The sequence below is a fragment of the Nesoenas mayeri genome (genome assembly GCF_963082525.1).
Source record: "Nesoenas mayeri genome assembly, chromosome: Z".
NCBI classification, from domain to species: Eukaryota; Metazoa; Chordata; class Aves; order Columbiformes; family Columbidae; genus Nesoenas; species Nesoenas mayeri.
Window position 1 is genome coordinate 33,621,570 of NC_137542.1, and position 144,179 is coordinate 33,765,748.

Genomic DNA, 144,179 nt, shown 5'->3' on the forward strand with positions numbered 1-144,179 from the left:
TTGACACATGAAAAATATGAAGAGCCATTCCTGCCAAGATTTATTTTTACATTGACAAAAGCATTGCCATCTCGAAACAGTTTTTGGAATTGCATCTTTTGTCTGATTTGTTGCATCCTTTGTCTCTGCTTATGCAGAAAGAAAGCAGGAAGATTTTGAGAAGGTGCTCCTTCCTTTAAAAAGTAGGCCTTTCTCCCCTGCTAATTTGACCACTTCATAGAGCAAAGGAGAGATACAGGACAGTGGGAATGATTGGTGCAGGGTAGATTAGTAGCAAGAGCTAGCCCTCTGTCTCTTCATAGGATAACAGCTGCAATACTGTCACAGGCTCTGAGAAGACAGAAATAATGTGTCTGTGGTCAATTGTTCAGCCTTGGCAAGTGACCCTGGAGATTCAGTGTTAGCAGCTATTGATACCAAGAGCAACACTCTCTTCCTGCTTTTGTGAGAGTACACTTTGGATTACCCAGGGTGCTCTGCAATCTGGCTTTTGAAACATGCCCAGCTCACCAGTCATCCCAACATAGAGGAAAAAAAAGTAAGCCAGCAAAGGCTGCTATGCAGAGTAGCATTTGAATAGCCATCAGCCAATTTGTCAGCAGAACAATGCTGTATTGAGGTGATTCCTAGGTATGAATATCCCTTTTAGGCAGAGCTTCCCAAATGAGGGAAATCCAGAAGCTGGCTTTTGAGAATGAAATTCCCTGGGAATACAGCATACAGCTTTGCCTGGCAAGGTTCCCACCAAAGAACCAACAAAAAGCAACTGGCTCTGATCCTTCCCCTTATGTATTTTGGCAGCCTTCTTCCAGTCAAAAAGAAAATAAAAATAAAAGTCCATCTTGCTCCCATATTGGAAGAAATCCAAGATACACACATCAGGAGTACAGGAACTGACATTTAAAGTTCTTCTGACACTTTTTATGCTGGGTCTTTGATCACACAGAAAAAGGCAGTTTGGTTTTGCCTTTTATGGTCTTAAAACAAAAAGTTGCTCTTGGAAACTTTCTGTAACACAATTTGGTGTTCAGCTTTCCTGATAAAACTGTTCTAAGTAGTGCCATAAAGCAACAAACACCCCAATAATCCTGATTCTAGCCTCCTCTATGTCTCTTTCAAACCATGAAATTCATTAAGATTAAAATAAATGTGAGATCAAAGCTGAGCTTTTCTTTTTCTTTTGTCATTTGTGTGCCCATTCAACAGTCTTTCTAGGATGAATTTTTTTTTAGAGATCAGCAACTGTTTGGTAGTTCAAGGCTAAACTGAGATACAAACACACGTGCTCTTAATGTCATAAGTGCTATTGCTTTTCCGATAAGATGGGGTCTGCTATAAAGCCATGGGGAAGATATAGTGTGAGATGATGGCAAAAAGCCATTTATGCCGCTTCTGCTGCCTGCAGGCAGGCGTATCAGAAAATGTGATCCAAGATTTTTATAAACTCTGCTACCATGTCCAGATCTGCTTTAAGTGATGTGTTGTCTCTACCAAGCATTTAGTCATGCAGAGTATTAGCTCTTACTATTTGTAGAGAACCTGTGTTCACTAGGACACTTTGACCTTTACATGGGAACAAAAACAAGAGATTGCAGTTGTCCATGTGATTTATAGTAAAGATGTTATGAAATGACATTCAAAATAGGTATCATTCTCGTATAGGAAATCTAAGGCCTTGCATTTCATCAGATATCACATCTTAATTTGGCTGTTAGGGAAAAAACACATCTTACAAATATGAAATAATATTGTTTATTCCAGGAGTGTTTTTAAAAAAGAAGCCAACAGATAAACTGGGAAGGGCAATATTGAGATCATAAGCTTAAATGATCAGATCCTCATGTGTTGTGATGACCCAGAATCAGCAAAAAATCTGATTTACACCTACAGAGTGTCTAGAGAGTGTGGAATTTTAAAATGCTGGAATTAAACAAATTAGAACTAAGAAAGACTGAAAAGAAGGGTGTGCCTTGCCAGATATACTGGACAGGAATCAGCAGAGCAAAATTCAGTGTTCCTTTAAAATGGAAACTGGCAATACATGAGGTCTGAGGTCTTGTCTAGTGGATTTTAATACTCAGACAAGAAAGGCTAAGCTGCATAGGTAGACCATGATAATTTCTGCCAGAAACTCGGGCTGGGTTGTATATTCTTTTCTATGCTGTTGTCTCCTTACCAATGGAGCTGGCATTGGTCAAGTAATTTGATAGACAGACAGACATTTTGACTTTCAGTATGTTGCTATGTTGTTAGGGATGTAATTTTTGTTAGACGAAGGACAATTGGGCAAGTGTAATGAAAAAAATGGTGTGACTGATAAAAGTAACAGAACTAAATTTACATTATATTTTCTCAGCATCTTGCTATGAGAATCAATGAGTAAAAGCTTGGAGCAGTCCAAAGGTGGGTAGTAAAGCGCTAATGGCCTGGAAGATGCTTTCCTCCTTATCAGCCTAATCTACCTCTGCCCAAAGGACAGGACAGCATAACTCTGCCTTTGGGCACTCCTGGCTGTGGAGGACCTCTAGTGGTGCCTTGGACCAAGCTCACCTGGTCAAAGACACCATGCTCGGCACCCTGCTCTTCTCAGCCACTGAGACCTCTGCTCCTGTCCACAGGGAACGGTGAAACAAAGATAACTGCTTTTCTGCATGTAACTCTATAGCTTTCTCTGTGCTACTGACTACTGTTTCACTGAGGCAACAAACCCTCAGATGCCTTCAATTTGATTATATTATTGTGTAGTAATTAAGGTGTGTGTTTCATCTTTCCTAACTCAAATTAAAACATGAGGATAAAAGCAATAGAATGAAATGAGCAGTCAAAAGAGGCCCCAATTCATGCCACCACATACCTTGGCTGACAGCAGCATTTCACACCTCTAGTGAAGCTCTTGTTGACCATGGCCTGAGGACACCGTGCACTAATTTTGGTTTTACATTTTCCTGGTCATAGAAGCAGATATGTGTGTTGAAACTTGCAAGAGCTGGGGACTGTTCTGAGGTATGCTTGCACTGCAAAGTACAGAGTAATATTAAGTCAGCAAGAACCCACTTCCCTTGAGCTCATCATCAGAGAAGTACAAGCAAAGCTCACAGACTGCACAAAGGTGGGCTTGCAGGCAGGAATAGAGTGGGACACAGTACATACCTGTAGATAACACCTGTCCTGGATGCCAGGGCTGGTGTGGTATACAAGTGAGGGGATTTCCATAGAACATAAGAGGCAAGAGACTGTCATGGCTGAGTTGAGACCTGCTGGTTAAACTAAAGGGCAAGAAGGAATGCACAAGCAGTGGAAGCAGGGACAGGGATCCTGGGAAGAGTACAGGGACACTGCCTGGTTATGCAGAGATGGGGTCAGGAAGGCCAAGGCACAGCTGGAGCTGAACTTGGCAAGGGACACAAAGAATGACAAGAAGGACTTCTGCAGGTACGTCAGCCAAAAAAGGAAAGTCAAAGAAAGCATACCACCCCTGATGAGCAAGACTGGTAAAGTGGTAACAACGAACGAGGAGAAGGTTGAGGTACTCAACAGCTTCCTTGCCTCAGTCTTCACTGGCGAGCTCTTTTCCCACAGCTCTGGAGTGGATGAACTGCAAGCTGAAGACTGGGGGAGCAAATTCCCTCCCACTGTAAGTGAGGATCTGGTTCGTGAACGTATATAAATCTATGGGACCTGATAAGATGTGTCCCAGAGTCCATAGGGAATTGGCTGATATAATTTCCAAGTCACTCCATGATATTTGAGAAGTCATAGCAGTCGGGTGAAGTCGTTGGTGACTGGAAAAAGGGAAATATTGCACCCATTTTTAAAAAGGATAGAAAGGAGAACCCTGGGAACTACCAGCCTGTCAGCCTCACCTCTGTGAAGTAAACTTGCAGAACAAGTCCTCCTAGAAGCTATGCCAAGGCACATGGAAGATGGGAAGGTGATTCAGGACAGCCAGCATGGTGTCACCAAGGGCAAGTCCTGCCTGACCAACCCAGTGGCCTTCGATGGTGGAATAACTACAGCAGTGAACAAAGGAAGACCTATGGATGTCTTCTGTCTGGAATTCTGTAAAGCCTTTGACACAGTCTCACACAACATCCTTCTCTCCAAATCGCAGAGGTCTGGATTTGGTGGTAGACTGCTTGGTGGATGAGGAACTGGCTGGATGGTGACATCCACAGAGTAGTGGTCAACAGCACAATGTCTGCATGGACACCAGTGGCAAATGGTGTCCCTCTGGGGTCCATACTGGGACCACTGCTGTTTAATATATTGATCAGTGACACGGACAGTGGGATCAAGTGCACCCTCAACAAGTTTGAAGATGACACCAAGCTGAGTGGTGCAGTTGACACACCTGAGGGATGGGATGTCATCCAGAGGGACATGGACAAGCTTGAGAAGTGGGCCCATGAGAACCTTATGAGGTTCAACAAGGCCAAGTGCAAGGTCCTGCATCTGGGTCAGTGCAACCCCAGTATTAGTACAGGCTGGGGGATGAAGGGATTGAAAGCAGCCCTGCTGAGAAGGACTTGGGGTTACTGGTGGATGAAAGATTGGACATGAGCCAGCAATGTGCACTTGCAGACCAGAAGGAAAGCCGTATCTTGGGCTGCATCAAAAGCAGCATGGCCAGCAGGTCAAGGGAGGTGATTATGCCCCTCTGCTCTGCTCTGGTGAGACCCTATCTGGAGTCCTGTGTCCAGCTCTGGAAAGTACAGGAAAGACGTGGACCTGTTGCAGAGGGTTCAGATGAGGCCACAAAAATTATCAGAGGGATGGAACACCTCTCCTATGAGGCAAGGTTGAGAGAGTTGGGGTTGTTAAGCCGGGAGAAGAGAAGGCGTCGGGAAGAACTTATTGCTGCCTTTCAGTACTTAAAAGGTGGCTACAAGAAAGATGGGGACAGACTTTTTACCAGGACCTGTTGCAATAGGACAAGGGTAATTGTACTATAGGAGGGGAGATTCAGACTGGACACGAGGAAGAAATTTTTTACAATGAGGGTGGTAAAACACTGGCACAGATTGCCCAGAGTGATAGTAGATGCCCCATCCCTGGAGACATTCAAGACCAGGCTGGAGGTGGCTCTGAGCAACCTGATCTGGTTCAAGATGTCCCTGCTCATTGCAGGGGGGTTGGACTAGATGACATTTGAAGGTCCCTTCCAACCCAAACTATTCTATGATTCTGAGTCCATGCTGCTGTTGGAGGATAGTCTAGGGTGGTGCCTTCAGAGGGCACTGTGCTGTCAATACAGCCAATGAAGAACTGTCTCAGTGGAAAACAAGAGGTCCTACCACCTGAAATTCTTGGCAGCATCCTACATTGCACTGTACGTGCAGGTTTCCTGTGTGGTTTCCTCTTCCTCAGTAACGTTCTACTTCCTCCAGATTTAACTGAGTTCTGCATGATTTCTTCATCTATGTCACTTGCCCGATTTATTGGTTGAAAGTGATTTGGACCCAAAAGAAGGAGCAAAGAAATGAAATCAGAGCAAAGATGCAACATTTTGATCTGAAGTTCTTTTGTTCTTCTGATTTACTATATTAAAGCTTGCTGAAAACTAATGCCGGTGTCCCAGAGTTGTAAGGTTTCAAGCTTTATAAAACCTAAAGACCTTATCAGTGACTTTTGTCAGGCTGATGAGGGTTAGGTACACCTTAGCTTCTGTCTTGTCCTGTAGGACAGAGAGCTCTTCTTATGAGGTAACATTGAATCAAGCAGGAGTTGTTTTTTCATTCTCCCCTTGGGAATAAGTAAACAAATCAATGGTGGGGTCCTTCAGGGCAAGAGACAGCAAGTCTGTTTATATTCCAGCAGATGTCCAGGTGAGCAGACAGCAAAAAACTAATGACATCTTAGACGTGATCCAGTCTAGATCTCTGTGTATGTTGTACAGTTTGGAGAGGGCAGAATTCCCAATTGGAATGAAAAAGGTATCTACTTCTACCCAGCAGTACCGGTTTTCCAAAGAGCAGCATGGTTTGATGGTAATTCTGATCCCAAACCTGCTGACTTCTCTGTCCACTCTGTGTTTTTTTCTATAATAAGAAATAAAATATTTTTAATAATGCAGAATCGGGCAAACAGCATGTTCTGAGATCTGATCCTGTCCTTCTCCATTTGGACTGTCCTGGATTTCATACTCTGCAGCATTGAGAAATGCACTGAAATGTTGGTTTTACCACACAGCAAGTGCAGGTCCCATTATGCAGCTCTTTCAGTGACTGACTTGGACTGAACTCTAGTTTCACTTCTGCAGGTGCGAATCTGGAAGTTGCATCTGTCTAGCAAAATATGGCTGCATATTAAGCTGAAGCAACCCAGAATAAATCATGTGCTGTTACTTTCTAACCACATGTCAGTGGTAATGGAATTGTATATCACAATATTCGCAAAAGTAACATGTTCAGCAGAACTTTTCATAGGCATCGGAGATCGTATTTAGAGCAAAACACTTCTTGAACAGCAGCCAGTAGTGAAGGTTCAGCTGCTTTTTGCAAGTGCGAAATGACTATGGGTGAAGTCAGAGGCCTCTCCAGGGCATCAATACACTTTGCTTAATGTGCAGTACCTGCATAATCAAAACCAAGATCCGCAGTTTCTTCACTAGACCCCTGCACTGTTTGTGACAGTGACACTGATCTCATTCATAAGCTGTTGGGACCCTGAGCAGTGTCCCCTCTCCATCCTTTCTGGGCATGGGTCGAGGTGCTGCTAACTTTCAGTCTCCTGCTACCAAAGGTTTTCTGGTTCTGTGGAAGGGGCAGCAGGAGGGGCCATGTGTCTTTGTCTCAGCTGCCACTGTTCGCAGGCTTGTGTGTTTACTGGCAGGCAAAGCTAAAACCCTGACCAAGAGCAGAATAGCAGAGGTGCAGACATATGCTCTGGTCTCCTTCTCTTGTCATGTGGGCAGTAACCTTCTGCAGAGAAATCAAATTTTAGCCCTTTCATTTACGGAGAAATTCTCTGAGACATGAAGGAGATGTTAATCAACACAACCATGCCTGCTTCCCCTGCCAGAGGTCCTAAGAATTAAGATAGATTTCCATTTACTCAGTGGTGTAATAGCCCAAAGCTACCAGCTCTCAAAGGGTCATAAGTTGCCATGCTCTGCATTGATGCCCTGTTTGGATGCTTTTACCCACAGTAAATGTAAGTACCTTATGTCAGAAAAAAGTGAGCAATTTCATTTGCTGCAAAACAACATGGGAAGAGCACACATACTGACAGCTGGTTCAGCGTAGCAGACGTGGGATACCCACTGTACAACAAATGTCGACAATCTTATGAGCTTGAATTTAAAAAAAAAAATTGAAAATCTTCATGATTTTAGAACTTCTGATGGATTTGGTTTGGTATGTATTAAAGTTGTTTCACCATAAAAAAAGATGTCTTCTGTTTTCACAGAATCACAGAATGTTAGGGACTGGAAAGGACCTCAAAACATCATCTAGTCCAGTCCCCCTGCCAGAGCAGGAACACATGGATGAGGCCACATAGGAATGTGTCCAGGCGGGTCATGAATGTCTGTGGAGAAGGAGACTCCACAACCTCCCTGGGCAGCCTGTTCCAGTGTCTGTCACCCTCACCATGAAGAAGTTTCTTCTCATAGTTAAGTGGAACCTCCTGTGTTCCTGTTTGTACCCATTGTCCCCTGTCCTATAATTGGTTGTCCCCGAGAAGAGCCTGGCCCCATCCTCGTGACACTCACCCTTTATATATTTATAAACATTCATGAAGTCACCCCTCAGTCTCCTCTTCTCCAAGCTAAAGAGACCCAGCTCCCTCAGCCTTTCTTCATAAGGGAGGTGCTCCACTCCCTTAATCATCTTTGTTGCCCTGCGCTGGACTCTCTCCAGCAGTTCCCTGTCCTTCCTGAACTGAGAGGCCCAGAACTGGACACAATATTCCAGATGTGGTCTCACCAGGGCAGAGTAGAGGGGGAGGAGAACCTCTCTTGACCCTACTAATCACCCCCCTAATAATACACCCCAGGATGCCATTGGCCTTCTTGGCTACAGTCGTTGAAGGTCTGGATAAAGATGGAGTACAAGAGTGTTGCCTAGCATTCTGGAGGAGGAATCTGGTACACTGTTTCTCTAGGAAGAGAGCTATAAGGAATAGAACTATAAATGTTGTGCCATGCACAGTCCTCTTTTCCTTGCTTAGTAAGGTGTCCTCTCTTTCCCCATCTCAAACACGTGGAGAACCTGTGCTTTACATCCTGGCACTTGTGAAGTCTCCAAGTCAAAGCAGAAGCTGCCAGGCCTCAGATTTTGGAGTCTTGACCAAGTCTTTGGAGTCTTGGAGTCTTTGGAGTCATGAAAGAGCAGATATTTGTGAGTCAGCATGGGATCATCTAGCTATCTCTTTTGCTTTTCCTATTTGTTTATTTTTTCCGCAAAATACTACCCACTTAATTCTTAAGTTGAAGTAAGAATTGATTCCCTGCTGCATCTGATAGAGCCACACTCAGTGTGGAAATGCCTGGATGTGTCTTATTCAACTGGTATAGATATTGCAGGAATTTTACACTTAGCTAACTCTGCTACAGAGCAGAAGCAGCCAGAGCACCAAACACTGCTGCTTGATGAGAGGTGGCAACTTCCAGCTCAGGAGTGAGAACTTCAAACTCTTCTTATAGCCATTGCAGCTCGTTTGCTTAAAACCTTCTGATGAAATCTGCACCATAAAAAGCAAGCTTAGAAAAAAACACCACACTTGTTTTCTTTCACCTCCCGTGTAAATCATAGTTCAGTTTGCCTTTGCTGCTAACAATCGGATGGACTGTCCCACCAGTGAGGTAAAACAGAGGCCTTTAGTAAACCATTCCTGGTTTTATAGGCACCAGTGGCTGTAAAAGTGTCCTGGGATACACTTACACCCCCAGGTCCCAGTGTGGTGATATTCTCATGTGCTCTATGTCCTGTACTTAATTTTAGTAGGAGTCTCATTCATAGGATGTAGTGTGCTCCAAGGGAGTTCATTCTAGCCTTCTCATGATGTTTAGCCATGTTATTTTTGCAGTGGATTTCTTCATTTCAGTGGTTGTAAAAAGGAAGCAGCTGAGTATAGCAATTTCAGGCAAAGGACCCTTTGTGGAGTTCCAGAAAGCTTTTATAAGTGAAGCTGTATTAGTGATCTCTTCACTCTCTTAATAATCTTTTCAGTTTTGTACCCTTGTAGATCATCTGCCTTTTGTTGGGATTGCAGCCTTGGCAGCTGCTAGTGAACTCCTCAGTAGCTCTCCTTCCAGCTCAGCCTGAGTTCTAAAAAGCTCAAGGATTTGGCTTGTTTCCTGCAGCTCAGCACAAGGTAACCAACTCCAGCTGGGAAGGACAGGGCTCTGCACCAGAGCCTTGCCATGTCTGTTAGAGTAACCACAGAGCTGTTACTCCACATCAGGTGCCAGTTGCCACTCAAGCATATGGTAAGAGACAGCTCCTGCACACAGATCTTTACAGCCTTCACCAAGGCGACTTGCCCAAGGAGGAGGCGGCTTTGCCCAAAGAGGGAGTGGCTTGCCCAAAGCCGTGCAGATGAGGCCAATACCACCTCTGCAGGCCAGCACTGCTGCTGTCAGGACACCTCTCTGAATTCCAGATCTGAATCCTCTATGCTTCCCTCAGTCATTTCCGCTGCAATGGAGCACCAGTGCTGGGCCTCCTGTTTGTTTTTCTTTTTTCCTGCAGAAATTCGCAGAAGCCTTCCAAGAGGCTAGCAAAATGTTATCTTGCAGAGCTGCCAGTATACTGGGTAGAGAAAATCTTACAAGATCAAACAGCCCTTAGAGCTTCCTGCCAACAGCTGCTTCTGAGAGCAGCTCGTAAAACTCAGTGCTGATGACAGTGAACATGACCCCTGGTCTTGCTTTGGTATCAGTCCAAAACCAGAATTATCACCTACACCAAATCCAGATCCAGCCTAAGGTTTGCAGAGTACCTCAGTCTTCTCTCTCATCTGTACAGCATGCTAATCAGGGTGCATATAAAGGGGCAAGAAATAGTTAGCATTTTTGAAGAACAATTCCCCTCGCTTTCTTTTTTTTTTTTCCTTTAAATTAGATAGTAATTCCCTTCAGGATTTCAGAATGTGAAAACTCGGATCAGCTCAAACGCTCACACATCATAATATATTTTATGTTCTTATTTAGGGCCAAACACTGATCTGTGTGCACAGTTTTCAGAGAGGCTGCTTATTACTTGGTGTAGCCTCTCTGTTTCACAAGTGCCCAGGCAGATCAACTTGTCAGATGGAACCTGCCACTCCTGTAGGCAATAGGATGAAGAGGGAAGAGAAATGTGACTTTGTGATCACCATTGCTGCAGGCAGCTCAGCAGAGCCAGCTTGGAAGAGAAGAAGCAAATGAGCAAAAGCCATAATAGGGGGAAGAGCTCACCATTTTCTTCCCTGGGGTGAAGGCAGGGAAAAATAAATTAACCTTACAAGTCTGACTAACAATCGGCTCCCATGCAATGTTATTCAGCATTGTTTCTTACTACAGGCTATTAGCAAAGCTTTCCTACATATACATGTATTTAACACTGATTGGTCCTGAAGGTCATTAAATGTCATGTCCTCCTGTTCCATTCATAAGCAAGCCAAATCCTTACTGGGAGAAATCGTGAATCCCTCTTGATCCTTCTACTTGATTGCTGGAATTGTTGATGCAGACAAAGAAGAGTAATGCTCATACCACTTCTCCCAGTGGGCAGTTCAGTAAAAAGCTTCCCTCCATATTTGAGGCTGTTCCCATAACTGACTCCCTAGGCATTTATTTGCTTTGTTTTTATTCACTATGATATTAAGAGCTCATATTCAACTTTTTAAAATAAAAGGGAAACTTTAAAGTGATGCTGTGCCCTCATTGATGTAACATTTGAGACTTTCTCTTTCTGTCTGTTTATTTTGCAGCCCTCAGAGAGGAAGCATGTAGGAGTCATCTTGGCCTCCAGAACAGCCAGTCTGATACTCAGAGATACACCAGAGAAACAAGTCCTCTCTGCTGCTTCTTTCGTGCTGCTAAGGGAACTCATTACTGTTGGCCTTTAAGATGGCAAAATCTTACTTCCTCCAGCCTGACAAGCAAATAGAAGAGTCAGAGTACTGATGTCTTCCTCTCTGCTTCCTGCAACAACATCATCTTCCTTCTGAGGCTCTCTGCTCCTGTGAATGAGCCTTTGTCACATGTTAAACCCGGCGAATGTCAAGTCTGAGTATTGTTCAAATGATGTCTCCATTTCCCTTTGCCTCATTCCACCCAACTTTTTGCCTCTGTCCTCCTCCAGGTTTGCCTCATTTCCTTTTCCTTTTCCTTTTCCTCCACCAGGCACCAACTAAGCTGGAGCAGAAAAGGAAAAGAAGTGTCTTGTACAAACAGGCATGAAGGTGAGTCATAACTGTTGAAAAAGCAGTTAAGTAACACAGCAGCACTCTTATGGGGCTTTCCTCTTCCGAGGACTGTGTCTTTTCAGCTGGGGCATGGTTAGGTTATATATTTGCAGTTAGATATGTTCAGTTAGACATGTAAGTCATCAAAAAATTAGCACCATTTCATTTCTTTTCATTCCATCTGTTGGGCACCATACCATTCCCAGAAAACAGATCTGTTTTTATTTTCCTTTATTAAAATAATAATAATAACAATAACAACAACAAAATAAAATAAAATAAAATAAAATAAAATAAAAATAATAATAATAATAATAATAATAATAATAATAATAATATCTTAGAGTACTCCAAGGAATACAACAGGATTGCATCCAAGTTCTGGCACCAGGCCACACAGACCACATAGGGACAAGAGGTCAGGGTGGGACGAGTGCTGAATTCTTGCACAGTGCCAGACAAGGCTGATTGGGAAGAGTATTGGCAGAGCTCAGTCTTCCACCCCACTTGCAGGCCCCTCACTCCTGTGCCTATAGAACACAGGCAACCCCTCCCAGCTGCTTTAGCAAGCAAAGGGCTTCTCATCCTGTCATGCTGGATGGTGGGGATGGTGGCCTTCACTGAGCTCCATCAGGCAGCTCCAGGGTGGAAGCAGCTGTAGCAGTCCAAGCCAGCATGTCGCCTCTGCATGACCAGATCTGGTGGCTGCTCATAGGTGACCTGGCAAGCACCTCAAGATGGGAGGGCATGACTCGACAACTCCCCTGCAACAAAATTATGAGCTCCAACCGGTGGCCATGGCAGGAGGGTGACCTGACTATGATTATGCCAGTTTACATACTTTTGTCCTCCATCTTTGGTGCCTCTTCATAGAAATCATCTGAACATTATCAGTTTTCCTATTTTAATGTATAAAAGTGATTTCCTTTCTCTTTGTAGCAGAATGGCTCTGATTTTCATCTCTGTAACAAAGGTCAAAATCAGACCTGCCCTTGCAAAGTTCCTCAAGGATTTTTGTGTATCTTTTACAGCTGTTGGATAATTTGTCAGCTTTCAAGCACGCCCAAGTGCATCTTCTTTGACTGCATGTCTTGCTGGTTGAAAATAGCCAAACCAAGCCAAAAGCAGAAGCCTTAACTTTGAAAAAAGCTATATGGCCCAGTGAGCAGGAGTCTGGTAAAATGTAATTTATTTTACTGGGTTGCCTTCCTTATTTGTAATTAAGAGGCTTTTTCTCTGGTGAGTCACATTTGACAAGTCATTTAACTTACCTTCTTCCCTCTTAAACTACATTAACCCAAACTGTGTATTTTAGGCTCTAAGGTCTGCAAAGCAGGTGGTTTATGGTTGCTCAAACATTATTTCCAGCTTACATTTAGATAGTAATAATCCAGAGGTGAAAATGTTCAGATAGGACCTGGACATGACTACACAGTACAAATCTGCTGCTTTTTGCCTATGTAGATTGTCTTTTTGCCATCCTGCTCTGTCTAGCAGATCTGCTGGGGTCTTTCTTACTAAACAATGAGCAAAGTGGGTACTTTCTTGTGGCCAAAGATTGACAGATGGGAAGTCGTTAAAATATTCAGAAGTAAATGATTAAAGGTGAGGTACTGCAAATAAATAATTTGATTTCTTTATTATAAAGCAGCTACTATTTTTATCTTAGAGCAAAACGAAGTAGAAAATAATTCATTTTGGGGTCCTATCCTAGATGTTTGCCAAAGGGGCTGAGCTGTGGTAGCAGTCTCGCAATGTGTACCCAGCAGCAAATGGCTCTGGTGTCAGGGTAGCCTGGTAGTTACATGACACAAAACAGGCTGTGACCAGTGTAACTGACAAAACAGTTAAATTTTCCTAACATATGAGTTATGAAATAAATTGTTCTGTTCTGGAGTAAAAAAAAAAAATCTTGTATGAAAGCACAGATGAAAGGACAGTATCATTAAGATGTGTCCCACTTAAGTGCTGTGTGGATGGAACAGTCTAATAAGTCTGCTGAAACGTTATCTTGCACTTAAAGCACTGCCCCAGATAAGCTCCTGCCTTATTTTTTTTCCCACCAGCATAAAACTAGGCAAGTTACTTAACTACAGGGTATCTTAATTACCCAGCCCTAGGACTGCATCAGTGTGCTACTGCCTGCCATTCTTTCTATTGTGTCTAGAGACCAGGGACTTTTATTTCATTATATACCTTACAAGTCCTAGCTCTGTGTAGCCCTGATCTTACTTGTGGTTTCAGATGTTGCTGTTGTTGAAGTACTGTGATTTGATTTTGTTTGTTTTTATCTTTGTGCTTAAATCTTCCAGCCCAATGCACACAGGGAGATACTTGCATCCATGCCTGCTGCTTGTTTGTTGCATCAGGATAATTCAGCTGCATTAGGGAAACACAGGTCACATTAGCACAAGCTGTCAAAGTGGGAGCTTTGAAGTGTGTTTGAGAAAGGAGCCTCAGCCCACCATCAAAGTGGGCAGCAAGAGCTTAAAGGGTAACTTTGTCAAAGAAAGAATAAAATATGGAGTTTATGCTGTCATTTTTTCCCACTGGCAGAGGTCTACTCTGTGAGTTATCACATTTTCCATAGTGCCTGACTGTATGTAACAGGAACATACCTTTCCCACCAATTAAACCAAAAAAGGTTGGCAAACTGTGAGTGCAGCAAAAACACAGGAGCAAGAGCATGTAGATGAAGTCAGGACTGTGCTGTAGTAGGTTGCAGAACCAAAATAGCCCTTTTTGTACCGCAGTAGGAGTAAAAATATAGCTTTCTTCTCCTTTCTCTTCCTTCTGCCCTGTTTTCTTTGTGATGCATATTTTTATGCCTGGAATTAAGAAAAAAAAAACAACAAAATCAAGTCACTGAGCAGGCATGCACAAGCAAACCTCATTTTTAAATCTCACATTGTCTCTTTAGCATCTGTTTCTGCTGTAGGTATTAGAGTTTAGCTAAGTGAGCTATAAAGGGGAAGTACTCTATTGCATGAGGGCTATAGGCAGTGGGTTTTGCAAGTTGCTGAGGAGCCTTCTGAAGCTTTTTCTGCTCAGGATGTGGAATTTCTGGTGAGGTGGTGAGGTAACTAAAGGCTTGTATAGACTTAGACGAAAGGTGTACAGTGCTGGTGCACTGAACTATATGTGTTCCAACATGTTTAAAAGATCTTTCAATGTGCATAACAGCTAGGAGAAAGTTCATTTTTGTTAGCTTCTTTATATTTAGTTGCAACTCCTGAGGTACCTGGGACTCACTTGAAAGTCCCTTGATCCAGGAGTTACACAAATTCATGAGAAATTTCAGGAAGCACCATAAAATCCCCAAAACACAGAAGGTAAATATATCAAATATGCCACTGTCATTGTATATCCCAAGCCACCTGTGGGCCTCTTGGAGACTGAGCTGGCTTCAGCTCACTGATGCTAGATAAATCAGTATAGTTTATGCTGGGTGGAGGTAATACTAGAGATCAAGGGATTCACACTACACCAGCTCTGTTCACTGTTAAGGGTATACCAGCACACACACCAGCTCCCACATTCCTCACCAGTTAGGCAGAGCAGGATGTATGTAATTTTTAACCTGGTTAAAAAAAAAAAATAATCTAGGTTGCAATCTTTTGCCTGCTTTGCATGACATACTGAGACAGAGATGGAATTACATATACAGTGGAGCCACGTTCAGTCCAAAACTGAGTAAGCAGCTGCAAAGGCAGCTCAGCAACCTGCTTGAACTCACCTCTGCTGCACTCCAAAACAAGCCCTTTGAAGGTCACTGATGTTGTGATGGACTTTCATGCAAGCTGCAGAGGTGGCTGTTCACCACCTGATGGGCCCTGGACCAAGGAAGCCACAGCTAATCAGGGTCCTTGTGAAGCAGCAGCTGAGATGAGACATCAGTGGTGTGCTGCTGTGAGAAAAAACAATTAAAGCAAGTTTTTAATGTGCAAATGGGGTTTTTGTATGCAACACACTCAAAACAATTCACTTCTGTGCTTCACAGCAGCAGTCCTGTATCCCATTTTGGAGACTCTTCCCAGTCCACAGCACAACAGTGGAATAATGAAAAGTCTAGAAAAGTGGCAGACTGGGGAAAGATTGTCTCTGTTGAGTCTAGAAGAGATTAAAGATAAACATGACAGAAAGTTCTGAACACTTAAGAAGAGTGAGAGAAAGAGAATACATCTCCAGAATTGGAGGCTAGATGGGTTCAAGGTGTGGCAATGAAGCTTGGACAAGACCTGAAGGGAAACATTCCTGCAGCTATGAGGCAGTAGGAGAGGTGATGTGGCCTCTGTCAGTGGATGTCTTTAAGAGCAAATTAAGCAAACCTCCACTGGGAATAATCAAGACACTGCTGAGTCCATCTTGGGCCCAGAAGGTACACTTGATGATCTCCAGCTCTCTATCCTGAAAGACTTGCTTGCCTTTTAGTGAGTGTAAAAGCAAGAAGTGTAACACCTGGGCTGTTCTAGACAGGACCAGTTGCTAGGGTTAGTTTGGAGGTCAATGACTGTCAAATATCCCTTTTTCCCCCTCACCAAGCCCTTCTGTTGGATAGTATTGGATATACAGCACACTGTGAAACACACTTCTGGTTTTGCACTCACAGAGCTGCTTTCTTTGAATTCATCCTTGACTTTGTGGTTCACCACTGCCAGAGCAAGGACTAGCTTTGTACTGTGCCAACAGGGCCAAGGATGTGGCCATCACCCTACTCCAAGTGTGTGACAAAATAAGAATAGGACATAAATGCACTGTAGTCTCCTCATTCCAAATAAATATACTTTTTCTACAAACCCAGTGCTCAGGAGAGGCGTTTTGGTGATTTGTCCTTCATTCCAAGGGTGCAGATGAGTGTCCTGGGTAAAAAAAGCTGGAGAACCATTTTGCACTCACATAACCCAGGATGCAGTGGCAGCAACATCATAAAATGAATGTCTCCAAAGCACTGAAAAGACTCATCAATTTGAACATGCTCAAGCTTCTCACTGTGTCATTACATTGGTATTTAATGGTGACTCACCAGCAGCATGGTAGTGACGGCAGCTGCATTAATGTCTGTGGCTTCTATCATCCACCAGCACAAATAGTTTTACCACGGTTATCTTAAAAACAAGGTTTGAAATATGTGAGCTCTGTGTAAAGAAGATGTTGCCTCATTGCAGGTCTCCACTGCAAAAAGCATACTCAGTTTCCCTCATTTAAGACAATGTGCCTATCAAATGGAGATAACATTGCTGACTTCTTCAGTAACTCCTTAATGCTTGAGAAGCCTTTTGCAACATTCATTTCCATAAGCTCTGCAAGAAGGAAGGCAAGCAAAGGCGTTAATGTTTATACCAATGCTGCTGATACCTTACAAAAATGCAGACCTCACTGAAGATCAGTGGTAACACATCAGTGCCTAAGTGCAGAAAGTCCTTGACGTTGTTGTTCTGCTTTCCCCCTCACATTCCTCGTTTGTTCTAGCACATCACACTTTATCTAGCCAGTTCTGGAGCACTGAGACCATATTTTCCTTTTTTGCCCTGAAAAGCCATTTCAGAAACTGCTTGTCCAGGCCAAAAATAACAATGAATGCCTGAGTGTCTTTCTCCAGTGAAGGTAGTCATGTGGAGCAGCTGAGTGTGTGATACCCTGGTAGCATCACTTCTCTGATACATTACAGGAGTTTATGAGCCACTGCAGCTGTACTTGTAAAATCCTTGAGGCCCTAAATGAAGCTTTGAGGTACTTCCCAAGGAATTCTGCAGTCACGACCTCTGTTGTGTGTTGAGGAATTCTGCAGTCACATCCTCTGCACCTCCAGCTGTATTGAGAGCTGGCACTCAGGTGTGGTGTCTGGCACTGTGGTGGTGTCTGAACACCTCATGGACATGATTCCTTAGAGGATGTGATAGTGATATGGGCTTTGTCCCCTTCACTGACCTCTTGCACTCATTATTTGAGTTCCCTAAATCACTAGACTAGCTTCCTTTCTTTTCTCAGCACACAGCACAGGTACTGTGCTGTTGCTAATGCATTATGGATCACAATAACACCCGTAAGTAGCCCTGACTCATTCTTTATCTTTTCCAGTGAAAAGCCTTTACAACAAGAGAACCAATGCAGATTAAAAGTGAGGGGATTTGTTTTCTTTCTTTGGTTGTTTTTTGTAAAACAATTTAATCAAAACAACACCATTTAAAAAATATTCAGTTTCGTTGGTTCAAGTCTGGTTTCGATTATCAAAATGTCAGTTTTAAAGGGAAATATCTCATTTCCTATGTAAAGTCAAACAGTTTTCAGTTCTCATTCATATCAATGCAAAGTGTAGAGAGCTTATTTTTGTTTTCCTCAACTATTACAGAACGTTGTTCAACTTTTCTCCAAAATTCTGCAAGAAAAATGTACCTATCTCCACCACACACATCCAGAACTGCTATAATTACAATATTAGCTGGCTTTTTGCGTTTCCATGTTTAGTGCATTAAGAATATAGAATTACAGAATCATGGAATGGTTTGGGTTGGAAGGAACCTTCAAAGGTCATCTAGTCCCAATGCCCTGGAATGAACAGGGACAACTTCAACCAGGTCAGGTTACTCAGAACCACGTCCAGCCTGGCCTTGAGTGTCTCCAGGGATGTGGCATCTACCACCTCTCTGGGAAACCTGGGCCAGTGTTTCACCATCCTAATTGTAAGAAATGTGTTCCTCATGTCCAGCCCAAATCTCCCCTCCTATAGTATAAAACCATTACCCCTTGTCCTATCGCTACAGGCCCTAATAAAGTCTGTCCCTATCTTTCTTTTAGGCCCCTTTCAAGTACTGAAAGGCTGCAATGAGGTCTCCCCAGAGCCTTCTCTTCTCCAGGCCTTGTTGAACCTCACGAGGGTTCATTGAGAAGTAGGCCCATTTCTTAAGCTTGTCCAGGTTCCACTGTTTTGTTTTGTTTCGTTTTTTCTCCCATCTTTATTGGAGTACAGGCTCTCCCAGCTCCACCCTGTCCCCAGGGGGTTCCTGGGGAAGCTGTGGGGGGTGAGGGGGTCCCAGGGGCATGCCCCACATGTTCCAGAGAAGGAAGAGGAGCCAGACACAGTGGCTGAAGAGGCATGGGAGGCATGGGGTGGGGAGGGGAGCACCAGGAACTGAAAGTGGTCTGGCTGGTGACAAGATGCACAGCTGGTGGCTGTGCAGGGACAGATGGACTCAGGACATTAGCAGCAGCCCCAGCAGCTGCAGCTGCTCCTTGGGGACAGGAGGTGACAGTGGCAGTGGCCACACCAGCAGCAGCAGGTCAGGGCTGGTTCCAGTGATGGCCACTGTCACATGGCTGGTGGCCTCTCCACTGCATGTCACCTGCAGGAAGCTGCTCTCCAAGAGTGGGTGGTCCTGCAGCTACCCATAATCCACACTGGCCAGGTAGAGCCACAGCCAGCCCCTACAGCAGCAGGGGTCAGGGCAGCCTGGGGAGGACATGGAGGACCCAGGGGGCACATGAAGGCCCTGGAGGGAACATGGAGATGTCAGAAGGGCTCAGGGTGGCCTAGGGGGCGGCAGCATTGACAACACTCAAGATGGCACTGATGCCTCTCAAGATGGTGCCCAGACACCTCCTCAAACTGACAGTTTCTAAGCGTGGTTGAAATCACTGGCCCATCTTGGCTGTATTTTAGCTAAAAACAGAACCTGTTCTCTAACTTAGTGAAGGAGGTATCTTTCTTGGCTTGCCCTGGGAAAGTCAAACTCCCAGCCAAGAGCCAATATAATTAATAGCAGCCTCAGTTCCCTATGTGAATTGTGAAGTATTATTGCAGTATAAAATAATTAATTTGCTGTTAATTAATAATAAGCCAGAGCTAGTCCTACATGACCCCAGGAGGAGCCATCGGGGAGTGGGCAGACAAGTAAGAGGCAGTAGCTCCCCTCAACATCCCCCGCCCCCCAGAGAAGCCCTGTTCCCATCTTGGAGCCAAGACATGGATACCGTCCGTGCTGCCTGAGGCAAAGGTTGGCAAAAACTCTAACCTAGGAGAATAATTCTTCACAACAGCAGGGCCAAAAAGAATATGCCAGGGATAGGGTGGGATGTAAAAAACAATGTTGTGCTACGTTGATCTGCATTTTATAAGAAAAAGGCCCACACCTGTTTAGCCATGGAAGTTTCTCCTTGCTTTTGCAAAAGCAACACCACCACATATTGGTGACTGGGCTTGTACTGAGACAACATGACACATGCATAACAACTGCACACAATGTTTCACTGTTGACAAAGACGGTAGTGAGCAAGCAAGCATAAAAGGAATGTCTTCCCTGTGGATAATTTGCTGGGAGTTTTGTTTGACAAGTGAGCAATTCAGCCTCAGAGTGAGCCTGATTCTCAGTTGTACACCAGTTCCACCTGCTCATGTCATCCTGGTGTAGAGCTAAAGAGACCATCGTCGCTCTACCTCCTCAAGCAGACAGCAAGAAAAATATGACAAAATGCTTGTGGGTCAAGATAAGGACAGAGACATCACTTACCAAATGCCATCATGGGCAAAATAGAGTCAGCTTGGAGAAATTAACTTAATTTCTTGCCAGTTGAACAGAGTAAAATAATAAGAAATAAGAATAAACTAAAAAACACCCCCACCCCACTCCACATCCTCCCAGGCTCAGCATCATTCCCAACTTCTCTGCCTCCTCCATGTGAGTGGCACAGGTGGACAGGGAATGGAGTGAGTCCATAACACTTGATCTCTGCCACTTCCTCCTCTGCTTCAGCATAGGGTTTCACCCATGGGAGATGATCCTTCACAAACTGCTTAAACATAAGTTCTTCCCATGGGCCGCAGTCCACGGATGGAATGCTCCATCCTGAGTCCCACATGTGGTCAGAAGTCCTGCCAGAAGACTGACTCCAGTGTGGGCTTCTCTCCATGAGCTGCAGGTCCTGCCAGAAAGCTTTCTTTAGCCTGTTTCGTCTCCATGGACCCATAGGTCCTGCCAGGACTCTGCTCCAGGATGGGCTCTCCATGGGCTTCAGCTTTCTTCAGGAAACATTCACCTGCTCTGACATGGGGTCATCTATGGACTATAGGGTGAATACCTGCTCCACCATGGACCTCCAGACAGGCAGACCACCTTAGTCACCATGATCTTCTCTGTGGTCTACAAGGGAATCTCTGCTCTAGTGTCTGGAGCACTTTGTCTCCCTCCTTCTTCATGACCTTGGTGTGTGCACAGTCCTTTCTCTCACATATTCTCACTCCTCTTTCTCTCAGTGGCTCTTGTGAAGCAGTTTTTAGCTATTATTAAATGTTATCATAGAGGAACTACCACCATCACTGAGAGACTCATCTTGGCTGCTGGCAGGTCCATCTTGGAGGCAGCAGGAGCTGGCTTTGTTTGAGAAGGGGTAGCTTTTGGTGTTTTTTTGCAGAAGCCATCACTGCAGCCCCACCTTGGCACATAAACCAAATACACCTACACATAATGCTTACAGTTTCTGTAATACTTGTCCTTAAGTTCTCCCCAAGTATAGCCAGGATACGTTCCTGCTAACACGCTTTGCCAGATGTCTCTTCGTAGGTGCTAGGACCTCCAAATTTAACTACCCATAGACAACAGTACATTTAGGGAAAAGAAAAAGAGGAGGGGGGGAAGGGAGAGGAGGGGAAGGGAAAGGAGAGGAGAGGAGAGGAGAGGAGAGGAGAGGAGAGGAGAGGAGAGGAGAGGAGAGGAGAGGAGAGGAGAGGAGAGGAGAGGAGAGGAGAGGAGAGGAAAATTCTAGTCCTATTAATTGCAGAGGGAAAAAGAATAGAAATCAAATTTAGATTATAAAGAAAAGAGCTAGTGCTACTTATTAAGCTAAACATGTTAGCTGATGACCTGCCTCAAACCTTTCCAAATCCTGTTCTGTCATCCTGTTTGTCTTCTTGTATTTCCTGCCTTGCCTACTAAAAGTAGTAAACTGTCAAGAGAAAATGGGCTCAGGATATTGAGGTGCCATAAAGGAAAGAAAAAAAAAGTCTGAGAGTTTAAATTTTTTGCTTTAGATATGATAATTCAAGATCTTTCACCAAATCAGGACAATTATAACCTTTTCCTCTAAAAAAACCAATGAAACCTCCAGCTCATGGACTGATCAAATAGCTCAGCAAAAGACAGATGGTGTTCTCTACTGCTGCCATTAATAATATGCTGTCAAGCCTAAAAGCAGTAAACAGCTTCAGCATCAAGGCCAACAGGATTTCTTCTAAACCTCTGGATGCAAAACAAAGTATGTCAGGACAAGTGCCGTGCTATCTCTCACCAGGCTACTTCCCAGATGCTGCCTGTTGGGGAGCCTGCCCGCCCCCCTCCCAGCCCCGATTCACATGTAGCGAAGATGTGACCCTTTCGTCATTTTATTCCTGTTGAGGTTTTTTAGAACATGAATGCAAAGAAGCTTATCGTTCCAGATCAGGAAAATTGCCTGTTGTGCCCTCCACAACTCAGAAAGATTTTAAGTCACAGATTAATGGGGCGGCTCAAGGCAATGTGGCAGGGTGTTTTTGGTGTTCATGGTCCATAGTCATTGGTCATGGTCAACAGCACAAGGCCTACTCTGATAAGCATATGTGACTCTTTGGTTAGGCAAAAAGCAAAGCCAACAAGCTTCAAAGAAGTGTCAAACAGGAAAAAAGAAAAGCAAAAAAACAACCTGACATGGGCTTCTCCTTTCCACTGAAGGGTACAACCAGTACTCGTGCTCTAAAGCCTCCACATGACTTGTTCTTTGCTATGTTCGGCTCTTCATAGACTGTGCAAAATCCAGATCTGTGCTAGAATGGAGATAAGATTTAAAAGGAGGATAATAAATTTTGTAATTTTTTATTTGTCTTCTGGAAATTACAGGTATATCCCCTAACCTTTATCTGCATTACCTGTATAGCTTTACACTTCTCCAGCTGTTCACTGTATCATATTGGGAACAGAGAACACAGTAGAAAGCATCTTTCTGTCCACCCATGGACATCTGCGCTATTATTAAACCTGTTAAACCGGTAAGTGACTGTAATGTAAAACAAGTTAGATTAACAGGACTGAGAAACCCTGCTTTAGATTAAAAGCTTTTCAGGGCAGCATGTTTCTCTTTGCTCAGGGGTATAAAGGGTTCATCACAGAGATCTCGCAGTATAATTTGTGACCTTCAGATAACACTGCCATAAAGATAATGGGTGGGCTTCATTCTAGTTCTGTCCCATTCAAACGAACAGCTAGGAAATGGGAGAAAAAAAACATAAATAAATAAATAAATAAATAAATAAATAAACCCCACTGTAAATCTGGGAAGGTGTGCTGAAGTAAGGCAAGCATGAAACAGCTTTGCCAAAGCAGAAGCAAGTTCAACTGACATGCTCCTTTTGAGGCTCTTCCGGAACTAACCTTATCTGCCTTTCCACCTACTACATGGGCAGGCCTCCCCAACCACATGGCTAGCAGAAAGGATGAGGCAATCTGCTCCAGCTCAGCTGGATGAGAGCCTACACATGGAGCAGCTTCCTTGAAGAGTAGAGCAGTGGATAGGGTATGGAAAGGCTGGCCACAAACATACCAAAGTTGATCAGCAGAAGGAAGTCTCTTTGCAGAAATGTGCATAGCCAGGCTCCAGCCTCCATGTCTTTCTCACAGGTACCTGCCCTAAAACTCACAGGTTTGCATCAATAATTTCAGTGACCTTCAGCACAGGCCAATCAGTCAAATTCCAATGTAGTGCAATGCTTCCTGTGTCTTTGCTGTCCTTAAATGTACTTCCTTTCTGCTACACTTCTATTTCATTGTTTTGTTGCTAATTTCTATTCAAGTAGCAGCAGATAAAGGTGGCACTTTGAATTCACAATGAAAAAAACCCAAACAAGATCCTTAAGATGGACAAACCCTAGACCAGAATTAAAAATCTCTATGGATGGAGGTTTCTACTCTTTTAGATGCAGATTTAGATAGAAAATACTTAAAATACACAAAGGTTGGACTTCTTTTGCTATTCAAATGACAGAAGTTAGTCTCCTTCTATGTACAGGTCAGATTTTCTACTTCTGATATTTAAAGTTACCATTGCCTTGTAACCTCGCTGATTAATGCAGTAACCTACTAGCAAAATGTTATCAGCCATAATCAAAGCACCTTGAGTACCTGTCCTCCTTGCATTTTCACAGAAGTCATGATTCAATTTCCTTTATCCTTTTTTGTCCTTTTTGAGGGGGCACTGGGTTGGGGGGGAGGGGTGCTCTCTAGGGGAACGGTTAACTAAACCTGCCATGTGGGTAACCATTCCTGAATTTTGGGGTAGAAACTCTGGAGGTTTAACAGCAAATCACTGCTAAATGTTGTGCTCATTAGTGCTTGGGAGAAAGAAGGCTGGGAGGAAAAGAGTGGTGTGCAGGTCTGATGGGGAAGATTTGGACCTGGTGCACAGCATCTGTTTGTTGTGTGAAGGGCACTGAGTGTATCCCACAGCTCATGAGGGAGAGCTAAAAGACCTATGTCTATTTCATGTGTATGCAAGAAGACCAAGAGGACCCGGGGAATAAGTCTTCAAATACTCCAAGGTTTGCTGTATGATACAGAGGAATAAGCTACTCCCGACGGTTCACCAAAATAAAAATAGAAAATGGATGGTAATTGCAGCAAGATATTTGGGAATGACACAATGGGAAACAAGGGGAGAGAAAGGGTTGAAAGCAGAGGAACTGATTTCTTTTTTCAAAAGGATTATGGTAGGTGTGGAGGAGTGGTATAGGCAAATGTGCATCAGGAGCAGTCCTGATCTGTTGAGTCTGCTGTGGGACAGGGGGACCAGAAGGTACCTACCAGTTCTCCCTGGGCCTGTTTTAAGATTTATAGAAACCAATGGAGGTTTCAAATAGCTGCAAATCACTTGGTAGGGTGGGGTGTAGTTGGATATTTTGTGTGTGTGTTGGGAGAAGAGGTGAGGAAGGAGAGTATGCGGTAGAAGAGAGGAAAAGCTAGTTGTTCATAGGAAGAAGATTAGTAGGTACTTGTATTTGTCAGCACCTGTCCATATGTATGGCAATGGCAGGATTAGAGCCATTCTGTCAAAGCAGGAGCACCTCACCTCTCACGGAAGCTAATTTGAGTCTCGTGGACTTCTTTGGATGTAAGGGAAAGGGGAGCCAACCCTTAGGTCCCAAAGAAATGGATATCAGTGTTTCAGGGCAGGATTGTCTCTTCTGTGCATACACAGTCTGGAGCATGCCTCTAAAAACCACAGAGAGGAACAATTTTTGAACACTGTAGAAGGGAAGTAAGCAGACTCAAATATTAGGAATGGCTGTAGATCGCAAAGCTATAATGAGTCATATGTCCCACAACCAAATGGGAAACAGTGGAGGAACAGCCAGGCACCAGTCGCAATTGTGATCTCAGCTCTGAAGGTATATGGAGTGACGAGCCCACATCAGACCTTGAATGCAGGAGCTTTGTGGCCAGGAAGGGGAGACAGCTGAGGTCATACAAATACTCCAAAAAGACCACGTAAACTTTTTGTTCAAAGAGGCATACACCTTGCCTGAACCAGGAGGGGCTGACTTGGTAGGCAATAGCAGCTTCCTACTGTGGATCTCTCTATGGGATGCTCAGACATGGTGGGATGGTAAGGAAGCACCATTTCTCTGCACCAAGCAAAGCAGGAGACACACAACAGCCATCCACTAGCAGCATCCAGAGCTCCACCACAAGTCTGCTCCAAATCAGATCTCAGAAGAAGTAAGAAGGCAGAAGTCTCTCATGCTGTCCGAGTTGGTCTCAGCACCCTCCTCACCACAACAACTTGCTGACACAAAGAATTGTACCCTAAAAGGAGGGAAGAGAAGGCAAGGCAAGGCAAGGCAGAAAATGGGAGGGGAGGAGAGGACTGTGTACAGTCACAGGGAGGAGTATATAAGACAACCCCAGTGCTCACTAGCATTTTCCCAGGAACATTCAGGTATATCCTGAGGATCACCAGTTGCCAGGGATGGTTTATCTGCACCATCTTGTGTGTCAGAATGGTTTCTCCATGGTGTGTCTGACAAACGAGAAGTCTTTGTACAGGACACTGAGCCTCTCCTGCGGCAAACTGTGTGATTTTGACACCAAGGTGAATCATGAAAACATTAATTCTGATGTGACCTTCGTGCCTGTGCTCAGCTTCATTAGCGATCTTCACTGGTAGGGGAAGAGGAAACTTGGAAAATCATTTGTACAATGCCCACAGTTTTTTGACAGATCCATTCAAAAGGATGTTTCGATCAGTCGAGATGATGATTAGGACAGGAATACGTGGGCACATACTCAAAGGGTTAAACTTCCTGAGATTCATGTGCTTGGCAGACAGCTTGGACAAAAGTCAATTCCCTCTCCAGAGTTTTCCTGGAGGACAAAAAAGGAATGAGCTGTGTGGGTGGAGTAGTGCAGGATGACCAGAGTGAAATAAAGAGGTGGAGGCTGGGAGGCTGCTGTTTAACCACCCTCAGCACCTTCATCCAAATGTCAAGAGACTTCAGGGGTGAGGACTGGGAAACACAGCATGACTAAGCCCTGGCATTGGAAAGCTAGGGACTGCCAGACAGGCAGCATGCCGTGACATGAGGGTTTTGAGCCTGAAGCTGAGTGATTGCTCAGTTCCCAAGAAGGAAACTCCCTGACAGATGCCGAGAGTCCCAAGAACCCTGATGGCATAGAACATGGAAACAGCAATGAAGAAAAGGGGGCAGGGATTAAGACTGAGCAAGCCAGATTTCCCCAGTGTCTGAATCTCGAGTTTAACATCCAGGTCTGCATTATTATTTTGTAAATCACAGGCAAGCAATCATTGATCCAGATGGTGTTCCTCCTCCCAGTTCCATTTGTACACTGGCAATGAGAGACTCAGAGACCAGGCCTGTCCTGTTTCCTTCTCTAATCCCCAGAACACTGTTCCTACAGTCCCTGGACTGTGTGATGAGGCCAGGTGGTAGATCCGAGGTCATGGTGGGGTGATGAGTGAAGGCAAACCAGAGTGAGCCCAGGGAAGGCAAAGGCACAGGCGTGGGACAGCGCAGCCTGAGAAGGCATGCTGGATGATGGACAAATACGAGAGCCAGCCCTGCACTTTTGACACTTCCTGATTCCAGAGAGAGGCAGGGGAAAATGCTTCAAGAAAGCTTCTCTCTTGTATGTTATTTCCTCCTACCACTTCTCCTCCTGGGCTAAGACATGATCCTGTATTGCATGAAGCTCGTCTACACAGACTGAAGAGGAAAGGACAGGAAGGATAGCTTCAAACCAACCAGAGAAAAAACTGAAGGAGTTTGGTAAGTGCCTACTTAATTCAGTCCTTAAAAAAAAAAAAAAAAAAAAAAAAAAGGATCCCAAGGATATAAAGAGGAGAATTTCAAATGCCATGAGTTTCAGTCCAACTTTAGTCTCACTGAAGTCAGCAGCAATTTTACTCCTGATTAACAATGGGAACAGAATGAAGTTGAGGCTCTGCCTTTCTGTAAACCCCACCTTTACAGGGAAGTGTTGTTCCTTCTCTACAGAGCCAAGCAGAGGCATGTGTCAGATCATCAGCAAAAAAGCCTGTATTTGATGTCAGACAGAGGGAGACAGTGTCTGAAACCTCACAGAAACCCTGGGGTGTAGCACAGAAACAGGAGGCTCCACTGAGCAAGGGGTGAAAAGATAAACCAGGTGAAGGAAGCGTTCACAGGGATTCTGACAAAGAAAGATGGAAGGAGGGAAAGAGGGAGCAAGAAAGCTTGGGCAATAGAAGGACAGACTCTTCTTACAAGCTGAAACAAATCCTGCTGAAGTCCGTGATAACTGAGTGTGTCTCCCTGGGAGCAAATCTGGGTAAGACAGGAACACTTGCCTCTGCTTTTGTTTTTTTTTTACAGTGGAATGTATTTATACACCTATGAGCTGTTGTAGCTGGATCACATGGATCTGGGTGCAGCAAATAACTGCTCTGTCCCAAAAAGAAAGCAAGAAAACAAAACTAAAAACAAACAACAAAAAGCCAACAACCAACCAAACAAAAAACCAGGAAGTGCCCATTATCAAACCAAAAGGATGACATTATCCAAGCAAATTGTGTACACCCTATGAAAAGAGTGGCACTTCCTGACTTATTGTCTGTTACTATAAGGTGTCCACAGTTGTATTACCCCAGTACTAACACTGAAAAGTAATTAAGAGAAATAAATCCAAAGAAGAAAACGTATTGCTTGCCTCTTTTATATTTATAGTGGTGAATAGACCTCTAGTGGCAACAGGAAAAATATCCTATCAAGTATAAACAAGTTACTGGGTAAGAAAATATGCTGTAGATAAAAAATATTTGAACAAAAGTGAAAGTGAAGAACAGGTACTTTGACAAATCAAACATAAGATTTTTGCGTGTGAATAGCAACATCATAATCTTCTCTGTAACTCTCATTATCTAGTTGTCTTTACTGGTTCTGCTGGAGCAAATAATTGTATTAGTTGTGAAAAACAGTGGAAAGTTTCCTCCTAATAACTGTAATTAATTTTATGCCTTTTATAATGATATTTTTTGTGTACAATTGCATCAAGATTAGCTTGCGTTCTTGAAGTGGAAATGTATACCCTTGAAATGTGAAACAGTCTGAAACAGTGCAGAAGATCGGTAAAGGTGCAATACATATTCATGGCAGTGGGACAACACTACAGAGTGGCCCAGCTAAAGATATTTTGTACTTTACAAACTCAGCTGAATGAAGTGGGGAAAGATTAAAACAGAAATGTAGGTAAAAAGATTTTTACCTCAAACTACTTCTTGTTACCTATCATTGCAGTAACACAGGAGTTTCTCATTGGGAATAAGATTGGCTCATCAGTTTATCTCATTAATGGCACTTTGGAGATAGGCAGTTTATGTGTTCTTTCCAAAAGAGAATCAGAAATTTAAAATCCTCAGTCCTAATTATTTTCAATATAGCATTAGATTCCCAAGAGGTTAAGTTAGCTTTGAAAATGACAGTGAAGCACCTGAAATTTTCTGTTTAAACCTCCAACTATCTAAAGTTTTGCAACCATAGAAGAAACACAAGTATTAGAAGAGCACTGTTACAGCAAGGGCATGTGTGGACTAGGAAAGGGAGGCAGATGAAAAGCAAATACGAAGGGAAGATGGAGAAAGATAACCTAACACAAATGTAAATACAGCTACACTTATGTGTACATGTACTCTAAATAAAGTGTCCATTTGTGCCAATTTGGCTATATGCCAAGGGATATTGTGTATCACTAATATGAATCACAGACCTCTGTTTTGCTTAAAAACAACCTTTTAGGATCAGATTGTAAACTGCCTCACACATAGTCCTGAAGAAAAGCTCATGCACAGGGCTCTCTGACCCATGGTAGGCTGCTGTCTTCAGAAGTGACTTTAACTGGTCTGCCCACCCTGCTTATTAATGATACTGGAACACAGTGGAGTAAGTGGGACCCAGGTCCTCAGGACTTTGTGGACAACAGTTTAGAGAGTTTTTGACCATGGGAGGGTCCTCATAATTGTTCCTCAGCTTCTTCTCTTGAGTGTCACTGAATGAGTTTCTGGCATCTTCTTCTGTTTGGCTACAAAATCTTTGAATGTCAGAGGACTGACATCAAAAACCAGATTCCCACCTGAAACAAGGCTCCTTTGTGCTACCAAAATAACAAAAAAGCATCCATCCAATAACAGAAGAATAGGCCCAGATTATCTCCCTCAGTTTACTAATTGAGATGTTGTGAAAGGCCTTACTATAGCAAGAACAAGTCTTGAGCAAACAGTAATGAGCACAGCTCTACATAATACTCCTGTGCCCCTATGGTAGGTTCTGAGTACCTCACGTTTTTAATTTTCCTTTCATTTTCATTTGGATGGAGTAGTGGCAATATTCCTTTCTTTCGGGTGGGGAACTGCTGCACCAAAGGACAAAACAGCTTCCTGTGAAATACCCACAGGTGGAGCAGAGAGCTGGATTGAGGGGCTGTGTTCGCCCCCGTCCACGAGTGACACTGTCCTTCCCAACAAGCACCCCAGCAGGAGCCAGAGGCATCAGTCACCTGCAGTATTAGCACCTCCACTTGCGTCAGAAATTATGCAGTCACTCACAGTCTCTCAGTGAATGGCAACTTGGCAAAAAATTTGCATGCTTGAATTGCAGATACATTCCTGCATAGTATCCTTTCACAGGAGCATAACTTTGGTAGTGGTTCCCCTGTCCATGCCTGATAAATGTGCAAAAGCTGGATCTCTTTTGGCATGGGAGTCAGCACTGAAATGAGGCAAGTATCTGAGGTTTATTAGTTTAGTCCATCTGGCTGTAGACACCAGGACTCAGTCTGCACTTTCAGTTTAGAGAGGCCAAGTTGTCTTTGCAGTTAGAAGGAGCTAGAAGTCTCTCTCCTTAGTCTTTTCCTCACAGGAGGAAATATCCAGAGAGTGGAAATTTCCTTTTTTTTTTTTTTTTTAAATTGTATTTTCTGCTGGAAGTGAGTATCCTCACTAATGTCTTCTCCTAGACAATATTCTGGTGGCAGAGCTAGCCATACTGAATGGCACAAACCCGAGCTCAGCTCCAGCTACTGCTGCAACATAAGCAATGACACGCTGCTCTTCCCTTCAGCATGGGTTTTCTTTTTCCAGCCCCTTTTCACTACTCCCACAGTACGAAGGGGTGACAGCAGAGCATGAGGTCAGTGACTCCTGAGGGACAGCAAGGACTCTTAGAAGGCACGGGACTAGCTGTGTGCCAAGACTCGTGCCTCCCTTCTCCTTGGTGAGGGGTGAGTCAAGAAGGAGGAGTCTGCACTCACCAGGTAGCTGAAGTGGACCACGGCTCATCTGGCACATAGCACCTTTATATCTCTGCCCACCTTTAAATCTCTGTGCAGCCAGGATAGCTTGCAACACATTTCTGGACATGAGGCATGAGTGTCAGGACTTATACTTAGCTTAACCCTAGGCCAATTCTTCTTGAGTCTGGGTACTTGTGCTTAGTCTCCAGTCTTGCTTTCCCACTCAGGTTATTACAGCAACAGTAGGTTTGCCCTCCTGTCTCGTGCCACATTTATTTGATTATCTGCTAGTGGATTCCTGAAAGGGAAACAATAATATATTCACGCTTAACTTCGGAGGAAAGTGCACTCTGACTATGCCAGACAGCTGCCACACTCTGAAGGCTGCATTTCTTATTCATCTTATTTCTAAACCGTATTGCCATTGATTAATCATCAGAGTAAAGTAGCCTAGATGGTCCTTAACTAGAGAACATGGCCTTATTGTGCTAGGTCCCATACAAAACTTGAAGCAGAGGTGTGGAGGAGCGCTTCACAGAGGTGGATTTCAGGCTGAGAGTACTTCACAGAGTCATATGGAGAATCAGGTTTGAAGTCTCTAAATGAGTTCCTTCCACTACTTTTAGTTTCATAAGGGAACAGTCAAACAAGAGATAGAGTTTTATAAATTATCATCACGTGGCCAGTAAAAATAAAATAAGTGTAAAAACCTACTTTTCACAATGTTCCAGGCTTACAAACTCTAATACAGATAAGACACTGCAAGTTTCAGCATCTCTTGTCCTCTCACCATCTTGAACCATATAGCTTATTGGCATATGCTAAAATGCACATGGAAGAGCTACAGATTCAACAGTGCCAAGGTGACACAGGAGGATAATCCCCATCACAGAATCACAGAATGGTTGGAGTTGGAAGGACCTCTGGAGATCATCTAGTTCAACCCACCTGCTACAGCAGGTTCATCCAGAGTAGATTGCACAGGAATGTGTACAGGCGGGTTTGAAATGTGTCCAGGGAAGGAGACTCCACAACCTCTCTGGGCAGCCTGTTCCAGTGCTCTGGCACCCTCAAGGTAAAGAAGTTTCTCCTCATACTCAGATGTAACCTCTTATGCTTCAGTCTGTGCCCTTTGCCCCTCATCCTATCGTTACACACCACTGAAAAGAGTCTGGTCCCATTTATAAACATTGGTAAGATTGCCTCTCAGCCTTCTCTTCTCCAGGCTGAACAGACCCAGCTCTCTCAGTCTCTCCTCATAAGAAAGATGCTTCAGCCCTCTAATCATCTTCGTAGCTCTCCGCTGGACTCCCTCCAGTAATTCCTTGTCCTTCTTAAGCTGGTGAGCCCAGAACTGGATGCAGGGCAGAGTAGAGGGGCAGAATAACCTCCCTTGACCTACTGGCCACACTTTTCCTAATGCACCCCAGGATACCATTGGCCTTCTTGATCACAAGGGCACATTTTTGACTCATGGTCAGCTACTGCAATGCTGCTTTGCAGCAGGTCAACTCCTAAGCTGTACTGGTGCCTAGGGTTATTCCTCCACAGATGCAGGACCCTACACTGGCCCTTGTTGAATTTCATCAGGTTCTTCTCTGCCCAGTCCTCCAGCCTGTCCAGGTCTCAGTCAATGGCAGCACATTCTGGTGTGTCAGCCCTTCCTCCCAGTTTGGTATCATCAGCAAACTTGCTGAGGTTGCACTCACTCTCTTCGTCTTCATTGATGAGCAGATTCAACAGGACTGGACCTAACACTGACCCCTTGGGAACCCCACTAACTACAGGCCTCCAACCAGACTCTGCACTGTTGATCACAACCCTTTGAGGTCTGCCATCCAGCCAGTTCATGATCCATCTCACCGTGCACTCATCCAGCCTGCACTTTCTAAGCTTGCCTATGAGGATGTTGTGAGAAAGTGTCAAAAGCCTTGCTGAAGTCAAGGTGGATAATATCCACTGCTCTCCCCTCATCTACTCAGCCACTCATACCATCATAGAAGGCTATCAGGTTGGTCAAATTGAAGGTTAATGTGAGCTCAGAACATCAAAGACTTCCTCAGTGTTTTTAAACCTTAATTTAAATCTGCACCTACCTGACTAAATCTGATTCATAAACCTTATGTGGCCCTCTACTTCAGAAACTCAGCTGTAACAAAATGAGACAATAACCCCTTGTTCTCACTACACACTTCTATCTTGAAATGTATCTACTATGCACATATATAGTGCATGTCAAATATCACTGTGGGGTTGGTGGTGTCAGATACATCACCATATGTGTCTCCAATACCAAAATCAAACTTCTGAGATATATTCAGGTTTCAAACTACTTCACAGGCTGGTTATCGACCTCCTCATAGGAAACATCCTTTTTGGTATTTGTTTGCTGACAAAAGTTTACTAAACCCTCTAGTGGTAATAAGCTGTTGAAGTCCATGTTTGCACAGTAATAATAATTAAAATATCACCAATGGGAATTTGGCCCTGTGTAAATAAATCCTGGTATGACAATTAATGTAGTAGGGTGGTTTGCTCCTAGAAACAATTAAGATATAATTGGATGAGTTGATCCAGAAAGCATATGATTTATTTATAAGGAGGCAGAGATGGAAGAAGCAGCTACTTTCAACATGGCACAAATTAGAGCACAAGAATAAACGACATTATTTCTCTCTAATTAATTGAACAGTTTAATGTCTATTTTTAATTTAGTTTTTATCACAGGGAGAAAATCGCTTAATCATATGATTTCACAGCCTCAGTTTCACCTCCACAACTCCTTGTGTGGCCAGATGATGCCAGCCTCAAATAGATAACAAAACAACCCTTCATTTGTTGGATGCAACACTGCCACCACCACCCCTCTTCCCTTTGTGGCTTCACTTGCATGGAATTGGCTTCTCCTACCACTGAAATAAGTTAATGCAAGGTAGAGCACATCACATGGTGACAAGAATATAGTTTGGCAGCACACAAGAGATCTAGAGCTGTTGGAGATAACTTACAAGATGCCCTGGGGACAGCCAGTGACTGGATTACCCACTAAGCCTTCCTCCTCTCTGCCCAGCCAAATGTTGTCTTCAAAGAGCTGACAGGAGAATAGCCTGGGGATTAACCTGCTATTCTGGGAGACATCCCAGTTCATCTCCTTTGTTATACCACAGACATCCCTCTTGACTGGGGCCTGGATTCACTGACTACCTTCTGCAATATCTCTAGGCTGTTAAGTAAGATGACCATGCTAGACTATTAGAAGTCAAAAGTTAGGCAAAGATCTGTTTCATCTACATTCAGTACATTATTTACCTATTTAGGAAATAGAAGGTAAAGCACTTCTCTCTCCCCAGCAATTTCTGAGATGAAAAAAAAAGAATTAAAAAAAGAAAGAAAGAAAGCTATGCACAAGTTCTACTATAACAGGTGCTGTAAAGACACAAGCAACAAGAAGGTAGGTAGGGTCTCCAAGATACTGTAGATAGTTTGCTTGAGGATTGCATATATCCTGAAAGGCTGAGGAGGTCCAGTGAAATCACCTGTAATTCCAGTGCTGGAGCATGACTGATGTTGTGCTGAGACATTACTAAAACATGGCTGTAGTGTGAAAAGTGCTGGTGTAAATGACCTCTTAGAGTTCCTCTCACCTGTGCTTGTACCTCTTGAGCTTAAGAACAGTCTCTTCTTTTGGGTTTGGTGGTTACTCAAAATAGGGCAATGCCATTAATACTGTAAGGTCACTGCTGCTCTTGCAAGAGAACAAGTAATCAAACAATACTCCAGGTCCCAAAGTAAATAATAGTCTGAAAATTAAAGGCAACATTCACTGAGAAGAACAAGATGAGCTCACTACACCTGAAAGAATCTTGAAGTTTATAACGGGCAGAGAATAATGGGATTCAACTAAATTCCCTCCTCTCCGATGTCCTGCCTCCAGCAAGAAGATGAATGGTACCATGAGAAATTACATCCACATCACTGCTGTGGATCTGATCAGCTGAAGCCTGGTGGCCTACACCCCAGTCAGTGTTTTCTGTCAACAGTGCATAGGTCTGGAAACTACCGGAGGAGGCAAGCTTCATTCACACTGTGCTGATGTGACTGGTATGTCTTGATACCTTACTTGACATCAGCAGCACAACCAGGGGTGTGAACAGTGCCCAGTTTTGCCATTGGGCACATCAGTTCCTGCTTTCTGAATCTAAGGCAACTTTCCCATTAAAAGTAGCATAAACTGTCTCAGTCCTTAGTAGATCCTAAAGAAAACTTCGGTTCACTGCAAACAAAAGGTTGGTTAGAGTTTATTTGTCCTTCACATATTATTAACCACTTCTTCCTACTGCACTGGAGGTTGTGAAGAGTGACCCTTGGCACCAAACACTTTCCCCGAGCAACAACATCAGTTAAAACTTCAGTACAGTTTCTCAGCCTGGGTTCTTTTAAAGGACAGAAATCTTGCATGTATGCTTTCCAAGGGTGGCTTTTTAAAAGCCCAGAGGAGGCCAATTCCAGCATATACTGAAAATTGAACACTTGAAGCACATCTGGAGGCCTTCAAGATACATTTAATCAAGTCGGTAACCCCTTGGAAATCAGGGTTTAATTACTACTGCATCAGAAAAAAAGCCACCTTTTCCTATAATAAAATATACATGTGAGAGCTGAATCCACAACATGGTTTCAAACTGACAGGGTAAACTGGATCAGCTACAACTTGGTACATTCCGTTAAAAAAGTGAGATATAACATAGGTACCCCTGCCTAAAGAAGTTCCGAGTTTGAGCAAACTAGTGCAAATCTTGAAAAAAAATGAGGTGTCTTTTATTACAAAGCATCAGCTAAAACAATCAGTAATAAATTGGTGTCTTAGGCCACATCTTTGGCTGGTAGAATGTGCAGACACATCCATTGTCACCTTTTCTCTTTTTATATGAGCCCTTCCACCTCTGGCTGTTGCAATAAGAATGGATTCAAGAATCAAAAGAATTCATAGGAGCAGTGAGGAACATAAAGCCCTGATTTATGCATATGAAATACTTGTGGTAACAGATAGTCTTGGGCAGTCTGTGTAATTATTGGTGAATATTATAGGAAGTTTTGGATCACTGTCAAGTAGGAAAAGAAAGTGAAGGAATGACGCTTTTAATGTTTTGTCCTGTTTCAATGCTGAGTGAGTCACTGTTCTCCGGCAGTTTGTGAAAGTCACATTCCTGGTTATATTGCTTAGTGAGGGAGAGATTCCTAATGTCTTCAGTGAGTTTGGTAAGACCCAAAGCCAGCATGAAATCTCAACTATAAATCAGGTCTGCTTCTAAACTCTGCCATGTTTCCTTACTCTAATATCTGTTCCTGTGATGAATGTCTGAAATTGGCATTTTCCTGCATGAGGAAAAATGCGACTTCTTTGAGTACTTCCTTTTAGGGAGAAGTTATTCAGTGGAAAGATTACCTTGACATAATAGAAAGTCAAGTTACAGCAATATTTGATAAAGAACGTGATCAACATTTTACAATTCGATATTTTTATTGATTTGAGGCACTTGAAAGTATGTTCATTGAGTGTTTAGATGGTGAATGAGAGGACCTGTAGACTTTGAAAAACAGGCTGGGAATTCAAACTGATCTTGACAAAACAGAAAATTAATCTGAAAAAAGGATTCTAAAAGTAACTTAATGGTCTTAAAAATAATGAAGAAAATCAGGAATGAATAATCAACAGTACAAATAGAAGACAAAAATACCTAAGGTTTATGGCTGGTCACAAACTAAATGTAAGCTAAGAGTGATACAGACAATATATGCCCAATACAGGAATACAGCTATTGTATCTTAAGGCATCTGAAGTCATCCCTCTGCTTCTTCACACTTGTAAGGTTTTCTGTATATTTACTCTTTTGGCCATTTTTGGCATCAGATTTCAATTAAAATGTGAATTTATTGTAGTAAGTGCAGAGAAGAGCAACAGTGAGATTGAAAGGCTGGAAATCATGACCTGCAAAGACAAATTGAAAGAGTTGCTGATTGTTCAGCTGGAAGAAGAGCAAAGAGTGGTATGAGAGCTGTCTTCAGCTATGATCCAGGCTGCTCTGAGGAAGAATGGAATAACTTTGGTTCCATTTCCACCGCAGATGGGACACAAACTTATGCTGTGAATTGCAGAAAAAATGCCGTTATCTCCACGCTCAGGAAACAAACACTCAGGCAGCAGGAATTGCTGAGCCCTGTAGCATATGTGTCACACCTCCACCTCTGGAGAGATGAGAGATTAAACAAATATCCATCTTAGATAACGTGGGCAAGGTTGAATCAGCCTTGAGGCACAACGATGGAGTAGATACCTCCTCCAGGCCTGTATTCTGTGGTTTCCTGTTTACCAATTGATTTTTTAAATAGATCACCTTCATCAAAAGATTATTTTACTCTTCACTGCATGAAGGGTTACTGAGGCTCAGATCCACTTCTGTTTTACTCAGGCTTGTTTGTGGATCTGACATTGCAGACAACCTGAGACAGGCTTTTCTAGCCATCTGATCACTGTGAGTGTGTCTCTTGTTTGGAGACCAAAATTTTTATTGATTTGAGGTGGTGGCCTCAGAGCAGGAGAGACACGCATGATTTGTAAGGTGAAAGTATCATGAAGTCTCCAAGATCAGCCACATGGCTACATTACTTCTGCTTGGTGAGTTGCTTGGTGTCAGCCTAACCCACAGCAAAACCAAAAGTGAGGGCTGAGATCTGCTGTGAGAAGTCTGAGTCAGCCAGCCTGACCTCTCTGCTGACATAAGTCAAGTGTGCTCAGACATGAGCTAACATAGCTTAGCTAGTGCACAGCATGTTCTCAAGCTATGGCTGCTCACATGACTGAGCCCTGACCATCCTGATATTAGCTTCCCAACTCTACTTACTCATGAAGAGCTTGAAAACCTGGGGTCATTCACATTTGGAATGATCACAGCCTTCTCAGCTCTTCAGTGCTAGAGGTCTACACGGAGGCAGAGCTCTCAATTTTCACTTCTTCTTGGTAGAGATTAGGTTCGAATAACTGAGCCTTTATCCCCCTCCCTGAATATCCTCACATAATACAACTTCTCCTCCCAGTTCTTGTGAGTCTAGTAACTGGGAGGGCCCAACTTGGAAATTAGAGGCTTGCTTGTCAACTGCAGGGAAATCCGTGTGAAATCAGCAGTTTTAAGTCCTCTGGACTGTGTACCTGCAATTAATTATTTCCTCTGTGCTGGGCATTCAGATGCGAGATCACACATGCTAATTTAGATAAGAAGGAACTTTGTAAGAGGGCCCTGTGATAAGAAGAACCAGAAACGAGTGCTGAGAGGACAATGACAGAGTCAGAAGAAGGAAGGAGTAGGAGGAATTTCCTGTTGAACACACAGAAGACAAACAGAGAAAACACAAAATAGCAGCCAGAAACTTACAAAACATATCACTTACCCCAAAGCTGATATTCATTGTTACAATGCCTTAATGGAGTGGAGAGAGGGATGAACACATTGTATAGAAGAATGGCAAATCACGACCCTATCCAAAAGCACTGGAAAGTCACCTATCTACATCAGTAGTTGTGGTGTTTTTAAGGGCTTGATCCAATATGTGGCAGTTGTTGGATAGGAAAATTTCTGTTCCATCCTTCAGTCTGGGTGGATAAGGGCCCACATTCTTAGCTGCTGTCCGAAAGCAGCATAGCTCGTGATTGTCTGTACAGATATGCTTCTCCAACACAAAGCTTTGCTGCCTGCCAGCAGAGTTCCCTCACTCTAATTTTGGACTTGAGATAAGAGAAAAATTCTCAATAGTGTTGTTGTGGCACTTGGATCAAAAAGAATGTTATCAGGGGAGGGGGGAGGAGGAATCAAACAGCTTTTTTCCTAGCATCTCTTCTTTCTCCTTATCTTTTTTGTCTCACAGCCTAAATAGTTGTAGCTAGAAAATAGATATACATACTTTTTTTTTTTTAATTTTTTTTTTTTTTTTTTTTTAAGAAAAAGTTAATCAGGGGAAATAACTCCAAAACACTAGGCCAAGAAGCACACTGAACTTTCGATTTGGGATTTCTGCAGAAAAAAATTTGCAGGAAACCACCTTTTACTGTTCAGAAAATCATCCACTTCTTTCCCTCCAAATTTCGCATTTCTCGCAGTCAGTTGTTGTCATGTTTAAAAGAACGTGATAAATATAGCAATTACCAAGAACTACCCCGGAAGTCTTATTTATTCCTAAGAATTTCAAAGCTTTACTATTCTTCTTACACCGCATTTGATACTATCACTATTACTTTATTTCTTTGGCAGCAACACCTAGCAACCTCAATCATTTTGCAGATGTTATGCAAACATATAGGCCCATTTACACTTTTCTGCATATCAGCCAGTGAGCTCTTATTGTTGATACTTGTTTGCATAGCTGGTTAGTGTTACTACGCTACCTGCCTTTCAGAAACCCTTTTCTCAGCCAGATCTCTTGGACAGCTTCTCCAAGTATAAGCAAGCCAAGACTTGGTTGAATCTCTCTTCAAACTGGCATACTTCCTGAAATGATAAGGTTTTTTATTTTCCTTTGGGCTGCTGCTTTTCAAAATTGGATGCACCAATGCTGATAGATCAGAAGAGCTCAATGCTTTCTAAATGATTGCTGGGCAGTATATCATTTATATTCTCCTCACTTTTAGAAACCCTTCTTAGGGTTTTGTTTGCTTTTCAACTGCTGCCAAACATTGTCCAGATGGTCTTAATGTCACATCACTGTGGGTCTTTTATTTTCTAGTCTGTGCTCTGTTTTGTCCTTTCTTCTAAGCTAACGTCTCTAGGATTATTTTTGGCCCTTTACTTCATTTCCTCTCCCTTCTGTATATCAAGCTGGGTGAGTCACACTCATCCGTGCTGGAAACCTCATGTATTACCCCAACTGTTTTGGACTGAAAGAAGGAGAAGAGCAGTCATCTCCAGATGACATTGTTTGCACTACCCCAAAGTGGCTCACCAAGGATTTGGTTACTGAACACCAACTAGTCACTCCACAGACACACAGGGCTGCCATAGGGTGTCTACAGCACTGACTGCACCTCCAGAAATGTGCTTTGGAGAGGGAGCATCTTGCCAAGACCCTGCAGTTATCACATGCTGCTATATTTTTTAATAGTACCAAGAGATCCAGTTCTCACCTATGCAAACATGCAGAAGGTACCCATGCACACCAATGGAAGACAGTATACAAATGTTCAAATGCAAACATTCAGCTGAGATTCCTCCACACACAGAGTAGGTAAAGAAAGATGCACAAAATATTTTGATCATAAATTCAGACAAGTGGACACTTTTCTCTAGCATTTTCCTTACCAACATGACCATTACAGATCTTAATTTCCCTCCTTCTTAGTTTCTCTCCCATATTACAAGGAACTATCCTCTTTAAGTAGAACCCCAACATAATTATCTCATTTCCATTCCTTCATTCCCATTCCCATTCTTAGGGAAGAAAACATTTATGTCTTCTAGTACTTTCTTCCAAATTCTGAGATGATACAATTTTTCTAAGCCTCTTGCTTTCATCACTGTCCTTAGTTTTCATGCCGCCCTGTTTGCTCAGTTTTAAAACCAAATCCTACCTAAACCTCACAGTTCTCCAGAAGAGGCAGCTCGTTCTCTGGGATGCTGCTGTCAATATCAGCAAACATGGAGGCAAAGACTTTATTTAAGCCTCAAGTAACAGATACTCCTGCTCTTCAAAGGTGGAGCAAATGAAGATGTGTGGGTTTTTGGAAAGCTGTAGACACATTTGCAACCCTTAGTGCAACAACTCTGATTTATGAAGGTAATGGGAAAGATTTTTGGATATTAAACCCCCCCTGCCCTGTGTTCTGCCTTTCCGTTGAGGAAGGACAAGGTCAGGTAGGTCTCTCACCTGTTTGCTATCAGGCTCTGAGTAACCAGTACCACACTCTAGCTCCTGCCTCCAGTAACTGATATGTCGGATACAATGACAGGTACTCATCACCTGAAATTGTTCCTACTCATAAATCCAAGCATTGAGACAAAATGCCAGAATGATGAGGGTGCACCTCTTTGTTCAATACAATGTGAAACAATATTCAGCACCTCAAGCTGTGGTTGTCTTGCCATATTTTGATGGCCAGCTGCGGTGGAAGTCTAATGCTCTGCAACTTTAAACACTGGCAGGATAAGGCCCATTTGTGTTACTGGGTCTGAACTTGTCAGCCCTCCTGCTGTTAGCTGGCCTATTGCACTGTAACTAGTTGTGTGAGGGATGTCAGGTTTGCTGAATCATGCAGTTGGGTGCAGTTCAGAGATGTTAAAACCAGTGCCAACAAACCTCACTCTGGCATGAGAATAACTTCATCAGTGTCATACTTAAGCTAACACAATAAAAGAGACGAAAACACTTTGTAAATGGAAGAGTTGACTAACAATGCCTCAGGAGTCCCCGCATTGTGTTCAATTGCCATCAGACTTTGTAAGACACAGAGTCAAATTCTTGCATTGCGTACCTACTGGTGAAGATAAAATACCCTCTGATTCCAGAGAAATTGTTTTGGAGCCACATACGGCCATGCTAGACGATTCCCAAGAGGAGAACTTTGTGTTTGCTCCATTGCCCAGTTCCAGAATTACAAAACCAGTTCAGAAGCTCTGCAAAACTTTCATTGGGGAAACAGATTTTGTGTGCTTACCAACCTAAAACATGCCTGCAGCAAGCAAGCTAACAAAGTGGCAAGATGCTGAGGATTGCAAACCCTACATACAGATTAATTTTGATAAGAAAGGTTTTTCCTTTCAATCAAAAAAAAACCAAAACCAAAACCAAAACCAACCAACCAACCAAACAAACAAAAAACTACTTCACAGAAATTCCAGGCTGATCTGATTTTTCTGAAAGTACTCTGTTCCCACACATCAAAGGCACTTGCGACCATTTAAAACCTCTGTGAAATCAGGACAAATCTTGGGCTTTTCTTATTTCCAAGAGTAATATAATAAAACAAATGCAAACCAAAGGATCCGTCCCAGCCTGCCTAGTAATCTTCTGAGATCCATCCCATACCTACTAACATGAGGCTGTCAGTCAGCTGATGGGATCAAATAGCATGCAGGTTAAAACCCATGTAATCCAGGGGACAATGGTTTTGAACTCAGTGGGCTGGGAAGTAGGATTCCTTTTATTTTTTTGTACATATACAATGTGACCTTAGGCATATTTTTCATGCTGAGAAGATGAGAATGAAACTCTCAAAAGTCACAGAGCCTGCCCACCAAGATGAAGATCTAGGACCTAATAGATCAAATTATACAGATGGCCACAGGAGCTTGCCAGAGCCATAATTAAAGCAGAGACATATTCTATGAAATTTAAACTAAAGGAAACACAAAAATATATACTTTTAAAAATTTCATTTTAAATCTTTCCAATCTCACCCCCATTTCTCACTAGGTTGAGAGTGGTGAGGAAATACAGTGATATAGGCTTGGGACTGCAGAGACCAAAATCTTCAGGCACAAAAATTGGCCTTGGACTCATCACTCCCTCTGTCTGTGACACAACTTTCTTTTCTAGAAAGCAGAGACAACAATCCTGACAACTTACTAAAATTCTTAAACTCTAGAAACTGGACTGTGTTGTACTCCTTGACACCTGGAGCCTTGTTCAGGGTCCTGGATCCAGCCATCCTGGATTCTGTGCCAAGGTTTCAGGTAGTGCTTCCTGCACAAAGCATCAGTGTCAGTGCAGGTATTCAACACAAGAAAGGCACATATAGATGGGAAAGAGTACAGAAACAACAAATCCATTGGTCAACATAGGCTGGTCAGTGATCTCAGCACAACAGAAACCTGAGCATTCTGAAGGCAGTTTTAGAGGACCCTGTGCCAAAAAAAAAAACCAAAAAAACAAAAAAACGGGGTGGGAAGAGGAAAAAAGAGGAGAAGGAGGAGAGAGGGCAGCTTAGTGGGGAAGGTATGGGAGAAGGCATCAGAAGAGTGCCTGTTTAAAAGCCCCCCAAGCAGGAGTGTAGACTGAATGGTGTGTTCAACAGAACCTGAGAGCCAGGTGAAGTTAAATAGCTAAACAGTCACTGAAGCAATGAGTAAGGCAAAGTAGTGTTTGTTAAGGTCAGAGAAATACTTTGGTAGTAATTTACATGCAAGGGTTTTATTTGCATGGGTGGGTAGAAAAGGCTGATTTTTGAGGTTTTATGCAGACTGAATAGGCGAAGTCAGAGCAGGGCCTGAAAACACAAGTCCAGTGAGAATCTGAAATCAAAAATACTTATGAATGGTTTTTCCCCAGCCCTATTATTATTGGCGGTGGTGGTTTTGTTCTTATCATTGTTATTATCATTATTTCATGAGAACTGCAGAACTGTAGCTGCTGCAAAGCAAGGATCCTCTGTGTACATACAACTTCTTTCGTGATGTGAGTGATTATAGAAGTACTTCATAGCTTTTTCCTTCCCTAGGCACCATGGAGCTGAGATCCCTGAAACAACAGGATGCTGCTTTGGTCTGCAACTGTGGGTCATCACTAAATTGTTTCCTGAGCTCCTGTTGCCACCCTGTAAAGATTGTTGTGAGTGGAACAGAAAGTACAGTTTTCCCCTCAGACCATCCACTTTTGTTGCTTACAAAGCAGGATGAATACATCCCACGTGGTCTCAGCACTTGAGGTAGATCACGCAAGCCTGGCAGGTGAGAAATAAGGAGTATGTTGTTGCAGGTTGAGGCGCGGTGGATGTGGAGGTCACTAGCGAACTGAGCATGCAACTCCACAACACACTTCTCCAGGCAATTGTGAGAACAGAGCAATACTTCAACAGGTCAAGGCTGAGCCTTGGTCAGGGACATTTCTTTGTCAAGAAGAAATGCACATTGCTTGTTTTCACACCAGCTAGAAGCAGAACACAATGTAAGTGCTACCATTGTCCTACCATGTGTTGAATCCTTCGTGTCAAGTAGCACTCAACCTCAGAAGGCAGTGCTCAGACACAGTTGAGTCCATACTACTCATCCCACTTCACATACAGATGCTCAGCACTATTACGTGAGGCCCCTTAGCTGAGCAGAAACTCCAGTGGTACTCTATGCTGAAAGATCCTCAGTTTTTGCACTCCAAACACTAGGAGCCAAGACTTGCAAACCTTCACAGATATATAAGCCACAATTCACTTCACTGGAATTACCATTAGAAACATGAAAGAGCTAGATCTAGTTAGCTATCTATACAGAGACATCTGAGTACCTTCCAAATCACTGGAAAAGCTCAAGGGTGACTCATTTTGTCAGTGTAACCAAGGGATGGAATTTCAAAGTACCTGACCATACAAATCTGTACCGTTGATATCCAACAGGGCAGCAAAGGGTAGTGTGTGCTTCTGGCCTTATTCTTGGGGGGCAAAAAGGAAAGTAAATCCATCAGAGTCAATGGACAGTTGTTGATTTATGCCAGTGGAAGAGCTAATGTCTTGGGAGAGCTTCACGAATGCTTTAGTCACACATTCCAGTTCATCAGGAAATTTGTCTTGCAGACACACTGCAAGATGCCTGTGTATGCATGTGTGAAGCTACCAAAGTGGTGGGGGGTTTGTTTTTGTTTTTGTTTTTTTCTGCCACTGAGTGGGAATAGCTTTATACAGGTTGCTTGTAGACTGTATGCCAGGTGTTCAAATATGAGGTCTTCCCCCACGTTCTAGATGTGGCGTCCCCATCTTTCCATGTTCATGACTCCTAAGCCTGTATTTGCTGGGCCCTCACCTTTCTGATTTTAACTTGCCTAATGCATCTTCTTGATGTTGCATCCTAGACCACCTACATGCCACATCTCTGTCATGCAGCCATTGTCCTGACAATGTCTTAGGCACCACAGAACATGATCTTGAGCAAAAGCTTGGTGCCACAATTGGCAGCATCAGAGGTCAGCAGCTCCACTGTCACTGCCATAGATTGAAAAACATCGTCTAGGAGATGTCCTTCCATTGCATTCTTTTTTCTCTTTTTGAAAACCCTTTTAACAGCACTAAGGGTTTTATTGTATTTATTCAGGGTTTAACTCTATTAATTCAATCTTTCTGGAGATAAGTTGAAAGAACTCATAATCTTCTTTTTCTGCACCAGCATGAAGTGCAAGAGAAGGCAACAGCTGACCAGTGTGGGTGAAGGAGATGCTTACAAAACTTCTGGGTTTCTCGCAGTTTCCTTCACTGAGAGGAACAGGACACCGATATGCAGTTGAACAAGGTAGATGGTATTGTAAAGAAGCATTGTGATTCTGGGCATGGTGTGGTCCTCAGCCTTTCCTGAACTAAGGAAGCCTCTGAGTAACAAGAAAGAATTTCAAGAGCTAGTCCAGTGACAGTTGAAGACTTCATTGCCCTTGGTTGTATCCCTGGCAGGGCACAGAGAGAGGAAAAGGCTAAATTTTTCAAGCAAGAGCTGACGGTAGGGGACAATAGGGAAATGAGACAACTACTGTGGGATGCTTACATGTCTTAAGGCACGTTGTAGCTCCCTGACACATCAGTATTTTTCAGCAGGATAGTGTGAAGTGCATGCACTTCTTCAGGATCCACAGTTTGTGTAGTTTCCTGGTACCTCTCCTGGGCTTCAGAAGGTGAGAAAGTGAGCCTAGTGAGGTCATGGAAAAACACCAGGGAAACATTGCCTGACATGCTCTGCCTTTCCTCAGCCTGTGCTTTTTCTGTAATCCTGACCTCATCCTTTTCTCTGGTGTCCAGCCTGGATCCAGAGATGGTAACAGAAGCTTGCCATCTCAGTTGCTTGCCGTTTCACCAAGCTTCAGACAAGTTGTCAGTGTGAAGGCACTGACTCCCTGCCTCCTCTGCTGCTGTGGCTGAGGCGCTGCCAACCTCTAAAGTTCCCATCTTCCTGCATTTCTGCTATGGATCCAGAGATGAGATAATAAAGCTTTAAACGCTCCTGTTTGCTCTGCTCCAGTTGGGCACCCCCACCCTTTGCACCGCCTTTAATAGGAATTGGAGAGGTGGATTCCTACCGCAGAGTATCCATTTCACTCTAATTAAGTCTCCAGTTGTAAAAAGGTATCAGGTGTCCTCTGCACAGACACAGGCTGATTTGTGGAACTCTGTGAAACATGAATGCGCCAGAACAAACAGTATTTTTCAGCTGGGGAAAGGTGAGAGTGCCACCATGGAGCAGGGAATGCTCAGACTGGACTGTGAGCTCCTGCAGCGGGGATGCTCTGCACTCCAGGCTGTGGCAGCTGTGGGGAGGCTTCAGTGAGAGAAGACACCGACTTTTTGGTCATGTTTATCAGAGGCACAAGGCAAAATGTGATTATGCTCTTCCAGTCCCTCCCCAGTGCTCCCCATGGAGGGGACTGGAGGCCTTGTAGGATCATGCCTGTCTCAGTGGAAAGGAGACACTGGAGCCCCCAGCCAAACCAAGAGTGGATACCAAATCCCAGAGAGGAGCAGTTCCAGCCCTGCTGCAGGTCTGAACAATCAGTGCTACCCCAGCCAAGGACCCTACCAGTCCACATGGCTGCTGTGCAGGTGGAGGTGATATGTCACACTTCCACAGAGTAAATCCTTAGGACTGCTCTTAGTCCTCTGCCACCTTGAGATGAAGTTTCAGCTTCTCACTACATGCTGAGAAACAACCAGAGCCAGGCAAAGGTGACAGGGTTCTTCCCAAAGAGGAGAAGGGAAATGCTGTGTTTCAATCAAAATTAAAATCTTCCGTTTCAAACTGGACTTCTAGCAGCAACTTGTCTCTAAACAAAGGCCATTTATTTCAGAACTTAAAACAACTGAAACCAATTGTTTTGATTGACAAGGAGATTCCAGCCAGAGCACTGCTCTTGCATGACAGGTTTTGCACTCTTTCAGTCAGTACCTCCCAGCAGAAAACCTTGCCTTTGGAAAGTTTCCAACCATCTCTGCTTTGGAGACAGGGCTTAGGACACACATTGCCACATCAACACTGAATCATAGTTGAGATGGAGACAGAAACCTAGAAGATTTCCAGGGCAAGTTGTTTCACTACACCCTTAATGCAAAACCTTTATTCCACTTCCAGTTCTTGCAAAGGGCAATGAGCATTGTTGTAAGTGATTACATTTTTGCTTTCTACCAAATTAACATGCTCACTGTCACCACAATATGGGCTTCTAGGTGATGCTAATTACTTGCAAGGAACAATTGTAGAAGCCCTAAAAGCAACCAGGATACATGGCTACATTTAACTAAAACTCCACTGGAAAGCTCTACTCCAATAAACAAGCTTAAATTGTGAATTTTGGGAATATGCCAGAATTTCAGACACTTCCAAGTTTTGTAAAAGCAAGTTGCTTTAAGCATATATTTCATCGCTCTTTGCTCATTCAGATATGGTTCTATGGTCACTATTGTATCAGAAGGTAGGTAGTGAGAAGTAAGCAAACAACCATCTAGAAAGCCAGCCTACATTATGAATCAGGTTTATACAGACCATTTGCTGATCACCTCTTCTTCAGAAGTCACCCTTTGCTTGCCTTCAACCTCCTAAGGGATTTGCTTTCACCATATTCCTGCTATCTAGGATAGCATTGTCTTTACTGAATTAAACAGTAATCATGGTGTGATGTAGAAGATCGAACACTGTTCATCTGAACCTTACCCCCAAGCCTGACCTTTAAGACAACTTTCTCTCTTTCAGTTGTATGCAGCAAGTCTCGATATATCATCATGCATGAGGAATATATAACTGCATGGAACGGGGGAAATAACTAGGAGACCGGTAAGTAACTGAGAAAATGCATATCTGTTGGAACCATGGCAGCAGCTGAGGGTGACTTTATGATTTGACATTAAATACATACAGGTAAATTATCATTATATGCATTGGCCTGTGGGCACAAGAACTAGCACAAACATACAAGGAATTTTTAATTGTTATCACTTTGTGGAGAATGTGTTAAAAGCTCCATATCACCAGTGACTCTTTCTGAAAGGGGAAGAAAATTAGTGGAGGCCCTCCCAAACTCTCCAAAGTGGGTTAAATGAAGACATTCCTTCAAAAATGTTAAATCTACCATGATAATACAGGGAATTACACAAGCCCTTAGCCTGGCAGAACCTCTTCTAAATTAGCTTTTCTAACTGCTTCTATTAGCTTTCAACAACAATAACAGGAGTCTAAACACTGTAAACAAAGTATTTTTTCCATGCTGAACAGTTTAAGGGAAAAAAAAAAAAAAAAGAAGAAAGAAAAGAAAACAAAAAGGAGAAGAAAGAAAAAGGGAAAGCAAGAGGGAAGGGAAAAGAGAAGGAGAAAGAGAAAAAGGAAGAGGGAAAGGGAAAGAGAAAGAGAAAGGGAAAAGGAAAGGGAAAGGGAAAGGGAAAGGAAAGGGAAAGGGAAAGGGAAATGAAAAGGGAAAAAAGAAAGGGAAAAGGAAAAAAAAAAGGAAAGAAAGAGACAGAATGGGAAAAGCACTGAAGCACCAAGGCTTTCCCTGTTTCTGTGGAGGCAGCTCATCATGCTTGATGAGTGCCTCATGGCTTCAGCAAAACATCAGATCAAGTCCTGAACTTTCTCAAACAGGCTCTTGATTGGTCTCAGTCCATGCTTCCTTGTTAAGTCTTCAGTACCCTGCAGGAGAAAGCACTTTCCCTGCTGCTTTGTGCTGAGTGACTTCCTACAGCTTCATGTAAGCTGGAGTGACATAGCCCTGAGCCTCTGCTGAAATATGCATTGCTGCCTAAGGGACTGAGTTTCCTAAGTCTTGTTAAAATCAATGTCTCAATATCCTCCAGGCTGCCTGGTAAGTTTTGGCCAAGCTTCATCAGTCAAACAGGGTGAAATATACCATCTTGTAGTTGAAATATTAATTAGTTATTGTTTCTGAAGTGTATTGAATGTGGAAATCTTTCATGTTATTGTATCTCCGTCTTTTCTTATCTGCAATATGGGCTTTTTGGTCCCCCTATCTGCTCCAACCAATATTTTACCTAAACCCAAAGTGCAAAGCCTGCACTGACATCTTAGAGGATGAGCCAATTGACTATCATTCAAAGATTTATTTCACGAGAAGTCAGAACATTTTGCTCTTTCCTCCACATCTCTATCAGAAGCCGCTCATTTCTTCTTGCTGGAAGAGTGCCCATTGTTCATTTGACGTTAAAGATAGGGCTTTTCTGTTTTCTTTTAAGTCAGTGATTGGAGGGTGGAGAGCAAAGAGTGAGCTAAGCTTTATTATCCTGCCTTGTCAAAAGGATACAACATTATGCAAAAGAAATGATAGGGAACACAAAAAAATGCTTTCTTCTCCGTGCACTCTCTCTTACTGGCATACAGATTTAAAATTATATTATTCCTTCGCTTTGCCTGGTAGATTGGATTTCAGAGGCCTGTGTCAATTCAATGGCAGGCACTTTGTGCACCTTGTTACCTCAGTAATTTAGGAAGCTGCAATCAGTTTGCTGTTGCCCTCAAAATTTCCAAATTAATGGAGCAGGAGGGTGGTGCTCTTTGTCTGGTTTTAAATCCATCTTAAATATGCATTTGATCTCTTTGGTGTTGGAGAAGCCTGTAGTATGAAATGAACAATATTACCTCAGAATAAAGACAGGCAGAGTGTTTAATCCATGGAGGGGTAAGTGGGGCACAGAGGCACTAAGTGATTTGCCTGGGGTCACACCAAGAGTGCATGAAAAAGCAGGGATTCAGGCTTACAGCTTCATTACCTTTAAACTGGAGGCAAACACAGAAGGACTGAGTGATCTACCAAGAGAAAAGAGGACACACAGTTGCTTTTCTCTGCGGCTTCACGGGATAAACCAGAAAACACTGAGTGATGCCCCTCCTGATTTGTTTTTCTAACAATGTGTCCCTACCTCCCAGCTGCTCAACTCACTGCAGCATGTTGATTTTATAGCCAATAAAGTGTTTCTTTGCATGTGTTTATCATCCCTGAAAGTGGAATCCCTCATGGCCAAATGCGGATCTCACGGTACATGGTGGGGAACGTGTGGCAGACTCACAGCGAATTCCAGCGTTGAACGTGATTAGCTTCCCTATACCTCTGAGGAATAGTACCAGGAAATTGCTAACACTGTAAATTGTCTAAAATATGCACTCACTAAAGCCTTTAAAGAGCAATTACTGTATGTTAACTGAACACCAATCAACTGTAAAAACAGCAGTTATGTGGCTTTAATAGGTATATAAAGGAGAAAATCTCACCACCCTGCAATTAATTCTAAATCACATAAAAATCGTAACTTGTACAGTTATTGCTTATTAATACATAAAATATGTACAGCATGTTAAAACATTTAATTAGCACTTACATAACAGGCTAAAAGTTAAGTATCAAATTATCACTAAAATACTGTTGAGCTCTTCATTAACCATGTGAAACAGCCCCCCAACATGCAGCACTCGGGTCGTTCTAGCAGTTAGGCTTTCAGCTACTGTTCAGTGATTTTATAACAGCAGTGTCCCATGCTCTGTCTCCAGAATCACCTTTCTTACAATACAAGACATTTATGAGAAGGCCAGAAGACAAAGAAGGGACAGCAGGAAGAGATCCTCCTAAGCAAGGTTCATCATCTCCTTAAAGCTGTGTTAAAAACCTGGCCAGTAAAAGATAGGTTGATAGCAATTCACAATGTGGAGAACTACATGAGTAGCTACAAGCACATCAGGAGAGAGAGGAGAGTAAATCTGCTGTGAAGGTCTGCACATGGAAGAGCAGATTAGTGGTGAATTATACCCTCAGGCAGGCTTGTGGCAGAGGCTAAGAAAGAGGGGAGCCAAAACCAGACAGCTGGAGGCTTCTGGCATCGCCGGGAAGGAAGCGAGCGAGTAGATACTGCAACAGGAGTGTGAAAAAGTAGAAAAACAAGAGGGTGGTGGGCGCACACCTTAGACTTGACTTGCAGTCGAGATGTAGGCTTACTAAGCATCTCAGGGAAAAGGAAAATAACAGCTAATATATGCTATTGGGAACTTCATGCAATCACGTGGTCTGTTGACAGAAGGAAACCACAACATAGAATTACCCTTTGTTTAGTCTAAATCAGCTGCCAGTACGCACATACGCCACATGAAAGGCAAAACCTGAACACGTTCCCAGAACGCCTTCCTGAAAAAGCCATCTGCTGCCCAAGCTGATGTTACCATCCTTCCCACCACAATGAGTTTTAAAAGGATAAATCTAATTTTCCAGGCAAGATAACAACCTCACCTCAGCAACACAGCTTAAGGTTGCCAACTGCAAGCAAGGGACTAGTTTCTTCACAGAGGTTCTCAGCTCTTGTGTGCAGACTCACAGAAGAGGCACGGGTGTGGAAGGGGTTTGCATGCAGCCACTGTAGCCCATCACTCTTGTGGGTTAGAGAAAGGCTGTGAACTTGCACCACAGCTTGAGAGAAAGGGAAGGATTGCTAACAGTCAGCGCAAAGGAAGGCAGAGATGCCAGCAAGTTGGATGGATTATTGGAGGGAGACCTGTGATCTCTTGCTGCTCAGCTTGCAGATGGAAGTGGTAGAGGAAGGACATTGAACCAGCCCCCTGACTTCTGCAGGGCACCAGTGAAAGTGCCTGGTCAAAGCGAAAGTCCAACAAGTGAGGGCCATCTCTTGGCCCCAGACAAACAGGTGCATGGTTGCTTCTCACCAGAGTGGGTAGAAAAACCTCCCTTTCCTCTGAAGTGTCCTTTAACAGACCCCAAGGTGGTGGGAAGATCTGTTCCACCTGAGAAAAACCGTGTTCACTGACTAATTTTGCCTAAATTATTTTACTCAATCTGATTGCATTTTTACTCATCTTGATAGTAAATATGAATTTATTGTACCCTAGCAGCTTTAAAGATATGTCATACGAAAATAAAATGTTGCATGCCTTTCATGCACAAAGCTCTATCTTAAAGCAAGTATTTAACTTAAAACATTTTCACTTTTTATATAACTACATCTGTGCACTTAGCAAGAAGACAGATTCAAATTAGCACAGTTGTGGGACCAAGAGTGGATAGGTTCTTGTGGTGGGTTGCTCTTGGCTGGCTCCCAGATGCCCATCAAGCTGCTCCATCACTCCCCCTTCTCAAGAGGACGGGGGAATAAAATATGACAAAAGGCTCATGAGTCAAGATAAGGACAGGGAGATCATTTACCATCTACCATTATGGGCAAAATGGTTCAACCTGCGGAAATTAATTGAATTTATTTCCAATCAAACAGAGTAGGACAATGAGAAATAAGAACAAAACTTAAAACCCCTTCCCATGACCCCTTCTGTCTTCCCAGGCTCCACTTTTTTCTCAATTTCTTCACCGCTTCTCCCCAGGCAGCATAGGGAAATGGGGAATGGTGCTGTGGACAGCTGACCATGTGTTCTCACACTCTTGCCCTGCTCCAGCATGGAGTCCCACCCATGGGAGACAGTCTGCTGTGAAGTTCTCCAACATGGGCCCTTTCCACAGGGTACAGCTCTTCATTAACTGCTCCAGCGCGGGTCCCTTCGATGGGGCGCACTCCTTCAGGAACAAACTCCTCCATCTTGGGTCCACTGTGGGGCCACAGGTCCTGCCAGGAGCCTGCTCCAGCTCCAGAGGTTCCTTTGGGCACCCACCTACACTGGTGCGGGGTCCTTCCTGGGACAGCCGGTCTCACCATGGGCTGCACCACGGGCTCCATGGGAATCTCTGCTCTGGTGCCTGGAGCACCTCCTGCTCTCCTTCATCACTGACCTTGGTGTCTGCAGAGTTGTCTCACATGTTCTGACTCTTCTCTCCCAGCTGCTGTTGCACAGCACTTCTTAGTCTTTCTTAAATATGTTACCACAGACATGATACCAACATGGCTGACGGGCTCAGCTTTGGCCAGCAGTGGGTGCATCTTGGAGCAAGCTGGATCTGGCTCTGTCTGACATGCGGACAGCCTCTGGCGTCTTCTCACAGAAGCCACCCCTGCGGTTCCCCCCACTACCAAAACCTTTGCCATGTACGTCCAATACACTCTCAATTCCTGGAAACTCGTCTATGTCTTCAATAACCATGAGCAAGAGTACCAGCAGTCCTGATATCATCTAACCTGTAAGTAAATAATTTGTGTCCTTACCAAGAATTTGGACAGTACAAAGCTGCTCAAAAGAAACAAATATTTTGTAGAAGGAACGTATTTTTCCCCTCTCCTGGACCAGAACATTTCTTGAAAATAATTGGAGAAAAATTGATCTTTTGGTTTATAACACAGCATTTTCAGGTCTATACTCTTTGTTTAGGGGGTGTTATTCTGGTACTTGTTGCCTAGTACTGAGGTGGGGCTAGTGTCCCATGCACAGGAGCAGCTGTTCAGTGCATTTTTCATGGCTGAAACAATTTTATGGTTAGCCTAGTTTGGCAGGATCCAGCTGCATGATGCATACAGTCTGTTCTGGTTTTTCATTCTTGTTCAGGTAAAAGAGAAGGGAAGGTCTTCAGGCTAAGGCCATGGACAAGAACTCAACCTACCAGAACTTATTTTTCTGTTATGATAGACTTCCGTAGGACAATTAAATCTCCTCTACTTCCTATACCAGTCCTCCATCTAGTAAATGGAGATATTAAAAGCTCCTCCTGCTCCAACTGTAAGCCACAACTTGTTTGTCTCTTGGTAAGATTTTTTGGTGAAAGGTTTGTGGTCTGTTCATACTGCAGCAAGCACTACAAAAATCCTTGTGTGGACATGACTTCCTTATGCTGTTGTCATGTACAAAAAGGTAGTAAAAAGGTACTATCTTCTTCCATTTTTTATTCCATTCTCTAAATATAAATTACTCTCTTTGAGAGACCATTAGAGACAAAAGGTACTAGCATGAAATACCGATGGGCTTCTGCTCATATTATGATGAACATTAGTAAAAAGTAATGTGAGAATTAAAATAATTGAAATATGTCATTGACAACAGAAGCTGTCCCAGTGCTGTGGATTCTCAAAGAAGGAGACCTTGAAATAGTGATAGAAGACATTTACAAATAGTTATAAGCCCTTGTCTGTCAATGGTATATAAACATGAATTAAGGCTTAGGAAATTTGAATGCAAGTTTGTGCAACTCTTGCTGCTTTGGGAGGACTCATACAAGTCTAAATACTATAGATATAGTGAATGTAGTGAATGTTATTCACTACACATGAAAGTTAGTCAAGACAGGACTATCACTGCCTTTAAAAGAAAGAAATCTCAGCCTGAAATTAGACACAATCTTGACTAACAAAAGCTGTGCTAGAAACCTGCTGTTGAAGAAGCAAACAAGATTCCTCACTGCATGCAAACAACTAGAGACATCTGGAAAACTTTGTGCAAAACGAAGCAGTCCAACAATGAAACAGCTGTACAGAGAGATTATTTAGGAACCATCATTTAGATGTCCAAATTACAGATGTATCTGAGTCACAAAGTTTTGATCAGGATTCAGACATTCTGTAAGTTTTCAGTCTGACCTACCATGGGGACTGGGCAGATTCAATTCTTGATTTCTCCAAAGCTTATGCACAACCTGGATCTGACAGGATAGTTTGCATTCACCTCCAGCTCCAAAAGATCAGACACCTCAGTACTGAAAAGAAATACTTGCATTTTACCTCACATCATCCACTGCTTCGAAGTCTGTGAGGAAAAGCACTATGTCAGAGGATAGTTACAGGTAACCAACAGACAGAAAAAAATTAGGAAGAAAGCTTGTACCGTGTCTCTCTGCTTTTGCACTTTCCCTTTTCCATCATTAGCTTTCAGATGACACTAGACATCTGGACAATCTAAGCATAATGGCCAGGGCTGAGATACTTAAGTTGCCTTGATAAAAAAGCAAACCACCTACGTGTGCATAAGAAACATCCATGAAACAAAGTTCTTGTTATTTGCAGAAAGTATGGCTATAACACAGAAGCAGTCAGTAGACTGTCATAAAGCAGAAACTCACCTGAGTGCTGGAGAACAACTCATCTGCATTATACCCTTGCCATTTCATTTATAGCCTTTGCTAGTGTCCATATCTCCTTTTACTTGAGAAATATTGGAGGCTTGTCTTATTCAGGGTTAAAGTTTTGCAAGAAAATCACCTCTTCCCTGAACAGAGTAACCACCTGTATGCACAGCGCTTTTCTATTGATGGCAGTACCTGATCATGCTTTTACTTGAATGCAGAGCATAGAATCAGACTTTACTCTCAAGGATGAGGCTGAGGAGGAGATCTACCTTTTTTCTCATGTGAAGACCAAAAGATCTGCAGCAGATGACTGAAGTCCTCTGGTTCAGGTGAACGGGGGCTCCTCACGTCTGCAATCAGAAAAAAGTGCCAGGAGATCCTGTTGGTCACCAGCACATTTATAAAACTATCTCCTATATGAAGTCCATGATTCACATATATTGCAATGGAAAGCATGATTTTCAGAAGTTTTCAAAACCTCTCAGATGCCCAAGGATGTCAACAAGCCCCCCTGAGACTTCTAAATATTCCACACTGCCATTATGATTGTTGAAAGATGAGGAAGCTGCCAAGGAAGTAATGCATTTTCTTACTTTTGATACCACACATAAAACCAGCATATTGGTTTGGAGAGACTCATCCCTTATTCCTCTGTTCCATGTCTCTCTAAGCCTCTCCCAGACTGCACAGTGTCTCTGGGAACAGCCCAGTTGGTCAAGGACAACAACCATTTGATATAAATTAATGGGAAAAAATAATCTTTTTTTCAGCTTTCCAATTAAATTACATTGACAAAAATCTAAGTTACAGCGTGAATCTCTGCAGAATGAGGTCCTAATAGCTAAATGTGTCCTTTAAATGGATTAAATAACAACATACATTTAATCTGATGATAAGAATACAATTACACTTTTGTTTCTGCTGTTAGTTAATTACATGGGACGTGGTATCTACATCTGATCACTTGTCCTTCCTGCTTTTGATAAATAGGACAGAAGACCACTTAGTTCCTCAGAGAAGGATCAGGCACATTTAAATTCATTCACCCCAAAAGAGTTTTTTTCTGCGACTGAGCCAAAAAAGCACACATCCCATTTGTGCTTCCCTGCCAGAACAGTTCATAAGGACTGATGAAGGCAAGCACAAAGATACTCTGTTGATCACCAGATGGATTATGTCTGGTCCTAACTGAAGCCTAGCAGACACTGTGTTCTTGCCTTGCTGAATGCTCCTCCCTTCCAGGCAAGGATGGTGTCTGCATAGTCTCAGTCTTGCATGTACATGAGCCTGGGCTTCCTCTAGCACCAACAACCACAATGATGTTCTCAGTCTCCTGAATACAATAGCCCAGCTCCTGCCTGCTGCAGCAAGGCCAGAGTTTGTCATCTGGTTACTGAGAACAATCCTGCAAAGGAAGGCAAAAGAGGTGACTGTGTAGCAGCTGAGAAATGGGGGAAGCAAACCTCATTTTCTAAATGGTTTTCCAGGAGGTATACGAATTGGAATATACCGTTTCCTATAGTAACAGCAAGAAATACCTTGCAGCTGCTGCAAGATGGTTCAAAGACCTTACTTCTTTCTGCAGGCAACATTATTTGAGTGTCGTATGTTTATTTACCTATGAGAAATCAAAGCCTTTCTACTTCATAATGACTGTTTTTACTTAAATCATGTGGTTTCAACAATCACATACCTGAGGTCTTCAAGAGTCTAAGCAGAGGAAAACATTTTCTCTGGAAATAACACATCAAAGACTCATTGCTTTATGGAGCTTGCCTTCTAATTGTCTCCCCATTCATACAGACCAAAACTACCACTCCTTTTACAGCAGCATCTCTGCTGAAATTCTTTGGTGACTTCAGTATAAATGAGTCCACAAAGACTTGAAACACCATTTGGCCCAGTAGCTTAACCTGATTTCCTTCAGTCATAGAGAAAAGTTAAAATTTCAGTCCAACATCTTCAACTCAAGCTAAATTAATCTTAGGCATAGCTGGTAAATACATTGCTTTCTTTAAACACTACTGAGAGCACAACAGAACAGCTGCAGAGAGACACATTTCACTTAGATTTGGAAGTCATGCATGTACAGTTGGCTAGACTGAGCTAAGCTCTTCATTAATAGAAGTGTAAACTCAACAGAGAATTCAAGACTCAAGCTGAGGCATATTTGCTTTTACACCAACTATTCAAACAGGCAAATTTTTTGAGAAGAAGAGTAGGACGTCTCTTTTCATTCCAGCAGCTGACCTCACTTTTTCCTGAGCATCCTAGCTGAAATGAATCACTTGGAATTCCTGACAGATTATTTTCTGTACATGAAAAATGTATTTTATGAACAAAGTAAGAATAACAGAGATCACATAACTAACTTTTAGGAAGATTTTATTTTTTAGGATAATAAAATAACATTTTTTTTTCTTCAACACAAATATATTTTATGTATCAGTTTTCATCAGAGAAACCAAGAGTTCAGTAAAAGTAAAAATGGAATTGGTAGCAAAAGTACTGTAACTTATATTACTATAACATAACATGAATGTGAAAGATGTAGGACTCCTTCTGCTTCTACACATAAAGCTGTCACCAAAACAGATTAAGACAAGACCTTCATTAGGGACAGGTTATTCCTTTCCTGTTCATCCTCAGATTTCCTGCTTTTTCCTTCAAGACTCAAGACACTGAACTAGACTTGATCTGGTCAATTCCCATATTCTGCTAGAACAAAGCTGTTCTCAAATCCGGTATAAGAAAAGCCAATAGTGCTACCTGACACTTAGCTGCACACTCCCTCTGTTGCAATACAATGGGGTAAATTGCATGAGAAGCTGTTTTGTTTTGCTTACTTGTTGTGCCATTTTTCTCTATTTTTTTTTTTTTTTTTTTTTTTTTTTTCCAAATTGACAGCACTTTGGACTGGATTCCTCCAGTTATAATAAATGAGAATACTGGCTCAATCACAGAAGCAATGCAAAACAAGAACCTCACCACACTGACACTACTTTTTGAGTATTTCACATGATTTGTAGCATATTGTGGGAGTGTTGGAGAAATGGGATTGTAGGATTCAAGTCAGAACTAATTAAATAGTTCAAGATGAAATGCAGAAATTCAGATCAATGTCTTCTTTTAAGTGATAACCTTTTTCTACATCTAAGAGCTGCTTAGTGCTGTCCCCGGCTAAAGATGCATATAAACCTATAGAAAAAGTCTGTTAAAAATTTGCTGTGAACCTGCCAAGAGGTCATTTTGTTTAGATACATTGTATGTCACATATGTTTAGATGGAAAGCATGCCTTCTGGTAAAAAATGGTTGGACATAGGACAGGCAGAAATACTGGTCAGAGAAGAGTCTCTAAGCCAGTGAGCATGTCTTTGAAGTAGCTCACACTTCACCAAAAACATTGGCTTGCAAAAAGCCAAAGAAAAGCTGGAGAAATTGAAGGTTAAGAGAACATCAAAGAAATAGGAAAATATAAAATTGAAATAGGAAATGGGACTGGGAGAGAGTTCTTGAGGTCTCTGGTCCAACCTCTTGATGAAAACCAAGACTATTGCTGACACTAGACCAGGTCAGTCATGGTTTTGTCTATATTATTCCAAAAATCTACCAACAGTGAAGATATCGCATGCTCATGGAGTGACCTGCCCTAGTGCTGCATCAGTCTCCCAATAAGAAAACTCTCCTGTTGTCCTACCTGAACATCTTCTCACTTTATAGCCACATATGCATATGTCCTGCATGTCTGATGAAACAGGCTTCCTTCTCTCCATTTACCCTTGTAGAATATGCACCATATTTCTACACAAGGGTAGGTAATGCAACAGGAAAGAAAATGCCTTGAGCCAGGCTCTCCAAACATCTGGAGACAGAAATAGGCATCAGCCTTCTTTACCAGCGCTTTGGCCAGGATGCTTTTCCCTTGACTACCACTCAGCCCCACCTTTGTTCACTGGATATCCTGACATTTATTGGAGGACACTTTGGTACATGACAGGTGAGAAGACCAAAAGTTTCCAAGCTGCATTCTGGAAGGATTGTAGCATTCGAGGCCAAACTTCGTACTCCAGACTGTTCAAACTGAAATCCCTGTTTCCAGCAGTGGTTGGTGGGGGGTAGTAGAATTAACCATGTTGCAAATAAAGGTTTCTCTAATATCTTAAGCCTGTTTTGGACTAAAACATTCTCTTTCTTTTCCAAAATATTTTTACTCAAAATCATTTCTTATTCAGTAATCTTGCTGCTTTGGAGACAGACAGCTGTCTTGCATTGTGGAAAAGTCCTGTGTTATTAGAAAAATATTGAAGGAAGACTTCAGGGTGACGAAAAGTGGAGAAACCTGGGGCAGTTTTCATTGCAAGGTACTGAACATCTGCAATTGTATTTAGATACATTCTTGAGGCCAGGAGACTGACTGCTGCTGTTTAAGTTCACACAAAGTCTTCTGTGCAGCATCAGTTTCTGAGGTAACTGAGCCTCAAGTATCAACATTTCACATAGTCCTTCTCACTTTGCAAAGAGTGGACGTTCTAGTGGAAACTCTGCAGTTCCAGACATTAATTTCTGTGACCCTGCCAATCCTCAGTGTTGGTCCTTGAGTCACAGGGCAACCTCCGCTGCTTGACTGTTCTCCAGGGAAGCTGCATGTTTGCAAGGAGGAGAGATAGCAGTCTCCCTTCCCCTAGCAACTCCCGCAGAGCCTTTGCACCGATGTGAATATGAAGGCAAGATCTTTGCACGGAGGGCATTCAGGCATGGCACCTCTAGACCAACAGAAAACGCCAGCAGTCAGCTAGCAATAATGTGGCAAACATTTACCCAGACTTCTTAAGAAAAGAAAGGACAATGAGCTTGGGAATTCAGTGTATACAGAACACCAGTTGTCCCACGGCACAAATGCTCCCTGTGAAGCCCCGAGCTCCCAGTTACAAGAAAGGGAATTGTCTGGAATTGTCTGGCAAAGCAGGGAAGTATTCTGAGTAAAGGATCATCTTAGTAACAATTTCCTTTGCCTCTTCCTTTCCACTCCCTTGTTGTATTTCAGTTCAGTACAGGATTCTCAAGGCAGGTTAACCAGTCACGTTCTGCCAAAAACATAAAACTGGGAAGATTGAGGGCCTTGTTTCAAACTCACACGATTCTGCCACTGAGGTGAATGCAATAATGTAACTGTAATATTCTAGAAATTATCCCAAGGTCTTCCATTACCTCTGTTACATAATTCTGGTTAGTGACAGACCACAGAGCAACCCTTTCTCTTTTTAAAGCAGTGGAAGTGCAGGTTAGCTCTAGGCTAGAACACATAGTATTTGTAGGTCTCCCACAGGAACAAACATTTCCAGAGACCACTGAAAAAAGGCAGTGTCTAACAGGCTAAAGTGCACCTTTGTGTGTGTGCCTGTGTGTTTAAACATACAATATGGAAATAAGTATTTTGTCAGAGAAATATTCTGACTCTTAGGGAGAAAGGTGGAAGGTGGAAATGTGTAAAGCTATCAGATGGTCAAAGCTTTTATACTGTTTGTCAAGGACACTGTTTAACATCATACACATCCAGTTGAGATCCAGTTCCAGTACAATCAAAAAACTAGTTAAACTGGAAACAGGATCTGATTAAAACACACACAGAAAAAACCTGACATCTTCTGTATGTGCATTTAAAAATCTAAATTGAGCAAAGAAAGATTCCAAGACAAGACTACAAGCATAATTTTAAGTTTTCAATGGAGAAAGTGGAAAAAAATAGCAAACCCAATTAAGCACAGCCTCAACACTGGACCCAGTAGGTAATCATATATTGGAACATACCCAAATCGTGAAGAGACTTAAGTTGATAATCCAAACACCAGCCTGTCTCCATCTATTTTGATCTTTCAAGACAGCCTGTAACATTTCTTCATTTCTATGTTTGGATTCAGGAGGAGTCAGCAGTTGGCCCTGGACCTCTTAAAGGACATTGGGCTGGTGGATAGTCAAGGCTTTATTTGAAGATATGGCAGACCCTAGACCTATGTGAACTAGGGGAAATCACTCCCCCTACCTGTAAATCCAAATTTCCCTGTGAAACAGGGGAGGAAAGAGTGCAGATGGGAAAAGTCAAGTTTTGCTCCCTCCCAGAGCTACCAGTTGTAGGACTGGTCTCTTGTACAGGCCTATCATCAGAGCAGCCGATACAAAACTATACACACACACAAGTGCACACTCTTAAAAAGATTTTATTAATTTTCTTTTTTTTTTTTTTTCTTAAAAAAAACAAACCCGTCAGTGCAACAGTTCAGTATCCCCTTCCTATCCCCCATCAGTAAGCAGTAATTTTAAAATCAGGAAATACCGAGTGCTGAAGCCAATGGGTTAGCATTTTGCTATTATTTCCTTCTGTCAAACTCTGAAAAAGTCCTCTGTATAAATTAAACAATGAAAAAAATGTTATTTTCAATTCTATGTCATTACAGTCAACAGAATCATAATGCATCTAAAATGTGTGTCCACAATATAGCAGGTATACATTTTTGGGAAAAGAAAAACAAAAGGAAAAATAATATGACATTCTAGGTTTGTTAAAAGGATAATGGTCCCGTATTTTTTATTAACAGGTTAGCAAAACAAAATCCAATGGATTACAATATTTACATGTTATTTGAAAAATAAAGTAGTGATAAAAGCATGTCACAATCATTTTTTTTTTCTTTTTCATTTTTGGTAACAATTACAAACACCCAATCCAGGTATGGAACTGTTTAAATACATTTGAAATGAGGCCAATTAAAAAACAAATACAGACACAAAATGTGTATTTATACTTATCCCTCAAATGTGTTTTTCCATGACATTCCCTCCCTACTTCAAAAAACAAAACAAAAAAACAACCAAAAAATAAAAGAAAAAATTAAAAAAACAAATAAAAAGAATCCCCCTAGCACACAACTGATGAATCCCCAAAAGCAAAACACCATGCTTCTCAAGTAGCACTTATTCCACAAATGCAACATTTTTGCCATCAATTTTATGTGAAGCTCTCTAGGACACCGTTTCCTCAGCAGCTTCCTACTTTCCCCCCTCCCCCTCCCACAGTTCCCCCCCAAAACAAAAAAAAACAAACAAAGACACATGCATTTCTAAAACTAGGTTTCAGTCAAGTACTTTCTACTTTTTGGAAAGAAAGTCCTTTTTTTTTTTTTGTCTTTTTTTTTTTAATTTTTTTTTTTTTTTTATTTTGTTCACAATCATAACATACCATGGGCACCAGATCCTGTACTTGTTGCTCAGGCAAAATTCCTGTTGAGTTTGGTAGGTTTTCCACCTGAGAAGTAGTGCAGGATCAGCCACTTAGGTATGCAGGTTCCTATTCATCCTACACTGCTCCCCTCACGCTAAAAGCTAAGGAGGGGAAAAACTTAGCAACTCCCTCTTGAATCGAGTAAAAGTAGTTCTCCAGGCTCAAGGTCGTATGTAACCGTTTCACCTCCACTTGCAAAAAGATGTGTTAACGGACACCCTTCCCTCCCACCACACCAAAACAAAAAGAAAACATGCACACCACAAATGTAAGAAAAAAGGCTGCCAATCTTAACAAAAAGTTACTGGTGTGAGACTGATAAATGTTAATATGACAAGCAACAGAATGGTTATGAGGACCTATGTGTTTGGCCCGTGAGCTGCATAGCTGTGCCGTAAGTTTGGTTCTTTAGTTTTTTTAAAAAAAAGTTAAAACTTCTTTGTTATTTCCATGTTTAAAATTAACAACAACAACAAAAAGTTCTATTCACAATATCTAGTCTCCTTTCCCTGTACCCCCCTTGAAAAGAAATACTTGTTTTACATGAGAAACTTAATTGTGCTGTATTTGTAACACCGCAGGCTGATAGAAAATAAACATGTGGCAAACAAAACTGCACAATCAGTCACATGAAATCTATCAAATCCTAAAATTATAACTGAACACTAACAAACAGCTTACCTGGAATAAAGGATGACAATTCACAAACAGTTATCTAGGAATTAAAGTCTCTCTCTCTTTTTTTTGTGTTTTTTTTTTTACTAAAATAATTAAAAAAATCACAGTATTTTAAGAAATAAAACCCACACTGGGATTTTAAGCACAATTTGTTTTCCTTTCTTTAAAACTTTTTTTCATTCTCCATTCACCACCTTGCTCAACAGTCTCTCTACATTTAACCACAATAACAACAGGTAGTACTGACAAATGCAGAGATTTCCCTTGGTTAATTCTGAGGTACTAGGAAACAGGTGACTGTTTTAAGCAAAGTAGTTTCTGTTCTGTTTTTGTTTTCCTTTTTTGTTTTCCTTTTTTTTTTTTTTTTTTTTCTTTTCTAAAGCAGTTGCATTCAGTCTGGAAAAGCATTATGTATTAAAACTAGAAAAACGCACACAAATTTGTGCGTTGAAAAGTTATCCCCCTACTTTTTCCACGCTCACGACGCTTCCATTCACAAACAATCCAAGTCTCCACTGCAAAGCACGACGTGTAATGTAGGAATACAGGGAGTTGCTTCATTAGTCCAAGACGAATGTAACTTCCCATGGTCAAGATCCAGAAGAAAAGATGCAGTGATGTAATGGAGCCACTTATTCCATCACTTAAATAACTTTAATATACACACACACACACAGGTACCAGTGCTTTGAAAATAGATCATTCAGTCCTAAAAGCAGCTTTATTTCTTCCTTCTGCCTATCCCATCCACCCGCCCCACCCCGTTCATCACTGTTCAAGTACGTTGATTCGTATCACACCAAACACTTATTCGTTTTTGGCCTCCGAGTTGTCTTGGAGAGGTTTGTCAGCAGCTACCACGCTGACTGCTGTTTCACTGTGGTGGGAATAATCCACCACCATTTGCTCAATGCATTCTTTTTCTTCTGGCAGTGTGCTAACAGTTTCTTCTACATCCTCCTTGGGCTGGCTGTTCTCACTGGTCCTGTGCTTGCTTTCGTTCAGTGCCCTGCAAAGCCGAGTGGCAGAGAACAGAAACACTTCTAGTCGATACAGAGAACAGCAAAGACAACCTATGAATACCTCCTGAGGGAGAAGAACAGATCACCTTCTAAAAAGGCAGACACACGCAGCCACACCATTGCTACCTCAAGCTCAAAAGGACAGGCAGTGAATGAAGCCACTAGTGCTACCCATGACATTTTAGCTTTGAAACCAAACCTTTATTTGCTCTATGCTGGGACAGATATGAGGTGAGAGGGAAAAAGCTCAACTCTGACTTGTAAAACTCTATTCCTCTTTTCCCAGTCCCTTGTAAACAAGACTTAAAAGGCACCAAAAAACAGGCAGAAGGAAAGAGTACTTTTCCCAAAGAGCTGAAGATTCAATAAAACTTCTTCTAAAGTTGCAAGATTTCACATACTTGTATTAGGCAAACAAGGGTAAGAGAAGTGACATTTTTCATCCCATCACAGTTAACACACAATATTGTATTCAAATGTCTTCCAAATGTCAGCAACCTTGAATGAAATCTACTCTTTGAAGAAACTCTGGTCATGCAAAGGCATCTATGCTACTGATGAGACCTTCCTCAAAAGAAGGAAAACTATTGTTTCAGAGATGCCTATCTTATCTGTGATGTGTATCATCCCTCAGTGTGCAAACTGCTATAGAAAGGCAAAGATCTTCACTATGAAGATGAACTAGTGAAATTCACTATGCACATCTTAGGAGGACTTCATTCAGATTGATTTTACTTCCCTGGAAGGTCTTAACATTCCTCTTCACATAATTCTTTGCAATGCTATGCAAGCTTAGCTGCAAGCATGAGAAAGAGATAAAACAACAAAGGGCAAAAAACCCAGTTCCTTCCGAGAGCATTCTGTAGAATTTTCTGCCATTTTTATGCTGCTCTGCAGGCAGTCAAAATCAACAGTACACTCCGGTAAAGTTAATCCTGGACCAAGTGATGTATCCATGGGCAAGGGTACTTGACCGTAAAGGGGCCCAAGATAGCTGGTTAGCATTCAGGGACTGCTTCTTCCAAGCTCAAGATCAGAGCATCCTGACACGTAGGAAGTCAAGGAAGGGAGCTGGGAGACCTGCGTAGTTAAACAGGGAACTGCTGGGCAAACTCAAGTGGAAGAGGAGAGTTTACAGATCATGGAAGGAGGGGCTGGCCACTTGGGAGAAATATAAGGCTGTTGTCAGAGGGTGTAGGGAGGCAACTAGGAAACCTAAGGCCTCCTTAGAATTAAACCTCGCGAGAGGGGTCAAGGATGACAGAAAGAGCTTTTTTAAATACGTGGCAGATGAAACTAACACCAGGGGCAAGGTAGGCCCACTGATGAACGAGGTGGGTGCCTTGGTGACAGAAGATACAGAGAAGGCAGAGTTACTGAATGCCGCCTTTGTCTCTGTCTACTCTGCCGGAGGCTGTTCTGAGAAGCCCCATACCCCTGAGGCCCCAGAGGAAGTCAGGACAACGGAGGAGTTTGCCTCAGTTGATAAGGACTGGGTTAGGGAGCAATTAAGCAATCTGGACATCCATAAATCCATGGGTCCAGATGAGATGGATCTGTGGGTGCCGAGGGAGCTGGCTGAAGTTATAGCTAGGCCACTCTTCATCATCTTTACTAAGGGAAATGGGAGAGGTGCCTGAGGACCAGAAGAAAGCAAATGTCACTCCAGTCTTCAAAAAGGGCAAGAAGGAGGACCTAGGTAACTATAGACCAGTCAGCCTCACCTCCATACATGGGAAGGTGATGGAACAACTTATCCTTGGTGCCATCTCAAGGGTAAGAGGGTCATTAGGGGCAGTCAACATGGCTACACCAAGGGGAAGTCATGCTTAACTAGCCTCATAGCCTTTTATGAGGACATAACCAGGTGGATAGATGATAGCAAAGCAGTGGATGTGATCTACCTTGACTTCAGTAAAGCATTTGACACAGTCTCCCACAGCATCCTCACAGCTAAACTGAGGGAGTGTGGTCTGGATGAACGGGTAGTGAGGTGAACTGTGAAATGGCCGAAGGAAAGAAGCCAGAGAGTTGTGGTCAATGGGGCAGAGTCTAGCTGGAGGCCTGTGTCTAGCGGAGTGCCTCAAGGGTTGGTACTGGGACCAGTACTATTCAATATATTCATCAACAACTTGGATGAGGGAATAGAGTGCACTATCAGCAAGTTTGCTGATGACACGAAGCTGAGAGGAGTGGCTGACATGCCAGAAGGTTGTGCTGCCATCCAGTGAGACCTGGACAGGCTGGAGAGTTTGAAGGGGAAAATTTTAATGAAATATGACAAGGGCAAGTATAGAGTCTTGCATCTGGGTAGAAACAACCCCAGATTCCAGTATAAGTAGGGGAACAACTTGTTAGAGAGCAGCATAGGGGAAAGGGACCAGAGGGTCCTGGTGGACAGCAGGATGACCATGAGCCAGCACTAGGCCCTTGTGGTCAGGAAAGCCAATGGCATCCTGGGGTGTATTAGAAGGGGGGTGTTTAATAGGTTGAGAGAGGTTCTCCTTCCCCTCTACTCTGCCCTGGTGAAACCGCATCCAGAATATTGTGTCCAGTTCTGGGCTCCTCAGTTGCAGAAAGACAGGGAACTGGTGGAGAGAGTCCAGCGCAGGGCAACAAAGATGATTAAGGGAGTGGAGCATCTCCCTTATGAGGAAAGGCTGAGGGAGCTGGGTCTCTTTAGTTTGGAGGAGACTGAGGTGTGACCTCATGAATGTTTATAAATATGTAAAGGGTGAATGTCAAGAGGATGGATCCAGGCTCTTCTCGGTGACAACCAGTGATAGGACAAGGGACAATGGGTACAAACTGGAACACAAGAGGTTCCACTTAAATATGAGAAGAAACTTCTTCACAGTAAGGGTGACAGAGCCTGGAACAGGCTGCCCAGGGAGGTTGTGGAGTCTCCTTCTCCGCAGACATTCATGACTCGCCTGGACACATTCCTGTGTGGCCTCATCTAGGTGTTTCTGTTCCAGCAGGAATATTGGACTAGATGATCTTTTGAGGTCCCTTCCAATCCCTAACATTCTGTGATTCACCTTTGGACAATCTTAAGTTTTAGAATCATAGTTAAACCCTACATTCTACAGCCACTCTGAGCAGCCGAGTTAAAAAGGATTAACAGGAACTTCCCATGCAGCAACACCTGATGACTGTATCCACACTTGTGACAGACAGAATTGTTCTTCATAGAACTGTGACTTCATCATGGGGCTTTTTGAGAGGTGAGGAATGAGGTGGGGGAATGCACAGAGATTTACTGTTACCTTTGTTGGTTTGGCAGAAGAGTGTAAAGCAACTTACATGCCGTGTCTCAGCACATGTCGCTCCCACTCAGAGCCTTCTGTAAATGATCGGCCACAGAACTCACATGGGAAGCGCTTCTCTGGAGCACCGCTGTCAGGAAACATCAGGGAATCTGGAAAAAGGCAGCACAGCCTGTGAATTCAGAAGTGACTAGGCAAGAAGGGACCACTGTGATCCTACTTTGATCTATTCTGTTGCACCTTCTCACCCATGAGAAGCAAAAGGACTTATCTATCAAATAACTTTGCTTGTGAAATTGCAACTCCCTCAAAGCAAAGTGACCCTGCAAGCAACAAATCCTATTCTAAGTCTTAAAGCATCCCTGCAAGTAAGGGTAACGAGCTACCTACTACTCCCTGTTCCTGTATTTCAACAAATGAAGAGACTGCGGAGTCTTAACTGTAAACCAAAACTGAGAGGTTTAGGGCTGAAATGGCTTGAAAGCAAAATAAAAAAGCCATTAAAGCCCATCTATAATTTTTAATTGGTAGTACGAATTTTAGGAAAGAAAGACTTGGTATATTTAACACATGATCCTCATAATTAATAGATATCCCTTCATCATTAAGTCTTATGGGTTAAGTCCTGCATCTCAACTGCATAGGTGTTTCATCCCATCCTAATCTTTTACACAAAGTGCTTGGAGCCTCATTTGCGGAAGTGTCAAGCACCTAATAATATGACTAAAGTCACTGGCAGCTCAGGGAGCAGAACTTCTGAAAGTCAAGCTCCATGTGAACACAGCCAGCTTTAACAAAAGATGAAACATTTTCTCACAAATTAAGAAGATCACCACACAAGTCATTAAAAATAATTGCATGGACTATCTCACTTGATTCTTTTGCTGGAAATGAGACAGCACCATCTGCTCAGAGCATTAATTCCTTAGCAGGGATTATCTTAAGCAAGAAATCAACAGAATGTCTTTCTGACTCCTCCCAAACTACATAATAAAAAGGATTTTGCTCCATTTTGGTTCTGATCTCTGCTCCCTTGATTTCTTCACTCTCATATTTACTCTGTTTATGATCAGCCTGTGAACTTAAAATTGCCCACACATTTTCTATTATCTGTATGTAAGTCTTGTAAATGTATTTTTGTGACACATTTCTCACTAGTTAGCCTTTACTAAAGTTCAATGTGGAATGGTTCTTAACACCACTTTTGCCTCTTCCCCCTAAAAGAAAAAAAAACCACTTTGTATTTCTTACTGTCAGGGATTTATTATGTGCTTAAATATCACACAGCGAGGTACTGTGTCAACGGGAATACCAGAAAGTCAGTCAATGCCATTAGTTCAGTTTACATCTGGATTTTAAAACCTTATGTGCAGAATAAATTTATATACACACCAGTATAATATTTATGGAGGGTAAAAGTTTTAGAGGTAAATGCTGCTGTTCTGTACAAGAACATGCTTATCACAAATAGGAAGTTTTTTCTGGGTCCCTGCAGAGAGGAAGCATAAAACATAGAGGATGTTTTGCTCAAACACGGAGGGGGTTAGGGTTGTTCAGCCTAGAGAAAAGAAGTTCTCAGGAAGACCTTGTGGTGGCCTTTCAGTTCTTAGAAGGGGCTTATGAGAAAGATGGAGAGAGACTTTTTACCAGGGCCTGTAGTGACCAGACAAGGGGTAACAACTTTAAACTGAGAGAAGGTAGGTTTAGGTTGGACATACGGAAGAAAATTTTTAAGATGAGGGTGTTGAGATGCTGGTACAGGTTGGCCAGAGAAGGTGTGGATGCCTCATCATTAGAAGTGTTCAAGGTCAGGTTGGTGGCGCTTTGAGTAACCTGATCTAGTGAAAGACGTCTCTGCTCATGGCAGGGAGGTTGGGCTGTATGATCTTTGGAGGTCTCTTCCAACCCGAACCAGTCCATGATTTAGCCTTGCAACTCCCATTAAGATTAGCAAGTGATACTCTAGTAAATCCATCACCTCTTCAGAAAACACTATCTTATTGACCCTACTTCCTCATCAGTTTTGGTTTTAGGGCTGTGAATTTGGACTGCTTCTCCAAAGGAGTATCAGAAACTGCTCTTATCTGAGGCCTGCAGAAGAGAGATGACAGACTGCACAGACATCTGACTCTCTGTGGTTTTTCTGCGTCACATGTACAAGCACTCATGGACATTTATTTTTGTCTACTGGGGAAAAACACCTCTTGATTCCAGTTTCTGCCAAGACAAAAACATAAAGGTCAGTAAAGAAAGACAGACCCTCTGGGATACAGTGCCTACAACAAGGAGCTGTTCTTTCCATGGTGTATGCCAGACACTTTCTTTTCCCCCATCATCTTCTTCCTCCTAGGTCAATATATTTTCTACTATCCTTTACCAGCAGCCAATCTCTCCCTTTCTTTTCCATCCAAAACAGCAGTTGAGCTCTGCTGAACTCTGCTGCCCAGCTCTGCCTGTTCACATGGGCAACAGCCCTTCTCTGGTTTGCTGTCCAACAGGCCATTTGGAGAAGTAACACACTCTTCTTCACACCTTCAGTACTGCCCACACCAGTCTGAAGTCAAAATTAAGGCAGCTGTTTGACTCATGGGAAGAAATCCTGGTTCTGAGAAAGTCACAGACATCAGAGGGTTCAGACAGCATTTGCTTCCAGATACCTGGAGCGCACAGAGGCACTCAGTAAATCCCACTTCCTGCTAACACCACAAAGACTAGAATTGTCAAAAGCATATGAGAGGCACACAGGATTACACAGTTTGATGTGGTTTGAAAGCTGTGACAACATTAGCCACTGTGACAGACTCTATTTAAAACCATAAGTCTGGTCATCTGCTAACAGGGTAAACGATTTCTGTGTTAGAACTACCTTCTGAAAGTATATACAGAGATGTCAGCACACAGCTCAGCATCCAACCACACCTTCAGTTCCTGTCTCACTAGGACACTTTGAAAGTGTACCTTGCATCTCGCACCTTATAGTGGTAATCCACAATTTGTCTTGAAAAATATAGTCAATATATCTGGATCTTTTCTAAATAATCTTGCTGTAGTAGAAATAAGGGGTTTCCGCATTTTCTACCTATTTTACTGTAAAATATTGGAAATGGTTACAGATTAAAAAAGAAAAAGAATAACAATGTTGAAACATCCACCCTACAGGCCAGTCAGGAAAGAACAGCTGCATAACAAACTTGGAAATATGCATGATTTTCTTAGACTGGTCATCTGAACAAGCATGCAGAAATCACTTTAGCCAGTGATTTAAAAAACACAGATACAGCCAAAAAAAAAGTACAAAATAGACATTAGAATTATTAAGATATTATCCCTTGTTTAACTATTGATCACATGAAACATGGGGATAACACATCTATTTTCTCTGCAAATTTAAATCTCCAGCATAGAAAGTCATATTTTTACATTTTCACTGTGTAACCTAAAGCCATTTTTTCCTATGAACTTGACCCTGCCCTTTCCCCCTCCCCATGGTGCATTTATGTAGATTTTTAAGGCTTGGCAGATATCACCTTCTCCTTGATCTAGATACCATGGCTCCAAGGTCACTTCAGCACCTATGCTTGCATGTAATGCTAAGGTAATCCTCACAAGGACAGCATGACTCTTCATCCCCTGCTAGCTGTGGGTCTATACAAAACAATCAGCCTGTAACATCTGCTACTAAGGTAAGCTGGTCCTCTGGTCAAGTTATTACACAACTGGTGTTATGGCCATGAAGCTCTGAGGGATAACGCTGTGCGCCGACACCCAAGCACGTTTGCATATGAGTTACTAACGTTAAGCTTTCAAATGCACATAGATCAAACACCCCTCTAGGTTCTCCTCTGATTTTTCTACTGCTCTACCTAAGATCTTTTGAAGGATACTTTTCTTTAAAACATAAATGGTTTCCTAATCAACTTGCTTCCTTTCTCATTTAAATAAAAGCTATCACTAACCAGACTTGAAGTGAAGCGCTGGTGACAAGCGCAGACCAAATTCCTGCTGCAGGGACAATAAACAAAGGCCAAGACACTGAGGTTTTTCTATTAAAAGGTAAGAAGCACGATCTGAGCCCCTTCTGTTCTGTCAACAACCTGTGAATCCAGAAGTGTGAATTTTTCAAGGTCTGAAAAGATGTAGGGAGACTTTTTTTTTTTTTTTGTGAACAATTCCTCAGTGAGACTGAAAACTGAAAATTCAGGAGGCAAAAGGTATGAACATGGTGGCATACCATTAGTTAAAGTACACAGAAGGTGGCTAAATGCGGTTGTCAGCATCAAGAGGGTGGCTGACCCCAGGAAACTGACATTCAGACATCAAGGGCTAATGATGTCAAAGAGTTGTAAACATGCTGTATTTGACTGACTAACTGCACCAGAGCAGACTACACAACACACAGTTTACACCAGATAATGCAATAACCTGTTTTTCATGGGGAAACGTTGTTGGAAGGGAAGGGCAGGAAACCCTTAGTTCAATTTACAGAGAACTTACTTTTTCTCTGCTGATCTAACTTCAACCAAACCAAAAGCATTAGCAAGCAGATGGTGTAGCCTTGCTGAAGTCAGTGGAACACGTCTTAAACACAAACTCGGGCACACATTTAAATACATAGCAGTACAGGTGGGGCATGGACATATCCTGGCTCCAGAGCTGCCAACTGCAGCAACTGCAACAGGACTGACTCTGTCTGACAAGGAATGCTGGGCATGGAGTTAATAACAGCCCACAAAAAAGTTTGGCCATGACCCCTTCATCCTTCACTTGAACAATGCTGAGTGAAAAGCTGAAAATTCATTACCAAAACAGAAAATATGACGGACGACTAAAATACTTCACTTACGTAGTTTTCAAAGCCCTTACAGATGTTATCTGCGTAGGAAGATAAGTCACACATGCTATCTGTGTTTTCTCATAGTATAAATTTTCTTAACAGACAGAAAACTTGTAATAAGGATTAGAAAAACAAGATTTCCCCAGGAGCAGTGTCTTCACAAAAGCCCCATTCTGCTCCTGCTGGCATGCCTTCATGGCTCCACAGGAATGTACTGTAGAGTCAACAGCTGACCTTGCTCCGTGGGACTGGTGGGGCATGTTGCAGTGCCAAAAAACCCAAAAAAACCCCAAAAAAACCAGAAGAGCTGCACTGACCTCTCTCTTCAGTCTGGGGACTTAACTCTTCTTCTTTTTCTTCTTCATCACTGCTGGAGCTTTCTGTCTTCCCCTTCATTTGTTCCAACTGGTCCAAGTTAACCCGTCCAACAAGCTCAAAATTACGACTCACCTTTGAAAGATACGCTTTTGTCAGCAATCATTTGCTACTCAGAAAAATAATCACATTTGCAAAACGAAATTGAGTACACATCAAAGTCTACCCAGCTAGAGGGGACATAGAGTCACCCAGTCAAATTAAGGCTCACTTCAACTACTCTTCTTTTGCTGTTCATTCTGCGCTTCCCATTTTTTGTTTTCAAAAATTAATGACATTCAGTAAAATGCCTATATTTCTTCCCGGTTTTGGTGTATTAAAACAAACAAACAAAAAGTCCAAGAAATGTAAAACACTTCAAGTTGTAGTCTCTTTTAATGGGACTGTTCAACTGCTGTGATCAAACACTGCACATCCACACTGAAAGAAAACTCTTTGTGACTGGTTCATTCAGCTTCATTCATGAAAGGATGGGTCTTTTACTAAGCACATGGCTGCTGTGTGCTGCATACACTTTCACTCATTAATAACAGATTAATTTTCATTACGAATGGCTGCAAAGTGCTTTGCAAACTGATACACAGACTATAATGGGAACACTTCACCCAGCAGTCAAATTCAGCTAAACCCAGGGTGAAATGCACCAGCTACTTAACAGCTCACAGCAGCAGTATGAAAGGAGCAGCTTAGGGCACGGAAGTCAGGAACTCCATTACATCCAACAGAAACAGCAGAGGAGCAGCCCAGATTTACAGTAGAGGCAGAAAGCATGGAGTGTGACCAGGACGCTAGGGCATCTTGTTGGATGACAAGCACCCTCTGAGCTCATTGATCGCTGTTGGGAAGGATTTTGGATTCATCTTTCATGCAAAGAGACAGCCCTCCAGCAGCTCAGGCACTGAGCCACAGAGGCAGACAGGATGGAGACAGAGGAACAAGCATGGTACAACAGCTCCTGCAGGATGCTGAATAAAATATCAACACCCACTGAATATTTTTTATCCCTCTGTGGGAAAGGGAATGTGAATGAACCTACGCAGCATGTGAATTAGACTGTAGTATATCTCCAAACAGCAAACTATTCTAAATGCTGTGCTGTTCAAATTCCTAGCACTACTCTGTACAGACAGTTGTGATGAAGTTCCCTGACTTAACACATTACCCATTGAGATTTAAACAAACAAGACCATATGCAAAGCACTTAATTCAGCTGAGCTCATGCACAGGAACTCTTTAAGGTGCAATATCATTTGGGTATCTGAGACCAGAACTTGGACACAAATAAGCGAAATGTAAATTACCAAAGAGAAAGGGGGAAAATATACCCTAAACTACTAGTACCATCACTGCATGTCTGGATTGGAAGGGAGAAGTAAGTAAGGGAACAATCTTCCCAGCCTGATGCACTGTGTGAAAAGAATGAGGAACAGTGCCTCCTGGATACAGCAGGTGCCTTGTTATGGTGACCTGGAGGCATGGAGCATCTCACACACCCTGTGAACTGCAGACAGCTCTCCGGAAGTAATAAAGAAGAGGGCAGATAAGCATATGAGGCCAATGTAAGTTTATTGAGTTGGTTTTTATAAGACAGCTAAATATTTTTTAAGCATGAAAAGCTTTGCTGGGACTTCTGCTGCTAATACTGCCAATATAAACGTACTTGGCTGCAAGAAGAGTATCATTCAGGCAATGAATCAGGAGTTTTCAGTGAGGACCTGCAAAGCTCAACTCCAACAGGCAGAGGCATATAGCTGCCTCCCCTGGAAATGTGACAAGGAAGCACTCTAAAAAATACTCCAAAACACATCTCAGTTCTAGAATTTCAGTGTCTCTCAGCTACACAGCTCACAGTTAGAGAAATTAAAAGCTAACAATCTGTGAGAAGCCTCTAATAACTTCTCAGAGACTGCTTCATGTCTGCACTCAGGAATTCCACAAAAACTCCAAAGCAGGCTTACCTTGGGACGTGGTTATACCTGCTGTTCATCTTTCCCTTGTTAAATGTAAACGGGGAAGTATTGCCTTCTTTGTTATTAAAATATGCATGGCATGTCACGCTGCTGAAGTAGCCAGAGTAATCTCACATTTGGAATCTCCTGCCTTTTACAGAGGCTGAATCATACAGCTTTAATATTTCTTCACAGCCCTTTTTCCCCCCTCTTTAAATAAACCTAGTATACGCAAGGGACTTCTCCAGGTAATTATACTCCGCATACAACGGTTTGCCAAGTCTGATCAATCTGAACAGCTTTAGAAACCATCAATTTTAAGTGTCCAAAGAAAAATAGAAAGTGAGGGTCAACACAGGATTAGCTTCCAGATTTGGGGAGGGAGGGAAAAAACCCCCAACAGCAAGTTAGCTACTCAGATTTGACATGCAAGTAAACTGATTCTGCATTTGCAAAGAGTAGATCACTACAAATTAAAACTATTTGGATGTTACCTTGTGCTCATCTCGAAGGTGAGTGTCCAGCTCCTCTGTGTGTTTGGTCTCATAATAGCAGAGTTGGCATTTGTAAGGTTTCAGTTCATTGTGCTTCTCTATGTGCTGCTGCAAGCTCTCATCACTGGAGCAGGTAAAGGTACACTTATCACAGCGGAAAACAACTCCCTGCAAGTACTTTGACAGTTTTGAACGGCAGACTTCAATGGGAACGACTCGCTCTTCTGTAGGGAAAGGACAACATTCATTTAACAAATTTTATGAAATAGCAGGCCCACATGTCAACAGTTTGGGCACTACCACCCACACAAGGAACAGGATCTTCCATATGGGTTGTCAGTCTGTCTATGAAAGAATGAGAGCTAAGTTGGATGGACACAAAAAACACAAGACAACAATTTGTCCTTCAGTGAGTGGGATAATTCTCCAAGGCTACAAATGCAGGTGTCCTCATAAATAGGACTGCTTATTGGGTGAAGAGAATGGGAATGGAGGTTTTGGGGCAAATGAGGCTCTATCTGTGAGTCAGAGTAGCAGAGCCTGGGAATACAAAACCAGCTATAAAACAGCCAGATCAAAAGTTCATTTTGGCTCAGCACTTGACAGCAGCCAGCTAGAAATGTAATAAACAGGGAAGCTGCAGGGTGTTTCCCAATGCATCACCCTGCCAGCTCTATAAAAATCAGAGTGGGTATCCTCACCATTACATCTAAGGCTACTCTGTGGGGACTGAGAGGGTAAGCAAGGCGGCACCTTTCCCTGGAAGAAGCTGTGCAGGTCAGTCAGGGGCAGAAACTTCCCAGCACAACCACAGCTTTCAGAAAGCTTGCAAAATCTGTATGCATGTCATGTCACACTTCCCACAGTTCAAATCATGGATATAGGCATGCACTGAAAATGCTCTTGCTGAGTTATTAAATTCTCCACTTCTCAAGCAAAGCACTGACCCTTAACAGAGTGGCAATCACTGTCAGCCATTTGACAGAGCCAGAACTGGGTGCACATAACACTCATCCACTGTGGTTCCATGAGCTGTGTGCACAAGGGAAACCCCAAATTTGATTCTTCAGCTGAGTGTCACCAGAAGATTCTTATTATGGGCTTTTGTTACTCAAGTGGCCTTTTGATCTAGAACAGTGACATTCAGTATTGTTACTCCTTATGGATCACAGGAGGAGTCTGATCTTTCTCATGCAGGTTCATCCATAATGACAGACTAAAACAAACAAATGAAAAAAACAGGCCTGAATCTCAGAAGGTAGACATAAAGGCTATGGGAATGTGAGACACTGCAATCCACACACGGATCTGAGTCAATGGGCCCTTTTCTTTAGTGAGGATGGTAATATCACATCCAAAGACAACTACAGAAATAGAAACCCCCTTAAGGTTTCTGGAAGGTGGCAAAAGCTCCATTGTTCATTCACCTTAGGCCAATCCACATGCCACTGCTGCTCACAAGACTTCTTTCTACAGGCCAACAAAATGTTCCACCCTGCTCAGCTTCTCCCTGAACACAAAAGTTAACCTTTCTCATAACCTTCCTCTTTGGCCTCTTCAAAAAGTGGAAGTTTTCCCCAAAGCTATGCCTTAAGAAAAACAACCTGTGGACTTAAAATTCTCTTCTACACCAACAACAGCTTCTCTAGCTATAAAGACACCAAGTTGTGGCCATTCAGAGTGGGAAAAGGGGAGAGAATAGGGTCTAACAGACAACAGAATTTAAAGCTGTGATTCTGGGGTCATAAGAAGACTTTTTTACAAGGTCGTTGCAGCTGTGTGCTTTCGAACTCACTGAAATAAGTGACACAGCTGGTTTCAAAAGTGAAAAAGTCAAGTGAAGTTTTCAAAAAGAGAAATACTCATTAAAATATTTGAAAATTCACTTCTCCTCTAGCACCTGACACAGATTAAAAAGCTAAAACATGGTCTGGTATAAAACTTTTTTATCTAACAGTCTGGAGTAATGCAGCATTCCCTAATTCACGTTAGCAAAACTTATTATCTCACAATCAGACACACACACTCCCCAAATCAAAGGCATCACAATAACGGGAGAAAGGCAAAATAAACATAAACATCAATTCTAGCCTGAAGGATTTCGCTTTCAGGGGATGATTTAAAACTTTTACATGATGTAAGCTTCCTCCAAGCAATGATTTTGGAACTTGCAGGTTATTTGAATCCAGAACCTTCATAGGTTCTCTTAACTCCACTTTGCTCCTACAAAGTTATGTTCATTTAATTACTCTTTTTGAATGCACTTAAATCTGGGCAACTGACAAGATTACAGGAAACCATAAAGCCCCACACACAAATTGAAAGAGGTAGCTTCTTTATCCATGTGTAGACTTCTTCAAAGTTCAGCAGTGTCTAAACAAAGACTATTGCATACACCTCACCAAAAAATGTCCTGAATTGTGGAACAATTTAACGAGAGGTGTTATTAAAAATCAACAACAAAATGAACACCTAAAAGCATCATTTTGGTTTAACAAACCAAATCCTTCTATGACAGTGAAATATTCAGGCTACTTGTAATGCAGATCAGAGATCAAACTGAAAGGTCATTAATGCACTAGGTATTTGCAGTATGGTAGCTCAAAGTAGACGCACATTTTATTGCTCAAGGCATAAAAGACCCCATGACCCTTTCAGTCCTCAGCTGTAAGGAAATAATCTTTGCCCATCAACACACCACAGCAGATACGAGTTATCTCCTTCCCTTTAAAGGTAAACAAAGTACAAACAAAACAGTCCTACTATCTAGACATGGACCAATTATTTGGTCATGTTGAGTGTTTGAAAATATGCATTTTTGCCTGAAAATCCAAGCTACAGTCACGGAACATGTTGCATATGCATTCCAGTAGCCAAAAGCAAGCACAACATAAGGGTTCTGCATACATCAATGAAGCTGTGCATACCAGGAATAATGCCAAAAATAATGCTGTGTAAGCAATGAGGTTATGTAGCCATGAAGCCTTTGGGGAGGTAGACAAATTTGAAAATTTGAGTTTTTTATCCTAAATTTACAATTCAAAATAATTTGGTGTGATTTCTGTTAAATGGAAGAACAAAGTCACTCTTTTGTTCTCACTATCAGAAAGAGAATAAAATGATCGCTAAAAGAAAAAAAAAATATTGCGCTAAGGATTTTAAAGTAGACCCAATTGTGATCTTGGTAAGTTGTATTTAGCCCTGAAAAAATACCAATGTGTTTCAAAATATGTGATGGGAATGGAACTGGAAGGAATAATGAAAACTAATTGCAATGTCCAGACTAAATTAAAGGCCAACACCTCTGCAGCCATGGAGCAAAAGTTCACTGTCTCCTCCTCTCTCCCCAGGCTTGCCTGTCATGAAGGCCAGAAAGAACTCAAGAGCCAAATTTCTTCTCTTCACCTACCTGTACAGCAGCTTCTGTCTGTGTCAGTTCCCTGCTACAGGCCACCTGTAATGAGTCTGACCTCCATCTGTGACTGCAGAAGGGATGCTGAACCACTTTTACACTGATGAGGAATAGGTGATACAGAGAAGGAGACTCTTGAAGGCTTCCTGTTTGCCCTCATTCTTGATGAGAAGCAAATTCCTTGCCTAATTTTTTCTCAATAAGCAGTCAGCCTTCTAGCTGATAATACTTTAGACCTGTAAACCCAAGCTTCTGTAGCCACTGATTAAGAAGCAAATAAACTCTCCATTTCAAGCACATGCTGTTTCACCAAGGATGAGGGATGCAGCAACTTGGAAGTAATGTAAGAGTCATGCATCTGTAAGCATGTCCTTTTACACAAGAGGAACATTAACTATGAAATGGATCAAATCCTTCACTCTTGATTTCACACACTGCACCACTCCATCTACCTCAAAACTAATTTTCTTGGACCACAGATCAGGGCTATTCCCTTATTTTACCAATGCAATGGCTATAAAAAAGGAAGGCTAGCTCAGACTACATTTATTGTCACTTAGTCTCTCTTTCAGTGGATATTAAATCTTGTCAAAATTGTCTGCTTCAGCTGCCACATAATTAAATACAACAGTAGAGGGTTTTTTTAGCTAGATATATGCACCAGAAAGAACTTTAAGCAAGGACCCTAGCTCCTTTATTACATGGATGCTTGGTGCCATGGAAAAACCTTGTCCTTCTTTTCAGTGGCCTCTGAGATTCTTTATTAACTAAAACCATATTTGCATTAAAACTTTTTGACTTTGTTATACCTCTCCCAGTGCTCTAGAAGGTGTATCATGGTGTCCTTTGCTATCAGCTTTGTTTCAGCAGCACAAAGGCCCAAGGTTGGTTTGTGCAACCAAAGCCATAGCTCTACAGAAGAACAGATCCACAGTACCACCTAGGCAGGAGGTAACCATCTCCTTGTAATGGTCAGATACAGCTCTGTACAGGCACTGCAGCTGCCTGAGCTCATGAGCTCTTTCACATCTGGAACTGGATATTCCCGGTGTCAAGTCTATGCATGATGGAAAATACCCTAACTAAGCCCATTAAGTTCTTGCTCAGTCTTCCTACCTGTATTTTAAGGGTCTGGGAGTGTCCACTGGAGCCCTGGCACAGCCAGAAACGAGAACACACCTCAGCAGCACTTGGAACTGCACTGTCCCCTGCATAGGGGTTAACTAAACCCTGCCCTCCCCTAAAGAGAGCTAATTGTGGAGTATGCCCTGAAGCTGAAAAACACCTTCAAAGACAAAAACTAAAAGCTAAAGCATCTGCCAAACTCTTACAACCAATTAAGGCAGCTTTGTAACAGGCTTTCTGAATCACTGGCAGGTCATTTTTCCCAGATGTTCCCTTGTTAGCAGATAGAAATTTGTGCAAGAAGGACTTTAAGCTACCAACACTGAAAAGTGGTATGTTACAAGGAATTATGACAGTGCTTGTCACACCAGGATCTGCTCCAGGAAAAAGATGGCATGCAAAACTTTTGTTTTCTCACCACCAACACCCTACTGTGAAACTCTTCCCAACCTTCAAGTAGGCAGAGTGCCATTCCGACACATGGGTTTGGATTTCGGCAGCCAACAGACCATCTACAAGCATCAAGTGTGATAGCTATGGGCAGGAATCCCAGCCCAGAGAGCCCAAACAGCTGTGTCTTCTGAGCTAGCAAGCCTGAAGTTAATAGAATATAGAAATCCCTAATCCCACTCTTAGCTGGCTTTAAAAAAAAAAAAAAAAAGAAAAAAAAAAGTAGTGAGAGATGGAGATAGAAAAGGAGACTTAAAGAAAAACAAAAATATGAACATTCGTGTTTTCATCCTAAGAATGCTGAAGAGAAAAAACTCAAGCAAGTAATCAAGGGATATTTTGGGGCCTCTCTAGTCAGTTGATACACCCTGTCACGGAGCTGATGATAGCAACAACTTTATGATAACAAGGACATAAGCAGGAAACAACTCTTGCCTAGATTAGAGCTGTAAATTAGGGCAACTCTCACTAAACAGGTGTTTGATCACTGTTAACCTCTCTAGAGGAAAAGCTTAAAAAACAATTTTAAATCTGCCCTGTTTCAGCACAAGGTAACTTTGAATTTTACAGGAAATAAATAAGATGCATCAATTAGAAATGAAAAAAAAAGATACTCAAGGGCTGATGACTTATTCACCATACTTGTCCTCGGGTACAGAGAGGGGGAAATGTAATGATGTACAGAGATGGAAAAAATTAATGAAACCAGTCTAAAAGAGAAGGGCATTGTTCAGCATTCCCCTCATCAGATACAGACACATACAGGGATATTGTTACCTCTGTGCAGAACTATATGGTCAATCATGTTGCGTTTATATTTGGTGTGATAGAGGCAAAGAGGACAGCGAAGGTCTTTGGGTCCTTCCTCAGGAACTGCCGAATGCCCAGCTTCCACGTGCATAGTAAAAGCAGATCTGTGAGACGGGAGGGAGAGATGGAAGCAGTCAGAAGAGGTGTGCAGGGAATGATGAAGTGTCACAGCTCTATAAGGGATGCGTTGTGATAAATGGTACAGATACCACTCAGCCTTGTCTTCACAGTGCCACATGGCATTTCAGTGGGGCTACTCACATGAGTAACACGAGGAGAGGTATTTGCAGGCTTGTATCCTCAAGTAACAAAACACTCATTCTGACAAGATATTATTTTGCATGCATTGCTCTATAGTTACATTGCTATAGGGCAGGTAGCAAAAGAATTCCCATCTTTCATGCTAATTTGTCTTCAGGCTGAAAAATTCAGTGTACCTCCTCTGGCAAAGATTAAATTTTTAGCAAGTTGAACAGAATCTATCGACTGTTCTGAACTTGCAGAGGTGAGGACAGACTTATTTCTGGAGGCAGATAAGGTAAGCAGCTCTGTCTTTCTAGGACAAGCCCAAAACCAACTAAAATGTTTAGATTCAGGATTCAAACCAGACTTGTGTTCAAAATGAGCAGGCACCGTATGGTTAAGTTTTAAAGCATCAGCTACAAGGACCTGAAAACCCAAGACTAAGAATACTCTACTTATTAATGTGGAGGAATGAATGAATACTCCACCGTACTTCAGAACAGAAAAAAATCATGTTGGCATTATACTGGCTGCACACTCAAAAGTTGCAAGAGACATGCGCACAGAGGAATTTAACTGTACACCTACCTAACTATAAGCTCAACTACTGAAATTAGAGGCATGTGTAAACTTAGGGCACTTGGTCATTTTTTCCTAAAGCAACAGTAAAGCTAGCAAAAGCTAAGGAGCTTGCCACATTGAACCAGAGTTAGAAGTTTCACTGAAGTTCTTCAAGACTCTTAGCTTGAAGACAAAGCAGCTTACTAACAAAATTGGCTTCAGGCCCAACCCAGGGATCACTGAATTCTACAGGTGTATTTCTAGCAACTCCAGTGAGTGCTTACATGCATTTAATTTTCTATGGTGAGTTGAAGACAAGATTTGTGTGGTATTTTTTTGACACCTCCATTTTTTTAGAAAAAGACAAAAAATATGCTGTGCTTCTAAGGACTAAATCCCTGATGGTTTGTGACACCACATGAAAATACACTACTCCTTTATGCAACTATGAATATGTTTAAATCCTGCTTGATTTAATATGATTTCATTTCATACAGGTAGGAGAAAATAGCAGTCGCAAGATACAAACAGACCGAGTGGACCTGGCAATGGCCGGTAATCTTTAAGACAGATAGCAATCAGGATATAAAGCACAAGCAGCAAATTATACCAGAGAGGCAGCAAGGGGCTGAAGCAACAGAAGCTAGAGACATGTAACTAGAGCTTGCTCTTGTATGGATTTTCTCAGGTTTGTATTTCCACAAAACTCATCCCCTTTATCAAGTCATACTACTCATTATCACCAGTCTCCTATGAACTGAACAAGTTTGAGACCTCAAATGTCAGCTGAGGGTGTTATGCTCAAGGGTCCATCATACCAGGAGGAAATGATGAACAATACAGGTACATAGGCCTTTTCTTTTTCCCTTATGGAACAGCAACTAAAAACACACACAGAAGCACATGCAGCACCAAGTTTTTAAATTTTGCGTATCTAACTGGATTTTCTGAAATGTCTCTATATGCTAACAGATATGCTGGAGAATGCTTTGCCTTTCAGCTAGACAGATGGCAGGAGAAATAAAATTACATGAGAGAGGTTTCTTCAGAAAGGTGATAAAAATTCTCTTGTCTCCCTAGGACACTTCATTATCCCACGCTTCATGCTGGTGGCACCAGGAAATGACTTTATTTTTGCAGAGCAAACTTTCACACTTAAGGATAAGGATACCCCTCTAAATGCCTAGGCTGAGGAAAAGTACTACCTGTACCATTTCCTGCAGCAAGTAAAACCTGCTGCAAGGTCTTATTGAGCTTTTGTCTGCAGCAGATGGTACCGGCTGTTTTAGAAGAGAGGAAAATGGATTACACGGATGCTACTGTGATCTGGCATGGCATTTCCTATGCTCCTCTCCCTGGTCAGTGGTGGCCACGTTACTGATAGCTACAGCCAGCTCTCAAAGATCTCAGAAGTCTTTTCAAGTGCTATAATAATAACTCCCTTATGAGTTCAGTTTATCTCTTTTGCACAGTACTTACTTAAAGCCTGTATAAAAGGAACAATCTTTGCACTTGAAGAGTTTTTTCCCTCCATGCTTGTCACGGTAATGACGCCGAATGCTCTGTATGTAACCCGAGGAGAATTCACAAAATTCACAGTTAAGGATGGCTTCCGTTTTTTCCATTCCTGCAGCACTCCCAGAAAGTGGGATTGGGCTGATGTTGTTGTTGTTCCTGGCCAAAGCTGCAGACTGGTAGTGGTTCAACTGCTGCTGAACATCAGGAGGCTCAGAGTACGAAGAGTCTGCAGAGAAAAAGAGGGAACTTGTTATTCCAGGTGGATCAACAAATCTAGAAAGGTTTGAGGTCTGCCCCAGCACCTACTGGCTTTCAGAGTGGGTTGATCAAGATGTTGGAAATGAAATCCGTTGATATCTTTCTGAAGAAATTAAGTAAAAGAGGTGTAGCACTTCTTAATCATATCTAATGTGTATTCTACAACATTAAAGTAATCAGTATAAATTATGCTTCTTAGGTCTTGATTTGGAAAGGGAAGCAGTGACAGATTTGATTGAAAAGCAGTCTAAAAAGAAGTCTGGGTTTAAGACACTTTTGATTTGTGGAGGTAAAGCACATAAATCGTAGTGTCAAGTGTTTATGTGTTTGGTGCATAAATCAGACCAGATCCTTTCAAATATCTTCTGTTACTTTACACCAGATGAAGATCTGGCAAAAGATACATGTAAATAGTTTATATTAAAAAAAAAAAAAAAAAAAAGGAGGCACATACATAAATGGGTACTCTTTTCTCCTCATTCATGGAATTATTTAGGAACTACACATCAAAAGTAAACTTTGGTGAAATGATACAATTCTGTCACATTTGAAACAGTCTTCACAAAAGGTAAATTCAAGTTTTCCTAGTTGATGATGCCTGAAATGAAGTTATCATTGGAAGAAGATATATTTATTCATAAATTTCAGTAAACTTCTAAATCACATTTCCTTAGAGGCTGCTAAATTTTGCTATACTGAGAAAGGGATATCTTTACACAGATACATCTGTATGTATGCATTCCTTTTACAATGCAGCAGAACTCTGTTACACTTAATGGCATGTGGAGAAACACAGTCCAGAGATGTCTCAGTACTTAAACTGAAAGCTATAATACTTAGTTGGACCCCCACAAAAAACAAGGCGGGGGAGAGTGACGGTGAAACTTTCCCAATACACTGCTTGAATGGAGGTTAGGAATTCATCTGCTTTGTCCTATATAACACGCAGCTGCCCATGAATGGCACAAATGAAAGCAGATGAATAAAGCACAGATGAATTTCAGTGTGTAACTTTTCAGGAAAGAAGACAAAAGGCTCTTTTCTTAAGCTTTCTGGAAAAAGGAAAAAAAAAAGCAAGGTGGGGGGGGGGGGGGGGGGCGGGGGAGGAGGGGGAGAAGTGGGATACAAACTGTACCAGCCACCTCCTGCTTTGATGGGCACTTCATTTTCCAAAGCTTAATTCCCCGAGGCTGGATATGTAGGAATTCTCTAACAGAGACACTTGTGGGAACTTAACACCATACATTCTAGCCAATTAGTATGAAGAAACAAAAGGCAAGCAGGCCTATACAGCACTCAGTGTGGGGACTTCTCCACCTGTCTTTAAAAGAGTAAAATACTTGCTTTCTTTTTTCACTGACACAAAAAGGGGTTATACATGCCTGAGAAACGAAAAATAAACTATCAACCACCAAAAAAAACAAACACAAAAACAAAAGCAAAGCAAGAGATAAATGTCTCCAGGCTTCATCACCAGGTGTACAGCAAAGACAAAGACAGAGACATGAAAGATTCTGGTAAAAAGAATTAACTACTTTTTTGTTTTTCCTATCTGAGCCTTGTGAACCGAGGCTGGATTACAATGCTGCATTTACCATCTCTTGTTTCCACCTCTTCTACAGCAGGTTTGCCCACCATGAGGGCTCATAGTGAGCTCCACCCATTCAAATGTCAAGGATTTCTTTTCCTTGCATTTGAAACAGGCTCCCTGCTTCTTTTACTTTGGCACAGGACAGGCCTGAGCAGCTGCAAACCTCTGCATAAGTCTCTTCTCCTTCAAAGGCAGCAACCACATGCTTGCCTTCTTTTAGAACAGGCCATGAGTTCCAAAAGGATGCATGGTTCAGAGCACACCTGCAGCCTAGTGTCTAGGATACTCTGTTCAATGCTTCTAAAAGCTCAAAACACAGTTAGACAGATTTCCTGACAAGAAAAAAAAAAGTTCATCACACTGGAAACAGATCTTTTTTGTATGTCTACTAGCCAAACTAACTGTAGGGTACTGATTACAGTCTAGTTTGTAGCTTACTGTTCCTTCCATCAGGAAGAAGAAATCAAGCAATTCCACCACATCATCTTAGCTAAAGCCTCAGTGATATTCACTGCTAAGAAAGCTACAGTTTTAAAAACTCGTATTTTCAGAAGAAGGAGGTTTTGTTGTTGCTTGGAAGATCTACTGTACTCCAGAAGCTTTTACTTCCACTGTCATCTAGTGTCAATTATTCCAGCTTTTGAACTTTCAATTGGACATATACATACTTTCGTGGAATCTGGTATGTGAAAACTGCAAAAGTAGACATGTACATGTCTATTCCCACAGAAGAAAACTACACAAAGTAGCTTTTCTTGTCATCAGCAATAGCCAAAAGCAAATTCTACCTATAATATTAGAATCCTTACTTTCTTTCAACTAGGATTCATGCTGGCAACCTTACAATTTTTAGCATATTGTTCTGTTACAATTAAGATAGTTATGATATTTACAGAAAAAAAGCCATCCAAAGAGTTTATATGGAGAGTCTTGCACTTGAACAATGATAGCATGCATGTCCCTAGTTCTGCCTGTGTATTCTTCCCCTTTTCCCTTGCCAAATGCTTTCATTATTTTGCAGTCCTTCTGGAGCGCAAGGTTTAGCACTTCCTGAAGAAAAACACCCAGGATTAACATGTATATAGTGCTTCTGTTGGTTTCTGAGAATCTGCTTGCCAGACAGTTACCCTAGCATGCCAGTGCAATCCAGCTCCACCAGGAACACTTCGGACAGAGTCCAAAGCTGACTAACAGCATGGAAGGTTTTCCACCAACTTCAGGGAAACACTCTTTTTCACGTTCACTCTAAAACCAGTGAAGACAGTGGAAAGACAGCAACTGACTTGAGTTTGTTTCCAAACATGCGTTTTAGCACACAGCACAGAACGAACTGCCAGCAAATAAGAAACAGGTAATGGGGTTGAGGTTTCGGACTTTTATTTACCTTTCAAAAGCAGTACCCAAGAGAAGGACTATGGAGGCAAACCCACAGCCAAGGAGCAAAAGCACTGCCTTAAACTGGCAGAGCAATTCTACATAGGCACCTTCTCTGTTTCTCCTGGAAGAGCAGGCTGATGTTCTAAACAGCTCTGCATGTACTCCAGTGCTGGGCTGACTTGAGATGTTGATCAAGTCCTTAGCATTTACACAAGCCTCAAGCTGCTGTGCACCAAACTGCTGGACACCCTTTGGTGGTGTTGCCGCAACAACAGGATGCCTGGATGTAAGAGTGGAGAATGAAGATGAGAGCAGAGCTTTTCCCTCAGAACTGACCAACAATTGAGTCATGGCTGTACACAATGCAAGTTCCACCTCAGTCTTTTTCCTGCACCCCACGCGCAAAGGATTGGGAGCACTCTAGGAAAGTGCTAACAACCTTGGCCTGTAGCAGGAAGAGGGTCTAGCCTGAAAAAAGTAAAATAGCACCAGAAGCCCACATCAAAGTCACAAAGCAGATGAAAGACATTAAAATAAGCAAAGGGAAGAGTTAGCGAATCTGTATTAAGCAATGTAAAACACAAAGACAAAGAGAAAACACAAAAGGGAAGAAAATGAAGAAAAATGTAAACCGGGAAGTACTCCCTATAAGTTTAAGCAAAAAAATTGGCATTTTTTTCTTTGAACAGCCCTGAGGCAGCACAAGAAAACACAGGATGTTCATATATGCAATGCGATGAAAGAAAACTGAATATTTAGCCCTGACTGATTTAAAACAATCAAACATAAAAAGCCCACACCAAAAACACTGAGGTCCATTTTTAACAGTAATTTTATCCAAACTGAATGGAAGGACTTTGCTATGGAACTCCAAAAGCAAGGTAACAGCATGGGATGACCTGATATAAAAGGAAGGACACCTACAATCATGCTAAGAGGCAAAAATTAACAGTAATTGATGCAGTAAAAAATGGAAGAACAGCAGCAATGCTGCAAATCTCAATTTTGAGATTTCACCTCTCACATCTACCTCCAGACTACCCGTACAGGAAGAATAACAAGATTAGCAAGCACAGTAATCCTTGCCAGCACCTATGGATCTAAAAGACCACAGAATCTACCCTCAGTACACAACAGTATTCTCATAACCAAATGCAGAAATGACTAGTTGAAAGGAAAGCAGTAGAAATAACTGTCTACATGGTGCCCCATCTACACAGCCATATCTAAATAACTACTGTGTGTTGGTAATAATACATAAGTAAGTCTCATAGTGTCTCTCCACGGGATGAAGAGAGAAAGCATTTCCACAGTGCCTAAACCACTTAAATGCCCAGTAAGTGATGTTGCCACCTCAAAACTTTATTCAGAGTACAGACACAAAGAATGGCACATAGTCTATCAACAATACTGAAAGTTACTACCTCATTCAAAAAAGCATTCAGTCTCCACTACAATGCAATGCAATGCAATCGTGAAAACGCAGCTTGATACACACCTGCATTAGCCTGGGATCATACACTGGGGAAAAATATACAATGAAAACACACCACAGAAGCAAAATGAAAATCCAAGTCTTCATGGATCATCTGCAGCATGTAACATGTTTCAGACACCTAAAAAGAGGAAAACTTGGCATCTTGTCAGAAGAAAATATTAACTAGAGATTCTGATCCAGATACAGAAATTTACTCAGATATTAAATGATGTTTTAGTTATTTGTAGGTATTCTCAGAGCTACTGGTGAACACATACGCAACAGCAAAACACACTAAAACAAGAGACCTTAAACAAATAACAGTAGACCAGAAAAACACCAGGACATTCTAAGTAAGAGACACTGAACAGCAGCCAAGAAACCAGAGGAAAACTGTCTATTAGGGGAACAAAATCAAACCATTGCTTCATCCTTTTAAAGTGAACAGAACTAGACACACCTAATAGAAGTATCTGCATGTCTGCACAATGAGGGATAGATGGAGGGAAAAACACTGTTCAGGAAAAGCAACTATTAGAGTACATTGGCAGGCAAGCTTGTTGTATTTGCAAACTACTACTAATTGAATAGCTCAATGACCAGAAGAAGGCAGTGGGAGATAAAAATGAATTCACAATGCTTTTCTGATAAATCAAGGCATAAACATCAACCAAAGTCAAAAGAGATCAGCATTTGTATGACAAATGAAACTGGGGAAGGGGGCATTTGGCTCCTGAGAGCGGGGGGGGGGGGGGGGGGGGCGGGGGGGTGAGAAAGAAAGAGAATGTATAAATAACAAAAAATGCTTTAAAATGCTTTTAAAACTTTTTTTTTTTTTTTTTGAAGTAACATAGTAACAACACAGGCCTAGGACATTATGGATCTGCGAAACAAAGTCCTAAATAAACTAAAAGGAAAATATTTGGAATGCTATTTAATTTTCCCTGAATTCATTCACATAAAGAGAAGATTTCTATGAAGAATGAGAGATAAATTTCAAGGAATTAAGCAGTAGATAAATTGTTTCCTCTGGATAGAAACATATTTGTGAAACCAAATGAAGATGGCAAAAAATATACCAACAAATATCAACAAACACAAAATGTATGGACAAAAGCATGGAGGATAGAACTAATAATTATTTTTAAAGGCATAAGATAAGGCTAAGAGTGGAATTTATGAGATTTAGAAACATAATCCCTTCTGAAATTTGATGGGACTCAAAATTAGCAGCTCACTGGGTGGTAGGATAGCATATAGTAATGAATTGCAACAGCTTGAGAAGTGGGAAGGTGGCAAATCATGGTGTCATACAAAAATTGTCAAGACTACACACATTTGTTCACTTCATGCCATGCAGCACTGACCTGGAAGGAAGAATATGTGGGAGGGTGAAATGTTCTGGCAATAAATTAACTAGGGGAAGGGAAGATTGAAGAGATTAAGATTCAGAGGGATGCAACAAAGCATTCATGAAGAAGCTCAGGGAACCATACAGTGCAAGGAAATTTTAATCACTGCATGTTTAATAACTGAATATGAACCTAATCTTCTAACTAAATTCTGATTTTTACTGAAGAACCCTTACATTGCTAAATGTTGTGAGTGAGATGTAACAGAAACAAAATTTGTGTCCTTGTTCACATACTCCCAAACACAAAAGAAAAGAGTAATCACAGAAGAAAGAAAATAAAAATCCTGGAATAAAATTGCCATTCAAAGGATTTATGCCAAAAAAAAAACCCAACGACAACAAAAGACACCAATACCAAACCTTGTTAGAGGAATTTATTTCATCATTATCTGTAAAGGTTACTTCTTGGATAATTTTGGACCAGCTTTTGTGAGAAAGCTATTACACATATGTCTAAGGCTCAGAAAAGGATAACCAGAAAGATACATGGACTATGTAATCTTGTTTATTCAAAAGAGGTGAGAAACTATATCTATGTTTCTTTATAACTTCAAATTCCCTTTTGAGTTATGTGCATATCTATCTCTGCATAGAACTGAGACAGGATACATGCTATGCAATGGCAGAATGTCTATAATTCTCTGTATAAGATGATGCAAATAAAAGCAGTAGGAATTCTACAGGACTTAGGAAGAAGTAACATAATTGATGAAGTAAGTTATACCATATTATGTCCATCAGAAGAGAAGGATCAGTGAAAGATCTTCCTATGCCCTCCTGTTTTTGAGTATTCAACACTTCCAGGAATTCCTATAAGCATCAGTGTTCAAGACAGGTACAACATCATCATGAACACTGCCTGAATCATTACCCTGCCCTGCTAATGTTGTGATTTGGAAGGATCCATTTCAGGGGTCAGGAAACACTTCATCATAATAGCTATTTAATTACTAGTTATCTCTTCTTTTCATCCATCCTCCCCACAACATAATTTTTCCTGGCTTCATGTCAATTTAACTTTCCTGCAGTTTTTTAGGTGACCTGGCCACTTACTGTTCACATTCAGGCTGCACACAACCCTCTCATTATAAACCAGCCTCTTTTCAGTAGCTGCTCTACCACCTGCAACCTCTGCAACATCAGTGCCAGCTACTACAGCATTTGAACCCCACTGGTTGCTTTGCCCATTGCCATTTTTGCTTACAACACAGAGATCATTCAAAGAATGTTTCCCTTCCTCTGCCATTCATGTTATTTCACCTCTGTTTGCCCATGCCTTCTGTTTCAAGAATGTTGCAGGCTGATAATCTGCTGCTACTGGCTTATAAAGGGTGAACAGTTTAAACTGCTGGTCATGTTTCAACTGTGTATTCTTATAAGTTGTTATTCAAGGAATAAATTTCCATTGTCTAATAGGTGGCACAAAAAACCAAGAATTGAGCTACATGTCAAACATTGGGATCTTCATGTGCTTACCTATTCCCAGAAAGTTCTCTAGCTATTCCTTATTCTGTTGAGCTAAACTCAAACTCATAAATGGAAGCATGCTTACAGAAGAGGGGAGCACAAACAGACCTGTGAAGAGCTTTAAACAAGATTTTGATTTAACCCATTTGCCAAAAGGACTTACTGGTCACAAGTTATGTTCTGAATTTACAGAGATTTCCTACTTCAATTGATTCTTCTTCCAGACAATAATCTACTAAGCCTTTTTTTTTTTTTTGGCACCAGTAACTAAACCAACCTCATGCTATTATGCTCCATGATTTCCTTCTCAATTTTAAGGGCAATTGATCAGACATTTTTCAAGAGCATGCAACACTTCCTTCTATATTTTTCTGTCCTTTTAAGTATCTGTATTAATACAAACACATAACCACAAACACACATGCTGCTGTTGCCTAAATGCTCACTTGCCTCTAAGCTTGAAATGAAGAGAGGAAAGAAAACCAGCTTCATAAAGTGCTACATTTTTGCGTTCTTCTTTAAAACTAGTCCTAAAATTACAGTGACAATATATGGGTACTGAGGATCTGTTCTAAGTATAAAGCTTGGAAACTTGGAATTTGTTCTGGAGACCTTCAGCACGCACCTTGACATTATCATTATTATTGCCAACAGACTGAATTTCTATCACCAGCTCTGAGTGATCTCACATCACTTCGGGCAGTATTTTCAAATATTGGTACCAAAATGTAGTAACAATGTCCCTTAAAGAAGAAATAAAACCAGCTACTTATACATCTAACTTCAGGCCATCAGGTATGATGATGACATATGTCAATTTCAACAGAGCTAAACCAGCAAAGGAGTTTTACTTCTCTGTCAAGCACCAAATCCCTCTAGCAGGTTTTAGATCAACAGAAAGCAACTAGAGTCTCAGGGGACAAGAACAGTATCAGTTAACTTAAAGAAGGCTAGTAACACATGGATATGGCAGCCTACAGGAATGCTGTCTTGCATAGCGTTGATCAAGACGTACTACATATCCCTTCACAGCAATAGCATCCTTTTTACTTTGCGTAGAGTTGATCACAAATTCCAGGGACAGCCAAAGTACATGACAGCTAAGAGAGCATCCCCTACCACTTTGTCCCCTATCCTGAACATACAAATCAGAGTCAAAAGAAAGTAAAATTGTCAGGGTAAAACAAAACAAACAAAAAAATAAAATCAACAAAACAAACAAGCAAAAAAACCACACACACTTCCCCCCAAAACCAAACAAAACACAAACAACCCCCCAAAAAACAAAATAAACAAAAAACCCCACACCAACCAAACAAAATCAAACAAAAGAAACAACCAAACAAACAAAAAAAACCCCAAACAAACAAACAAAAAAACCCAGAAGTCTAGGTATGCTTCTTTCTTTGCCCCATGGGTGCAATCAGGTAATTTCTGTCTCTCCAGAAGAAATCCAGAAGATGTTTCTTCCTTCATTTATTACTTGATCCACCCAAACAACTTATTCTGTATTCTGTCTGCCCTAGGCAAGTCTTTCAGTATGGCATCAATTCTATCACAGCAGGCTGGCCAAATCCATACGAAGACTGGCAGCAAGTTTCTCCCGGTGCATGAGTTCCTTTCTCCATCACGTGGAATCTCAATTTTTGCCTTTACCTATTCAGTTCAAGCACAAAAAGCTCAGGACCAGAAAAGAGCAAAATGAACAGCAAGTTGACACCCCCTTGATCATAGCCAGTGACAGAATAAACATCTTCCTCTGTTTCACTAGCCACAAAGATGTTCTCAACACGCTATAGAAAAAGGCCTGACGCCAAACAGCTATACACCAGTGGAAGATAGCTGCAGAGAACAACATCATCCCCAGTGCCCTAGGTCCTTAAAACAGTGAGGAGTATGATCAGTAAACCTGGAGGTGAACAAGTCCTGTACTTGTTGCAGCAGTCCCTGCCAATCTGATGCAGGAGAAAAATTCCAGTGTGGTCTAACCTCTGATAATTAGTTTAACACTGACCACAAGAAGTAAGGCACACCAACAAGTATTGGAGATTTTTAACAAGCACCAACAGGCAGTGTGGCCACTGGCAGCACCTCAGGGAAGGAAAGACAGGCAAAGTCTGAGGGTAAAGCAGGAACTTGGTCTAGCTTAGAGAAAGAAGGAACATGGCTCGAGAAAAAAAGCAGCCTGCAAGGAAGAAGGGTTAATCTGATACTTCAGAGTGAGAAGATACATGCAGCATCACTCCTACAGGGCACCTACAGCACGCAGGACAAGTCTGACTGTAACTACAAATGCAGACACATCTTCTGTTCTGCAATAAGCAGATCACCATCTTGCATCCTTAACATGGATGCTATCCTTCCAACTCATCTTGCAATTAGAGCAATTATGTATTGAAGCTGCTTTGCCTGACTGTGCTCTGTAATCACTACTGGCCCTTTGCCTCCCCAGTCAAACAAAGGTGAAATAAAAAGGTCTCAAACATTAAAACTGAGGGGTCTAAGCCTGTCCCTCTGAAAGAACAGAAATCCCGAACTAAATACAAAGAAAAGGGTATTCTGCTCCAATACAAGGTTTCCAGGCTGTTAGGACTCTGACTTTTGTGGTCTTCCCAAAACAGCAGCAGCCATAAACCACCAAGACACTGTAGCAACGAGAGAGAAACAGCACCAAAGATGAAGAGTGACAGGAACCTTCTGCCCTGATTGGAAAGTCAGAAAAATATCCCTTATTGAAAGCAGCTGTGTATGTGAATAGAAATAAACAAATCAGCTACAAACTATGGTATGGATTTAAAAAAAAACAAAACAAAACAAAGGTAGTATGTCTGAGCATATGGAAAGCTTGCCTCTGTTCTGAAAGGTAGAAGGAAGACAGAGATACGTGGCTCTAGGACTGAGTGAATCATTGTAACAATCCTACCTTCTTGGCATCAGCCCAGACAATTTTGTTGAAAAGGCTCCTTGCTTCCCACTGCTCTCCTCTCATCATGGGAGTATATGAAATTGCTTTAGCAAACCTGCTAAAGGCCCTCTACACCCTCAGGATTTCATTTGTCAAGTAGCATAGAAGACACACATCCTGATTATGCATTATCCACTTTGAAAAACCGTACAGAAATGGGAAGGGATTCACAGTTCTTAAGCAACAATCCCAGAAACTGGTCTTAGTAAAGCAGCTTTGTACCTGGCCTAGCTCTGGCAAAGCAAACAAATGTATTTATATTTCAGTCTCTAGATGAAGCCAAGTTCTTTTCCACTGGCAAAGGCTAAAGTTCAGAATAAGATGGAACAGGGCACTGGCTGTTTCATTTAGCAGTTTTAAACGCATTTCCTGCTGCAAGTAATTAAATTTAATGAAGATGTTGACATATCAAGTACTAGGAAACTCAAAAAAAAAATCTTCTAGCTCTGACCCTGCATGTGTTTTGTGATGTGTGCTGGTATTAATGATAGATCCCACTTGGTTTGCACAACAGTGAAAAGCATGATTATTGAGCTCCAAGGGCACACAGAAAGCCTGTTGCTTTCTACACTTCAAGAACTGGTTGCCACTAAAAAGGAATGATCTTGTACAATAGCAAAATGACTGAGCAGACAGTAGAAGCCACATCCAGATCTGTCTGGTTTATCACTTTCACTTTAATACTTTATTTTGCTAATTTAATACTCTTAATCAATAAAATTTAGATACTATTATTTTGAACTATTGCATACAGTCATGATACAAACAAATTTATGAGGCTCCAAATCTGCCAGCCATACGAATAAAGGGTACTACTTTGCTCTACAAAGTAGTTAAGCCAAAGGGGTTGTTTTCACAAAATAAAGAGCTACTAAGAACAGCAGCAGTACTAGCCAGGACAATTTAGGGCAAGTATTTTACATGCTCCCAAGTAGCTTCTGCTGAGGATGAAGGCAAAACATGAAACTATTTATCAATCTACTGAGTCATTCTACTTCATGGGCTTTTGGACAATAGGTTGCACTCATTGAGTTCTCTAGTTTATAGGAGAAAGGCAGTCCACCAGTAAGTACACAAGCAGTGCCTGTTGCCATGTGCTTTCTCCTTAGCTGATGATCATGTTACAGATAATACCTGTTGCTATTGTTCCCTATTCCTGTTTTGTAGTGTTCAGTGACATTTTTTTTTTTGTGTCTCTGCCTTGCTTCCAACGCTTCCTTATTGGAAGAGATGGTAGTCTTCTAATATTATGCCTTGACAATGTAGACTGTAGGATTCCATTGCCTTGCACTTAAGTCAATGGGAACATAGCTGACCCTGCACAATTCAACACTGGAAACCCTTATCTGTGACACATACAGCCCCATAGGATAACAGTATCATCAATAAATCCATACAACCCTTCCAGGCAGAGATTAACATCAATATAAGTTCTGGTTCTCACAAAGACTCTGAAAAAACACAGAAACAGATCCTGTTAGGGGATTCAACCAATCCTCCTAGCAGTTTGTAATATTTCAATTTACATGGCATTTTTACCATTTAAGTTCTCAAAAGTGTTAAGCCACACTTCAGTGTGAAGGGCAAATAAGTATGTAAATCCAAACAAACAAAAAAGCCAGTCACACATATGGAAATGAATAGTCCAACACCTCAATTTCCTTCTTGCAAGAGGAAAAATACTTGTAAGCAATTGGAAGAGCAAAAGAATATTTTACCACAATGGTAATACTACCATTTCTAAAAGACCTGGATACCACAAATCGTTCAGTGTCCCTGTGCTATGCAAAACAAACAGAAAAATCTTGCACTGCTTTTTTGTGGCTGTTTGTAAGAAAAACACCTCCCAAAACCCCATCACCCCAGCCCCCCCAAAAACTGGTGCTTTATCTCTAGTTAGATTAGGATACAATGAAAACAGGTTCCTTGCACACCAAAATATCACCCAACATGCAAGGAGAGATAAAATACAAGAAGCAGCATCTTGCAATGCCTCTGTAAGAAAGTAATCTCTGCTAACTCACACAATCACCTTTTTACACTATTGCCCCAAGAAAGGTATACAAGTACGGAATCAGTTGTTACGCGTTCTAATGATGATGTAGTTGCCAGGGATGGAGCTGCCTAAAATGTTCAGCACCTACTCCACTTCAAATCGACTCCCATTAAAAGCATATCATGCACCCGAAACATCTCCAGGATATACAGTTGAACACTTCAGATATGCTTGCTGCCACCAATACAGAATTAAAAAGAGATGAGTCACAGAAATTTATTCTCATCTTTTAATGAATGGATAAATCTAAAATAATAAAAGAAATGTTCTAAGCAAGGCCTCTCAAGGAAAAATCTCTGCAGGAAACCAAACCAAACCAAATCAAACACAAACACCACCAAAAATCAGCAGAAGTTCCACTGGGCTGGTGTCCCAGAACAGTTCTATTCAGACATGCACTCTGCTATAACAATTCATTACCCTTGTCTGCATTTTTACAGGGCTCAAAAATTGGCAAGATGAGTTCTGCTAATTCCTCAAATCTCCATAAGTCATACTGTTCTGTTTCCTATTCCAACCACAATACTAATCTACAGACAAGAACAGACCCTTTCTGCAACCATTTCAATTATACTAGCCTGCTAGATACATACCAACCTACAAAACAAGCTAGTAGCAATGTGAGGCAACCTTTTGTCTGCCTTCTACCTGAGCCCTATTTCAATTTTGCATTCCCAGTGAATTAACTTGATCACAACCTGCAATCTATGTTATTTATACACACTAATATAGACAAAATCCAACTACTCTACAACATGTGAGCCCCACTTAACATTGGCTCCAGCTGAACATAACAGTGCCTGTACAGAGTTGCATTTTCTATTCTTCACATGAAACTTTTTCTAGTCCTACATATCACCTGCAACTTGTAGGCCTAAGCCACAGAAACATTGACTTATTCCCTTCTAAAAATCAAAAATAAATTATGTCATAAGAGCAGCTGTCATAAATCTGATCTGCAACCGACTTCATAATGTAAAAAAATTACTAAAAATGGGTTATCCTTCCTCAAGCAATGCTGAAAACATTAACACAATTATTTTAACACCTGTACTTGTCTGACTAGCTCCCCAGTGGGTGGCTTCTATTATTGTCAAAGTGACTTAACTATTAACCCTGTTTAAAGATGAACAACCTAATTGGGACAAATTCTGCCTTGATTTCAGGCTGCAATACTGATCTAGGTAACAGAGTGAGCCTCATGAAACATTAACAGAGTATGATATTAAATCTTTTTAGGAAGAGTTCCTAAAGGCTGTAAAATTATCTTCAAAGAGATCTGCACCCAAATTTTAACTTCAATAACCATGTCTCTGAGCTCCTGGGATAATAAAAAAAAACAAGTAAATGAACGACCCTTCCCAAATTCAAATATTGTTCTGTATCTCTCAGCACACCATTGCTATGAAAAGATTGTTAACACACAGGAAAGACTAGGAAAAATTATTCTCCACTTCTTAGTCAGTAACAGAATATTTTTTTAACAAAGCAATTAAAAATCAGCAGAATACAAGATGTACTATGCTTGTTGTATTAGTTTAAGATAGCATTCGCAAAAATAAAAGTTCAGTGAGTAAGTCTTCATTGCACTGTTCCAGACAACCATTTGACAAAAGGTAGTCTGAGAGCAGCTAGTAAAAATCTTTTTATAAGATTCTGAATCTGACCCCAGGAGTGACTTGTGGAATGACAAAAATATTATTCATGACTCTCTTTGCCTTCAGTAAAGTATTTCTATGCTGATTAGTTTTTTCTTTAAATTTTTCTTTAAATTACTTTCTGCCATTTTTCTTAAATTTTTCTTTAAATTACTTTCTGCCATTTTTTGAACTTATTTCTTATCTTTCACTCTCAATTCACACATCTTTTCTGGTAAGAAAGGGAAGAAAGGAAGAGGGGAGACCAAAAATGTTGCAGAATGATTACTGATAGTATTTACCTGCATCATCAGTTTGTCTGTAACCCAAGCAAAACAAAAACAAAAACACTAAGAACCTCCCACAGTTCTGGAATAAAAGGTATTTTTTCCCTCTTTTAATAGCCGCTTCATCCCTCCCAGCTCCTTGAACATCTGCAGGTCTGAACCTTTTATTTATAGTCACCTACATTCTCCTCCCGTGTTGATGCAACTCATCCAGGAATTAATATTTTTCTTCCCAAAGACCAGGTCTTCTCTTAATCAGCAGGAAGTGACACCTAAAACATCTCTCATAAGCTACCATTTAAAAAGCCTTAACACTTGCTGTGATACCACACAACCTGTCTCCCATGAGTCTGCACTTTCTCTGTTAACAGTGTCCCTTTCTCTGCTGCTTTCCAAATATCTTCTTCATACCCCTTCAGCACAAAGGGATTAACAGTTTTCAAAGAAAGCATGGAAAAGAAAATGGTTCTCAGATTCTCCTTCCTGCAGATGGAGCTTAGTATCTGAAGGTACTTTTGGTGTCCTCTGTAGCAAGGACAAGAAGAATAATTACTTTTACTATCATTACAGGTTCATATTTTAAGATTAATCATGTGGTTTCGCTGTAAAAGGGTGTTTCTCAGGAGCACGGATGAATTAGATAATCCCTTTCCCAACTTGCTATCAATAGCAGCTCTGACTTTGAAAATTTTCTACAATTTAAATCTCTACTAAGAAGCCAGCACTGACATAATCCAAAGTCAACTGGTGACAGGACAAATTAATGTAGTATGAACTGGTGAGGATTTAAAGCAGGTCACTTTCTACAATACCATGTTTACTCTTGGTTTTGATGCAACTTCTAGCTTTTCTTAATGATTAAATGAAGCTGCTTTTTGGACAAGTTACCTGCTCTAACGTTTTTTGTAATAAAAATTTTAAGTGGCACCTTAGACAGTGAAATTCTTGCTCTGAGGCACCTCTTACCATTAGAGTCCTCCACTTCTTCAGCAGGAGTGTGGTTCTTGGAGGTGTGGTGGGCGTGTGAGGCTGCAAGGTTGACAATGCGGGGTCTTGGTAGTGTCAGTGCTTTCCCATGCACTTTCAAGGAGTGCTCTTTCAGCTGGCTGATTGTCATGGTGGAAAATGAGCAGGAGGAACATTTGTAGGCATGTTCACCTGGGTGAGCGAAATACAGGCAAGTCATCAGCTCACAAAAGAAACAAAATGGGGTTCCCATACTTCTACTGAACTTGGCAGTAAAACTCCCATGGGCTCTTCAGTGAAAGACTGATCCCAAAGAGAACAAGCTATGTGTGTCTCCTTGTTGGAGCAGCCTGGAGTCTGCGGGTACAGACACCTGCTTTGGACCAAAGTATCACCTCCTGACAACTGCAGATCCTTGCAAAGTGACCAATGCCAAAAAATGAGACCAGACTTTTAGCATGCCTGTGTTGCATGGTATGAGAAGAAAACAGACTCAGGGATGAAAATGGTGTCATTTAACCATAGCACTTCCAAATTTATTTGGAAACACAGCAACCAGAGAGGGTGAAGTAATCTGTTTCTGCATGCAGCACATCCAGCATCACTATTAATGAAGAAAGAAGGACACTACCAAATGCTAACAAAGGCTCCTCCAAAAAAAAAAAAAAAGAAAAAGAAAAAGAAAAAAAGAGCAGGGCGAACATTTACGTATGGGGAAGGTCGCATTTTCATTATGAAAAACCTACCAATGGGCAGAGGTAATCTTCATAGAACTGGTAATCAAGTCAGGGTTGGTTTACTACAAGAAGTGAACATGGCAATACCAAGAACAGTGCATATCTGCAAGGCTATGTGAAAGTGCATTATAAAAAAGCACCAAAAGAAGTGAAAGAATAGAAATAATGAACAGTAGGTAATTTAATTGTGAATACATTTCAAGCCATAGAGACAGCAAACAAGGGGAAACAAATCCTGAAACAAGATTTGTTTTACATCAAGCACAAAGGCAACTGGAACATAAAGTGAAACTATCCCAACATAAACAATATGATATTATGCAGGTGCCAAGTTATTGTTTTAGAAGTGCCATTTCCAGGTCCAAGAGTAACACTGGCCACATACGAGTTGTACATAAAGTGCCAAAACTAATGGAAGAGTGAAATACTCATGAACAGTAACAAAAGCACAAGAGTTCTGGTAACGAACGAAGTATAACATGTTTTCCATCTCTCAACAAATTTAGCAGACAAGGTTCTCAAAGAGCATTGTTTCCAACACTGGAAATAAGTGTACCAAAAAAGAATGTGAAAACACACGTATTGCAGCAAGTTAGAGTAAGCACATCTCAAAAGAGTAGTAACCATCCTACATAAAAAATAACTCCGACTCCTCTCCTCCAGAAAAACTATGCTAATCATGGGGAGAAAGTACAAACTCTTAAAACCCCTCCTTTTGGTACATCTGAAAAAGAACAGATCACTGAAGAGTCTGGAATGGTGAAACAAGAAACTGTCCCATATGTTTTTTCATATGGAATTCCTCACCTGCATATTTTATCAGTTACATATTACCTTTTTACAAATAGAAATAAAAGATTTTTTTGTACAGCACATACAAGTTGCTCAATGGAACAGGATAGTAAAAGGACAAAGGAAACTCCAAGGTAAAAGATACCAGTGAGATACAGATATAGACCTTCATGGTTTGTCAGTATAAGAGATTCCTGGACCACAGTAGGCACTGAACAACTGTTAACTTAAAAGCACCACAAGACATTAAAACAAATAAAGGACAATTACATATTAAGCATTCTAGACACAACTAATAAATATACACACTATTCAGCCATATCAGTTCAGGTGGACATCAGCATGAACGAATGTGTTTGACTGCAGAGGAGATGCTACAGTTTGGCTTAACAGAGGTCTTCTGTACATTTTTGACTGCCAGTTTTGCATTTCATAAAACAGTTATACTAAAACACCTACAAATAAAAAAATAAAAAAAAATATGTGGTGTGTCTCAACACCCAATATGTACTCAAAGCATTATGTTCCAGATTACACAGAAACTAAGCAGGGACAATACTCTGTCTTACAACCATCCACTTGTGCATGCAGCACATCCAATGTCATGACTAATAAAGCAAGGACACTAGAAAATGCTAACAACAGCCCCTCAAAAATATAAAAAACAAAAAAAAAAAGAACAGGTGAAAAAGTCCAGATGAAAACAACAGACAGCCCATTTAGAGATGCTACAAACTGTTATGCTCCATGCCAAAGGCACATACTGGGTGAAAAACAAATGCTAGAAACACTGACTGGTACCAGCTATTAGGCAAGAATGCATTTTATAGCCCACTGAATTCTGACCCATCTCCAGAAAACAAGGGAGAGAGGCAGACTGAGTTCAGGATTGTATTGAATTGTAAAGATCTCCGGGGGACGTTAGAAAAATTCAGGGGCGACTGAAGTTTCCACTTCTAAATAGGCTGATTGACAAGAGACAAAAAAATGGTGACAAAAGAGAAGTTCAGAGAACCACAGTGTTGAAAAACTGGGAGTCTGAGGATAAGTCTTCATATCATCTTTATTCAGTAGTATATATTTCTGCAGGATTTACTCAAAACACAGCAAAGCTCTGACTGAAAAACATATAACCAATTTTTCTGTGATGTGAATATTCATTTGGTAGAAATGGGCTGAGGCAGAAATACCATTAGCCTTTGGAAACCCTATTATAGAAGCCATTGTGCAAGCACTATCTAGGCAAACATAAAATTGTGGTTTTGTATGATGTGAAACACAGTCCTTCAAGAAGTGTCCACTAATCAAGTTCAAGAACGTGAACTCACAATAAATAAATCGATGATTTACATGAAGAGGAGTGTGAAGTAAATATCAGCTGCATGCTAACTTTGGCTTTAAAAATCTGGAAGGATCAAACAACGTAACACAAAGCAGCCCAACTGTACAATAGCATAAAGAAAACGTTACTTTATGTTTGGTGAAGATGAAGAACCATGTAACCTCCATACAGGACATACAGGGTCTTTGACTCTGTAAACACGAACTGCTGCATACAGTTGGATTTCCTAGAAGGGACACAATGCCATGGTCCCATACAACAGGAAGTTGGCAAAAGTTATGCTAATCCGCAATACCCATCCAAGTACAGAAAAAGGTCCTGGCATAAGCTCTGTGAAATCTGAAATCAATACAGGAAATGAAGTTCAAGACACCATCAATCCCTCCTACATTTTTGTAGATGAAAAGTCCCTTTGGATTAATGTTGACAATTACTTTTTTTTAAAAAAAATCTGCAGACAGCTATTAATTCATCCTGCCTTTTCTCCCCATTTTCCCATCATCCTACTCCACCCTAACCTCAGTATATGACAAATGTGAATGTGTAAACAAATAATAGAGGAACCTTTTTGTCACATGTTCCAGGAGTTTCTACTTGCATGTTTTAACACCTGGACTAGTTTGCAGTTTTTTAGATTGGTCAATGATGTTCTGTTATTTGCATTAGAGTGCATGTTTGGACTGTGGTTCCAGGGCTACTTTTTTGTCCTTTTAACCACAAAGATGCAACTCTAGCCAATAGAGCAATAGGTTTTGATTCCAGTCTTCTGACAACCTTTCAATGCCTAGGGAGTGATGGTGTCAAAAGTCTCAGGCAAAGAACTAAAGATGAGGAAATTCTGAGTCTCATACTTTTTAATATTCAAAGGTGCAACACAATAAGTTGACTTATCCTGTACGACACACCACCTTCCCAGTTCCTATTCATCAGAAGCATGTCTGCTTGCTTGCTTGTAAGAATTCCGTACTGCAATACAGAAATTTGCAAGACAATTTTCCATATATAATAATAGAATCATGCCATCCTCAGTCTGCTGGACACAGACTTGACTCCCAAAGTTTGCATTGTTTGGTTTTAACATAAAAGCCAGTGTAAGACTATACAAAAAACAAGGTGCAATCCACAGTTCTTTTCCCAGAGTCACCTAAAGCACAAACATAAATAGAAACATAGCAAAGCAAAGCTTACCACCAATCCATTAAGACACTAATGGTATAAATGAACTGATTAAATTCTCTTGGAAACCAGTAATAATAATAGTAATAATAATAATAATAATAATAATAATAAATCATTCATATAAAATAATACAAGAAAGGAAGAAGCTATTAAAGTACTCATCACAGTTTTAAACTCTTGTCCTTCCAATAATGCTATCCATGCTCTCACTGATTACAACAGGTGTGTAGGCTGGCCAATTGTGACTTGCCTTTGAAAACCTTACCCAAATTTCGTGACAAAACACGTGATTCAAACCAGCATCTCTGAACAGCCACAAGAACATACGGGCCATTTGGGTTGCTGCACTGCAAAACTGAGACAGAAAACTTACCAGCATGAGCCTTGAGTATATGAGTTTTCAGGCGGCTATTATAAGAGGACTTGAATGGGCACAGTTTGCAACGGAACGGCTTATGGTGTCCATGATGGGTCTGCATATGACGATCCAGACTTGGAAAGAGAAAGACAGAAAAAGGATATACAAAAAAGTAAATAATTTCAACTATTCCTTCAGTTTTGAGGCAAAACACTTAAGAGTAACAATAAACTAAATAAGAGGCAGACCAGGCTCCACTATCCTTTCTCATACTTTCTTAAAATTCAATAGGTCTGCTTACAGAATAAATAGAATCTAATCTGAGGAAAAGGAGCTGACACCAATTTTGTTATGCAGAAAGCAAGCCACTTAAATAAACTTATAGGGCAAGATAAGTACAAATCAAATTATACCTGATCCAGACTTGAAGGACCAGTTGAAGAAACAAGAACAGTAAAATTATCATAACAGAATTTTTCTCCTAGTCAACATTGTTGTGAAAATATGACCCTTTTTGTCCTGCTGATGATGGGAGGAAAAAAACAAAACACAACAAAACAAAACTGGTTTTGAGCACCTCTACTGAGGAAGCCTTCTTTTGGTTACAGCAGCAAAGACAGATTAGAGATCCTGCTCTGGGGAGGATGCCAGCAGGCTACAGTTGATGAGTTCCAGGATTAAAAGGCAGCAGAGTTTCAGAAGCAACATTGTGGAAGATTCTGCATGAAGCTCAACAAGAGAAGAGGTGGCAAAAGACCAGATCCTACTTTCCTCAGGAAAACTATAAGCTACTGACAGACTAAATACCGGGTGGTAAACAGAACCTGCACTCTCCACAGTTTCTTGTAACAGCTCAGTAAAGACTGGAAGGGAAAAAGGGATGTTTTCCAGATTTTCTAACAGGAGATCAAATTAATTCTATTTGAGTGACTCCTGCAGAGCTCTGCAGTTCCTACACAGTGGCTGACAATCATGAATTCACAGTCCCTATGTGGCAAGCAGGTAGTTTCAGCTTGGGTTGTAAATATTTCCAGTACAGCCTCTTCTTTGGACACATGCATGCTTTTTGATCTAGTCTTAGTTTGAGTCATTTTATGCATGGTGATGGAACAACAACATGGCAGACACCACATACTGAAGGAGTGGCAATTTGCCAAAACTACCCCACCTGTCACCTTAATTCTAGATATATTTGAGGTTTGTTTCCTTCTATTTTTCCTAAATTGTCCTTTTTTTTATTTATTTAATATTTTTTTTTTACTGAATATCAACACATAGATCAAGTGGTGGTTGTTCCAGCCCTCTCACACTACACAAGATTGTCACGGGATCTTTAGTCCCACACTGACAAGAGCCTGAGCCAGAAAATCCCTGTTTACAAGAGCTAACACTGAAGTCTGTGTATTCAAACATCTGATGGCAGCAAAAAAATAAAAAATGAGCTTATGTCTCCTCTCAGGGCCATTTCATACAGACACAATTTAATGGAAATCCAGAATGGAGTTCATGGCAAGATAAAATGTACAGCTTCTCCCACAAATGGGAAAAAGTCTCTTAAATGAATAACACATTGCACACTTCCAGTGAATACTTCATAGAACAAAATTTCTTTTAAATAGCTGTCAGAGAATGAGCTTTATTAACAATTAAAGTAGACTGCCAAAGACGTATATAATACATATCAAGCTATTATAAATATATACCTCAAGGTATTCTACACAGTAATAAATAAAACTATATTCACAACCACATATTTGGCCAAAAAAAAATCTTCTGAAGGCAGGCTTCTAAGTTTTGGTCACATTTGAGAGAACAGTGGACTGTTTAAGCGTTTGATTTGGTTTCTTTCACAGACTTCATCTCCCAGGGGAGTAATTGCATTAGAAACAGAAATAAAAGATGAAACAGAAAACTTCAACTACAGCGACAACATCTATTACCAAGTTGGGTGATGATACTTGTACTATTCTTCCCTGTCATACACCACTTTCTGACTTACCATCCTTCTACTTGTAGGATACAACTTCATCCATTTCCTAGATAGGAAACAGAGTAACTGGATTCCAAACTCAACACAAGTCTGATTTTGGAAGCAAACCAATTTTCTAGGCAACCAGCAGGTTGTGTAAACCACATGAGGTAGGGGAATCCCCCACTGTCAGCCTTGCCAAAGCAGGGTGGGATATGCCCAGGAGTACCCTTCCTTTCCCCAGTCCCTTTTTTATTGTTGGCTGCTCAATCTCATGGACCTTTTCAACAAGGCACAGGAAACTCTGTCATTAATTAGCAACACTGTGACACTAGAAATCAGAAAAGCAGAAATCTCACTTTTTAACATAAAGAGTTTTAAAAAGGCTTTTAATCATGCTTTCCCACATGCTTTTGATTGGAAAACAGTGAACATCTTCACCAAATTAAAAAGCTCTACCAACAGTGCTATGAATGCCTAAATCAAATGAGCACCTGGATCTCTCTTTTGTTAAAACAGAAAAAAAGCAGCTCTCTCTCCAGAAATTAGAGGAAACATGAACCTGTGAGCCAGTCCAAGATGCCAGTGGAAAATATCCCACAAACTCAATTTTTGGGGGGCACACCATTTATAGATGATTACGATTAAAATATTTTTAAAACTACACAGCTTCAGATAAAGTCAGCCTTAAGCAAACAAATCACAAGAAATGTGACTATTCATGATTACTATGTATGTTTCACATGCTACATCAAACAACGAAACAGGCTGAAAGAGTCACTAGTATGCCACACTGGTGTGAACTTGAAATATTTGTAGACTGAAATTGCATACCATAATTAAGAAAAAAATATAATTTTGATCTAAGTTTATGACAGTTATTTAACATCAGAAATGAAAACTCAGTCATCAAAGAGTTGTAGTAATTATAAACAAGGTAGTTATATGCAGCAGAAGTTCCTTATATATGAAAGATTAACAAAGAAAATACTTTTCTCTCCTCTTCTTGGCTGGCAAGGCTCATGCATTTGACAAGGTTGCTTAAGTGGTGGCCTCAACTGTTTGCCTACTGGAAGAAGTCTTATTCTTTTGTTTACATGTTTTTCCCCTACATGATGAAAAGGGCTTAAATAAATTCAAGCGGATATAAAGATGGGACCTTTTATAAATAGCCAATCTTAACAACCAAAGATTTTGCAGCATGGCAAATACCTAAATGCTGAGAAGAGCGTTGCTCAAGATCAAGTTGAGTGAGCTCTTCAGTGTCAACCCACAAAACAGTAGTGATAGTCTGTGTTTCTTTTGAAAACAAAAATAAAAGCCACAACTTACTTGTGCCTGAAAGCAGAGACAAAGGAGCAATACTGGCAGCTGTACTTGTCTTCCCGGGTAAACATGGCCAGAGCCAAGTGACTCCTCTCGTGAGATCGTAGACCCTGCATAGACATCAAAACCCGGTCACACTGGCTGCAGTGGTAGCCCCCAGGCCTGGTTTCATCTTCCAAGGATGCTCCAGATTCAGCTTCTGTAAATTCCACAATGCCAGGGTCTTTGGTTCCCTCACAACCCTCCATCAAAGTTGTGTTTGAAGAATCTTCAGCTTCCTGCTAAAAAACACATACCCCCCCAAAGCCATCAATTCTCTCTCCCTTCTGCCCCTCAGTCTTCCAGTGTGTTCATTATAATGCCTAGGTTTCCCACTGTATTTTTTGTCTAAATATATCCCTATGTGAACTCCACATCAATGGCTTTCTGGAAAAAGGCCCTAGTCTTGAGAGGGAAAAATGTAATTATATCTGACATATAAATGCATGCATATGTAAAAAAAAAGAATCTCACTCCTTGATCTAATTTGTGTCAGATAATGCAAAAAGACAAGAAAGTGAATCAACTATCTTCCAGTTGCCTTGATATGAATCTTATAAACTTGATCAGATAAACATTAGTAAGGTACAGAGCAAGTTCATATTAGTTTATTTTGCTCTAGCTTATAGTGTACCTACTCTGCAGACTAAATCAGTAGTCTAGTCTACAGTAGACTTGTCCACCAGCATCAAATTCATAAGAAAGATGGTGCCCTAAGACCCTAGAGTCCTCTTTAAAAATAAAAAGCAAACAAAAAAGAATTTTTAAAATTCCCTTTCCTAACTTTCCTCGTTTCCCTTTCTAAACAGAGCATGCATTTTTGCAGCAACATTATATAACCTATAAAAGCATTTCCCTCACATTCTTTTGGCCACAGATTTCGTCTTTTGTTTCTTGCTGCAATATTTCTATTTACTCAAAATAATGCACTGACCCTACATAAACTTCACTTGAGAAGCAGAGAGAGCATGAAATGGTCTGCTGGGAGGGAAGCCTCTGAATCAGTCAGTAAGTAGTACCTGGTAAGGTAAAGGAAGCTCAGCGGCAGGGCAACAAAAGCTCTCCCAGGCAGCATGATTTAGGCTACAAAGCACTTGGCTTCCTCAAAAGCAGATGATGTCATGAAAGCAACACCCTTAGTCAGGCACTGAGACCTGTAGCAGGAATCTTTGCCAAGAGCCTACTGCAGTGCTGCTAGTTCCTGCAGCCTTGTTTTACTTTCACTACCCCTGTCGCTGTCCTTGGAACTGGGCTGGGGAGCATGGCCTACCCTTGGAGATGTCCCAGAAGGCGTTTCCTTTCACAGGGAGAAAGGAACAACACTTTTACATCTGATCACCTGCACAGGACCACTGGCTGAGATGGTCATTGAATGGTTTGTTTGGATCCAGTGTGCAAATTTAATATGGGAAGGTATATCACAAGCAACTTCACACATTTGCATGTGCACGCATCCTCCTCTTAAAAAACAAACAAACAAAACAAAATGAAAAAAAACACCACCAAGCAGCCCTTTCAGGGTTTAACTAAGCAGAAAAGTAGCCCAGATAGCTGAGAGAAAGCCTCCTGCTCATAAACCAAGTCTTTCGGTCATCAACGACATCAACTCCTCTGTGGCTGAGAAGAAATGAGAATTAAATAGTCTTCGTGCCCCTGGATCAAGAGTGGAAAAAAGTTAAAACATCTTAAAATAAACCAAATGCACTTCAGAAATTTAGTGTTAGATTAAAATATCATGCTGAACTAGAATACCCAGTTCAAAACCCATCCGACTTCACAAGAACCCTCCATAGGTTTTCAATGAGCCCTTTATTTTAAACAATGCAAGAAGTTGCAGTCACCTTTAGTCATCTTTTTCAAATTCTTACCTTTACTGTAGCTGACACAGAAGAGACATTCCCATACTGGACATGCTTGCGGAGGTGATTACAGATGGCTCGAAGTGTTGGATGGACTTCCACGCAAAATTTGCATTTGTAGCCAACCACCTTCCTCTCTTTAAGTTTTGAAACATCTTCCAAGTGTCCAAAAGCCTGTTTGAGTACACAAGCATAAATCACTGAAGTATGCTTTGTTATCTCATTTTCAACAATACAGACCAGATTTTATACCTGAAGGGAAATTATGCTTGATGTACACATGTCCTGTTTTGCAGAACTGCCAGGTCAATTTTTGTTGACATCTCTTAATGCCTCCAGAAAAAGTGGACAAGGCATTTGTGATAGGACAAAAGTTCAGTTTCTGCAGAACAGTGGTCCTCTAGAAGACCATTCATTTTGGCCTGAAACTATGCTCTTTCATGACACCACAACTTCCCCAACAGCTGTGTACAGCTTGTCCACAGCAAGTACATTTCAAACTGAAGCAGAAGGAAGGGGGTAAGCAGACAAGAAAAACGTTTGGTTTTGTGCTTATGAGGCACTTGCCCAAAGCTTCAGTCACAGATAGATTCATGTAATGTAAATATTGAGTGCTTAATGAGAGAAAGTACTGAGAGAGAGACAGGTTGAGAACGAAACTGTTTTGTTATTCAGAGGTATATTGAAGAGGGGGGATGGCACATTTCCTAAAGAATCTGCAACAAAGTACATAGCAGCCTTGCCACAAAAGAACAAGTAACTGTCAGATACAGCTAGCCTTCCAGGAGGGTGGGAGGAAGGAAAGAAGACAAAATACTGAAGAAAGGAGTAAGAAGGAACAGGGCTTCCTACAGAACCTAACGATGGGTGGAGGATGGATGACAAAATTAAAGCGGAATGTAGAATTGACTTATGGAGCTCACTGACACGCTGAGTCATTGATTAGCCTGTGATCATTTGACCGTCAAAGAGAACATGCAAGTGGGCATTAGTAATAGGCAGCCTCTTGGGGTACAGAAAGAAAGGTAGTGTTTTTGCTTCTCTCCCCTGGCAGGGAGCAGGGAGCAAGGAAAGAGACCAGACACACAAATCCTTACCCTCTCCTGTTTGAAATCTGCAAAAGCACCATCTGCGTATTTCTGCTTGCTCAAAAGCTGCTTCCTCCTCTCCTGACGTTTGGCACGCTTCTGGAATTCCTCGTTGTGACCATTCAAGTGTGCAGTCAGCTCTGCCGTGCTATGCAACTTCATATCACAGTGCTTACACTGGTAGACAGGGTTCTGAGAGCGCGTGCCACTTCCCAGTATGGCGAAGTCCCTCTTCAAATCCTTGCTGTGGTGGTCAGTGTAATGCATGCACAGCAGCTCTGCTGTGCTGAAAGACAGTTTGAAACATTTTATGCACCTGAAGGGAAGCCACTCAATTTCCTGAGCCTCAGTCTCCACCTCAGGCTTTTCAAAGTCATTCCTCTCCTCAGCTGGAGCTGGCTTTTCATGCTCATCGGCATACACAGCAGTGAAGTAACCCCCCAGCTTGCTCGCATGCTGCTTCTTAGGGAAAACACCAGGGTGACGCTTCATATAGTGGGACACAATACCCTTTTTGCTGAAGGACTGGAAGGAACAAAGCGAGCACTTCTTCTTCTCTACAGCCCTCCTCAACTCCTCGCTTAACTGAGGAGTATCATCCTTAGGAGGAGATGGAATGATCACTTTATTGGGTTTGTCGCTTACTGTCCTGGAGGCTGCTAAGCAGTGAGTGTAGTAAGCATCAATGTCATGTCTTTTCTGGTAGTGTGCCGCAAGCCCTTTACGGATAGGGTTGGTGTATGAACACAAAGCGCATTTGAAGAGGTTGTTCTTGCCCTCTGGCTGTGCCCGGACGTTGTTATGTTTGATGCGGTAGTGCCTAGCTATCCCCTTCCGGGTGGAGCAGAAGTATTTGCAGAGCTGACACCGGAAAACTGTGTGAGACACTAAATGAGAACTGGAGAAATGAGGTGCTGGCACAGAAAGTTCTCCAACATCCTCAGCAGCAATTTCTGGAGAGGTCTTGATTTCAGCCACCATGTCTGGCTCCACTGAAGCAGACACCTTTGGTGGTGACTGGGCAAAAACATCAAATTCAGGCTGATTGTGGTATTTCTCATAGTGAATTTTCAGCTTCTCAAGCGTTCCATGGGTGTAAGGGCAGAGTTTGCACCGATAAGCACCAAAGCCTTGCTTGAAAATCCTACTAGTCTCTTCCACATCATTCTGAGCAATGTCATTTGACTGCTCCACATCATGCACAAAGTCCTCAGCAGTGACCTTTACTGATGGGTGCCGTTTCTGGTAGTGTGTGAGAACACCATGAATACGTGTATTAATGTATGGGCAATGTCTGCACTTGTATACAGCCCCTGGGTTAATGTCTATATCCTGAGCAAAGTCTGCAGCTTTCACTTTCATGCCAGGATGCTTTTTGCCATAATGTGTCAGAAGACCATGTAAGTTGTTGTACTCAGACTGGCAAACTGTACACTGATATGGAGTGGAAGAGATAGCAGGGTTTGCAGAAGCCAGCTGGACAGTTTTTTCCTGGGAAAGGCTGGGATCCTCTGCACACTCTGCATCCTGATCCAGCTGTGATGTTGTTATCTGGTCTTCAGAATCCATCCTGGCCGCAGCTTCATCAACCTGTGGGATGGATTTCTCAGCAGCATCTTTCTCCTTAATTATATCTAATAACACAGATTCATCTCCATTCATGGCCCAAGGGTGAAATGCTTGGTAGTGATTAGTAATATCCCAAATGGAAGATGCTTCAAAAATGCAGTCTCTGCATTTATAGCTCTTCATCTCTGTTGGCATCACTAGAGCAGGAGGGGAAGGATCTGGACCCGCCCAGAGTTTAGTTGCCATATATGTGTAGTCAACATAATGTTCAGGATGTCTCCTTTGGTAATGCACAAGCAAACCACTTGGCTCAGTGTGTGAATAAATGCACCATTCACAGTGATAACCAGCTTCTATCAAGCCATCCAAAAATGCCCACCTCAGAATGGATGTGACCGTTGCCTTCAGACTCGGGTGATCTTTCTTAATATGCTTCCTCAATGCATAGAAGTAAGGTGATGTGTAGCTACACTGCCTGCATTTAAGGGCTCTCAGCTTTGACTTGTCCCGTTCAGTGCTGGAGGTGTGAGCAGGCACGCTGCCAGTTGATTTCTTCTGGCTGCGATCGCAAAGGCTTCTAATGGTGGCTGTATGCTGCCTAATCACATCTGCGTTAGCTTTGAAGTCACGATGCTTCTTTTGGTAATGAATGAGCACGCCTTTCACGGTCCGATTTCCATAATCACAGTGTTGGCAAAAGAACATTTCATTCTCGGGAGGATTCACAGAGGTCTCAGATCCACCCCGGCTCAACTGCTGCATTGATACTGGTGGCCTCTGAATACCAGGTGACAACTCACCAGCCCTCACCATTGCTGCAGTGGGGGGTGCCTGTCTGATATATTTGGCAGTGACCTTTATTTCTGGGTGCCTTTTCTGGTAGTGGACAAGCACTCCCACAACTGAGCGGTTGCTGTATGAACAGTGTTTGCAATAATAGAGTTCAGAAGCAAGGTCTGGGGGTGGTGGAGGGGGAGGTGGAGGTTGAGAAGCCAAGTTGGACAATTTTGGGGAGACAGGCATCCCCAACTCAAAAGACATCTGAGCCAGGGCAGAGCCCCTGTCAACAGAGACTACACGCATAGTCTTCTGAATTCTGAAATATGATGCTTTTTCTTCGGGGTGCTTTTTCTGATAATGCACCAGGACTGAATGCATGTTAGGGCTCGCAAATGAACACACGTCACAGTCATAAACAACCACACTATTGACTGAAGGTTCCTTCTGATTTTCACATTCAGGACTAAAACTCTTGGTGGCACTTTTGTTGAAACCAGCTGGCACACCAGCCCCGCGAGCCATGGGGGTGGAGGTTGCCATAGTTTTTGGAGCAGAATTCAAGATCTCTCTCAGTGTCTGAGATTCTGTGTTTAGCCCTTCTTGCTGCTCAACAACGTAGCTTGAAAATATCATTGCATTGTTAATTTTCACTGTGGGATGCATTCTTTGGTAATGTGGCATCAGGCTTCTAACATTTGGGCTTGTATAAGAGCAGAAGCGGCAGCGGTAGATCAGATCAGAATGATCAAAGTTCAGTACATTCATAGCTTCAGGATGATGCTCTCCATAATGCTGCTGCAGGTCCTCAAAGTTTGTGTAGTCAATGTAGCACTCAAGACACCGGTACACTGCACTGTGATCATTTGGATCCAGGATATACCTAAAGCTGAATTTAATATAGGGATGCATTCGCTGGTAGTGGGTGCTAACACTCCTGGCAGATTTGTTGCTGAAATCACAGTGTTTACAATAGTAAAGCCTGCCTGAGTCATTAAACTCTGAATTCTCATTGTTCTGATCAGTGCCATACATGTTTGACTGGCTCCCCAGAACAGAGGCATTAGGGCTCTGGTGGTCCTTCATGCTCACAGAAGAGTAATAGTCTTCCTCATCCTCAGATAAAGTGAGCTCAATCTCTGCTCCATTGGAGGAATTGTAGTCATGCTGCATGCTTCTGAAGTTTGTTTCCTTCTGGGAATCACTAGCCTCTCTGCCCCACATTTGCTGGGGTGCATAAGAACTGGAAACCTCTATCATTGGTTCTGTTTGCTCCTCTTCTCTGTCTAACTCTACTTCTATCTCCACCTCATTGTCCTCCTCTTCTTCCTCATCATCCTCTACATTAATCACAGCATCTTCTTGCTGTTTGTTTTGGTTGATTTTGCTCTGCAGGTTGCTCGCTATTTCATCGATTCTAGTTCTCTTTTTCACTGGAGAGAGATCTAAGGGGAAGTCATTTGACGCCTTCCGAGGGGCCTTTGCAATAAAGTTATTTTTAGATGAGAGCCCAAGAATGGAGGTCTGGCTCTTCTTCACTGTGCTGGCAGAAGGGTGAGCATCTGCCTCACTCTCTTGTGGTGCGTTTGATGGTGGTCCATCATATTTTGGCAAGTTGTCACAGAATGAATGCTTGTGCTGCTGATGAACTCTGAGGCCTTTCAAAGTTGTGGTGGAATAGTTGCACATTGTGCACTTGTAGGGATGCTGTGAATGGGGCTGGGGTGACTGTTGCTGCTGCTGCTGAGGCTGCACTGGTTCCATCATCCCACCTGACTTCCTGCCATTTATATTTCCACTCTCATAAGACACTGTGCTGTCATTCAAAGAAGATGCGATGCTTTCAGTCTGAGAGTTCATAGTGTCCCATTCTGATGCTGTTCCTGTGTGACATTGCTTGTGGGCACCAAGCTTTAACGAACTCTTGCAGGTGAAAGGGCATTCATCACACTTGTACACAGCGGTCTTCCCAGACAGGTGGATGTTCTCAATGTGACGGGAAATGCTTCGGCGGTGCATTGTCAGGAAAGGGCAAAAAGGACACTGGAACCTGTTCATATACCTTCTAAAGGGAATCCCCTTTGTTTCCAATAGTTTGTTGCCATCAGATCCCATCAGCTGCTCTGCAGACATTCCTGAGGTCTGGTGATCCATGGAGTTCAAGCCATTCTCGCTGTCCATTTCATTTAGCTCTTCATCCGAGCTGGAGTCATTTAGCATACTGCTTGTTTCCAGGTCAGCAGAAGAATTCGTCATATCAGCAATTCCATAGCGGGATCTGTCAGACAAATTAACCATGCCTGAGTTATGAGGTGACTTAGGCTTCATTTGAGGGTAAGACACAGAAGAAAACTTGGAAGATGTAGAAGAGTTGGGCCTGATAAGAGAATTGCCCATAGAGCTCCTGAAGTTTGAGACATTAGCATTTGACATCTCACGTCCTGTTGTATTCATGGAGATATAATTAGAGTTTGGAGAGGTATTCTGGGCACTCTTACTCTGTACATCAGGTGCACCAGTTCCATCTTGCTGCTGCCTCAGGCTTGACAGTATTTTTACCATACTGCGATGCTTCTTCATCATGTGGTCACACCAGCGCTCCCTTCGAGGTGTCTGGTAGCTGCACCATTCACAGCAAAAGTTGCCCCTAGACTTTGTGAGAGGCTTGACCATGGATTCCAAAATGCTCCGCTCCACCACCTCAGCAGGCAGCTCCTTGCATGGTTCCTGCACTGGCACAGAAGCAGATGCTGATTCAGATATAGCAGCAGCAGTAGCAGCTGGAGGAGTTGAACTCTCTTTCAGGTTGTTCTTGTGATACATTTTCTGGTGCTTAATAATCCTTGCACGCCTGGGTGACTTGTAGGTGCAGAACTGGCAACTGAAAACTTTGCCAAACCCTTCATGCATCATGATGTTGTAACTTAGGGAACTAGCAGCTGGTGGGCCCACTGAGCTTCCCCCAGCCTGTGCTCCATGAACCTTGCGTGTGTGCTCTATGAGGAGGTTTTTAGAACGGAAGTAGCGCACACAGAACTTGCACTGGAAAAACTTGTTGGCTGGTTTAGGATTTGGAGCCATGTGCTGACCATAGAAAGCCTGGCTCTGGCTATAGTAACTTCCAGTCCCCATCTGACTTGTTGCATTTTGCCCTAAAATGAGAATTAAGGTGTATATGTAAATAAATAAAATCAAATAAAGAGGCTTTTTCTCCAACCACCCGGTATGCATAAGAATGCAAACACATCCTGAATATATAATAATCACACCAAGAATCCCTTACTTGCTTATGGTGACATCTAGATATCTGACAGTGGTCAGAAAAATGGCTATTATGCATAGTGTCTACATATACGTGACTGTGGTGTACAGTTTGGGACAGACAATTTCCAAAATAATCTTCTTGGGGAAAAAAGAAAGCTAGTATACTAGGAAAGTTGAAAATTTTGAGGTGGTTCATGGTAGCGAAGAACAACCATGAAAATCTGGAAATCAAAAAGCAATATGAAGAAATACATGAAAAGCAGCTGGGAAATAAAATCATCCTCCATGTTCGCATTTACAGAAAAAGCTGTGGTCAGAATCAATATGGCTGAAGCCAGACATCTGCTTTGTTGATATAGTAATAAAGAGAATGCAAGTTTTTAAAATCACATTAAAAGTACAAACTAAAACACGCTGAAATAAGCCACATGTAAAATAGAGAGTTAAGAGTTGAGTTCAGTCTTAGAGTTGGGATTTACCTGCTATTTCATCTGCAATTGTAAATTCATCCTTTACAGAAGAAAACTCAACCTCAGTCTGGTTGCTAGCATTCATGGAACCAGACCTTGGCTGGGTAGGACTTTCCTCAGAGACATCAGTTGGCTGCAGAAAAGCAGTGTGAACATCTTGAATGTGAGCTTTAAGATCTTCATAAGATGGAGCTCGAAAATCACAGCCATCACACTGCAGCACCTCCATGGTTCAGGAATGATCATTTACATTAGAAAATCCTGCAAGAAAACAGGAGAAGAAGAGGAGATATTGTTCACAGCAATGCCATTGTAGCAAATCCTGAAAACAGGCAATATCAGGTTTATGATGAGTTAATAATTTCCACAGGTTCCACAAATACTCCAGTGTAAAACTCAGTCTTTGCTTACCATATTAAAAGGCATCAATTCAGATTCACAAAAAGTCTAGGTAGCTCACAAGTTGCTGACTCAATACTACTAACAGTCAACTTTCTGACAAGTATTGATTGAATGGACTTTGTCCTCTTGGCACTTCCATTGCACAGGATAAGGCTGTTGTTCAGAAGTTTGTCTTCTTCTAAGACCACAACCCATATGCTAGAGAAACAGTATATTACTCCCAGTCATGCACTGAAATTTACAACCAGAAGACAGCAGCTTCTGCCATTATGAGACCCACTCTAACATTCTTGGAAGCTGCCAAATACTGCTTGTTTCACTACCATAGATTAGGAAGAAATCTGCCTTTCTTCTTAACATCCTATCAGTCTTGATGCTGTTGGAAACCCTAGACATAACTGCAAGATGAGATGGAGCTGCATGAGCCCAAGGTAGAATGCTTCACTCTGCCCTACTTCCAACAAGCTTTCTATGGGCATTTCCATTATTTGTTAGAATGTTTACAGTTTCATTTTAGCCTGTTCTGGGGACACGACCTTTGTGCATTAGTCTGGAGAATGGAAAGTGCTGGAGGAAAAGAGGGACTGCAATGGGAATAGGGATACTGCAAAAGCACAATGGAAACAGTAGTTAAAAAAGACTTGTGGCTTCCTTGATTTATCCGAAAACTGTTGAAGTATAAAACAAAATAAGATACGGTAACATGAAGCATGGTGGTTCAGCTTGTGACCAATTAATCCTGCAACAGAGTTGTATGTTCCTGCACTGCCATGAAGGAGAGGACACACAAAGCACAAGCAAGACAAAAGCCTTAGACCTGCCTACCCTGTGCAGTACTTAGGCACAAGAGCAACCTTCCTATGTTAATAGAGGAATTACTTCTTTAAGCTTCCGTGTGCTGCACTGGGAAAGGATAATAAACTGGGTGTTTCAGAGGTCCTAGACACAAGGGCAGCCCAATGCACTGAAAATTCCACCTTTATTGTATGTAGAGTATGAAGCTACTTCCACAGAGCAGAGAAAGCTCCAAAACATTAGGGTGCAGAAACAAGAGATGGTACTGCATCAGGATTTTATATGAAAGAATGCTTCTTTTTTGATAGCCTGGTAAAATAAACTTCTAGCAAGTTCAATTCTGGACAGTATGAGCAGGCTCTCCCCATATTTACCTACATTACTTTGCAGGCTGCACTGTCTCCTTTCTTTCTCCTCATTCCCACCACCACTAAAGAAAATGAAGACTGCACCAGCTTCTTTTCAGCTAACAAAGTTAAAATAATCGAGGTACTCAAGCTTTTATGTGCAAGCACCAGACCAAATTGTGTGGAAGAGGTTGCTATCTGCTTTGGATCAAATTACAGCAGCGAGAGAAGCCCCACCCCGCGTCTCCTTTAGCACAGTCCATTAGACCTGAAAACGAATTTTTCCATGGAGCAGACGACTCCTGCATTTAGAGCACTTCACAGAAAAGCAGATCATCCAGTTTTCACTACCCATCCCCCAAGCTTAGTCCTTTCATCTCAGCCAAACAAGCCACAGCTCTGCTGAATGTGTTTATCACACTTTCAAGAGATATGAGCCCCTGCGTCACTGAAGCTTTAAGACTCACTAAGCTGCCCTAGTCCTCTGAGCTTTGGGAGCAGCCATTTTAGCTCAGACAACTATTGCACTCAGGCTCTGAGCTTCTTGCCTGTGCACAACATGGCCTCACTTAGCTGCATCTCAAGGACGCCAGCCTTTTTCTTTTCTTCCCCCTTTTTTTCCTTCTCTTCCTCCTCCTTGGGTGACACTTGAAAAATCAGCATCCCCAGAACGTATCTCCCCTTCTCCTGCACGACTTGCCCCACAAGACATGTAGCTGCTGTCCCTTTGCACTGCCCAAGCAGCACCTTCCCTCTCTGAGCAGATCGTCTGCAAACATCTCTGAGGCTTGGTTCCCCTGTCCCACTGATGACAAATGTGACAGTTCAATCCAGAAACAAAGCATTACAGTATCAAGACACTGGTCCAAGCTGTCCTACAGGCAAAGGCAACACACAGCTGAGCCTCCCAGCAGTGGAGGGGGGGTGGCAGGCAGGGGGACTCCAGCCTGCCGTGTCCCTGGGGAGCCCTCCTGCTTGGTGCAGAAGACACACAACCCCACTCCCCTGCCAGATTCCAAAGTCTAATGACCTTTGTTAATCACCAGCCAGCCTGTCTGCATCAGCAAACCCTGCCAGCAGACACACCCTTCACACAAAGGCTGTAGCTATGCCTTTTAAGAGAGGTTCTCTCAAAGCTCCATTGTGTAGAACAGAGGAAAAACAACACAGACACACATCGCGCTCTTCCCCCCTCAGGCTCCTCCTCCCCCCCGCCCCCCCCGCCCCAACTTCAGACCCTTTAGAAACATCACCGCAAAACGTTTTCAGCTCTTTTTTGGAAACTTCACGCCAGCTTACGAAATAGGTAACTAGAAGAGAGTGCAAACCTGAGCTTCTGAATCAAGATATTCCTGGCAGCTTCAGGAAGTAAAAACCACCAACAACCGCATCTCTAGCAGTCACAATACACTGATGGTTGGAGAGGGTATCCTCAAGAACGCTGGTTGCTGTCTAGGCAGTCTTAAACCAGCAGTATGCTTCTGCTACAAATCAGAAGGAAGAGTTGAAGAGATCATGAACAGCTGCTGATTACAAAAACTGATGGAGACTTTCTAATGGGTTCCAGCTTAAATCTCAGGAGGGTCTGTATCACAAAGGCAGCACCAAGTCAGAAAAGAGGTTAATCTTGCTGCAGCTATGAGGAACAAATATCAGTTGCAGCTGAAAGGACTTCAATTGGACGTTTTCACCATGCATCACACTGTAAGCAGAATGAAGCATTTTGTAAGGAATTCAGCTCTGCCATTTCCACATTTTTCTTTAAAATTCAGGCATTGCACAAAGGGTGAAGAAAAACAAACTGCTAGTTTGAACTCATATATCAAAAGAAACTGAAACACAATGTGTGTCTTTCTCTCTTTTTGTCAGCATGGGATATGGAACTGAGACCCACCTACCCACCAGCAAAGAACATTTTCAAGTGCAGATGTTAATACACTGGCAACACACACACCCCAAGCAAAGGAGACAAAGTAAGATTTGCACAAGATTTCCATCATGACTATTTAAGGCAACACATTCCATAATCCTTTAAATTTTTGAATAACACAATAAGAAAATTTAGAAGGGAATGGAGGTGGAGTAAGGGAAGAGTTACCAAATCCACTAACTCGAGAAGAGGAAGTGTGGAAAAAAACCTCAAAACAACCAGACACAACCACCATGAAACAAATCCATAAATCCCACAAGCCCTCCAACATACAACCAGTCTCTTGAAACCACATTACCCACAGATAATGTGACTTCTAAAATAGTCTTATTAATGCGATGCTAACCTCGCCAAACAGATTATTAAAATGCCATTGTCTGACTAATTTACATTTACAGCCTCTTATTAAAATATATGTCTTTAATGCTTGTTATGGAGAAGAGGTATTCTCATTTTCCTTATGAGCAGAAAGCTTCCAAAACGTTGGGCAAAAGGGATTCTCAAAGCCTCAGTTTTAAAGACCCAAGGTGAAATCTCCAATTGTCTTCAACATCCTCCTGTACACTCATAAATGTATGAGAAGATCAGAGACATCAGTTGCATTAAATTTCTAGGTTTTTAAAAATCCAAACCAAAAGATAATTGTGCTTGTTGAACAACAGTCATTACAGAATTTGGCAGCCGTCAAAGTAGTACAAATCGTTAAGTTTGGTTTTAAAGCTTCAAACTACAAAATTAATTGTGAAGCCCAAGGCACTGACCTCAAAATTGAGTTTCTGTGGTTTGACTACCCATACGTTGTATTTTGAGAGTGAGTCAGCAGAGCTTCTAGAAGTTAAGAATATGTATATGCACAACCACAACTGAAAAGGTCAGTCAGACCACACACACTATGTGAACTTCCAGCTCAGTATTATTAGAGTGACTTAGCATGTCAAACAAAGGAATCTCCAGTTCTCCAAGCCTTCCTCCAGTCAGATGATCAGAGGCATCTTCATCCCTACCTCATACACGCAGGTTACACACACAGCTTTCATTTTACTCTGTGCTAAGATGAAGCTGAAAGAAATTTCTTCACAGAAAGGGTTACCACGTTACTGGAACAGGCTGCCATCCCTGGAGGTATTTAAAGGAGGTATAGATGTGACACTAAAGGACCTAGTTTAGAGGTAGACTTGCCAGTGCTAGGTTAATGGTTGAACTTGATGATCTTAAAGTTTTCTTGCAACCTAAATGATTCTATGATGTTATGCACCCTATCACACCAGCAGAAACACTGCCAAACAAGCCCCTCGCAACTGGACACAAAGTCCCCGTGGAGATGCAGTATGTCAGGGCCTCACTCCTCCTGAACAGCCCACCTGGGGCTCCTCCTCAGGCCAGGACCCCATTGCCCCCCCGGCACCATCAGTCCCCACCTCAGCATTGCCACAGCAAGGCCCGACTCCACAGACCCATGCCCTGAGCCCCACAGAACCAGGCCCACAGCCCAGTCATACCCCACGGAGGTTCCCAGTGCCCGTGGCTGAGGCTGCCCCTGGGCCTGCCCTGCTCCTGGCTGGGGTGGTGGGATGAGCTCTAGCTGCCAGGCCCTGACCTGCCTCTCCATGGGGAGCCCCGGCAGCCCTCATGTGGCACCTTGGGTCAAAGCAGATCAGCACGACCAAAAAGTCTTAGCAGAGGCTGGAATCGCACACCAGAATCATCTTTCTCCTTCAAAACACACAGGAAGCTTCAGTGTTGATCTGATCTCCCTAGTGCCTTTTTCCTGCTGTTGGAGACAAACCTACCAAAAATAAACTGCTGAACACTACCAAACTATGTGATCCACACACAACTAATTACAGACAGAACAAGTTTTCAAAATTCCTATAAGTTACACGGTAGACATTTTTATCTGCCAGACAAGCCTGGGTTTTACGAGGCACCAGTGCCTGAAGCTGTGGTGAGGACCTTCCAGCCATGCCACTGGGGCGCCTGGCCAGGTTCTGCTCATGTACAAGGATGCTACTCTGATGTCTTTGGGTTTGGGGTTGTTTTGCCCCCTTTTTTAAAAAACAAACAAACAAACAAACACTTCTTATAACATAAGATCACAACAGGGAAAACAAGGACTGAACAAGTAAAAATGATAGGAGCAATACAAAAATGTATACGTTTGACTGGAAACCTGAAGGCTATTCTAACTGGAGGAAGCCAGCCTCATCTTTCATTTATTTAAAAAAACAAAACAAAACAAAACACCAAAGTAATCCAATCCAAAACAAACAAACAAAAACAAAACAAAACAAAACCCACAAACATAATTAATGAGGAATTCAGAGAATAAATTCAAGTCTCAACGACAGTCAGGCAAACCAACTCAACTCATGGGTCTTTTTCAATGGCCAAATTCTAGCCAAGCTACTGAGATTCTTGATTGCCTTAGGGTGGTCTTTGGAGTTGCTTTTCCAAGCTGGTGTAAAAGTAAACTAAAAGGAAATAGCTTTTTTTTTTTTTTTTTTTTTTTTTTTAAATCTGGGTAGAACTGCATTTTGATGAAACTCCATGGATTGGGTTGCAACTGGCCATTTCGATCTATTTACTTTGTGGTTCATATTTTCATGTAAAGGACTTAAGGTAAACTTTTATCATCAGTTGTATCTTCTATTATCAAGATCTCCATACTGATGTCCGTTTTGGTCATTTATTACATTTTGAAACTCAACAGTTATATCCATGAGAAACACATTAGCTGATCCTGTGATCCTGTTGCCCATTTTTTCCAGTAAATATTTCTGCTGACCTACATGGAAATATATATTACAACATGAGATATTTTCAGGAAATAACTTCTATTAGAGATGCATTACAACTCCACAGTAAAAAGAACGATCTTAATTTTTTTTTGTTAAGTGTTTGTTTATTTGGTTTTTTTTGTTTGTTTGGTGGTGGTTGTTGTTTGTTTGTTTGTTTTCCCAAAAATGTACTTGTTCAGCTACCTGGAAGACTGACTGAACCTGAAGTGGGGTCCTGGTCAGATTCCACAAAAGGGGGTCTTCCTAGTATACATTCTTTGTACATTATATTTCAGACTTTTCAGAAATCTCTCAGTCAAGGACAATAGGACAACCAGCTTTTTTGATCCCTATACAGTTACTATTTACTTATGTCCCTGAGTACATGAATTCATTTAACATACCTGATACCATACTATACCATACCATCACTGTAAAGCTACCACATTGCTTGCAAAATCTTCTGTGCTTTTTAAAGGAAATATAAACCATATTACTCTTAAAACTTGTGAAAGAGGCTATATAATGCTAGGAGCTGCCAGAAGCATAGATGGGTTTTTCAGTTCAAGAAGAGAACAAGGATTCACAGAATATCTGTTTTTGTTTTTTCTTTTGGGGAGTTTAAAATACATAAACACATAAAGGACCTGAAACAGATCCAAGTGATGGATACATTGCTATTAGCTCAACTGGTTTTCCAAGACTATGGCTTTTCAAGAAATTGGGAAAAAAAAATAAAAGGCAAACAACAAAGCAAACAAACACAATACAAAGCAAAAATCAACAACAAAACACACACAAAACCCCCCACTAAACAAGCAAAACCCACCACCACCAAAACACATGGTGCTCAGTTACTGAACGTTAATGCATACTGGCCATCTCACTGTAAGACCCTAGCAGAATAAAGGCACGCCATGGATTTTATAAGGTGGTATGAAAGAAGTGAGAATCACAGATAGGAGCACAATGTCAACTTCTGGGAGGTATCTTGAAGAAAAGACTGCAGTCTGCAGCCTCAGGCAGACACCGCGAACTGATAGTTATCCCACTGCAGAAAAAAACAAACTTCACTAGCAAGGAAGACAAAAATCCAAGATGGAATAGTCTTAAACCCACTTATTACTTGCAAGGAAATCACATCAACAAAGACAATTCGGATATAAGTAACCAAACTACAAAGAGCATCAGGTTGGGGCTTTATTGATTCAAGCTACATAAATGCTAACCACTCCTTTTCCATTTCTCACAAATGTTTCTCCCTCTTTCTTTGGGCTTCTGGAGTGTACATACATATCTGTTCTTTTTTAAAAAATACACGAAGAGGCCATCTAAATACCTGAAGGATAGCTTCAGACTTCTAAAATAAAAGCAAGATTGTAAATAAAATGCCACAACTTAATTAAAAGACAAATCAAGAAAGAGTCATACAAAGTATGATTCTGGCATTTTTTGTCTTCCCTTCCAGAAGGCTGGATGTGAGGCATTACATGGTACAGAACATGGGCAGCTTAGTCTGAGGATGAAGAACTTCACCTGTGAGAAGGCTCTCGAATGTTAAATGCTTTTGCTCTAAGCAAGACTAGGATGGGTTTTTCTGATCTTCTGAATTACTTTCATGGCACATTATTAATTCCTACAGAAATCAAAATACTCTAAATATTGTGAGAATCTGAACAACTAAATGGTTGGAGTAGAACTTTTTCCCTTATTAAGTACGGCAAGTGCTTAATTTAGTGCACATAAGTAATTGTGAAGGTGCAAATACAGATATGCTAACAGTTTTGTCAAACTGTCCTGTGGTTCACCAGAGTCAATAAACAGAAAACTGCTTTGGCCATGTGTTAACAAGAAGATGCAACAACCATTTTACTAGAAAGGCGGAGCCCACTTTGATCATATGGGCTCCTTTATTTTACAGAATAAACTTAATTTCCTTTCATACCAGAAGCTGAAGAAGAAAAAGAAAATGAAAACACACACACAAAAGCACTAAACCATTTTCACAGTCAAAATCTGAAAAGAAAATTCTGTTTAAATCTTTTCAGGATTTAAGAGGAACACGGAAAAGCATAGTAGTCTGCTACTTGGTTCTCATACTGTATGTTCGCATGAAACAAGCCAAGTCATCCACCTCACTGACACAACCCAACCTCTCAATGCCCTTCTACACAGACATACATGTTCAAGAGGCAAGTGGGCTGGCCCAAACTAGGAAAACAGATACCAGAGCCAAGAAACTTGGCTTTTGTACCTTACTCCTTACCACTCCCCATATGGCATAATGCAACTGAAAGAAGTAGGTCTGGGGTTTCTAATTTCAAACCAAGAGTATGTTGTTAATTACCTCAAGAAATCCAGTTCCTGTGAGTTCAGAGAAGGGCACACCCCCATGTACATGGACTTGGGAGAAGAAGATGTCAGTAGGTGGTGCTGAAGAGCACAGCAGCACTCTGCCTGTGTACTCCAGAAACAACCTAATTCCTTCTCATACATTGCAAATAACATCTTCTAGGAGCTCTTTCCACAAAGGATGCATTACCAGCCTCACCCTGAAAGGAAAAGAGGGAGGAGCAGGCTCCTCAGCCTGGCATAACCCTAGCAAAGATCTCTTCCTTGCCGGGAAAAGTCAGAGCTGTTTTAAAGGGGGTCATGCCAGTAGCAAATCAGATATGACAAACTCAGCCACATACTCTGCTACACCATGAAGTAGGAAAGAGCAAAACTGGGACTGAAGACAGAAGAGATTATCTCCTGATGGCCATCTGCCCTTAAATGAACCCTGAAACAGACTTGTTCAGGCTGTTGTGCCTTTAAAAGCAGTCTTGCCATTGGCCCTGAAGTACCTGCTCCATTCCGTGGTCACTTACAGTGCTGTAGCTGGTGAGTTGCAAGCATGCTTTACAGAGGACCAATGCTACTTTGCAAGGAGCATGGTGTTCTTACAGAGGCTAAATACAGCTTATAAACTGGTGACAGCTAAACCATGCTAAACCATGGGAACACATGAATTGCTGGATTATTTTAGGGATCGCAGAATTTTAATCTTAGAGATCTGAGATTAGACCAGCCAACACAGCTGGTTTAAAACACAAGCAGGCACTCTCAGTGTAGTCACAGAGGTGGAAAACAAGTCACTAGCACTCAGAAACCACAAATCCCAATGGCAAAAACTCTGCTTTGGGACTTCTATTGAAAAATGTCTTCAGGAAAGCAAAATAAAGACAGATTATCACCATCTTGAAAGATGGATGTGAAAAGATGCTTTGCTGGACCCATGTTCCTCCTTTAAGTGCAGAGACTGGACCTATGTCATAACAATGGTGACAAAGACTGAACTTGGCTGGTGAGAAGAGTAATCTTTCAGCCAGAGATCATATCCGTAATACAGTGTGCAGTTTGGTAGACATTCAAGGCTTAGGAGTAAGAGAAATCCACAGGGCAGTCAGGGACAAGGGAAATGTTTCGTGGCCCAGATCCAAGTGAACCAAAGCCCACTGCCTGCCTTTCGCAACCAGTAGAAGCTCAGCTTAGCAAGGACCCTGGGGATGATGCAACCCTCTCACTCAGTCCCTCCAGAAATCTTACATGCTCCACAGGTACTCTTTTAAAGGGTTAATTCCATGCACAGCACATGTGGAGAAGACAAAAAGGGCATTCAGATGAATGGGTTTAACCCCATAAAACCAAAGCACCAGAAGTCATGATCTGTACCACCAAACAAAGCTGAATGGAACAGCTCATCACTTCATGCAGACCCAAACCCACGTCATGCACAACTCTAATTATAAAGCAGGATCCATGGCTGGAACCCTACTGGAGGACAAGAAAACACTGATTAACAAAATCTAAGATTGTTCTCCTGTCCCAATCTACTCCTTAGAAACACTCTTTTGAGGAGTTCCACTGACATTCTAGCTATTTTAACACTGCCTTTGTCTCCAGCTATCCCTCCCCTTCCCCCAAGCTTCCTGCTATATTTGACATTTGCTGGGCAGCAAGCAGAAGCCTCTCTGTCAGCCAGTTCATTTCCTCAGGTAATACAAATCCATCACTGACCCATTTACAATTCCAGACAGAATACACAGTTTTATTTGTCCACTGACTCACTTGAAGTACGGCAGCCAGCATCTCTGCCCCAGGTAGTATAATAGAATATATACTTTTCCAGTGTTTGACAGATCTCAAACTATTGGTTACCACTAGGCTGCCACCCTTCTTCCTGCTACCCCTCCCAAAATATCTTTTCCAACTGTGCAAGTGAGGGACCTTTGTCTTTTTGGGATGGTGGCAGCAAGATGCTGGTCTTATCACTGACAGCTGACAAGTGGTACTGTTGGAAAAGAGGAACAACAAGTTGCAGCTAACATTTATGTTGTCCAAAACACATATTCCATTGGATTCCATGTTGCAATGGACTATATGTACACTGGAATGCAATATCCTGAGTCCAAATGAGAACCTTGCTTCTTTTACTCCTCCTTCAATCTCCATCTGTATCCACTTGCTCCCTCCAGGAAACAAGGTTTTGCAGTTGGGTGTAATATGTAAAGCTCAAGTACAAAGTATTTAAAATATCTCAGTCACCATCATTTATGTGATACACAGCTAGCAGACAGTCCTTAGGAGACATTAAGTAGAACATCGGCCTCACTTCCATCCCTGGAAAGGTGATGGAACAGCTCATTCTGGACATCATCTCCAAGCATGTGCAGCAAAAGAGGGTTATCAGGAGTAGTCAACATGGGTTGAGCAAAGGGAAATCACGTTTGACCAAACTGATAGCCTTCTATGATGGTATGAATGGCTGGGTAGATGGAAGAGCAGTGGATGTTTTCCACCTGGACTTCTGCAAGGCTTTTGACACTGTCTCTTACAACATCCTTATAGGCAAGCTCAGGAAGTGTGGGCTGGATGAATGCAAGGTGAGATGGATCATGAACTGGCTGGATAGCAGACCTCAGAGGGTTGTGATCGATGGCGCAGAGTCTGGTTGGAGGCCTGTAGTTAGTGCAGTTCCTCAGTATTCCGTCCAGTTCTGTGCAACCTATTCAGCAGTGACCTGGATGAAGAGACTGAGTTGCACCCTCAGCACGTTTGCTGCTGATACCAAACTGGGAGGAAGGGCTGATACACCAGAAGGCTGTCAGCAAGACCTGGACAGGCTGGAGGACTGGGCAGAGAAGAACCTGATGAAGTTCAACAAGGGCAAGTGTGGGGTCCTGCACCTGGGGAGGAATAGCGCCAGGCACCAGTACAGGTTGGGGGATGGCCTGCTGGAAAGCAGCATTGCAGAGGAGGACCTGGGAGTTCTGTCTGACAACAGGTTGACCATGAGTCAACAATGTGCCCTTGTGGCCAAGAAGACCAATGGTATTCTGGGGTGCATTAGGAAAAGTGTGACCAGCACGTTGAGGGAGGTTATCCTCCCCCTCTATTCTGCTCTGGTGAGGCCACATCTGGAGTACTGCTTCCAGTTCTGGCTCCCCAGCCTAAGAAGGACAAGGAATTACTGGAGGGAGTCCAATGGTGGGTTACAAAGATGATTAGGTGCCCAGGGCACCTTTCTTATGAGGAGAGACTGAGAGAGATGGGTTTGTTCAGCCTGGAGAAGGCTGCAAGGAGACCTTATCAATGCTTATAAATATCTCAAGGGTAGGGGTCAAGAGGATGGGACCAGACTCCTTTCAGTGGTGCCCAACAATAGGATGAGAGGCAGTGAGCACAGACTGAAGCACAGGAGGTTCTATCTGAATGAGAAGAGAAACTTCTTTACCTTGGCTGTGAAGAGAAACTTCTTTACCTTGAATGTGACAGAGCACTGGAACAGGCTGCCCAGAGAGATTGTGGAGTCTCCTTCTCCGGAGACATTCAAAACCCACCTGGATACATTCCTGTGTGATCTGCTCTGGGTGAACCTGCTTTAGCAGGTGGGCTGGACTAGATGATCTCCAGATGTCCCTTCCAACCCCAACCATTCTGTGATTCTGTGATCTACCATGCACTTCAAGAGTAGGGAGGGGGAAAAGAATTCAGGATGATCCTTGGATTATGGATCTATGAATATGAATATCTATATGAATATCTATCTATGAATAATCCGAGGTTAAGGGAAGTTCTCCAGCCAGAAAATGTTTGGATCAAAGAAGCATTAGAAAGTATTACATTAAAACCAGGAAAAATCTGCTATTCCCTGTCTATAAGAGAAATACACATTGTTATACAGGTAATCATTAAGAAAAATCTCCCTATCAGAAAAAAAAAAAAAAAAAGAAAAAGAAAGAAAAGAAAAGAAAACAAAACAAAACAAAAACACGAACCCCAAAACAAACCCACAAAATATACACCACCACAACCTCTCGTTATCCTTATTTCTCATCTTTCCAATAATATACAGTCATTTCCCCTGATGACTCTGAACGTACTAAAATTAAGGAGAAAAGTATTATTAAAGCTGAGTGGTATTCCTCCTAAGAAATAACCAAACAGGAAATGGATCATAAAGAAGAAAAAACAACTAAGACTTTCTTTGTAATAAGGCCCATGGCTAAGAGCGGCTGTGATTATAACCAACTGTGTCCTTCAAAAACTACAATCCTTGCAAGTACGTAGACATTACAGAACTATTGAAGCTTTTTTCTCTTCTGCAAATCCATTAAACAAGAACTTGGTTTCTTTCTGCTGTTGCAAATGCTTTACATTTAACTATTTAACAATGAAAAAAATCAAGCACTTTAAATAACAAGGTAACAAAATCCAATTTTAGAACAAAACAATCAGTTCCCATTGTCATAAGATAACTTTCACTTTGAAGAAAGTTGAACCATTCTTGCTTTAGCCTAAAGGTAAAGGGTGAAACTTGATAAAAGAGAAACTAGTTGCCAAAACTTTATCCCAGAGTTTGTAAACAATTTGCAAACTACATATGAAGAAAACAATGTCTCTGCTCCTAAAGGAAGTTCAGATTAAGACCAGTTAATCAAAATAAAAGGTATCTCTTTGGAAAAAAAAAAAAAAGGCAAGACCATGAGCACGATATTCTTGTATTTCCCAGTCACCCACTCCTTCTCATTAACCCAGTGAATTAAACTATCAATCTATCATAATTTACAGGTAGTTTAATGATTTTAACTACCTCAGGTCATGACCAATTTGAAACCTGGCCATCTTGTTTTATTCAAACAATCTGAAAGAAAATGGTGTATCTTTATTATGGAAGATCATAGAGCAGTCCAATTCAGAGAAAGTCTCCAGATAAATTAGTTTCCTTAACGTTTGGAAGTCAGTGTAACCCAGAAATGGAACCCAAATACTTGATTTTTGTAAGAGGAAGTATGTAGAATACACAGGTCCACAGAAAGCACTCTGTCCATAGCATTTTGAACACTGGAAGAGATTTTCCTGGCCTAGAAAAAGAGACTTCTTGGGTTATTTCAAGGTGGAAGGACTTTTTAGAAAGTGTTCATGTGTGTGTCTAGTCAAAAATAGGACCTCCTCCAAATAGGAAAAAATGCCCTGAAAAAAACACATACTTAGACAAATTCAAGAAAAGGCAGCCTAGTGGCACCTTAGACTTCAGGATTCTGGTTTTGCATAAATACTAAGAAGTGACAAAGAGAAGCCTGAGGAGAAGCATCAGATAAATGGCCAAGAAATGGCCTTCTCATAAACTTTGTCCTCGTAAAAGATTTTACGTCATTGCAAATCCAGCTTTGTTATTAAAAATTCATGGGACAGCAGCTCTTCAGGACTGCTACAACCAAAATCCCATCCATGTTTTGCTCTAGGAAAGCAGTCTGAGCTGTAGTTCTCCTCTCTCCTCACTGCAATTAGCCGTTGCTTTAGCTGCAGAGAGTAACTGCTCTAGGGATATTCCCTCTCTGGAATGGAAGGAACAGAACATATTGACTGCCAACAGTTCCATAAACAGAACACAGAAATACAATGAGGTCCTTGTGTATCTGCATATGGAGCAAATCCATTTTGTTCTGAAGGATCCTCTTAGTGTTACTGTTCTCACTAGAATCCCTCTGCAACTGACCTCAGCTTGTATTTCTACAAACACTTCCATCACGCCTCCAGGTCATCCTGCATGTCACACCAAGCCATGTGTGTGAGAAGAACCAAAAGTGAGGTTGTACCCACACTTGGACATACTTTTGGACTTAATGGGGCGTTTTATTTTAAACTGCAGTAGCTCTGCCCAAATAACTCCATGGATAGACAAACCTTGATATTTCCTCTGCATGCAAAGTAGATGGAAGTGGATAAGATATATTTTAAGTGAACAAAGATGGCCAAAAAAAAAAAAGAAAAAATAAAAATACCCCGAAGAATGCAGAAGATTCAAGCCCTGTGATGCTTTAAAACATCCAACAGAACTTTCAACCTGATAACAAAATTATGTAATATAATATGCCATTTAATTAATCTGGAAACTTCAGAAGTAATGTTCTGAAAGCAAAGGAAGGGTAGTCTGGCTCACAATGTTTTCAACAAAGGGAAGAATATTCAGCGGCAGTAATGACAACAGCGCACTGCATTGTTCTACAATTCCAAAGAAAACGCATACATAATTGAAATTTGGTTTACTGATGATTATAGAGCTACTTTTAAAGTAACCAAAGTTTGACTTAAAAGGAAGAGATTTACAAATTTCCCAATTTATTGCTTTTCCAAGAGGTACACATAAATACTTTAGGTGGATCAAGTGTCATTGAATCCTCCAGCTTATGAGGTTTTAAAATAAAACAGGATTACTTCAAAGCAGTAAAGAAATTCAAATCATATAAAGAAATTATTTTTTCTTCTTCTCATTGAGGTAATAAAGATGGAAACAAGCAAGAGAAAAAAACCCTAAACTACAAAGGTCATAGATTCAACTGTTATAAAATTGTGCATCCTGAGATGTACACTGGTTGAAAGGGACAGAATGTATCTTTTCAGCTACACATGGAGAGGAGATATGGACAGTCACAGAGATAAACAACACATCTCTTTTTAGTTAGCGTCCCAGTAAGTGAACATAGCATTCAGCAACACCATTTGCCAGCCAGGTGAATCTCCCCCCTGTTTTTTCATCTGAAAAGAGGCATTCATGAAGCATGTGACACCAAAATACATACAAAGAGTATTTTGAGGCAGTTCATTTATGTTAGCCAACAAACTTTAACACTATGGAAGAGAAAAATGTGGTTTGTAGTCTACTCTGGACTTTTCTTCCCTTTAAAGCCCATTTGAATAAAAGGCGCTTTTTTTTTTTTTTTTGTCTCTTGCAACAAGCATTCATTCAAGTGTGGGTTCTTGTTTGCAAGAATGTACACAGAGTGAAAGTTTCACATTAATTTAGGTCTTCATTGATAGAAGAGTCTATGCCTAAAGTATGTCATCAGCCCTGCAGAATTTTTTTCCTTCTGCTGCTTATGGAAGACCAAGCAAGACAAAAGACAATATTGTATGTTTCAGGTTTTCATTGATTTACCACAAACAAGTGATTTAAGTCAGCAAAAGTGACGAGCTCTCAGAGAGAGAAAAGACTGAGTAACTCCCTTGGTTTTCAAACAGTTTCAAATTATTGAACAAAATCGGAAGACTCGCAACCTGAAGGTGGTATGTAAGGAACAAAAAACAATAAGAAGAGAATCCTGGCTTGTATCAGGAATCGTGTGTCCAGCAGGACTAGGGAAGTGATCGTGCCACTGTACTTGGTGTTGGTGAGGACCCACCTTGAATCCTGTATTCAGTTTTGGGCCCCTCCCTGCAGAAAAGGCATTGAGGTGCTAGAGAGAGTTCAGAGGAGGGCAATGAAGATGGTGAGGGGTCTGAACACAAGTCTGATGAGGAACAGCTGAGGGAACTGGGGCTGTTTAGCCTGGAGAAAGGGGAGCAGAGGGGAGAACGTATCACTGTCTCCAACTACCTGAAAGGAGGTTGTAGCAATGGAGGACATTGATCTTTTCTCCCAAGTAACAAGTGATAGGACAAGAGGAAATGGCCTCAAGTTGCACCAGGGGAGGTTTAGATTGGATATTAGGGAAAAAATATTAACAGAAAGGGCTGTCAGACATTGGAACAGGTTACCCAGGGAAGTGGTGGAGTCACCATCCCTAGAAGCATTTAAAAGGTTTTTAGATGAGGTTTTAGGGACATGGTTTAGTGCTAGAGTTAGGTTATGGTTGGACTCAATGGTCCTGAGGGTCTCTTCCAACCGAAACGATTATATGAGTCTCTGAAAAGTCAAAATTAAATATGTGAAGTAGCAATACTGACACTCTATTCCATCCAGTTACTGCCTATTTATTTGACTTGTGCAGCTTCAGGTCACACTGTTGCAGGCTCTCTCTGTGTAAAAACAAGATGAGTGAATCTTCACCATGGAGAACCTTCTTCCTTTACCTGGTAATGGAGAAGCACAGGGAAATGAAGTAGCCTGGCTTCAGGTCACACAGCCGGTCTGTGGCACAGCCAGCAGCAAAAAGTGGGTCTCTAGAGTCCAGTCCTTACCTGTTATGCCACGCTACTTTTCTGTGCCACTGTGCCTGAAATCACAGTGCTCATTTCCCACAACAAGTGAAAGGTTCTCCAGCACAGCAGAAGTTAAAATTTCAGGAGAAAGGATAAATCATACACCACACACAAGGATATTAACTGATGCTCTTTATTTATCTTTCTATTTACTTCTTAACTGATGTTGCTATTTCCAGCTGTCTACACAGAATACAGGCCTTTTGGTGAAGAATTTAGGTCAACTCAGCAAAATGTCTACAGAGCTGAAGAGAAGAATACCAGGGGAGAGAGAGTTTAGAGATGGTGAACACAATCTAATCCTCATATCATTGGAGATCACAATGGGAGGAGAGAGATGGGAAAAAGAGTGGCCATCCAAAAAGGGAGCCTTATATGGGGGTGAGGAAGGCAATAGTTTTGAAGAACTGACTGCCAGAAAAACTGAGATTTCTACATGGTCTGGGAGGCTTTTCTCTTAATACAATTTTATCCCAAATGCTGAATCCTTCTACTCTCTTCCCAAACTCTTCTAAATAATGGGCAGCATTTTAATAATTCTTCAGTTCTATAAGATGTCTGGACAAAAAAACATCAAAACTCATTAGAAGTCATCAAAGAGAAGTCTTTATAAGTCTTTAAACCTTTATAAAAATATCTCTAAGAGGAACACTGTAATTCTTCCTCAATGTTTCCTGTAAGCAGGAGAGAGATTCATGACCAAAGAAGAGGAAGTTTGATTTAATCAGACCTCTCTTTCACACATGGAAGCTGGAGCCATAAAGCATGTGCACACTTCCACTCCACCCTGGCTAAGAAAATTTATTAGAACAAACCGAGCAATTAGTTTTCATGTGCTGACAGTTGCACCTACCCTTCATTGTTAGGACATCACCGCAAACAAGAGCCAGATACTCTATGGATTTTTAAAGAAGACCGAAAACCCATTCAGATTGTAAGAGAATCAAGTCCTACAAAGCCTTTAGGATACAGCATCCCCTTCAGTGTATGTTCAACTAGTTTGTAAAGCTAGTGTTTTTTTCTGAAAAACTTCAATAAAATCAGTGTTCCCATTTGAGAGTCTGGATGTCTAAGAAAACAGAACTTTCCAAAAAAGGTGATGAGCCTGTGCTAAGAGCCATGCACAGGCTACCAACAGTTCCTGATCCTGTTTAATGTGAACTCAAAGTCTGACACAGCTGCTCACAGACACAGAGCAGCCTCTGCAGTAATCCAAGACACTGCTGGCATTCCTGCTGAAGGAAGCATACTGAGCGTGCTTCATCCTATGTCTGCAGAGCCTGAGCTCTGACAAAAGCCGAGTATGTCATGGGCAGCTGTGACTGTTACTTTGCCTAGGCAGTAATATGAAGTTGGTTTGGGTTTTCATTGTTGGTTTGGGTTTTTGGGGGGTTCTTTTGGGGGTGTATTTGATGTTTTGGCTTTGTTTTTTGTTTTTTTTTTTGGTTGGTTGTTTTCCGGTAGCTGTCAACTGAGCTATACAAACATGCTAGCTGCTGCTGGAAGAAGCCTAGCTAAAAATCCAGTTTGCATTTACTGGGAGGTGCACCTGAGGATCAGAGGTTTTCCTAGAAACTGTATCTGTCCACTCCATGCAGTCAAAAGCATAGACTTTCATCTTTTAGCACACTAGGTTGAGGCAACATATAGGCAAGTAAGACTGTGAACAGTTGCTACCTGCATACAGTTTGTGTTATGTCACCTGAGAGAAACACACTCTCCTCTGCTTCACACTGAATCAATGGAGGAACCATGACAGCGCACCCTTGTCAGCCCAGCTCACAATTATCAAACAAAGTCTTGAAGTTTACATGACATCAGCATTTTGAGGAAGCATGCAAACAAGGGTTAAACTGTTAAACCTTTCAGCTTCTTCACCCCTGTTTATCTTCACAAGTAATCAAAAATTGTATCTAGTAATTTTCTTAGACTGCCTATCTGAGTGGTGTCACCTTTTCTTTCAAAAGATTATTCCTTCTACCATAACTTAGCTCACTTTCCAAGCTGTATTCCTGGCATTAAACCTTAAATTTCTGCTTTTTTGCCATAAATAATCCTTCCTGGCTTACTACCTCCTCTGTAGGCCCCTCCGTCTCCAGCATTTCTAGAAAGATGATCTGATATTTCTGCAGCCTAGCAGAGAATGATGCTGGTGATGTCTATCTTTAAACTAGCTCTGAAGTCTATGGAGCTGGTCTTTCATTTCTTCTGAAGATGTCTGATGTGCTGGTCCCTCAGCACTCAGTATGAAATAAAAGCCACTGCTTTCATCTCTTATGAAAGCTCATTTTCACAAAAAAGACTGCTCTGCCCAGAACCATTACTTAGTAGGGCAGAGAAAATGAGGGAGAGAAAAGGGAGGGCTGTGAAGGGGCTACAGCAGACACTACCAGGAGCAGAGACCACCAGGAATGACTGACAGTCATCTGGTCTTACTGTCTCTCAGCCCTGAATGGTGATGAGGAGCTTTCCATACCATCCAGAAACTGGTATCTGAGGCTGCAGACATCTTACATTTCTTTCTCTTTCTTTTTGAGGAACAAGACTCCCTTTTTGGTTCTCATTGTCCATTGCTCTGAACTCAGTAACTGATATAACTGTGGTCAGTCAAGATATTGCATATGTATGTGTGTATGCTATGTCTGGATCCTCAGGAAGGCAGCCTGGTATTTTATTTTTAAACTTTGGCTCCTGTTGCACAGCCCCACATATAATGGCTCCACTCCTGAAGGCTGGATAGTCTTCTGCTATCAGTTTTCAAAGGAAAACAAAGCCATGCAAGCCAATACCACCAAGAGAACAGGAGCAAAGTTCTGTCCTAAAGGTTTTCTTTCACACATAAGAAACCTAGAGATCACGGAAAGATTAAGTCTTCCATGTCATTCCAACTTCCTGCTCCTGTATTGTTACAAGCTGCAGAATATTGTGCAAGTCCCAGTAACTGCTGTGCTTTCAGAGATTTCTCCAGGTTTTTATTTCTAGAAACTTGCTGGAGTTCTGCCAGTTTTTCTCAGTTGAAGACCAGACATTTATGTGGTTTAGTACAAAATCCTTTTATTAAGTTGAGGGTCAAAACAGGAGTAAGTTTCTCCTTACCTGAAAGCAGAACCTGCAATGGATCTTCAAGGTCTCAGAAGCTGAAGGAGGCAGAACCAGACTTGCTAATCATAGGACTCATGCTACAGTTCACCCTTCTTGAAGAGCCTGCCCTTCAGATATGTTCCAAAGCTGACAAACTAACTTGTATCATATACCTCTAGCCACCTGCAGTACGAGATCATTTTGGCAGTGAAGCTTCACTGTCAAAAAAAAAAAAAAAAAAAAAAAAAAAAAAAAAAAGTGGTTTCCTTTTTAGCTGAGCACACAGGGACTATATCTGTAGGCTTGATTACTAAAAGAAAGGAAACATTCAAGTTGAAGACAAGAAGGCTCCTCTGTATCAATGCCTGAGAAGAAAGATTTTACACAGAATATGGGAGAGAAATGGAAAGCGAACAGTTTTTGCCAAGAGGAAGTCACCTTCTTAACTTTACTTGCATTTACTGATGGAAGACAGCCACTAATCTCAGCATTACTTACAGGTTAAAAGAGTCACTCATTCCAAAACCTAGAGACAGAGGAAACAGCTCAGATCTCTTTCACCTTCTTCATTCCTGACCTCTTTATTCTCCAATTGTTTTCTAGCTCCTTCAGATAGACTACTGCAATACAGAATTCTGAATCCTGAAAGCAATCTTCCAAATCTGAAACTATAAATTAAGAACTGAGAACAATTTGTCAATTAAGGAATCAAAACTCTCCTTCATCCTGCTGTAGTTACTGGTTTATGAAGTTAAAAAGCATTTACAGTGAGGCCTCTACTGCAGCATGACCTCCAAAACCAAGCTAATATAATATACCATTTTCCTCAGAAACTGACTTGTTTGTGCATCAGTTTTCAAAGAGAGAGGATAGTGCTTATTGTTAAGGTCTTTGATTAGCACAGAAGACAAAAAGAGTTAATGTCTAAGTTTCCTAGATGTATCATCCTAGCAGACCAAAGTTTAAAATTTTGAGAGGTGTCTAAGAAAAAAATGAAATGTTTCTTCTCAGAGGGTTGAGACCCTTGAATCTACTGAAATGCTTTCATAATATAATTGCTGAGATATCTCTAATAGAAAGTTAGGTTACTCTAGGAAATTGACATGTTAACAAATTCTGATTGGGTTTTTATGCCACAATCACTTCTGTGGTAGCTGCAGGACCAAAGTCTTTAGTTCTTGTCTGTAAAACCAGGACTAAAGTTCTGGGTGACCAAAGTGCTGGGTTGTAGAGTCCAGAGGAAACCAGAATTCTTCTGTTTGGGACATTTATTGTCCTTTAGAAACCATAATGTTAAAGTCTGCAGTAGCTCTGTCAGGACTACAGAAACCCAATACCATTTATCCCTTTCCTCTACTAAGAAAACAGGAAAACACACCTAATTTTTAAGAGGAAGGTAGCTTCCAACAACCTTGTATATAGATTGCACTTTGAGAACAAAATGCAAATATTGTGTCCATAGTTTTAAGCCTAATACAGGGAAATGGAGGAAAACCTGCTACAGATAATCAAGCTTAAATTGTTAACTACAGACAAGGCTAGCCTTATAATTTCAGTTAACTTGGTTATTTACTTCCCTTTTCTTTGCCAGGTGAGGAGTCTTCCTGCAAGTTCTTAGACTCTACACCTCCCAAGTTACAGCACTCCCACCAGCTGTTAAGACAACTAATCTCTGACCTAACATGAGATGGCAGTGGGAGTCATCTTGCTGAAAGTTCACTATCCACAACTAGATGGTTGTCCACATCCAGCTCAATGGTAACCGTCTAAAGCCTGTTTCCCACCACAGCATCTGAAGAGAAACTACACTTGGGCTTGACACCTTAGGACTTTCTACAGAGTCCATTAGTCATTCCAACAGCTCTTAATCCTTTTCCACTATTAAATTAGAAATAAAGAACTATTTATATAGCAAACATTTTCTAGTCTTAGATTCCAGCCACTGCATCTTGTTACAGCTTGGTACAGATTCCAGATTCCTGTAATATTGGACACAGCCTGCCAAATTAACTGCTTTTAGTCCTCTAAATGTCACTTCTGAAAAACCTCTGAAAGAGAGAAACAGACTATCTGAAAGCTCTCACTGTGAAGCGCGATTTTCCAGACTTCAAATCATTACTATCCCAAGCATTTCCATACTCGTTTTTACGGACATGCCAACTTCAGGAATGGATTTAGTATTCCATGAGTGGTACTTGCACAGATCAGCAGAAGTACAACAGTATCTCCAGTGTTTATATATCTAAATGCTATGCTAGTCCACTTATCACTCCAACCATTTTGAATTATTATTTCTTTGTAGGATCACTGTATTCTGATTTAAAAGGAAGACAGGACTCTCAAAGTCCACATAGGCTACAAAGTCAAGACATTTCTCAAGTAAGTCAGAGTATTTTCTATTCCACATTTTCTATCCATTACAGTTGTAGACTGAATGAGGACCTTTTAGGTCTGACATATTTTAGAATATAAACTACTGGTGTAGAGAACAGACGGAAATCAGATACCCTTCTTGTCTGACCTGTGGGATGTTTGTTTTGTTTTGTTTTGTTTTGTTTTCTTCCAGTGTAACAGGTCCAAAATAAAAAGGAAAACCCTTACTTTTCTCTTTGGGATCAAGGGCTCTAAATGGCACAACACTAGTGTTATTTGTTCAATTTATCAAAGCAAGGTTGTTATTTACCTTGGTCGTGGTAAGCCCCAAAAGTCTTTTCTGATACACTAAAAAAGCCAATGGCCAATGAGACCTATGATACCTCTGCACTCTCTGCATGAGGTTCTCATCCCACAGTCCCCTTCTCCTTGAGCTGCAAAAGCAGGTGCCTCCATCTGGATGATCCCTGAGGAACTGATCCAGTTCTCAATCCCTTCTACTTAGGAAAAGAAAAAAAGCATGAAATGTGTTAGATTTAGATCTAAAGGTTGTACAAATACATGTTTTGATTATTTCCCTCCTTCAGACTGACTCCTTTGTGAACATTTGGTGACAGCCTAAAATTTGCTGTTGTCTTTGAAGTATAATGGGTAAATTCCAAAATTCAACATTCAGCCATGAGAACACCAAATATCCATCGTGCTTGATCTGATGGATGATTGAGAAACCAAGCACGTTGCTCTTGTTTAAAGTTTCATGCAAGCCAGCCCTTCATGGTTCCTCTTATCCAGACCATGGTATGGCATTTTTTGTAAAAACATCAGCTTTATGATAGGTACAGTGCTCTGACTTTTCAGAAGATTGATCTAACTGTCTTATACCTTAAAGACTTCTATTATTAAGAAAATAGTAAAAACATCCCACAGGAACAAAGATAAGGTCTGCTTAATATAAAGCTGGGGAAATATAACAGCTTCAAAAGATGCTTTTCTGAAGATCTCCAAAACTAGCCAAGATCTGCTGCGCCTCCTGTTTCCTGAAGAGGTAAGCAAAAGATAATAAGAAATTCTTTGCAGCCTTCATTGATAGACAGTTGACTGTTTGTCTTTGCTTAGCACCAGGCTGATACTATTCTTTCAGAAAGCAGTTGCTTTCAGGCACAGATCTTTATCCCTTAGGAGAATGCTCCTTGCTTTATTTGTGAGATTTATGTCCACCCTGGAGACTTCTCCTCTTGTCCTCACACCCAGGCATTGTTTGAAAGCTCACTGAACTATTTTCCAATAGACATTTTTGGAATACACACATTTTTGATCATCCTGTCCAAATAACACCAATTAGTTTAGACATAGTGTAACCATGGTTAAATGAAAGTGACAAAGTAGCCATTAGAGTTCAGCCGCTGCGCAACTAGTGTAATTATTTCTTCTCACTATCAGTCCTCCCTCTAGATCAAAGCAGCTGGAAACCCAGACTTCGGGTTCTGTTAAGTCAAATCAAGCATAGCACATCCTCTAGGATGGGCTTTAAACCTCTCCTGTGAATAAACAGAGGGAATTTTCACAATTGTTTTTGGATACTAAACATGCCAATCATACCAGCCCATTCACCACACATTTAAAAGTTTCAATACAGGCTTCCACTCAAGGAGTCTGATGACTTTCTGATGTGCTTTCATAAGCAAGCTCCTAAAGCAGCATCTTCAGCCCCACTGAACACTAGTGATGAACTCTGTCAGCATCCTGTGGAATTAATTACCTCTCTTTTGGATTGATATAACCTTCTAGACTGTATGTGGGAGAACAAAGGATGGAAGGGATCTCATGGATCACCAAGACTGGTTATGTTGGCACAGACACAAATCTAATCTCCATTAACCAAAAGAAAGAAAAATAGCATACTTGCTAAAGAAATTACAGCTATGGGTCCCTGAGCCAAGAAAAGCTTGATTTTAAAGAAAACTGATGCCACCTGAAAGTATCCTGATCATAAGAAACCTAATGGCTATCAATTTCCACTCTCAGTGACTATGCAAAAATGCAATACATAGAGATCTAACCAGCTATGAAACCAATAGAACTTCTACACCCCTCCCTCTAAAGGATTCATTTCTCAGATGAAATCTCTCTTGGGGCTGGGAGTCAAATATTATAGCTCTGGAATGTGAAGTAACCCTCAATTCTGCCCAGTTTATAAGAAATCCCTGTCCTGCACCCAGTCTTCTCACCTCATTATGGCTTTAAAAAGGGAGCTTGCTACTAAAAACCCACTTGGGTTAATTTAGCTATGACAGCTTGACAACTGGGGCAAGAGAAGCAGAAGGATTCTCATAAGCAGGTGACTCTGACTGTCCCAGTAATTTGATCAGACAAGCTCTCCCTAGGTAAAAATCCCATCAGAAATACAACTGAGTTTTTCCCAGAAGACACAGATAAGTTATTCAGGGGAGACAGAAAATGAAACAAAAGGGAAAAGAGAAAAGGGGAAAGGGGGAAAGCAACAGGGGGAAAGGCAAAAGGGGGAAGGGCAAAGGCTCTGAATTTGCTCAAGTACAGAAGAAGTCCTAATTAATTCTTTACTAGCAGGTCAGAATTGGTTGGATTTCTGCATCCATGGAGCTTCCTTCAAGGCAGACTTGGTCCCATATTCCAAGCCTGGAACATTTCATCAGCTTCCTAATACCAGTTAAGATTTTCTAGGCAGGCTACAGAAGAGAAAATACTTGTTCAATACCAGCAGTCCATTGCCACACTTTCTTATTACAAAATTGGCAGCCTACCAGTGCAGAGAACTTCTAGAACTCCTGCTTGCTCTCTTCCCACAGAACACAAAGCAGCATATTCCTTCAGAAGCTCCATTCAACCTCCCTTTCTTCTCTATGAGCCTGCATCTTTGAGACAATGGATAAGAGGAGGCGGACCACTTCCTCCATTCATTTGCTCAGCCCGGTGGAGCGTCAGATCTGTCTGATCTTGCAGCAGAAGCATTATCCTTTGTTCAGGTTGCACAAATAGCTCTGCTTGTGGCGGTTCCCAGAGCAGATTTTTTTCATGACCAATATGATTACAGCTCACACAACACATTGTGTCCTACTAAAAATGTTGCAGTTTGTTTTCCCCAACATCCAGGAGTTATACAAAAATATCATTCAGTGTTATGCACTAAGGAAGAAAGGTAAACTGTGTAATGTTGTCATTACATGTATCCTAGCCAAATAAACCAAAATATTCATAGCTTGACCAAGTGAGCTCAGAGTTGTGAGAAGCACATGAAGGGCCTCAAGTTGAAGGAGTTACAAGGGTACAAGATGGTTATGATTCCCAGGACATCTCACCACTTTTCTGCAGGTTAGGCACTCCCCATGCTGATCAGCAACAGCTGCCTTTACAGGTCCTGACAGCTTACTTCTCACACAGACAAATTGGGCTGGCCCCAGCCACCCCCACTGCTGTCATGACGTACCTTTGCCCAGAATTTACACCTGGACTTCTTGCAAGGCACCTGCAACTGAAGAGACACAGGTTAGCCACTGCCAGGTTATATGAATATTCAAAGCAGTATGTCTGGTAAGCAGCTCAGCTTCCCAAACTGACTGAAGAATTGTAAATCACAACATCTACTGATAGAGGCATGAGCTCTCAAAAGGTTACAAAGCATGGCTTTAATTTTCACTTCTCCCTGTTCCACCATAATGCACACTACTTATGAAAACAGTTGTTATCGCACACCCTTCCTTTTCCTAGGTCAGAAGATCAAATTAACCAGAAAACACAGCCTTTCAGGTCTTCAGAACTTCAGCAGATCAGAAAGTACTTACTCAGCTTGGAAGCTGAACTTTACCTGGTACCTCCAAATTTCTTACATTTTTGTCTAAATATGTATGCTGTATCATCTCTGATACCAGGTAAAACTTGAATCCCCATTTCTGGCTTCTAGCCAGGACTTATAGAGAAAATAATCACTAATCCATGGTTTGCAATAAAAAGAACACCTACCATGGGGGGAAAGTCCTCCTGCCTTAGCCAAATCTAATCTAATATTTCCTCACAGCTATTATATCACTCTGAGTGCTCCACTACCTAACTTCAGCTTTACTTAAGGAGGGCAGGGAATTAGTGACACAAACCTTTTGTACAAGATCAGTCTTAAAAATATACATAAATGGGTCTGAGCAACACCCCTGAGTTTGTAATCAGAATCACTAGAGTTCCATGTAGATATTGCCATTTTTAGTAACTACAATACCCTCCAAAATGCAACAGCATCATAGGATTTCTATTTCATAAAGGCTTTGACTTTCCTTCTATTATCCCAGTCTTGCTTTAGCAAATATATTAGAATGTGTTCCAGGAGGCATATGGCAATAGAACTAGGTCAACCATTAATGAAATAACCGGAAGCTGCTCTGCAGAGCACACCCTTCAAAGCTTGCTTAATGAGTTATCTCTTCAGAATGTGTCCTTCAGTAAGTTTGAAACTAACAGTTCCACTGGATTTTTTTTCAAAGCCACAAGGTCACTCAAGTTATGCAGCTTCTGGACAGGACAGACTCTGAACAGCCATCCTGAAGTGTAAAGGCATCTAGGTCAGATGTTTAGAGATGAAGAACACTCAACAATCATACATGGATCACTGAACATCAGGAATCAGTTCTAATGATTTCTTCATCTTATCAGTGACCAGAACCAATCCCATCATTACTCTATTCCCACAATTTCAGCAAAGAACACAGGAATTTGCCTGTGTATAGCTTGTGTACCATCACTAGATAAGAATTACCATCTCTCTGCCTCTTTCCATGCTTTCCTTCTAGAGGATGGCAAATTACTTCCCAGCTAAGAGTCAACTCTAAGCAATTACAAGGTTTGAAAATAAGGATTGGTATTAAGGTTTGCAAGTCAGTGTCTGAGTAAATTCTTCATGGCCTGTTTTCCCTTTGATCTTGTTGAGATACATACAGGATTTAACATGATGTGTCAAATCATGGAGAAAAAAATTCCAACAACATTGTTGATACCTTAATTTGTTCCATCTCAGTCTTAAAAATTGTTTCCACTACATATCCCATTCCATACTTTTAAGCAACCATAGACACCCCACACACTTGAAATGTAAGTTGTTAGGACTCTGAGAAGCATCAAGTGCCAAGGAGCATAGTCCCTGAGTAACATGGAGATTAGAAAAAGTTCTGACTTATATTGTACTGTTAACAAAACAGTAGAGATGGCCTGATCAAATTGTTTCTAAACAAATAAAACACAAATACGTGCCAGTACTCTACTTGAAAATAATTTTGATCCAGCAGTCAGTGATATCCATCACATAACTCTTGCAATAACATGGTAACTCAACAGGCATGTACCACAAAGCTGTACCAACTTTTCAAACTCCAAAAATATGCCATCCAGCTATGTGAATACAGTCAAATCTCGACATAAAACATATATAAAATCATAGAAGTACAGAATCATTCTGGTTGGAAGAGACCCTCAAGATCATCTAGTCCAACCATTATCTAACTCTATCACTAAACCATGTCCCTAAGAAACTCTTTTTGGCCACCTGGGCGCAATGCTGGCTCATGTTCAGCCAGCTGTTGACCAACATCCTCAGATCTCTCTCTGCCAGGCAGCTTTCCAGCCACTCTTCCCCAAGCCTGTAAGGTTGCTTGGGATTGTTGTGACCTAAGTGCAGGACCCGACACTTGGCCTTTTTGAACCTCATGCAACTGACCTCAGCCCAATGATCCAGTAGGTCCAGATCCCTCTGTATGGTCTTCCTACCCTCCAGCAGATCAACACTCCCACCCAATTCAGTGTCATCTGAAGACTTACTGAGGATGGACTCAATCCTTTCATCCAGATCATTGATAAAGAGATTAAACAGAACTGGCCCCAATACTGAGCCCTGGGGAACACTACTTGTGACCAGCCACCAAATTAGTTTTCAAATACCCTCAGAAAAATGGATACAGCCTCTTACCTTTTTATCATAGCCTTTCTTTTGGACAATATTTTTAAAAAACCAAAATGTTCGGAGATCTTGAAGTTGTTATTTACCCAAACAAAACTAACACCAAAAAAATCCTCTCTACACCACTGCCAGTGATAGACTTACGTTTCTCCACCATTTTTAAGGGGAAAGTGTGCTGTAAACATATGTATATCAAGAGTTTCCTGGGTAGTTCACATCTATCCTTGTGAGATCAAAAACAAAACAAGCAAAGAAACCCCACAACCATGTCGAACAGGAATTCTCTGACTAATGCATCTGAGAACTTCTCTGTAACCTGATGTTTATGAGATGGGAATTCAAGTCCATTTTTCTTGCTAGATCCTGCTGGTCTACTAGATAGTAATTCCACTTCCTAATCAGACACAAAGAATGATGAGGCATCCATGATGACAGAGAAAATAGTCAGTGTGTATGATCATATGTCCCTGCAGATTGCTTTGTATCTTAAGCGACAGCTCCTTGCTGAAACAGGCTAACTCAGTGGAAGACTGCCAAGCACGCTGTGGTGAGATTATCATCTTAGTAGTTATTTATAATAAACTATCTTCGGAAAGTAGCACCTTTTTCAGTACGAAAAAGTCAAGGACAATGCATTTTCTTTGCAGCATACAGATGTTCTATGAGAAAAGGTGCAGACAAAATGTAGTAGTATGCATTTGCATATGAAGAAACACTTCTGATGAATATTCTCCAGTGTGTTCTAAAAACATCACTTGAAAAACCACAAGATCACCAGCTACTAGAAAATAGAACCTACAGGAGAAATTACATGGACAGACACAACAGAACAACCACACCTTAGAGAAAGTCTCTTGATTTGCCTGCATCCTTAATACTGCTGATGCTGAAACAGCTACCACGACACGGAGTTATCTATGAAACCAAGAAAAATTTCTGCCCTGAGAGATGGTTTTCGAGTTTCAAATTCACACAGAATTATCTTCAGTGCTACTTCTTTGCAACTACCCTATGCGGAAGTGCTAGTCTTCCATAGCTTCAATCAAAATATCTCCTGAATGAGGCAAATGGATCAAAGAAGGCTGCATAAGGTAACTGCATAACTAATGCAGTTACTGCAAAAGAGAGCAGTCAGTCTTCACACACAAGACACGTTTTATATGCATCCCCTCCTCCCATCACCAAATTGCAACTGGGAAAACATACCTGTGGGTTGACTACTCCCCAACTCCCACTCCAGTTCTTAGGGACATATGAAGAAAGTCATACCTTTGCAGGGCTACCACAGAACAGCATCTGAGACAAGGATTCATTCAAGGGAAGCTGTAATATTATTCTTTGGAAATCCTGCTGAACAGGCAACAGAAACCACGAGAGCTCTGATTATGAAGTTCCACTCTGCTATGCCCATCAGGAAACAAGTTCTGGTATTCTAGAGCTTCCCAGACTGCAGGCACAGGAAGATATCTATAAATGTGTTTTGGGGAAAAACCCAGCAACAAATAAAACCCCAAACCAATTGACTAGTCTATGACTGAGCTGAGAGAAGACATATCATTGG

At 41.6% G+C, this 144,179-nt stretch overlaps 1 protein-coding gene across 1 annotated transcript; it reads right to left on the reverse strand.

Annotated features, from left to right (window-relative positions):
- Positions 1-62,896: 62,896 nt before the first annotated feature.
- ZNF462 (zinc finger protein 462) lies at positions 62,897-114,644 on the reverse strand (the record flags this gene model as incomplete). Its single annotated transcript, XM_080362643.1, has 12 exons — positions 62,897-63,098; positions 66,418-66,532; positions 71,532-71,664; positions 74,033-74,256; positions 79,797-79,933; positions 82,113-82,377; positions 97,647-97,838; positions 102,070-102,188; positions 105,356-105,459; positions 107,257-107,421; positions 108,345-113,833; positions 114,425-114,644. The coding sequence occupies 12 exons, from the start codon at positions 114,642-114,644 to the stop codon at positions 62,897-62,899; spliced, it is 7,365 nt and encodes a 2,454-aa protein (XP_080218769.1).
- Positions 114,645-144,179: the final 29,535 nt, after the last annotated feature.